Raw genomic sequence first — 107,727 nt, forward strand, 5'->3', positions numbered from 1 at the left:
ACTTTAGCTTTTGCTTCTGGCTTGGAATAGAGCTAGATAAGAGACTAGGACAGAGGCTCCTACTAGATAGTTCTTGAACCTCAAAAGCTTCTCAGAACCTACTATGAATCATACAGGACGATCCAACTGCTCTTGGTTCCATTAATTATTTTCTTGGACAGTCACATTCAATATACAGAGAACAGAAAATTGCATCCAATGCAACAAAATATGGAATGATGGGTAAGGAACATAATAGTGGATATAAATTATAGTTGCCTAAGAGAGATTTTCCCTTCCCATAGAATCACAAAGTTTCATTATTCTCATTCTTCTCTCCTTTGGAAGCATATTTATTGTCAAGAACAAATTAAGAGCTATTGAAGACATTAGCAGGTACTAAAACAGTTCTGTTGCCTATTAGCAAAAATCTCCAGCATAGTAAAAGGTAGAAGTTCTAGAAACCATTTTGAGATCTCACCGTGGTGAGATCTCACCAGTTCACACTCAGTCAATTGGCCTGTTTTGCAGGATTTAATCTGGTGGCATAAGAACCTTGAAATAAATCTCTTAGCTACGATTAGAGATGAAGGAGAGATTAGCAGGAGAGTTGAAGTGGTTTTCTCCATCTTTATTGGTGAGCCACTGTGAAGACAGAACAACTACAGAGACATCAGGAAATCAGTATTTCAGTCATCCTCAGAATGTCCAATTCAGGTATTTTCTCCCTGGAATTCAACAATTTACCAGTTTCAAGATCCTGTTTAGTCCTCTGAACCAGGTTAGTAGTTTCTTTTATAATATCACAAATAGCAATGTATGTTTAACTAAAACAGCATATTTAAGTAAAATCAGTAAGAGAAAATGTAGTTTATGACAACATTGCAAAATTTCTCTGAACAATTTGTATCTAATAAGTAAATATTAAAAATAAATAGCTGTGCTATGTCTTGTTCAATATAGCTAGGGGAATTTGATAGCAAAGGAACAGCTAGGTGACATCTTGGAAGCAAATTGCATGGCGATGAAACTGTGTTTAAACAGAGATAAATTTGAATTAGACAAGGAAATCAACAGTACTGATAATATGGGAGAGATTTCCACATTTATTTGTCTCCTTTTGTTGAATGAAGTATTTTTCCCTTTATAGAATAATATCCAGTTTCCTCTCTCATAGGTGAGGAAAATATGTCTGTGAGTGACTCATGTACAATGGTTTCTAAGAACTATGACAGAGGCATTAGTTCCACTGAAATGCTGGGAGCATTTGTGGCTTTACAGTAACCTGCTGCCAAATATGACTTGGAGACAAACAGACACATTGCAGAGAAATACTAACTGCAGTTCTGTTCTTTCAGCTGGAAAGACTTTCCTCATGATGCTCAAAAATTATACTGCACAGCTGGGTGGGTGTTGCAATAGATTTTATGCTAATGAATTTATTCAATACTTTTAATAAACAGGGAAAGAATAAGGTCATGATGCATTTACAAAATTATTTATGATGTGAAGAGAGTCTTATTATCTGAAATAAATTCAGTAAACTGCCAGCATAGATTAAAATCTTAACATAAGTATCTATATAGAAGGCTAGGAACAAGGAGCAGAAGAGGTAACTTGCTCTTCTGTCCCAGACTCAATGCACTCCAGGTTTCATGAGAAGCACAGTGTCTCCCAAAGATCAATCCCAAGCATATCAGTGACAACCAGGGTCAGTCAACATGTCTTTGAAATACAACAAGAAGTTATTCCATCCCTTTCCACTGGCATTCCATGAAATCACAGATCTTATGCTTGCTGGTATGGCACTGATAGATAAATGTCAATAATCAGTGAAATCTGAACCTACAATACTAAAAATTCAAAAAGGAAGCTAAGAATACCTCATGAGAATTTCTGGAGACAAGGAATTGCTAAGAGAATTTCTCTTGCACAGAAATTTCTTACTTTCTCTAACTTCAGGCATCTGGAAATTAGGGATGGAGCTATATTAGAATAGCTACAAGATTGAACATATTCCTGCTTATGGAACTCAAGTTTAAATTTCTTTATGGTTAGAATATGACAAAGTCTCAAACCTACATCTTCCAAAATCACCAATGCCTCTGGGGTCAATTAATTTTGAGCACAGTAGAACTATTGTCCAAATGTTTTTAAACAAAGTATTTTAGCAAGTAGGGTGTTTTCAGTGACACAATAACTAAACGTGCTGAACAATTTTGAGGCAGTGCTCTAATATGTATATGTGTTTCACAGAAACAAACAGTGAATTGATGGATTCATAGGTACTGGCCATTGTGAACTGTGTATCAGCAATCAGTAAATTTCACAATGGATTGTCTCTGTTGTGAGCTCTGAGGCCTGAGTATCAGGGGAAATAATTCTATCAGCAGCCATCATTTACAAGTATTTAAGGTCAAGTCACGAACTGCTGTAACTGGTGCAGCAATCAAAGATACTGACTCCAGGATTAGCAGGCTTATTCATGCTGTCAGCTGAATTCGTAGGGAGGCTTAATTCTGCACCAGCAGATCATGATCCCTTCAAATGAGGTCTGAACAATACTGGAGAAGAATGGTGTGGAGCAAGTGTTGCAATGTTTTAAATGACTATTCTTTGGACATCTCTGTAAAGTGTTTGTCATTTACATGATTATCACATTATGATCACAATCAATATTCTGCCATAACTGATAATCAGCCTTAACAATAATTAAAATTAGGACCTGTTTTAAAACTCAGCTGCTGGCCTAAACACCTTTGGAAATAGACTGGTAAGAAAAAATACTGTGCACTTTGCACACTATTCTGTGTATTGTACAAAAAGACCACACAGCTGAATAGCTTTGAGGGGAATTAGTTTTCTCTGTAAATGCAGGAGAAAATAAATGCAACTTGAATTAATTAGATCTCACAGGCCTTAAAATCTTATTGTACAAAGATATTTAACCTTACCCTAATACGAATCACAAAACCTATTCCTCACCTGTACAAATAGAACTGATTCCTTTGGATGTAAACACATGAAGATGCTGGGATTCCATTACTTTTCTAAACTCCACACTGCAACAATCTGCTTACCCAATACTAAGCTTCACTGCAGCTGGGGATCCTTCACAGGGTCAGTGTAGCCCTACTTCTGTCCAGCTTGTCTGTCTGCAGGTGTTTCTCATGCTGTTTTAGCTGATACAAGTTTTATTCAGTAAAAGCATTCACTAACTTAGAAAATATTATACTGCTTATACATCTCTATCTCCCCAGATTTACAGGATTACACTTTACTGTTTATAAATGCCATTGTATTAGTGGAATTCATTACTGTACAATTATATAACGCAGAGTATTAATGAGATGATGCCAAATTAGGAACAAGACAAGCAAGTTTTCTAGAGAGAAAATAAAAAAAAAAGGTTGTATATATGCTTGTTTGCCTTGCTTATTCAATTTTTAACACAAACCCAAGACCTTAACACAGGAATCTAAGAATAATAAATATATATCATTGTTTAAAAAAATATAGACAAAAAGTAGAAGACAGCAGACCAGTTCACTTTTAGGTATCAGGTCTGCACAGAAAATTGGTCTTTACAAAAATTCATAGGAATATGGAGTCTCTCTTAATACTATTCACTTATTTTTAATTGCTCTAGTTGGTCCTTAGAGGTTTGTTTTTTTTTTTAAGTGATTCTCATTGTTATGAAATTTAAGCAAGAAATTTTCACTGGGGCACTCCCTTGACAGGACTCAAGAGTGCGTGAGGCTGTACAGGAAGTTCTTTTCTAGGCTCTATAAATACCTGGTCAAACAGACAGTAATCTCTCTCCCTCTTCTTCAGATTTCTACTGCACGCCTTGGATCCATGGTCCTAATCAGCTTACGAGCTTCCCTTGACCTACGCTTCTTTTCCTAATGCGCGTCTGACTATGGCTGTCCTCAAAGTTAAATTCACCAAAACCAAAAGGGACAAATTGGCTCAGATCTTATGGATCCTCAACTGGGTTTCTGTAGTGAGTGGGATCATTCTCTTCAGTCTTGGCCTCTTTCTGAAAATAGAGATCAAGAAGCGCAGTGAAGTGATGGCAAAAGGGGACATTAACTCTGTCCCCAACATGCTGATCTCTGTAGGGGTCATAGCATGTATCATCAACTTCCTGGGTGGCAAAATCTGCTATGACTGCTCAGATGCAAACAAGTTCTCTCGATGGAAGCTAGTAATGCTGCCATACATCGTATGTACCTTCTGCTTTACATTCAGCATCCTGGTGGGTGCTCTCATGTGCTATACCATGAGGAACGAGCTGGAAGAGTCTCTCTATCTGGGACTGAGGGATGCCATTAAGTTCTATAAGGACACAGACATACCTGGGCGATGTTTCTTAAAGAAAACAGTGGATTTGTTACAAATTGGATTCCGTTGCTGTGGAAACAATGGCTTTAGAGACTGGTTTGAAATTCAGTGGGTATCTCCTCGCTATCTGAATATGGCTTCCAAGGAGGTTCTCGAGTAAGTATTTATCAGTCATAGCAAAAAACCTATAGGAGAAAAACTCTTTTGAGACTGGAAAGTCCTCTTTGCTGAACCTTTGTATCTTAATAAAAAATGCAGAATGACTAGGTTACTCATAAAATATGCTAAATACATGCACAATCAATAGCTGCCTTTTGCTAACCCTTTAGGGATGCTAAGCAAAGCAAAGATGTATCTCTTTTTTCAGTGTGATGAATCAGCTTCTTCAAAATTTTAATTTCATTTATAGTAAGATGATAACAGTAAGAAAAAAAATATTGTACTATCAGTACACTGTACAGTCAATTCTAAGCACTGAAAGACCCTTCCTCTTCAAGGTATTAGATTTTGTAATCCCAAGTTCAAATCTGTATGGTCACATATGAGAAACTGCCAAACATCATGTACACTGCATAAAAAAGCAGAAACCCCCCTTTCTTTTTGGTGGTGGTGCTTCACATGATGTAGCAACTGTGACATTATATGCTCAAAAAGAAGTGTGGTTATACTTACAGACAAGGTAAAAATTAAAAACTTTCAAAAGTAGACAATCCAGTCTGTAATAATTCTTCTAAAGCTAAAAAAGGTCTTCACCGACAAGAGTTGTACTCCCAGGAAAGACAAATGCAAAGAGCTTGACTGCCATTTGTCAAATGCTGCATTTTGTTGAACTCAAAAATCAGTGACAGTAAAGCCAGAGGAAGGGAGGCCAAAGGTCTTAATTTTACAGAATTCACAATTTGAAACTACCATCATAGCAAAATGTATATAGAGAGCTGCAAATATACCAGAGGGCAGGACTTAGGAGAATACAAACAAGAGGGCATCAGCATACAGAAGATATTTCTCTGAGGAAATAAAACAGTACAAGCATACTCAAGAGAGAAGTTAGAAAGTGTCACACAGAACAGACTGACCCACAACTGTTTTAAGTCTTGGATCTACGCTGAAAAGTGATGTGACAACAATGATGGTCTCTAGGAATTTAAGAGTAGTAGCTTACTGTGAGGTCAAAAGCAAAATATACTGCCTTTCATTTGTGTGAGAGAGGCAGAAACAGTCATGTTTTACCCAGGGTCTTAATTAAGCTGTGTTTTCTTCTGCAGGCTCACCTGTGCTCTGCCATTGTTTTGCGAATACACTGCAGTTACACTTTTGTACACAATACACTTTTGCCCCATTTAGGCAGAAGGTGGCATTGAAATGTGCATGAGGAAAGTAGTTTCTGAAATTCTTTTGCGGTGGACAGATTGCGTCATTTCATCTTGACTGGCAGAATCCAAGTTGGTGCTGTATCACAAAATTATACCATGACCTACAAAAATCTGGTAGTAAAATATTTGATATGAAATCATTGGAAGCAAAAGCCCAGCTGGTAATCTTCTGAAAGGATGGAGTAGAATCAAATCTTTCTTGGTTTACCTTGTACTCTGCGTCAGTAGTTTGTAGATCAAGAGGCAAAGCAGGTGAGATTTGACATATGGTGAATCACACGTAACCTTTGCAAAACTGAACTTTTCACCTTCTTGCAAAGCCTTCTTCCCTCCCCCCTCTTCTACAGCTCTATTGCCAGCACCACAATTTGACAAGGCATGGAAATAGCCAGTGGTAATGGTAGCAACATGAGGCAGGTTACAGCAGTACAATCCTGCCATTGCTTTGGTCAGGTAAAAATCATCTTTGCTCAAAATCAAGTTTTTGCTTTACAATACTGTAACAGTTTTGAATTGCAACAGCAAGTAGCAGTAATTGTCTTGCTCCACAAACTCTTTCTCTGGGGTCTTCTCTTCTAACAGTACCAAGATAAAAATTAAATAATTTTAAAATTTTCCACTAGCAAGAGAGGTACAGTGGCAGGAGCACATTACTCACATTTGAAAACTGCTACTGTTGGCAGTAGAAAGAGGATTCCTCTTTGCAACACATTCAGAACAAAAGAAAGTATTTAAACTGATGCTTGGGATAAAAAGTAAAGTTTAAGACCCAGTTTAAGAGATTGCATTTCAACCATCTTAAATGCCAGACTATATTGGAGTCTGAAACAAAGACGACATTTTGCCAGCCCAGGTAACATCTTCCCTTTCACAATGTGCCAGTCTTCCTCTCCTCTGTGAGATTTCTTTTCCCCTCCCACATTGGAGCCCTCTGGTTTGTGCCTCTCTGGCTCCTTTCCCTTCCAGTGCCTGGTTTTGCCTTTGCCACAACACGGCTCACACACTTCAGTCTACTTTCAGTGCATTATTTGGACTCTTTTGTATTGATTCCATTCTGTTGCAATCATCAGGGATATGATGGCCACAAAATGAAAAGCTAGACTTGAAAATGGAGAAAAATTCATGCCTATCCCACTCCTAAGCGGGAAATGGCAGATGAACTTCCTGGTTTACCTGGAAAGATCTTTGAGGAAAATGTTTTCGAGAGAATTTTAAGTTAAAAAATCTACACTACAACCCAAATAAAAAAAAGAGGAAAAAAAGGAGAAACAAACAAACAAACAAAAGTTTATATTTAGTAGGCTTACAGCAATAAAATAAAAGCAATTCTGCCATCACAGCACTGCTACAAATACTGAGCTTCCTAGCAGTTTGTTTTATTTGAAGGTTACCTTTAGTCCCAAATTCCAGATCAAGACTGGACCACAGTGTTTCTGCTCCTCTGTTTACCTGCTGAGCCTCTTGTAATGATTTTCTTCCCTCTCATTTAGACCAGCTGTAGTGGAACAGAAAAATACTATTTGCAAATATTAACAAATGAATAAGTTTTGGAAAGTATTAGAAAATTTACTATTGGCAAATCCAGTGAAAGCTGGATATCTAAGTGAAAGTTGTCTTTCATGTATTCTGGTCCCCTTACAAAGTGTAAAGGGTCTGGACTTGATAAACCAGGCCCTGATTTCTCAGGAAATCAGCCTTTCCCACTGAGCATGAAAGCAGATACATGTTTAGAGGCTGCTTCCCCAAGGTGTCTCTCTCAGCATCTTAGATACTGTCCAGTTTCTGGAAAACCTCTTTAGCTGAAGAAAACAGATGCCAAAGATTAATTTAACTTCCAGAAAATCCTGGTTAATTTGAAACTGTATTCTCTTCCCATCCTATGATGTTTTTCTTATTTCTCTTTATCTTTCCTCTTTCACCACTTGTTTTCCTCCTGATCTTATAGAGGAGGGAAAGGAGTGTTTTTTAGCAATAGACACATTTCTTAAAGTTACAGAAAGTGAAGTAACAAGAAGCAGAAACTCGCTTGGGAATTAGTCTCAAAACGTGCTGGACCAGTCCTTGCAACAGGTACAGTGCCCAAAGGCCAGCAGATGATTTCCAGTGGCTCCTGTGGCATAAAGTTGTTCTTGTATTAGGATCTCTCTCATGGAATGATTGTGTTGAAAAATCAATCCAGGAGTAGTGAAATACAGGATTTCCAGAGATATAACTTCCATTAGAATTACACCAAGATAAACAAGTTCCAAAAGTGTCTTTAGTATTCAGCACAAAGAAACCTGAAAAGGCAACATCTCCTTGAACTGAACTCATGTCTTGTGGCACAGAGTGAAGAACCACACGAGGTACTGCACTGTATCACACCTAAATACAGCAAATCCAATATTCAGTTTTCCTGCAGTAAACAACTTTTCCAGTAGAAAGCATATCATCATTTTCCTTTTGTTATGTTGGAGAGGGCCACACTGCAGCAGAGTTGTGTTAGTTTTCTAAAATCACAGGCACTGCCTGCTGCTGACACCAGGTTTGTAATGCCCAAACTTTGTCCTGTTGCAGCCGTCTGAAGAGCAACGTTGACGGGAAGTTCTTGGTGGATGGAGTCCCCTTCAGCTGCTGCAACCCCAGCTCCCCACGGCCCTGCATCCAGTACCAGCTGACAAACAACAGTGCTCACTACAACTACGATTTCCTGACAGAGGAGCTCAATATCTGGATGAAGGGGTGCAGAGAGGCCCTGCTGGATTACTACACTGGCATAATGAGATCCATCGGTGTTGCAGCATTGCTTATTTGGTTGTTCGAGGTAAGTGTCACAAAAATGGTATCCAATGAATCTTCCTTCTCTCTAGGATGGGAAATGATGATAGTGTAACACATGAGAAGTGCCTCATCCAGTACGAAGTCCACAAGCTCTTCAGGAATGTTTTCCTTTAGTAAAAGGATTTCCTTTAGTAAAGACAACTTTCCCAAAGTCCACAGAGCAGAAGGAAATCTTGTTGAGGATGAGAACTACCAGAAACCATGTATAATTCTGTATTATAATTCTATATTATTTACAGAGCTTTTTCAACAGAATATAGCATATTCCCTTCCCTGATGCATTTATGGGACCAGATACAGGATGATACATGCAGTGACACAAATGCAAGGAAATTTGGTGAGAAGGTCTGAGTGTTCTTTTAAGTCAGCTTTAACAAATATATCAAACATGAGTAGGTCTTTGGCTCAACACATTCATTTTGTTTACAATTGAAATTGAGCATTTCATTAATATCTCAAAGCCTCCTTTTTATATTACGTAGTCTCACCACATAGACAGTACTTGCAATCGTGGCATATCATCCTTCTCAAAGTAGATTGTGCTGCTGGTTATGCAATCAAAATAAGCGCATCACAGGCAAGCTACACGCTTGCAAATCTGCAGTGCTCCTGCTGACGTCCATAAAGAGTTCTCTGGATATTGTCATTTGCAAGTAAAGGACCTCCCAATGGCACAGGCTCCTGAACAGTTTTCTTCCCTTTTTAGTATGCTTTAGTTTTCTGACTATTCCTCTATTGCCTAAATATTAGCATTGTAATTTAAGTACTTCACAACAGACCTTAGGCAATGCTAGGCGGGGTCATGGTGTCAGAAATAACAGGCCTCTGAAACATGTGAAAAGCTGAGAGCCTGCTCTTGGTGCTCCTTTAAATATTGACAAGCTGATCTGGATTCCAACAGAACTATGAAAATGAGGTTTTTTTCCTAAACTTAGACTTGAGTCTCTGCTATAGGCCATCCTTCTTAATTTTCATGCATGTAGAGGACACATATGGCTTACACAGGAATGATTAAATGTCTTTGGAAGTAATATTGATTAAATCAATGTCAGCTGAAAAAAAAATCCACTGAAATTAACATACTATGATTTTTTTTTCCCCACTGACTGATGCTTCCATTAATTGACCATCCATTCTACATAAATTAGTTGCAATCTCTAAAGCTAGAAGGTTCACTAGTAATTCTAGGTATTTATGTACTAATAACATGCAAGGGGGATTGTTACCTGAAGAATTAAGAGAATCAATCCATCTCTCCCTGGTACCTTTCTTAAAAATGTAATTCATTGGAAAAGTGGTTAGATATATTGCTAGGATAAAGAGTCTGTCTGCTTTACTCAGTTACAAGGCCTGTAAATACACAAGTCAAAAACCTGACTGAAAGCTGCAAGTTCAACTGTTTAACCATTACCTGTTTCTTACAGCTCTCTGTACTGATTGGTGTCCGGTACCTACAAACAGCCATGAAGAATGTCCTTCTCCAAGGAGATCTGGAGGGTGAATCAGATGGTTGGTTACTGGAAAATAGTTTTGTGGAAACCGCCAAATACAACATCAGCATCATTAAGAACCTTGGCAAAGCCAACCAGATCTCCACTGTGTCAGGCATGAATGACCCCAACATTAATGTTCAAAACACAGACTGTGACAAAACTAATATTAAAACAAAATCCATCCCTGCAGCTAGGTAGGCGAATCTTCCAAGAAATGACATCACAAGTGTAGCTTTGCTCTATTACAGTCCTACAGTCACCAGATTTTATCTGGTGAGGGGAAAAAAGTGGTAGAAAACTAGTAAAACATGTATGGTGTCAGCATAGACTGGTGACACCTCCAAAAATGCTGATACTTCTTTGGATGGCTGTGCTTTTACTTGTGAAATCCCTGATTCTCAACACTACATGAAACTTCTGGAACTTCCCTCATTTTCTCTCCTTTACTTACAGACCTCTATCTATTGGTCTAAATGCACCAAAATAATCATTATGTACAAGCAAATATTTCATACAGGATGGGTCTACATGTACTAACATACAGATTAGCTGAACAGGTATCAAAGAAGTTGGTCATTACACCTATAAAAATTCCAGGAGCAGGGAAATCCCAGAAAAAAAATATTACACAGGATTTAAAGATTCTTTACAAAAAAAAAGACAAAAACTGAAATGAAGATTCTGTTGGTGCAAGTCAGTAAAGAGGAAATTTTAACAAAAATATATGTATAATAAAGCCTACAAGAATCCACCAGGTATGTGAAATTCAGGCGAAGGCAATAAAAGTTATTACAAAAGTATTACACTTGTTTTTCCCAAAATGTCTTAAGTAAGTTTTCATTTTCCCCCCTCCAATAGTTTAGAGAAAGCCAATTGCCCCACGTCCCTGAAAGTCAAAGGGTACAGCTGAAAGGAGTTCTCTGCTCAAGAAAACTAACTGCCAGCTTGTGTGGGGATAAACTTCCAATTAGCATGTGATAGAACAAGTTTAAAAACGAGTAGATACTTCCTATGAAATAAACACTGATGATCCTAGATGCTTCAAAGTTCCTTGTTTCTAAAGTGCTTACCACTCTGATCCAGGGGTGGGAAGGTAAGGGATTATCTGACATCAGAGAGGGCAGACAGACTGACAGCTCTCACATCACGCCCTGGTACAACGCTCAGCAGCTTTGTTAATGCATGGAGTGAAAGCCTTCAATGCCCAAAACACCTGTAATTACAGGATGCCCTATGGCTGCAACTGATCATTAATAGTCAGCAGGAAAAAAGTACCAGTACAAAACAGGTGGAAAGACCAAATAAAGTATTTTACTTGTTACTGCGTTGAGTGAATTCTTTGCGGATAATCAAGTAAAAGAAGCTTTATCACTGAAATATTTGAAATAGAACCATTCTAGCTTTTGAAACTGTGCAGAGTAACAGTAAAAATTTCTGTACATATTGTTGTATTTCATAACACTAGAAAAAGCAAAAATTATACTGTAAGGATATATCATGAATAAATTTTGCAATGTAATAATCTGTATTGTAATTCAAACAGGCTATGTGCATGACTGTAATTTCAACTTGACTGTTGAATATCAACAATGACTGCCTACATGTTAGGCCTACCCTTAAGTATGTTAAAACCCCTTCAAATAACTAGATTTGTAAGAACTGTTAATTCTTCCCTTTGCACTGCACTCATCTGTATGTCTATTTCTTGTCTTCATTGCAACCATTTTGCCCAGTGGGGGATTAAAACTTAACTGGTGTCTAATTCCTTCAGCCATTTCAGAGGACCAGAAGTACTTACCAGCAGCTCTATAATTAGCTGATACAGGTGGAAAAGAATACAGAAAGTTGCAGCTCCTTGAGAGATCAAGGAGAAAGATAGTCATGTATTGTAAACTGATCAGATTTTGCATACATTTTTTTCTTTAAATGAAGTACATTTTCTTTCAGATGAGTATGCCAAGTAGCACCTGTGTCAGTCAACAGCAGTTACTTCCACAACACCATTTTATTCTACTTTTGGTAAAACTGTCCTAGAAGCCAATAACTGAAGCTTGCAGAATTTTAAGAACTGTGAGCTTACTCTTTTGATAGCTTTCTAGTTAACGGATTTGTCAACAATCTGCTCTGAAAAAACAGATTTGGAAGGAAGAGTGAACTGATCATCCAGCCTCAGCATCTCCATCAAGACAAAGAAATGTCACCCAGCAGTTGCTGTAACACTTTACCAAAAAGAGCAGAGGTGTATGTATCCAGCTGTATCCAGATACACAATTTTCTCTGGCCCCCCCAGAGGTGAAAGAAGCTCACTTATTTGCATATGATGGTAACATTATACAATAAAAGAATAATTAGCATTTAGCACATTAACCTTCGTCTCTCAGCTAACTGCCCTAAATTGCAGCAGTGGAATGTGATTTGTTTTGAAATTAACTTTGTTTCAGCATTTATCTCACAGGGAACAGTCTTTGTCTGACCTATTACTAGTAATTACTTAATCATTAGACTGTTAATTTCTATCCTTTTTAGGCATTCAGAGTCTCCACCAATAGGGATGCATTACAAAAAGAAAATCGTTCATTTCACAGTAACATGATAAAATTTGCTTTTGTTAATAAATACTTTCTTCTTTGCTTTGAATTTATTGATTTCCTCAGAACATGGCAGTGCTACACCCTACATATCCAGCTTCCTTTACAGCACCTGTCACGGGTTTTCTGCAGTATTTAACACCAGAGGCACTGGATCAAGGAAACAAACTTAGGTGGCAGCACAGACTCCCATCTTTAATTCTCTGTAATTTATAAAGACAGAGATGGCATTAGTGAGCCAAGCCTTTAAGCCAGGGCATCTGCTCAGATACAGAAATAAATACGATTTGGGGGACACTTCTTATCCTATTTGTTATTAATGCCTAATCCAGCCAGAATTTACAACAATATGGCAAATTCCAGAGTAAGGAACTCACCTATGCATAGAATTATCTCCTTTATCAAGTTCTTAATTAAAAAAAAATAATAAACACTGTAATGTTGAGTTTTTGGTGAAGGAAGTATGAGAGTTTCTTTAGAAATTGCATGTACAATCCTCTTCCTTTACAGCTTTCTGAATGCCACTGAAAACACTCGTTTTATCTTGATCACAGAGAAAAAAAAAACAGTAAGACATAGAAACATGCAGCACATTTAGGATTTTGTTAAAATAAACACAGCTTGGTCAGGAACGCTGGTACCTTGAGATGAGCATCTCAATACTTGTACCCAAGGAGGCCAATACTGCATTTTAGGCACAATTAAGGAGGAGATGTAATGTTCTGCAGTCTGCTGAAAGACTAACCACAAATCTTCACAAATATAGCAAGGATTTCAAATGATCATGAAATCCACAGCCCCCACTTAGTGCTTCACAACATTTTGCTGCAGCTCATTCACTCAAGCATGAAGCCTGGAAACCTCCTAAAATTAAGTCTGATGGACTGTAACTTGTTTGACACTCTGTGTTTACACAGCACAAACCATACTCCTTTTTTTGACATTGATCAACAATGAACAAGTCAGAGAGCAATAAGAAAAGTCAGGTCCCATTTTAGTGTCTTGTGTTTAACTCTTTATCTGGTCTCTTACTCACCATTTCACAAAATCATGTATATATCACCTCTTGGAAATTCAGCTTGCCCTCCTTCAATGCAGTTTTCCTTTACATGACTTTCGTATATGATTTCAACTGTACTGAATGCAGCTTCAGAGAAAAGTAGATAGAATTAGAAATAACTAGTTTTGAGACACATGTAAGAAGTGGATTTTCATTATTAGCCATTTTTTTCCTGTATCAACCTTCCAATTTAGTATACCTGCAAAATATTGATAAAAACAAAGATTGCACCACAGAAATGAAACAACTTCTATTTTTGATAAAATATCTTTGAACACCTTGTCAAGTAATAGGTTAGAAGAATCTAAGTAACAACTTAGATGTTGTATTATGAACCTGACTAGATTACATTGGAGATTACTCAAGGTCATTGTCTTGAAAATAAAGTGGATTTCAACCATAATGCAAAGCATATAAAAGCAAAAATACTCCTCTGTATAACTTTGTACATTGAGATTTTTATTACACAAGAAACAGTGCTATGGCTTCTTTTTTTCCCCCCTTATTTAACAGGATTCTTCTTCTAATTTTCTTCAGAACATTTCTGCTAGTAGACTTAAATCTACCTCTACCTTTCACCTTCTTAGGAATTAGTTCTTAAAAGCAATTTACTAAGAATAAGCATAAAGAGCAACATCATTAACACCAAAATGGTGCCCATAGCTACAACAAAGCGGTGAGGACATGATGACAACCAGCAGCCTGTGACATAAAGAGCAAGAAGTACTGGCCATACCTATGTAAAAGATGTCTTGACTGTTTGCTTAGGTCTGTAATAAATCACTTTTTTGAAAGTATGCATCACAAAGCACATGAGAGCAACACCACAAAGTTTCCCTTTCTAGAGGTTAAGTATCTGCCAAACAGTCCAGCCAGCTCTTTGAGCAGATGCAAAACCAGAAACACTACTAGATCAGTTTCAGGGCATGTAAACTGAAATTATGTACTTAAGATTTCTTTTGGAAATTTAGGTAGACACTGCAGGAATTTGCATCTGTAAAATACTAGGATGTTTCAAGTGGAGTGTATCTTTACAGAAGAAAAAGCATGCTATCATTTACAGTATGACCATGATACAGCCTACACAGACAACTGAGAGTTTACCAACCATTTACCAGCTGTTCTCCTTTCCCATACTGACAGACACCACTATAACACCCTCATAAAATGATCTGTGAGGTGCCAAAGTGCCTTCAAATAAAAACTGAATAATCTACGAGAAGTTATTTTATTTCCTTTTTTTTAAATATACATATACAAGATATTTTATTTCAAAAGCACAAGAACATTATACAAGTTTCAAATTTACATTTTTGCAATTTAAGATACCAGTATGTGCATTATCAAATAACTTCTGTCAGCTTGGATGGAACAGAAATAAGTGGCATAAGCATCTTGCAGTCACTAAATACAGATTATACTCACAGTGAACAAAACTGCATAGTAATTTATGAAATGAAAAGATGACCACGCTAGTCAGTGAATGATATGGGAGCCCATTTGCTAAATTAATATGTGCAAACATAAAGATGAAACTTTCCTCTCCCACTTCTTCAGATACAAAGAAATCTTCAGAGCTTTAAAAGAGCTATCTTGCTCTTATCAGCTCCTGTCCTTGTTACTACAGTTCAGACAGAAAACAAAATAATAAAGTGATCTCACTGCATTTTGGATAATGGAAATTTTGTATCAGTGTAATGCAAGATAACTGAAATATGTAATTTTTGATTACTGAAAATGTAAATATCAGAGGGAAACAAGTAGAGAATACAAGTTTGGTATCAATGAGGCATTTGCCAGCCAGTCTTAATTCAACATTTTTGTTGCAAGCCATGTTTTGATGATCTAAAAATCACCAGTGCATGAAAGTTTTCATGGCAACTGTTCTAAACTCAGTACGCGTTTTAACATTTTTTAGAGAAGCCTAACAGAATTAATGTTTGTCTTCAAAGAGTTTAATATTTAGGTTTAAAATCTAACAGAATCAAAATAAGGAGAATGGTCTTAATTTCAAGAAACAATACCTGGAAAATATACCAAAGCCAACTTTTTATATCATTGGGGAAGGATTACAGCAAAAGTTTTAAAAAGTATTTGAAGTCACAATGATGTTTCAGAACATTGGTATTCCATTTTTAGATTAGTTATGGTGCTGCTCAGTGCACTCATACATACATACTCAAAAACATTTTTAACAAGCCCAGAAGAATGGTATTTAAATCAAAATCATTGTGGTTCTACTATCTCTCATGTAATTGTGAGATAAGAAAACAAAACAAAAAATAATACAAAATGACACTCAGACATTACTTTGAAAACCTCCCCTTGAAAGCCTTATTAAAGTGTCACCAAAAAAAAATCAAATAGCAAAGGGGCAGGGAAATTGAGGGTAGTGACAACTTTAAACTTTCACATGGAAATGGCATTTCCTGGGAAAAAGATTTTACCCATCACATTACAAATTCTCTCATGTATATTATGGCTAAAATTCAGAAAACAGAACAACAAATATTTAGAACTGAAGCACAATCACGTATCATTGAGAGAGAGTTCAATCACAATGTGCTATTAACTACTGAAGGGCAAAGAGACAGACTTAGCCACCTTTTCTTCCCTCCTCTGCTCTACCTGGCACTGAACCACTGAACATGCCTCCCAAAACACACCATTTCATTTATGCAGACTCCAAAACGTGCTCCAAACAACAGTGGCAGAGGATGATGAGTGGAAAACCCCTCAGATACTGGCAAACTTATTTCTGGTTCTAAAACTTGCTGCTTTTGGGTCTTGGTTTTAGTCCAGTGATAGCTTTGAAGGCTGTTTAGTTTACTGAGGTCTCTGGCTCTTGTACTGCTTACAGAGGTACACTACAACTACCTACCTTCAGTATTTTCACTTTTGATTCTTGGGAAAGGACTCAAAAGACAAACTGTAAAGGAAGTAAAACCAACCACAACCTAGGCAAATGGTGAAGCCCCAGAACTCTTACAACATACGTTAATGGAGGATAAATTAATTAGATAAAGTGCAGTTCTGGCAACGCAAAAAGCACAGACTTCATTTTTTGATGCAATAAGCAAGATGGTAATCCCCCCATGCACTTTCTATCCCACACTTCTCATTCAAAGAATTCAGCAATGAAAACTCTTCATTAAATCCCAAGGTATATCTGAATGCAAGCTTTTTCTGTAAAACTTATTCTTTATTGTACCTGTTGCTGTTGCTGCAGGTGACTAAAGACCTGGTACCACTTCCACTCCAATATTATCTCAATCTATTTAAAGCTTCACTAAGCTTGGGAAAAGAACCCAGGAAGAAAGTAAAGGAGGCTTTTCCTTGGCAACACCATTTAGATATGTTCTCAAGGCATAGAAGAGACAAATGTGGTATGTGCTCTGAAACACAGCATTTGGGAATTGTCCTCATGAAATCACATGAAACAATGCAAACTTCTGAAAAAAATCCAAATATTTCTGATTCAGTAATAATTACAGAATGTGGTTTTCCTTTTCTTTGTAAGGAAAAAAAGAGGAAAATATATGATATGAGCTTCTGTTTCAATGCATCAATGATACATCCACCCTAGAGAATCCATCAATTAACTGTCTGAACAACAGAAATCACTTGAGTAGATTTTTTACTGCCACCCTCCTTTCCTTTTCCAAAACACTGCCACAGGTAAGAGTTTTCACTAAAATCAGAAGCCTCAGAGCAATTGCCAGTTGAATCCGAAGATGATCTGATTTGTTTCTTGGCTCCTGGCAATCTCCTCTATGATACAGTGCTGCTGCCACAGCAGATGGAGCTTCCGGTACCGCTCCTGACACAAGTGCAGGGGATTGCCTCTTCTTCAGAGAGGAAAAGAGAACAACCAGTCAGCATATCAGAACAGCAACTGATAAACTGCCCAATGAATAGGTTAACATTAACACTAGACTAATTAAACACTAATTAAATTCCAACATGCCAATTGGAAATGTAAAAATATCTCAATTTGTGACAAGCAATGACTGCCATTTCTCTGATGATACTTCAGCAATGGCAGTTCTCACATGTTTCTGATGAAATGCATAAAAAGCATTCTTGAGAAAAGTAAAAAAGTTTAACAGTACCAAAAAAGTGTATTTTCTCATTATAAACTACCCACTCCTGACTACAAACTGCTATCAGTTCCTCAGGCTAAGACACACACTACATACAGTGCTGTACACACAAGCCAGAAGAACGTGCTGTCCAATGATCATAGGAAAGAAAGATATAAAAATGGAAAGGTGGGAAGCCAAGCATTTACTTACTTTAGACCTGGATCTGTTTCTCCATATTCATCCAAGTAGGGTGCAGGATAAACGCAGCCCCTGGTTTTACCTTCAATAAGGACAACTTTGCATTCCCTGATTCTTAAAGAAAAGAAGAGCTACATTTAAAATACAACTCCAAGCAGGCTCTTCCCTTTTTGGTGAGCTATAATTTATGTCAAAGCAATGTTTCTTTATCTCAAACAAAAAGAATCAAACGCTTTGACAAAGTTGTGAATTCTGTCCTTCTAATATTCCCCTTTATTCTTTAACACATTGAATTCTGGCTACTTACTTAAGAAACATGCAGACTCCAGCTCCACATTGAAGAGCATGAGAAGTACAGGCTCCCAGCTCCTCCCCATTCACCAGTTCCTGACAGCAAGTATTCTGGGAACACAACATTGCCCCACAGAATAAACACAATACTGGGTGCTTTTGCTCATCATCAGAAGACCGTGGGCATCTAAAAGAAGTGCAACCAGTGTGTCACAGTAGAAATTAAAACTTTAAAAGAAATGTTAACTAAAGTTAATGCCCCTTAAGAAAACCCCTAAAAGACCTATCCAACCAATTAAAAACCCAAATCACAATCAAACAAAAATCTAAGACATTATGTCATAATCATTTCACCTGTTTCCTTGTCATATTTTCACACTGCTTGAAATGATTTATCTGCAAGATATCTGCTTTGAGTAGGAGGCTGAACTGAATGATCAACAGAAGTCCCTTCTGACCTCAATTATCCTATGATTCACTCTTCTTGGCATAAAACAGTGCCATCATCTAGGCTTGTTGTGTCCAGTGCAAAAATAATTTTCAGGCTCATGGCCAAACCAAATGCACATTGCACAGGAGAAAAATGACCAGCAGACTAAGCTATAAAAAATTTATATGCTGTCTTATCAATCACAAGTGACTTCTTTAGCAAGCTGTTGCATTTCACACTTTAAATGGAACAGGTGCTAGTGTTGGCCAGTACAAACATAACGCCTTCACTTCCAAATAATTTCTGCATTCTTTCAACACCAGTTACAGTAACTGCAAGAATATAAAATTCACTAAAAGTGACAAAACAACTAAGAAGACAACTAAATATGCCACATCTTACCTAAACTGAGAGGCTTGGTTCAGAAGGCAACTGTAGTCTTCAGGAAGCTCTATTAAATGATTTCTTTTCCTAGGATACCTGGGTAAGTGGAACAGAACTATTATGAGAATAATAAAGATCAAAGGAAACAATGAAATATATAACCACAAATTCATGCTAAGCTTTTGGTAATTTCTGCAAGAGTTCACAATTCTAGAGCAATTCTTCAGTCCTGGAACCCCAAGTGAGATGCTCCACATGGGAGCTTCAGTATTTCCATATTCCAGCAAAGGTGTTGAACTTAAATTTCACATAAAACCTACATGTATGAAGACATTTCATATTTCAGTTAGCTTTTGTTTTTTCCTAGAGCAGGAAAGATTACATGTCTAACAATATTGTACAATCTCAATAAAGAGTCACTGTACGAGGAACAATAAACAAAGTATTTTTAAAAATGTCATTCTAATAGTAGAGCAGAAGGGGTAAAACACAAAGTCTCTAAATTGCCCACAAGCATTTCATTCTTTTAAGTGTTTTAAGTCAAAACCAGACAAAACCAACAAAAATAAAGTTACCTTATTGCAATGGTTTTCCCTTTCAAACAACTTAACACCACTGGATCAGCACACCACCTATTTCAAACAGACATTTGTAGATGACAGCATTAGATACAAATACACACTTCGGTTCATTAAATGAAACTAGTAAGTGATAAACAAACACAAAACACTGATAAAAGCATTGATAGTTCTACCTAAAACTTTGCAAGGAAAAACAGGGGTGTTTCTTTATAGTTTTGTTCAGGAGACTGTTTTACATTTGCATATAGAAGGAAAAACCTATGTGAAAAAAATACTTAAAATTATCGTCATGTACATGAACCACAAGATTTACAGAGTTAAAAAGTGCAAGCAGTCCAGACATACTCAGTTTCTCCAAGTGGGCTACAATACACAGCACCTTTTAAAATACATGCACTAAAAGGTACAGCATAAAAAATATTGTACATTCTAATAGAAAAACATTTGTTTTTATTAAATAATCATCACTTAATGGTTATTTTAGTCGTTCATTGCATGATGTGTGCTTGCTTAGAATGGCCAAACTTATCTATTAAAACAATGGCAAGTATTGGTCAGCTACTGAACAGATGAACTGGTATGTTTAAGATGTCTTTTAAGTCATTTCTACTAAAAAAAAAAGGAGAAGGGAGAAAGAAATGCAGCAGATGGTCAATCTAGTACGCTTCATTTAACACATTTCTCAACAATCATCAAATTTAGTCTTCTGAAATAAGATTCTGTGAAAAAAACATATGGGAACCTGCATGATGATTTGGCAACTGTTACTATTATGTTAAATATGCAGCCTCCTACTTGAAAATCTTTTTCTGTAGCATTGTAACTATTTGTTAATCCTGCTTCTAGTGATTTTCCCAACGTTCACAAGCACTATCCTCTGTGCTGTCTTAGAGGCACTTGTACATCTTTAGGCAAATACGTAAGAACAATTAAGACAAATCTATTTAATAGTTTACTTGTAAAAATTAATCTATTACTTTATAAGCAATAATATATACTACAAATGGAATTGATCATAATAGAACTGTATGTAGGGAATTGTTTAGTTCAGCTATATGGACTGTTGGAAATCAACAGTTCAAAATATCGCTAAATTGAAGAAATCTAAACAACAAAGGCTAAAACAATCAGAGGTTAAAAAACCCAACCAAACAGCAATGCAGTAAAAGCTAACATGAGTAAGAGAATTCTGCCAAGAACCAGGAATAATCATTACTGCCACCAGGTGCTCAAATGGTCATGTGAAATACACAGAGAAATTCTCCAACAAAATATAGCTGGATGATTCTTAGCTGCAGATAAGAGATGGTTAATTTGAGGTTTTGAAGGCAGAATTTAACCAATTGTTTCTTTACTGCTAAAGAAAGAATGTTTTCTTTACTGCTACTTTCAAAAACTGAAAGAGGAGAAATTTAGGTTAGAAATTAGGAAGAAATTATTTCCTCTGAGGATGGTAAGATACTGGAACAGACTGCCCAGAGAAGTTGTGGATACCCCAACCCTGGAAGTGTTCAAAGCCAGGTTGAATAAGGCTTGGAGCAGCCTGGTTTAGCAGAAGGTGTCCCTGGCCATGGCAGGAAGGTTGGACCCAGAAGATCTTTAAGATCTCTCCTAACCCTCTAACATTCTCTGATTCCATGACTGCAGATGGCAATGTATGTAATTTCTCAAACTTTACCTTTTAACCATTAAGCCAATTTCAGCATCCACTAGTCTATTTTGCATAGGATGAGAAGAAACAACACAAAGCCTCACCCTGCCAGCTATGTGATTTTCTACATTTTCAACTAATAGCTTGTGTAATTGTCACATTTGCTGTAGACAGATTGAAAATAGGCAAATGAACACTGAGTGACATCAAACAAGCAAAGGTTTAAAATACATTCTGTCTGTATGGTTTCATATGGGTCTGCAAGCACTAGTCCCTTAAACTACAATTACTTAATTTTGAAATTACCATAAAATAGAGTGTTTTATGTTTTTGAAGGGCTTTAAGAGATTCAGTGTAGCTGTGCAAAGTGTTTAGAACTTCAGCATGAATTTGAGCTCAGTCATTTATTACCAATTTTAATCTAGAATACCCCCAGGGGCACCACAACAGAAAAACTTGGCCTTTCCAGTCCCAGTTAATACCTTTGAAGCAGTGGATTTACTGTGTCCCGATATTCATGGAAGAGCAGGAACAAATTTGTAGGTAGAGAGAGGTAACTACAAAGTGCCTTGAATTGCCCTTCTTCAGAAACTGCAAAAGAAAACACGAACAACTGTTTAAGTGTTTCAGCACTGTTGAATAATTCACTCAAATTGGAAACCTCCCAATCCCTTTTTCATTGAGTAGTCTGTATCCTACAGCTTCAGCATAGATCCTACATAGTACAACTGGGTATTATTTTGCCAACAGAGCTATAATGATTTGGATTAGCTGAGGATCTGTTTAAACAAGTTTGATATATATTAAGCATTTTTAATGCATAAGTTACTGCAATAACAGAATTCCTTGCTTAAATTACTGCCTATCACGTAACACAAGCGCAGTAGATTTCTGTACTCACATTTTAGTTTGTTTTTCACTGTCCTTATGACAGTCCTCAATGATACTAAATTTTGCTGTAATCAAATCAATGCTAACATTACATAAAATTTTATTGTTTGCTGGGTGGTCATTTACTGTCTCTGCTACAGAAAATTATGTAGTTGGTTCAGCAGAAAGACTCCTCCCTACAGAATCAAAGATCCAGACTCCTGCTAAGAATAACAGCATATTCCAACATGTAGAGATTTTGACTTATATATCCTAATAAAATTCAAACTTCATTCACAGCCTTTATAAATCAATTTTGTATTTTTGTTGTTCTACATTATACACGTTATATTTTGCCTCAGTTACTCATAAAAATTATTGTCCTCCTTTCCAAATATGATTCTGTGTTTCACTACATTTTGACACATGATTAAATATTTACTTTTGGGGTTAGTATCAGTAATGCATTAGGATCCTTCAAGTAAGAGGCTTAAGTTTTATAATGTGCTTTGTATCTATTTGGCTCTGTTTTGCTCAATCCCTCTATCTTTAGCATTTACCAACATCAGCACTATAAAAAACCACTGGGTTTTGAAAATATATTTCAGGCAATTTCTCAGGTGATTTAACCTGAATTCCTGAAATTATCCTTAAACTGCTGAATCTTAATCAACTAGTACTTTTATCAATATATCACTGATAATTCACATATCTGCATATAATCAGAAGCAATGCTCTTATATGCAAAGGTGGCCAAGACAACTCAGCTTCACATACTTGTCCCTTCCTTTACGAATTAGTAATTCCTTTACTTTCCAAGTCTTACTTTCATGTACTGACTATTGTTTAGTTGTTGTGAACATTTAAAATTCTTTTAAGACAAAGAAAGGCATACATTTGTTTTCTCATATTTACCTTGCAGTAGTTCTTCAGGTGGAGAAACTCCCAGCAAATAATGAAAAAATAAAGCAGCACAACGAAGGTAAGGCATGATGCCTTTTTTAACACAATCCCACACAAGCCAGCCAGGAATATCCTGACTAAAACAACTGTAAAACACAAATGAGAAATAGCTGCAGTAGTTCATAGTGCAAATCATTCTAGCACTATCACATTTTGGCTAGCATTGGTAGAATGGTAGCTGTGTAGAAGCAACCCTCGTGTACCCCAAATTCTGTGAAACAAAGTCACAAGCACTTAACTTCCAACTTCCCCTTTGTCTGAGGAATGAGAACTGAGTTTATCAAGCACACTTGTATGGAATCTTCAAATTAGACTGCTGTACCTGTCAGAAAAGTCTGAAAAATGGGCACTAACACTCAAATAAGAGACAGTGTTCAGCTTTACACTTATCTCCCTTTTGTAGTAGGGATATTTCCTTCTTTCTGGATTCCATTTATAACACAAGACATCTAAACAACAATAATCAAAGCAATGAAAAAATAAATAGTGCAGTTAGATTTATTTCTCTCCACAATGGATACAGTTATTTTTTCATCCCCAGGCTAATGATTTACTCTGTGCACATAAAGTAGCCACTTTAACTAAAAGCATTTAGATAAGAGCATGGGAAGAAAGCACAAGGCACTATGCAAACACCCCATTCAAAAAGGGGTAATTTTTTTCCTGTCTTCTGTGCTGTCCTGGTCACTCCAATGGATTGCTGTCTTTCCAGGAAAATGTAATGCTACAACTGAACTGCTACTTACCCACTAGTGTACTGGCAAACCTCTCTACAGAAAGACTGTGCAGATTGTGCCTCCTCACTGCTGTCAGATGAGTGAGCAGTAGGGGATTCTGCATACAAAAAGATGAATCCACTGTAAATGCACTCCATCCTGACACATTTCTCTTTTACAAATACTAAAACCATTTTTTTATTATTCAATTGCATTACAGAATTAATTGTTTTATTTGCTTAATTTTTTTCTATTTGCTGTTTTCTGTCTAAAAAATGTTCCAAGACTGAATCTGTAAGGAAGAATCAGGATTACTCCTTTGCCGCTTATCCTCATGTAACGAATTTCTTCCTTCCCTGAAACTTTTGAAGTTATCCTACATAGCTTAAGCTACAGCAAGTTTTTTAAACATCTAATTTTTTTTTAAATTCCTATCACACTGAAGAAAAAACTAAGTACTAGCTACAAAGTCTATAGGCTACTGGTAAATTTTAACAATGTTATGAAATAGAGAGAAAAATCAAATTCTCTCCCATCAGTTTACAGGATTCTGTTTTTCAGATCTAGGTGTTTACTAAGTTGAAGGGTAAAGATTTATTTCCCAAATCTGTATTGATCATCACTGTGCAGCCCAGTGATTCTGGCAGAACTTTGATTCTCCTACAAGAAGGGAAAGTTACCCCTCCGAAATGACTGACTGGAGCAAGTACTGGTGTATCAGTAACTACTTTGTTTTTTTAGCCTAAGCACACAGACATGATGTAATAAAATGCTCTGAACTTGATGTAGTGCTATTTAGTTTTAACCAGAAAACAGATATTACTACCTAGGCCTACGTGTCACTTATTATGAGGATGTTTATACCTGGAAGACACTAATGGTATTAATCCATTACTTTTAAGAAACTGTGCAAAAATGCCAGCAAAATGCAACAGAAATACAAATCTACCTGTTGCTGAAGAGATGACAATTTGCATTATGTGTGCCAGTGTTGTCAGATGGAAGAGGTAGAGATGGTTATAAGCTGAACTAACTGATGAAGGTTGCAAGTCTACAGCATCTTCCCAGTATAAAGATGGAAAGGATAACACAGCTCCCACCTACAGTGAAAAGGAATAGGCAAATATTAAAGTGCCAAAAATTTAGTAAGAGACAGAAGGGTAGCAATTATACTCTCACTATACAATTTTATTTTATTCCTGGAGTCTTGAGTATGTTAATCCATCTTGCTAGTTTTAATTCAAACCCTAGCAAAAATTTACTGGAAAGTATTAACTATTTGTGCACTAGGGCATGTAGGAAACTCAGACAGAGTTGCATGGTAATTGTCAGTTTACAGTGCATGCCCAGTTCATAGTAAGGCCTAATTTCTTGTCTTTGACACAAGACAAAGCACACTGAAAAAAAATGGGAAGTGAGACCATGCATTAGATAGAAGAGCAGCTGGGGCAAAACAGATTTTATTTGGTGAGTTTGGTTTTGTTGGTTGTTTTCTGCTTGCTTGGGTTTTAACAGCAGAAAAATCTGTAATACAGATTTGTATTAATAACAGAAAGAAATTACTAAGAAAAATACAGAATGTAGTGAGAGTCAATGTGAAGGAATCAGAAGGTATGAGATACTGATTGAGACAAAAGAAAAGTGAAGGGAAGACACTGAGTGGATTTCTTAAGTTTATTTTTTTATGCTTAATAACAACAAAGTAGTAGAATGCAAGAATATGAGAATGGAATTTAATAAGAACAAGACAGAAAAGACTTAAAAGTTAGCAGAACTAAAAGTAAACTTATATAGTAGTCATATGAAATAACTTGATTGTTGCTCATGTATAATAATTGACTCATGCAAGTGAATGGATAATATTTACAGAGTAGAGTACACAAAAATTTATGCTCAAAAAAAGTATTAATATGAAGATTAAAATGAACCTGCTTACCAAAATGTGGAACATATCTACTTCTAAGAGTGATGGAGTGTCCTCCCCTTTAAAGTTTGGTAGGAGAACTACAAAGTAAAGGTAGCAGTTATACATTTAGCACATATTTTCCTCTTTTGGATTGAACTATTTGATGAGAATCTGATTTTAGAGCCTCTGTAATTTCATGAAAGGTTCAGATCTCTAAAGTAAGGATCCATTTAATTAACTGCTTACCACTGATTTAATTGTTGTGCATGTTTAGCTATTTCCACATGCCCAAACAGCTGACAATTTTCATGAATGTATCTTCAAAATTCTAAGATATAAATATTTATTTCTCCAGCTCCAGCAAATGCAACAAATCACACAGTGTTAAGGGTGAAGGTCCTTAGGCACCTCAACACTAGATGCCTCAACCTCAGCCAATACAAAATCTTAAGAACAACACTTAAGAGTCTTGTATAATAGAAAGCAAATCAGAGTGGGATTCACAAAGGCCACCATACTAACACAATCAATAAGAAACATGGGAGAAGCTACATGCCTCAAACTACCTCTCCCTGAAGCTGAAATGCCTTAAGCTAGGCTTTAAGCAGCCTTTTTCAGAAAGTACTGAAAGTCACAGAATTATAGAATGGTTTGCATTGAAAGGGAGCTTAAAGACCATCCAGTTCCAACTCCCCTGCCAAAGGCAGGAATGTGAATTGCTACATCAGGTTCCTTTAGGCTCAGAGCTCCATCCAATCTGACCTTTAACACTTGCAGGAATGCAGCAACCTTAACTTCCTTGAGCAGGCCATTTCAGTGCCACACCACTCTCCCAGTACAGAATTTCTGTCTAATAGTTAATCTAAACCTAATTTTTTTCAGTTTAAAACAATTCCCCTTTGCCCTGCCCCTATCCCTGAATAAAAAGTCCCTCTCCCTCTTTTTTTAAGCCCTCTTAAGACACTGGAAGGCTTCAATGAAGCCTCCCCAGAACCCTCTCCATGCTGAGAAGGTAGGTCTCACGATTATTTTGTGGCTTTATTCACCTGTTTAGAAGAGAATTTGGGTAATTCTGAACCTTGCCAGAAACAGCTGGGACCCATCTGTTCCAGACTTGAGAATCTGTAGGCCTGGGTAACCTGGGGTGAGCTCAGTGTACACCCCATGATTCCAACTGAAGCGAGCACTGTTGTCAAGTACTGTGACCCTTGCTCCTATGCTGTGTTAAGCTGTGTGCCACTTTGGAATAGAAACTCCCACAACACAAAAGGCAGTAAATCAAAGGAACACAGTACCTCCTAGGAGACGAATCAGATGTTTCTGAATCAGGACCTGTGGGGATGTTGTTCTCTGAGCAGCTGCAAACTGCACTAATGCTTTAAGGCCACTGTGCTAGAGCGCAAGAGAAAATGGTTGAATGGGAAAAAAAGCTAAATATAAGAGTGATATAGAACTGTAAAAACATCTATTTCTCCATAAACATAAAAGACATTTAGAAATTAATTTAACATGAACATCCATATATAAACAGACAATTATTCTTTCAAACTGCTCTTTTGCTATGAATCCAAACATTGAGAGATCCCTCAACAGAGAATTATCTTGATGTTAGCAGTTTTATAGATGCATGTATATTATAAATAAACTTTTTTGTTTAAAATATCTTGCATATCTTACTCATCCATACCTGTCTATTTTGTAGAGATCCAAATAAAGGCTTCCCCTCAGTTTCCAAGAGGTTTTCTTAAAATTAAACACAGAAAACTTAAGCTGTTTTTTTCTACACAATCTAATATAAATTTATTAGTTTTATTATTCTTAGTATACACACTCCTTTTTAAAACTCAATTTCATTGTTGGAAGAGAATTCTCTTGAAAAAGTCTTAAATGGAACTGATAATTTCCAAGACAAATTACTGTAGTAAGTTTTTTTAAAATGTTCAGTTTTCAGACCTTGCTAACTAAGGATTTAAAGGAATGCTGCTTCACATGAATGATTATATAATATTCATTCTATGGATTCAGATTTACTTTCAGTTACCTTTATGCAATGCTCAAAACCATCAAGTTACATTTACAGAGATGCTATGCAGCCATCTTACCCTCATCTTTATCATAGAATCAGAGAACATTAAGGGGCTGAAATGGACCCTAAAGATCATCTAACTCCCACTCCCCTGCCATGGGCAGGGATATTCTCAGTAGACCAAGTTGCTTAAGGCCTCATGCAACCTGGCTCTGAATACTGCCACAGATGGGGCAGCCACAACTTGCCTTGGCAACCTAGCAAAATTTGCACTATTGCATTTGACTGCAGTTTAACAGAAAATACTTTGAAAATAAAACTCCCAGGTTGGAATACAGTTCATCTTTCTTCCCTGAGTGCACTGGTTCTGAAGGATTAATAAGGAAAAAATAAGCCAATAAAAATAAGAAATCTACTCAATTGAATAAAAAGGTATCAATTCAGATGTTTTTGTACTTTTGTCACTTTTTGGAGATGAAACAGTACACTTGGAATTTTCATATTTTATTTAATTACGAGATTTTGGTTTGGAGGATTTTATTGTGGGATTTTGGTTTTGGTGGGTTCTTTTGGGTTTGTTTCTTTTTTCAGGAGTCTAGCTTTTGGGCAGTGATCCAAATTCACATCCCTTGGGTCAGTGATGCTTTGAACCTCCTCTAGAGGTTCCTCTAAAGTTCCTTGTCAAGGCAGCTTTTCTACATGCCCACTAAATGGCGTTAATAATGCACTATAACTAGACTTCAGACCACCATACTGAAGCTATGCAGGGAGTTTTGCTTTACAATTTCACAGAAGTCTGCTCTGGCTGCAAACAAAAATTAATCCAAGAAAGTGATGTGGCCTAGGATAACTCAAACTGTCACAGTAGTACCTCTGGCTTTGCACTCTTCTCCTCAAGAGTGCCTGAATGTTCTTCTACTAAGACAGGCCTTCAATATCACACCTGTGATAAGTTATTGCATTTATGCACTTGCTGGCAAACTCCTCTTTGACAGCCACCATTATCTTTTTTCATATGTCAAACAAAACAAACCTGCACAGCATTAAGTACAGCAATGTTAATGAAGTGGGTGGCTTCCAGTATGTTCTCAACCAACTTGAAAATTTAGAATCCACCACAAAAGATGCAATCAGTTCTGTGACTGTTTCTGCCTTATCTGAATATTCCAAATCCACCTAAAAACTTCTTGAACTCCTGATACTCCACTAGAGATTTAAGGTCGACTAAACTTGTACTTCAACAGCTTCATGAAGAAATACTTGGTATAGCCAGCAAATCATATGTATGGACATGTACAATTATGCTCCCAATCCCTTCATCATGCATTTTAGACCATCTTGCCTTTTTCCCTGCCTGGAGGCCTCTACAGATTTATCCAAAGCTTCACAAACTTACTTGTGTATGCAGTATATAAATGAAATTAGATAAATAGATATATTATACCAAACAATAAAATTATTTTTCTGGTAACTTTTTTGCCTTTAGAGATTAATGGCAGAGAATGTTTGATCTTTTTTTTTGGTGGGTTTTTTGTTTGTTTCTTTTTCCTACTTAGCAGTTTCAGAATACAAGAGACCTTCTTCTACTAATCTCATGAAAATTCTTTAAGAATACAGACAAGAACAAATGAGACAGGGAGTACTATTTCACAGCTATTGGATATTTAGTGTAAGAGATGCCTGCTGGTCAATGATCTTTGGCAGCCTGAAGATATTAATTGAACATGCATGCTTAATGTTGCAATTAGTAATGTGGAACATGATCACTAACTGCAGTCTCAAACTCAATGTTGGCATTCCATACTGTATTTCATGAGCTACTATCTAAGAAAAACATCCTATTATTTATATTGCTTTATAGATAATTCTGTTATTATATACACAATTACATATCATTTACTTTGCTATACTATGACATATGGCTCATACTTACGTAAAACTTTTATACAATGTGATTGTATTATTTGTAAAATCACATTATATAATAATAAATCAAACAACAGTAATATTTTCAATTCATGAGAGGGAACAAACTGAAATTATGCTTTACCTATACACTGGATGGTAAAAGCACATGTGCTCCAGGTCATCATAGGAATCCGGGAATCAGCTTCATTAGGAGCAACTTTGAGCCCAACTCTGTAAATGGTGGTGGCAAAGAGAATAAGCATCTCCTTGAGACTGCTCGAGTACTTGGCTCTGCAAAACCAAGATGGGATAATTTCAGGTCTCAATTACTAGTCTTAATTACTTACTGGTTATTCCATCACTAACAGAATTCTAGCCCAAACCAGAAAAGTTGTTTTTGAAGGAAATATTGAAAACAAAGACCCTTTGTCTGGACAGGGATGAAGAAAATCCCTAGCTTTTAGCAGTAAGCAAGTACCTTGACAAAATAGGCTTTATGAATTAGATTAAGAGCTGGCAGAGCTGGAAGATATTATTTTTGTGTATTACATTACAATTCACATTAGAAAAATGCAAACATTTCAAAGCAAAATGCAATGAAAAAAAAACATTGTAAGAAACTGCAGTTTTAAGTCCTGAAGTGAAAACAATAAGGTGCTAAAACTGGAAGACATTTCAACTGTGCTTTTAAACATACTTTGTAGCATTTAAGCCCTTTTCAAATTACATTACGTTAGTTTATGTATATGAAGTTCTATGTAAACAAGTGTTTAGAAGTTTTAATGACTTGTGGGTTTTTTCCAAGTCATATACAGAACTTTCTAACAAATATATGGAATTCGTATTAATTCTCCATATCTTTGTGGACAAAACAATCGTACCACAAAATCTGGGGTTTAGCCAGATTCACACTTAAACAACACTGTTTAAGTTTAAACTACAGAATCTTTCTCATGAAGATCAGCTATCAAGAAAAAATTTGATTCAATTTCTTGATAACAGAACATTTTAAATTTTTTTATAAATAAAAGATACATGTGGGTACTTTGCACAACTATGATATCAGCCTGAAGTAGCGGAGTACTTACAGCATGACCTGAAGAAATAAGGTACAGCTGAGCTCACTTGAAAAGTATCTACCCATTCATTCTGTTTTAGTGGGCAAATGTTTTCGCCCATTGGAACTGAACATGCTTAATGTTACACTTAGTAATATGGAACATGATCATTAATTGCTGTCGTAAACTCAGTGTTGGCATCGAGTTGAATTTAGACTAGAAATAGAAACACACAACAGCCCTATTCCCCTAAGTGATCCACATTCCATAATCATGTCCAAAACCACCTGAAATCTATGCCCAAAACAGGTGAGTAGCAGGAAAATTAAGGCAGACAAGAAATACCTTGCCTAGAGGCACAGCAAGTAACCCAAATCACTGGAATTGTGGATTAGAAGATTCCAGACTTCTAGCTTTGTACCAAGAACATACGTACCAGACTGGATTTGACCAAAAGGTCCACCTACCTCTTCAGAGATTCAATATTCAGTGAATGCTTATGAAAAATAATAAGTAAATCCCTAGTCAGGCTAAACAAATCACATAACTTTCCTTTAATATACAAATTCTAAAATATATCTGGGATATTGAAGGTAAAATTATATAGTGCAGAGAACACCTCCAGTAACACTTACGAGGACTGAACTCCAAAACTAAGGATGGAATGGAATTCCAAAGCCGAGTTCCCTGTTCCCTTGTTGGTGAAAGGTGGAAAATTTTGTTTCTCTCCTTCAAGGAAAAAAAAATAAATCCACATTAAATAGCAAAGAAGCTGTTACAGTTTTTACAGCAATTTAAAAAGGAAGTAATCTTTTTATTTGAAACTGATTTGAAAATAATTGCAAACACACCTTACCAACCAGATAATATTTCATTATTACTCTTTTAAGTAACATTTGCCTCTGTTCCTCAAAACAGTAGATTCTCTGTGTCTTCACTTTTCTAAATACTCATACCTACTTTCATTTTGTCCTTTATAACTAAGTTGTTCTCTTTTTTACTACCTCACAGTCCATACAAAAGTTTAATCAACCATGAGCATTAGCTGTCGGCATCCTCTCCAAGTGCACATAATTTTTTTCTACAGGAAGATGGAAATAATTTAACATGAGCCAGAAAATTGGTGAGGGCACTGAAATCAAGACATCAACTCAGAAAGGGCAATAGCTTTTATCCCCAGCTTTATCTGATACTGTCTTGATCGAGAGCAAAATGTATTCTTAATTTGAAGTTTTCTGCTGGTACTAGTTAAAACATGTCCTGACATATATCCCACAGAATAGCTTAAAAATTAGGATAACAAACCTTTAGCATTTTTCACGCTGTAGCCTGATATCCTGGCTGTGACAATCTCCAGCCACCTAGCTAGGGACAGGATTTGAGCTACTGCCTCTGCATCCTCACTGAAAACAAAAATAGAAAGCAGGTTTTACTTAAACACTCAGAGAACCACCTTAACTTAAAAAGCATAGGAGACATTTAGATCCAAACACATTAACTCAGTATTTGCTCAGTTTTACTGGCTTCAGAAATTTTGAGCAAACAGTACAAAATGGAGTGTAAGACTAAATACTAGGTCTAGGTACCTTCTTTGGAGATGAAATCAGATGAGAAGAGACAACCCAAAAATGTTTTATAAAAAATAAAGTACTTACTGCAAAAGAAATGTATTTGGCTAAACAATCAATAAGGAGATACGCAGTATTTTATACAGACAAGAAAACTCAACCAAGTTTTCCAAAAACTTGAAAAGCTGACCAGCCCCAAAGTAGTATTTCCTCTTTTTTTTTTTTTTTTAATTAGAGGTTATCCAATCTGGTATTTCACCTGTTTATTTTTTGAGCCTGCAATGGAACGATAGGAATCACAGTATTGCACAGAGATTTGCAAAGTGGACAAAGATACTCTCCATTCTCCAAGTCAAATATCTGTTCAACGTGCAGACGCTGTCGGAAGTTCAGCTGCATTGCTTCAAAGTACCTACAACATTAAAAAGGAAATTACTAGAAAGTGGAATGGCTCAGATGCAACATGAACACAAAGGTTCAAAGTGTAATTATACAGCAAACACTTTTCCCAGCCAACAAGCAAGTCTTTCCTTTGATTTATAACTTTTACATGCTTGGATGTGAAAATAATAATTTGGGAAAAAATGCATGGCATATCACTGATGGGAAAATGATGGCAAGTTCTCCTTGCTTCTAATATCCTTATAAATTTCACTAAGATTTTGCTGACAAGCAGTCTTTACATTTTTCTGCTCTTTCCTCTTATCTTCAACATAATGAATCACTGTATCTAAAAACTCTCATATGCAACTCGCTACAGTCAATTTGAAGCAGGTACTGAACTTATGGTTATTTAATTTTAGGAAACACTACTGCTAACATTTCATGAATGATTAATCAGCTGTTCATTGCAATTACCAAGCCTCATGACGAGACAGTAAAACTGTAGCCTTCTTTTAACAGGAAGAGAGAATAATATATATTAGAATATTACACTTCAAGAATTTTAAACTGAAAAAGAAATAAGAAACTATTATCTTTTTACAGGTTTCACCATAATTTTTGCCCCTTCAGTGGATGCAGTAAGCCTCCAAATTTCATTATTGTCTCATTGGTATTTATGGAAACAAAAAGATCAAACATTTAAATATTTCTCTCTGGATACATATTCAGTTCTAATGTTCAGCATTAAGCATGTAGGACCTTAGAGAAAGATATGAAATGACCTAACTTACACACCAAGGTAATAACTAGATTTTTTTTTTCTTTAAACCATACATTTTAAATTAAATAAAATCCCATTTATGTGAGAAACGAAAGTATGTGCAGAAGCTCAAATGAATACAGAATATTTAGGGAAATATTTTCTTATAAACCAAAATTCATACATTTATTTTCCCCACATTCACACAACTATCCTCTTCTGCATACATGGCAACTACGAGGATATTCCACTCATTTCAACTTTTTCTGTTTTAGAGAATTTGCAGCACTTTTAGGTTGCACATAGAAAGGTATGGCAGGCATAGTTTGGATGAATATTAGTAAGTTAAAATGTCTGTTATATAATAAATAAAAGACTATACTCAAACCTTTGGTGCCATACCATATGTGAAGAGCCTGTTGTCCATTTCAATCCCATTAACCCATACAGCAAGTCATCTTTTCTTAAAAAGAACAAGCTCCAGTGTTACACTAGTTAGATCTATGAAGACATAGATGGATCTACCAAGAGCAGATGTATTATACTCAAGGAACATACTTGTGTTTCATTCTAAGTGTGCACCTATTTATTCTGTACTGATGTTTTATTGTAAAAAACCAGCATTATATACGTATAAAGAAAACTGAAAAGTTAATGGTAAGCAGTGGAAGCTTAGTATGATTTTTTTAAAGTAAAATGGTACAAGTACAAACAACAAATCTCAAGATATTGTTCATAACATATATCATAGAAAGAGTAGCTTGCAATTCCATGAACCAACTCAATCTGTTGATAATACTTCAGTGGGATTATTTCTATTATTATTTCACATTGCTCATATGGTTTAGACTTGCCAGACCTATGTGGAGTGAAATGTAGGATTGTATCCTACAGGCTAGGAATCTTGGTCTTTTCATTTGCAGGTTGCATTCAAATCCAAAACTCTTGGTCTAAATTGTGGGTCCCCCAAACAACAGAAATCCAGTTAAGTCTATAGGAATTGCATCAATTCTTCACCCTTACCTTACATTAAGAGTTTCATCAATTATATGGGAAGGGTCACAAACAAATATTGGTAGATTTAACCATTAATATTCCTCATACTCTATTCTAGATGCTAGAATCTCTCCTAAACACTCACTCGAACAGGTCAGTTTCCCCCTTGAAGTATTGACTTGGTAACAAGACTTTCAGAGTATTGTTGCCAAAAGTAAACCTACTCAATATGTTTTTTTATTCTTGACCAGTTTTGCTCCATTGTTTATATTTGCATAAATTAGTAAGTCCTTACAGATTCTTCTCGGGGTCACAGAAGGCCCTAAAACTTTTGATGATCATCACCTTCATCAAGTCAAAACACCTCTTGTTCCATACTTCATTTTTAGATGAGTACAAATAGTTTTGATCCCTTAATTAAATATCCACTTACTGTACTTTGTTCTCAGCATACTCTTAAGATGATTTGGAAAAGAGATTAATTTAAAACCATTAAAGGGCAGCAAAGACACATCCTTACTTCTGCCAGCAGGCTGCATGCATTACATGACCACAGCTCCCTGTGTGGGTCCCACAAGGTAAGTCAGGGTGCATGAAGAGAGGATCTAGTGTATCTAGAAACACAGCAGAAAAATCATTGAATGAACAGTAACACAAATTCCTGTCAGTACGAACAGAAATGAACAACAATATACACAGAACATGAACCTTCAGATCTTATTTTCCTACAGTTGCACAGCCACATTAAAGCTCCATCTGGCTAACTCTTCCAGACTAATCATGCAGCAGAGCAATGACAAGGAGTACCCATTTAAACTACTGAAGGATTTTCATATAAAGAAAAAAATGCAAAGATTCAAACTGGATAAAAAGAAATAGGGTGATCCTGTACTGGAACAGATCTGTGGTTAGATTCATTGTCACTGAAGCTTTAAATGCCTTTCTTACTTTATTTTTAAATGAAAATGAAATTCCTAAGGACAAGTAGGATGAATAATTTCTCCAACTAATCCCATGTATTTTCAAACCACTGACACAAAAAGCACTGCTGAGTAACAAAAATCAAGTGTGTCTTTCACTAATCTTGCACAATTCTAAACAACAGAAATATTAGAATGTACTGATGTCTTTGTGTTGTATGTGCACCCAAAGTGGAATCCCACTTTCACTTTTAAGATATCTAAATAATACTGAACAATAGCACTCCTCCATGTCTCATCTGGGAGACTGTTCATGAGTTTGAACAAATACACTTGAATCTGACAAAATTAAAGAAAAAAAGAACCAAAATTGCATTGAAAATCATTCTGTTTGACAGCAGCTGAAGCTGCCTTAAGTCAAATGGAGACTGAAATAAGAAAGCAAACCTTGGTATAATACTGAATTGCTACTATGTGACTTGTGTGGGAACAAGCATTTTTCCATTTATTTAGATCTTGCAAGAAAAAAGTTCTTACAGGCCTCCTGATGAGCAGCAGAGTACCATGCAGTAGGGTGCAAGTACTATAAATTTTGTCCAGAAACAGCTTTGGAAAAAGCAACTCCACTCCCTTCTTTATCAATTATTTCAATAGCCCAACATGTCTCTACAGAAAATTTACAAGTGTATCCAACTACAAGAGCATAGGACTTAATGTGTACTTCAGAACAGAACCACAGAAAAAAGGAAAAGAAATGCAGTTAGTATATGATCTAGATAAAGATTCTATAGACCTGGATCAAAAAAGCCATTACCAGTAGTTTGCTGATAAAAGGAAAAATGGATCAAGTAGGATTCTGTAGGAGTTTGTCCTAGGCCTAGGACTATTCCGTACTTGTTAATGATCCAGAGGAGAAAATATGAAACATCTTATTAGTGAAACAACTTGGTAATGATTTGTAAGCATGATAAAAAATAGGGCAACACCCTGGAGAAATTTGAAAAAATTATGAACTTTCCTCTGATAACAATCTAGAGTTTAGTTCTAAACTAAACCAGGAATAATGAACTGCACAAATAGAATTTAAAGGTATTTACTGCATAGTAGTGTCAACAAAAAAATAGGACACAGCACTCATTATGGTCTGAGTTGACCACAAACCACAAAAAACCACCCCCACATCTGAAAATAAGAAGGAACCTAAAGTACAAATTGTAACAGGATCTATCTTGAAATACTACCAACTTCCTTTTTCAAAAAGAGAATTAAAATGTCAGTGAGCTAGTACTCAATATTATACTTGACAATAATATTCTTGCATTATTTACAAGAGTAAGTTCTCACTTATTCTTGTATTTATTTACTTCTTTCTCTTACATAATAGACCAAAATTTTCACCATGTTTAGTTAATTGCTAGTTATAAAAGAAATTATGTTGGGCTTTGTGGTCCTTGCAACCAATAATCAATGACACAAGTGTAAGTCTTGATTGCATAACTTTCTTGTATTCAACTTTTTGTTCACTCACCAGATGAGATTATGTGATCCTGTTTAGATTTTTTTTCACTTTTTATAGTGTTATTTCTATTACTTCCTGGGCACATAGGGGGAAAAAACCACCAAACAAACACTCTAAACCTTTTCAGGTTGGCATATTGGCCTCTAATAAATGTTCATTTATTTCCTCCATATTGAGAAAATTTGCAGCTGTACTTGAATAAACAGGAGCTGTGAACAGTCTTGGCTTTTCTCCAAAGTAACTACTCCCACCAAATCTACATGTTTTATTAAATCCTGTGAGATCAAAGCATTTTCTGATTTCCCTTAACAAACTTAAATCTTCATATACTTCTCATTTACATTTTAAAACATGGATTTTAAAGCAATTTAAAATTTTGCAACCCTTTTTTATTTTAAGGATGGTAAGCCATTTAGCAACCTGACCAAACAAATATTGGTTCAAAGAGTTTGAGTTCCAGGTACAGAACTGCTTGTAGTCTGAGAAGAAAAATCACATACCTCCTGAGAGTTCAAGAATTCTGCTCCTATTCTGAGTTAAGGCAGTTGACTTCTGCACACAGGCAGACAATACCATGGCAGCACTTTCCAACTTTACTTCCTGTTCCTCCTGACAAAGGATGCAGGTCAAAATCTCTTTCTCAACAACAGATGGACCTCGTTTGGGGCCCAAAGCAATTCTGGAGTAATCAATTGCTGAAGAGATGCTGTAAAACCAGAAGTGACACAGATATAAAATAATCAGCTGGATTTTCTAAACAAACTGAATTATTCCAGACATCTAAGAAGGTCATACACTAAAAATATGTCTGTTTTTTCTTACCTTTCTTCTTCCATAATGGCATCACCTTTCCCCTGGGACTCCAGTGTGTTTTCATAGAGGAGTTTGTGGGTTTCAATGAAATTCCTCTGCAAGGCAGACATCTGGGCCATTATCTTCTGACGGTGCAGCCTCGCTGCTTCTGCCTTTCTCTTCCGCTCAGCCTTCTCTTTATCCTGAGTGCTCTGTGTCTTGCAGGAAGACAATAAAGAAATCACAGGCAACTAAGAACATCAAAAAATGAGAAGACTCTTTCCTCATTATAGGCATTCTAACCACTGGCATCAAATTCCTTAACTGACAACACTTTAATGAGGAAAAAAGTTAACTGGTTATCTGAAATAATAGTAAGTAGAACTAAAATCTTCACATATTGACTAATTTCATTAACTAAGACTGGACTTTTGTGGTCTACAAAAGGTCATTAGTACAATCCCTAGCCCAAAGATAAGATCAATAACACCTGAGTCATTTTAATTAGGTACTTGTCTGTTCTTAAGAAATTTTAGTGATGTGAACATCAAAGCTTTCTCCAGAGTTCTGTTATTCTTCTTGTAAGTGAAACCCTACTGAGTGTTCAGTACCTCCCTTACAGAAATTAAAGAAAATTTTATCTTTAACTCCCAATCAATGACACAACAAATGTGTCAGCATTTTATGCATCTGTGTACTGTATTTTCATTATTCTCTATGATACACTGGAAAATCATTGTTCTTCCCATATTTACTCTTGTATCATATTTTTAAAAATACACAAAGCATATTTCTATGCTTTAAAAATACAGAATACAAAAAATACAGATACACTTTATTAAAACATATAGAACCTAACTTCCCATCCAATTACATAAGGGACAAATACAAGATTATATGCAAGGTTTTCATTCACTCTACCATCACTTTTCCAGGAAATCAAACAACAAATTGCTCCACAAGTAGAACTGTAAGAGATTAATTTCTAAATGACTTCTGTATTTTGTTTGGTACCTTACCAAATCTCATATGACACCTACCTCAAAAAAGAAACACAGCATATGCTGTGTGGCAAGTTTAGAAATAGGAATGCAACGACCAGCCAAGAGATTGCTCGGCAGCAAGCTGTGGCCAAACAAAATGTGTAAGAGCAAACTGGTCTGTCTTCACTTACTAGCTAAGGGTAATCAGATTCTTCCTTTCTGTTCAAATACCAATTGAAAACACTACTCCACAGGACTGAAGTCATCTTTGGAATTTCCATTCCATTGTGTCATTTGACCACTAGATTCAGAAGTTATTTTGAGGGAAGGGCAAAGAGACTGACAGTCAGAATAATTACTTATTACTTAAGGCTCAGGACTTCATACAATCAGGGCAAAGGACATTAACCTCTTGATAGATTAGGTAAATTACAGGACATCATTTAAAGTGGATCTGTATTTCTAATTATTGTACAATGACAGTATAATACAAAAGGTGGTCAAATCACAAAGACAAGAAAAGGAAAGATGAGCATAAATTACTTCCTTCAGCCCCCTCAATTGCTTAACATGGAAGTACAAACAAAACTCACATTAGCTGCTAATAATTCCATGAAACACGTTTAGCACAAACTTCACTGACTAAAAATATTATTCTTGGAAACTAAATCCCAGTTGTAGACAACATATCAGACACCAGTCTTGAAAAAATCATAATTTTAGGCAAAAGTAAATTCAGGTGTTATTGAAAATAACTATTCAAAACATTAAATACAAGGCTTCCCACTGAAGCTTTATTTTTATCATTACCTCATCCCCTTTTGCAGCTTCTGAGCCTGATGCAGCTCCTACTGTTGCCAAACTAGATTTTTCTCTCAATCTCTTCACCATATCAAACATCTAAAAACAGAGACTTTGATGTTAAAAATAAAACGCAACTTGGCTCTTATAACAATATAGACTAATACATTTCCAATGTCACAATATGTAAGTACTGGAACAGGCTGCCCAGAGAATTTGTGGATGCTGGGAAGTGTCCAAGTCCAGGCTGGATAAGGCTGTAGACAATCTGGTGTATTGGAAGGTGTCCCTGCCTATGGCAGGGGCTTGGAGCTGGATCATTTTTAAGGTCCTTTCCAACTCAATCCATTCTATGATAGACAGGAGTAAAACTTAGTATTTTGTTCATGTTATTTTCAGATTTTCAAATGGATTAAACTATTCAATAACAGAAAATAACAGAAATACCCAAGACTCTAAGTGCACTCCCAGAACACTGCTTTACTCATTATTTGCAGTTATTTTGCAACAGATATATGAGGAATATGAGTAAAAATGTCATTACTGGAATGAGTCACTCAAGCAAAAATTGATCCAATTATTGAAAGTACAAGTAGCAACTACAATGCTGCAACAGATTAAATTTCTCAGTAAATCCCTGCACCTGTAAATGGATTATATGAAGGAATCATATGTAGGAATCATAACATATTTCATATTAGCTTTCCACACTATTGAAATCAGATCATACTTATCTCTTCTTTGTGTACCTGCAGTATCCAATTGACTGTGTCCTTCTGTGAATCTAACTGAGGAACTCTCTTCAATTTCTCCACAAGCATTAATACATTCACAGCATTCAAGGCTGAGCTTCCCATTCCTTTACAAAGTGAAAAACAGAAAAGGGCCTTCAGCGAAATAAAACCCCTAACATTTTAATGTACTTACAATCATGGACATATCTTAAAATATTGTTAATTATATAACACACATACATGAACACAAACTGTTTAAACTACCAGAAATGGAACTAATCTGATTATTCCTGTTATACATAGTATAATTTATCCCTTTGTAGATAAATTACTTCTGCTTCAGAAAAACTTTGCTTAATGTCTAATTAAAAAAGAATCAACTTTCACTTCAGAGGGAAGCAGAAAAGCTCTTGAGAGCTTACCTATGTTTGCTAACAGCTTAGTGTGTACACATTTATTTCTAATAACAAAAGCTATTGTAACTACAGTAATTATTTCCTTCCTCCCAACTTGGTGAGAGTCCATAGCATTCTAGGCTCTTCTGTATCACAAGAATGCTTTAAAATGGAGACCATTCTTTTTAATGATATTTCTCTTGCAGCACTTTCCATACAGAATTAATTTTACATTTTTAGTAGGGAGACAAATACATTGCAAAAAAGCCTTTTCTTTCTTTCATAAATTGTTTCTCAAAAAGAGCTTTCTTCCAAAAATACAGACTATTTTTGCATCACTTTCACGTAAAGAGGGCTTTGGTTTTTAAGCAAAACTAAAGCATTCTCTAGCATCTCAGTTATAATCATTACTTTTATTCTATCCCTATGGTTGACATGAAGCTCCTTTAATGGAAATACTTTCAGTGTGATGATACTATTCCTTTCTCAACAGCAGGAAAACATTTAGAAATATAGTGCATTGGGAGTGCTTTTCAAACATAATTGTAAAAAATATAATAATAAAGGGACTTCAGTACTTTTATGCATTTATTCTTGCAGAAAGTATTCAAAAGATACAAAGATCTGATGCTTAGAAATATGGTTTAGTGGTGCACTGGGCAGTGCTGACTTATCATTTGGTCTTGATGATCTTGGAGATCTTTTCCAATACAAACAATTCTATGGTTCTATGATTTTACTTCAAAATTCTTATCTCTGCTGCATCTCACAAATGACAGTTATGTTTAGCTTGATAATGGAATTTTTAAATTTATATTTACACAGTGAATCAAAAGAAGCATCTTCTACAGAAGATGGAAGATTATTTAGAAAAAGCAGATTCCAACTCTCACACAGCAGTCCTGAATGTAATATTAAGAAATGCTCACTAGAGATTTGAAAAAGAAAAGGGTACACACAACAGCCACTAAATTCTGTTTCTATTTTCACTACCATAGTAAAAGACTAACTTGCAGGTAATCAGTAATTGTACAGCTCAAGAGAACCAAAAGATGTACACAGTTCACTTAAATCCAATGCAATTTTTCAAAGAGTTCTTAGTTTCCCTTTCAATGCTGTTCTTGTGAAGGGAAAACCATTTTCAGTTATGTAACACTAGTACTACTTTAATTTCTTCCCCAGGAAGAGAAGCACATATCCTCTTCAACCTACTTGGCAACTGAGAGCAGAGGAAGCTAGTCCAAACCTTGTTCATTAATTGTTAAAAAAATATTAAATTATCATGTTTGAATTACATAGCATAAAATAAAACCTGACTAAATCATTGAGTAATTTCTTCTAGTTTGAGTCCTTTCAGAATCAAGTTAGCCTAGTTTAGTCTGTGCTTTAAAAGAAAATGAAACATACGTGTTGCTTTGTGATAAAAATCAAAGGTTACTTCTTCTTCAGGACACTTCTGTAACTGCTGCTTCTCTTCTAGTAACCCTAAAGAAAGGAGATGAAGCACCTGGAAAAAAAGAGAAAAAAAATTATATTTTTAGATATATTTAAGATATATTTAAGATATGGAAAACTGGAATACAAAACAAAGATGTTTAAATACAGTTCTCTATTATATATTGATTATATTAATGACAGAACACATTAAAATGCAGAGATCATACATGGAAGGTGAAATAAAAGCACAATATAAAGTTACTGCATATTAGTTGCACTAAAATTCATCAACTGGCACATGCTTTATATTAGTAGTATGTGGAATTCTGTCCTTTTGCTGGTATAAAATCTGTACTTGGCTAATTCCATAATTCAAAGATTAGCATGACTAGCAAGGCAATTAATCTATACACACTAACAAAACTGATTAATTCAAACTTTCTGTAATTTCAGGTTCTAATTCTATAAATATTAAAATAACAACCCTGCTAAAACAAACAAACAATGCCTCCAAAGAGCATTTCAACAAAGTTTTAAAAGACTAAAATCACTGCAGTAAAATTAGACGTTTAAATACTTACAAAAATTCTACTATTTCATGACTGAGGCCCCAAAGACATTTATGTATTTGGAGACTCTGCAGCTCAAAAAATGAAGGAATTCCAATTATTAAAAGGGTTATTTAATTGTGAAGTTTCAAGAAAAAGATGAGTTAAGGAGAATTACATATTGAAACAGCTTCAGTAATGAGGCAAACACAGGGAGGAAAGTAAAATAGAAAACTTTAATACTATTAGGTATCATGTTTCTATTTTACAGCAGAGATAGATAATTGATAATAAAAATATTTTCTTTGCCAGTAAGACTTATGAAAACAGGTCCAGGGACAAAAACATTCTAAGCTCATCTTTACATATTTTGGTCTTATAAGCAGTCAGCACAGGAATGACCAGAAGATGACCAAGGCCAGTCATACCATTTGGACCATTGCCTCAGTCCACAAATGGGTTTCCAGCTCCACTGCCCGCTGCAGAAGGGTCCGCAGGATGTGCATCATAACATCACAGTTCAGAATCCTCACCACGTTGCTGAATGCAGGACTGAAGTCTGGAGGAGGAGGTGGTGGCAATGCTAGGAAACAGATGTGCAAACAAATCAATGTACTGACATCCCACACAGAAGCAGAGAGCACAAACAATCATTTCAGTGAAAGAAAAAGTGGATCTTCAAATAAAACCAGGTTCGAAGACATAAAAGTCAACTTTCACCTCTGGCAAAACTAAGAACTTTTATTAAGTTCTTACATAAAACAGATTACAAGCTAAGTTAAACAATCAATCACAAGTATTAGCTGTATCTCTAAATGCAAATTTTGAACACTCTGAACACCCTTACTTGTGTCTCACTATTAAACATACAGTTTGTGCTCTGCATCAGATAAAAGATTTTCAGGTAGTTAAAACAAAAGTGAGGAGCAGTGCAGTGTCCCACACTAGAGTGTCACATGTCTGGAGCTCTAAATTTTTTCTGCTTACTGGCATTCCATTCATTTCTAGTTATGTACATTTACTGAGCTAATACTGGAACTCTAATGTGGAATCCTGGCATCTACTGACAGCACCTCATTTAATGCCACAGCCTTTCCCTATCAGGGACCACTGACTTCTGTCTTCTTTAGCTACCTGAATGCCTAAAAGAGTGCTTCTTTTCAGAGGACCTCTGTGAATGCAGTGTTTCTGAAACCATCATTCTCTTGACAATTTAGGCTGAATGAAGATACTGATAAAGAGCAACACAGCCACATAGACAGGAAGCACCTGCAAAAATTAATGCAGCCTCAGGGGAAACATGGATCAGTGCCAACAGATACCTTGGTATTTTGGAACTGTTCAATTACATAAGTCTCTGATATTTACATCTAAATAACCACATTTTTGAAAATGTCTGCAAAATTAATTCCTCTGATAACATTTTAAGATGCCAGAGTGAAAGGTGAAGGGACAAAGTTGGTTCATTGTACTTATTTTGTATATTTTCAGCTTACCAAGTCTTCCTCAAATCAACTCAATTAAATGCTTCTGACTTGAATGGGTAAAAGTAAACTCAAAAGGGAAATAACATTTGTGTTGCAGCAGAAACATGGGGGTTCACTGTTTTCTCTTTCATAGCTTCTAAAAAAATATTTCTAAAACTTAATTCTCATTGTTTTATTAAAGAATGGATATAAGCATTAGTTCCTGCAGCAATCTTCTCTACATGTCACTACTATGTCTCAACATTGTGCTAAAGAAACTGCTCAGAAAAAAACACTAAAACCTTTGTCTCTTAGTTACTCCACCATAAAACCTCTGAGTTCATGGCTTTGTCATCAGGTACTATGTCATGTTTATTTCCCTATATGTAAATTAAACTAAAAATTCCAGAATTTCTGTCTGTGATAAAGAAAAAAGACAAATGAAATGCCAGGTGCTAATTAATCACAACTACTATAAATCAAAACAAATTTAATATGAACCCATCTATCCACTATGAAGTCACAAGACAGCTCCCAAAGCTCAGTTTATATACACAACTACATATACTACTAAATTAGCACATTTGTTGAATCACAATTACAGAATTTTACCTTCATCCCTGTTTTCTTGTTTTCTTCTTTTCTTTTGTGTATGCTCAGCCTACAGAAAAAGGAGTGTTGTTGTATCAGCATCTCTACAGAAGTACACAATAATGAGATTAATGAAATGATGAGAAACCCTACACTAGAAATACGGCGAGATATATAGTAAATTCCTGGCTGTGTACTAGAATTTTGTAACATGTTTAACAATATTACATTTTGAATTTAAATTTGTAGTAAAGACAAATAATTGGACATATTTGCTTAAGAGTTACAAAAGGAAAGTTTGCAGTGCAAAGATAAATCTTACCACATTTTATTCTTAACATAAAGTGTTAAGAGTTAATACACAAGTTGCCAAAAAGGAAACACTAATGCAAACCATAGCACGTAAATTTGTATTGAAAATTTTAACTTCATGGAACATTTAGTCTTGAAGGTAGTTGCAGATACTCTTTACTGAACCAATTCCTTTAGACTACATTAATTCAGCAAAATTCTTTAAACATTGATAAGCATGTACTATTTTTAATTTAATATTTTTAACTCACTTTGAGAGTGAATTTTACACTGCTCACCTTGCTGTGCTGGGTCTTAGTGTAGTGATAAAAGAACATATTGAATTCCTTCAGACATTCATCTTTCAGTTCATAAACTCCATGGCCAGACACACCCGGTTTCCTTAGAGAAAAATATTTCATGATATGCAGATTAATAATGTACATTCAGCACATCTTGGAATGCAAACAATTTGTTTTCTAAAGAAGCAGGAATTGTAATGATTACTCACTAACTTATTAAAAGCAGAGACTGAGTACAGTAATGAGTCTTAAATTTTCAAGACAGGATTTACAGGAGCAAATAATTCAGCAGCAAAATATTTCTAATCTATACCATCTAGAGCACACCGTATACCCTCTGAAAATTATTTTTAACTGTATGGCTCAGAATTTCACACATTGGATATTATTTCATGAAATTCAATCCTTTCTTTAGCCAAAGTATAAAACAAGTAATACTTGCTGCTTTCCAGCCAGTGAGATTTTTTTGAATTGTTCATATAATTCCCAAATTAAGATTCCTAGGTACACCTACAGTTGCTCTTAATTAAACATGAACAAGCCACATGAAAAGTTAAAATTATGTATACTAAAAGAACTAAAATAAGACATTTTTCTCACAAAAATAGCAGATTTTTTTTTTCAACTACAATTTATTGTTGCATATTTGCATACACACAAACACATGCAAATATATTGATATATAAAATTAAGTGCCAGGAAAAAAAGGGAAAGTTCCAAAAAATTAGCAACTAAGTAACACAACAGTTACTAGATAGTGATTGTAAAGTACCACGAGTTCTTAAATTTCCTAACCATCTCTGAAAAAATAAAGAATTTGTGAAGATTCTCCTACTAGGACCTGAGATTACTAAACTCCTGAGACTTTCCAAAATGAATTTGAGGAAAGAAGGTGGCAAAGGGAGAGAAACAGCAGCAGCACAGGATATACTGCACACTGTTCTTTCCTATTCATATTTGCAAATATATTTATTTCAAGATAGCAAAATATTAACTAAACAGAAGCTGTCATTCAGCTTGTTTAATCCAAACAATCTAAGAAATTTTATTTCACAATCAAGCTACTTACAAAGCAACTTTAAGAACTTACTTGAATGTAGCCACTTTATCAATTACATTCTCCAAGCCAGTTTCATTGTTCTCCTGGTAAAAAATTTAGTTTGTCATAAACATATAATGACTCAAATATCTTCAGTAGTATGCTATGTGTAACAAAAATAGACAAACCAATTTAGATAATTCCCTAATTCATGGACTATCATCTTTTGCCCACTGTTAATCAGAAAGCAGATACTCATAATTGGCAAGTTCTAAGTATCAAAGATACATAATACTTTTCCTTAATAATGTAGAAATTCATTAATAACAGAGCTGTTCTCTAGAAACAGGTCAATGCTTACCCAACCTTAACAAAGGGAAAAAAAAAGAGGTTTAGCTATTTTAAAACAGTGAATGTGGATACTATATTATTTCAGGATATTTCAACTAAAATTTAGGTGTTCTTGCATTGATTGCTGGCCCTGAACACTTGCAGAGACTATAAAATCTTATCCACATCCCTTGCCTTTGCTTGAATCTTCAACAACTGTAATGCAATGGCAAGGAAATTTGTTTTCCAATAGTTATGTACAACACTTCAAATGGATCTGCACTGATTTAAATGATCACAATTACAGGTTTAAATTTATGAGTGGCAAGGCAGAATGGAATCCAGCACCACCATCCTACAGGGCCAAACCATAAAATTTCACAATTTTTCTTTTTTAATCTAGGAGAACTACAGCTGAATATTCTTAAAAAATTCACTTTTAATCAAAAAGCATAATTCCCATACAAGTCTTTTCAGATCAGTCTATACTTGAATCTATGACATTTACCTTGACATCAGCCACCTTGTAATTTTTAAATCAATATTTAAGCTTTATATTAGAAATGCTTCCATATAAAGATATGAAAGGTAAAGAAGAAAGACATAAAACAAGAAAGTAAATAAAGGAAAAAAGTAAATAAATCAGGACTCACGTTTTCAGGCAAGGACTTGGTAATTGCACTGTGAGCCATTGGTTCAATACATAACAGATGGATGATTTCTCTCATTATTACATCTTCTTTTGTCACATTACTGATTCCAGGCACATATCTTTCCCCTGTCAGAGTGAACCAAAAGGAGAAGAATGGCAGATACGACAGGTATAAAGCAAATTTGAATTTGGCACCATGATAATGATATTGCTGGGATGTTTCATTGTGTAAGCTTGCATTTGTCAGAAGCCTGTCCCAAGTGTCTGAGAGTAAAAATGTTTCTTAGCCTGGCTTCCTAACAAAATGGGTCGAGATGGACTCTTCATATTTTACTTTAATGTCAATTATTAAGTTATCCAACAACTTTTCATTGTACAATTCCTATTGCTTCCAGCTGACAAACACTTGTATTAGTGTATCATCTATTTAAAAGAGGCCCTCTCCAGTATCTTCTCTATACTCTGTTCAAGAAAATCATCAAGCCTGCTCTGTCAAAGCAATAATCCACTACTACAACAACAGAGAGAAATTAAACTTACCCACAACATAGATGAGGATCTGTAACATCTCTTCTATTAAAACATTATATTGCTTAATCAAATCCTGGAAGAATGAAAGAAATCAGGTTAAAAAACCAAAACCAAAAGTGCAGAAAACTCCATCCATCAAATGGCACTGAGCTCAGCCTTCATATCTACTACTTAGCTGCAGCATTGCACTCCATGAAAAAATTTCCATTCTAACATGAGGAGATACTATGCAGCAACTAAAGTGAGACTCACATGCAAGAAAAGAAAAAACAGCTAAAAGAAGTATCCCAAATGAAGAGTTGTATCAAAGCTCAAGCTACAACAAGTAGCATAACAATCCAAGAAACTTCCAACCAAAACAAAAGCACATAACAGGGACTAAGAGATATAAAAATGCTATAGTGAAGTCATTTACATGGATTTTGGTAGATGCCTTATAAAATAAATGTCCAAAAGGGGAAAAACTTGCAAGCTAATTTTGAGGAAGCCTCTACAAAATCCAAATAGAAAATACTTACCTAACCACCAGCTACTGTGTTTACTGACTTCTAGCGTGGCCTTAAAAATGCAGTTATCAACAACAGTTACCTTTTCTTACTGATGTTTTATATACTCAAAGCTGACAAATTAAGCAGCAGAAAAATTTGCTACTTACCTGATCTTTGGTGGGTTTGATCTTTTTGAAAGCATCAGCAAGCTCATATCTCTGCAGTATCAGCAGGAGAAACTGGTTTGGATCCATAAGAGATGCACCTATCTATCAAAAAATCCGAGTTAATATGAACATCACTTGGTATTTCAAAATCATGCAGATTTAACTGAATTTTTAAACAATAACAACTACACCGTGATTCAGAACATTATACCTGGAGCATGATGATGTCTTTATCATACATCTCTTCTCTGCATTTAACATCTTGATAATAGAATACCTAAGAAACAGGAAAATAAAATAGAGATATAAAATAGCATACTACCAAATCTGGATTAGTTAATCTCTGAGGCTTTTCAAAATGTATCACACATTTATTAAGTAAAATAAAGTCCATATTTCTTCCAAAATAAATATGTAATGGAAGTGAAAAATGTTTTTTCACCTCTCCAGAAAGTCTATGCCATACTTCACAACCCCTTCCAAGGGGACAACTCCAATGCTGCTACTGACATAAGTCAAAACATCCTCCTTCTCTACCCCAGTTCTCAGAAAGACAATTCTGCAGGCATTTACCATGACTTACTTCAATTTCATCAAAGGGTCCTGTGCAAGCTTAGCAGAGAATTTCTGCCATCAAAGAAGAAAAAAAACCCCAAAAATAATAAAAAAACACCCCAAAATGAAGCTAAAGGAGGCAAAGGCAGGGGTAGACTCTTCCCTTTACCTTTACTTTTACAACAGAAGTCACAAGTATCAGAAAATGTCTGTATGCCTAGCTATGGGGCTCTCAAAAGTTTACTGAGACACTAAAATAATTTAGCTTTTGTATGTAAAAATTTCCATATACCCTAAGGAACTTCTAACTTTTTATGCTATAAGCAGGAGTACTAACATGTACTGATACAGTGATTATGAGATCTGAAAGTAGCTTTCAAGTAGACATCAGCAACATTAACGCAATTTCAGAATAAGAAAGAGTCATATCAGAGATGAAAATACCTAAGACAGGAAGATAAGCCATTGCTGAGGCCAGAAATAAAACCATGTAACCTAAATCTCCACCTAGAAACATTTCTATTTACTGTAGGAGTGAGCCTGGACTTCTCTCTGCACTAGATGAACCTCTGGCAGCACTACTGAGCAGCCCTTGCAAACACTGCTAGGATCAGCTCACCACTGAACACTGTAGGGAGTACCTGGCTTATCAGGGAGAGCCCATTCCTTCTCCACATCTCTGCTGCAACCTGTGCAACTAGGACAAGGCACCGCAAAGGATATTCTACCAGCAGCTCCACTTGAAACTCTTCCTAGAATTCAAAAAAGGAAAAAACACAAAAAACTCTCAGAATAAATCTGCCAGTGGTTTTAAAAGCCTAAGTCCTAATGAGGAAAGATATATTGACAGCTGAAAAATAACTTGTATGTGTGCCATGAAGGTTAGAGAACATAGCTTGAGGGTTTTTTCTTAACAGAGCATAAATCACAAAAGCATTGAGGGGGGGAAAAAAGGTCTCTTACAGGAGAAACAAACTCATGCAATCTTGAAATGGCTCCAGTCTTGCTTAATCGTACATGAAGACCTACAAAACCAAGGAAGAAAAATCAGAAAATAAATCAAAATCAGTGATGGTTCTCCAACCCCTTCTAAATGTTAGCGAAACCATTCACAATTCAGAGAACCACAGCAAAAAACCACCAAGTTTGTTTAGGAAAGACTTCATACTTTTCTTAAGGCAGAAGATCTATTACACTATCGCAACAATTCTTACTAGTCTTACAATTCATTATTTTATTAATAAATTTACACTGAATGGATGAATGAACACCATCTAAATTGAGATGCTATATAACACTAGCTAATTTTTTAACTTCACATTTAAACCTTACATCAGTAGTAAATGAATTTCAAGACTACAAGGCTTAACACATGGTATCTTGGTACCAAATGATGTGATAAAGAATCTACAGCTTAATAATAGCATATGATTTCATTTGTATTCCACAGAAAGCTGCAATTGTATTCTGACTGGAAGCCTGTCCTGGCATTTTGCAAACATATGTCTTTTAGAAGCATTTTAACAGTCCTAACATATATTTGGCTGGAAAATAAATTGAAGTATAGTAATAATGGAAATTCATTTAGATAAAGCAGATAGGAACAGAACCAGAAACACTTCAGAGAAAACTAAGGATCTCATTAAAAAGGAAATTTTTTCCTTCTTGACTGATTTATTTCTCTCCCACTCAAAAAAACATCCTCCAACCTCCATGGAAATCTTGTTTTGAGAAAAACTTTCCCTTAGTGGGACATATGGGGAGCACACCTTCCTGATCTGAGAATGTCAGAAAGTGAGAGAGCAAGTGATCTGTGAAGCACTTAATCCAAATGCTTTCTGGAGTAAAGAAATAGAGATGGATGGCAAACATGGTTTAAATAGCAATCAAAACATATCACTTACCAGCAAGAGTCCTAGACAGTGGCAAATGTATGCTGACAGGATCTGCAGACACTCTGTAGGGTCTGCTCTCTAGGGTATGGCCACATAAGTGAAACACTGTCTTCTCCCGAGAGCGGCCATTGGAACTGCACCTCATGACAGCTTTATGGCATTCTCTGTAAGACCTGAGCAGCAGCTCTTCCTAGAATTTAAAATACATGAATAGGTTATATTTAAAAATAATGCAGTTCTTCCTTGCTCTCTTTGTCACACTCAGATTAATTCTTTCAGACCATTTTTTTTTGTGGAGAACTATACGGAACAACAGTGAGCTTTTGCAAAAGCTGCTATTTCAAAAGGTCTCAGGAAGATTCACAAAAGGCATGCATGCAAGAATCCCAGAAAACTGATATACTTACATCACAGGCACACCACTCCTGGAACATCAAAAGAATGTTCTTGAGCTGCATCTGTATGGCAATAGCTGCATCCCAGTCAGGGTCCACCTCTATGTGCTGACCAATCTGTCTTTTTATCTCCTCCATTCCCTGAAATGGAAATACACAAAATACTCTGTCTAAATCAGTGATCACAGGCTTAACACAACAGAAAATTCCACAATCAAAAGTTGAAGTACTTGTAATAAATCTGATGAGTATTACTTCTATAAACACTTCACCCACCCAAAACAGAAACTGAAGAATTTAAAATTGTAATTACATGTTTACATCCATTATAATATTATGGGAAAAAAAGAGGAGCTGTAATCTCTTTGCAACAGAATATTAGAAAGAAATCATCTAAATGTATTGTACCTGCATGCAAGTTAGAATCCTTAGGAAAGAAACAAATCCTTCTAAAAAACGCTCTCTCAGACGGTCTGTCCACACTGTAGGCTTGCTGACTAAGACATACCTGTCCCCAAAAAAAAAAAAATATTATCATCATTTGCTCAGGCTTGTCTCATGCTTTTATTTCAAGTGTTCTTGAAATACAATTGTTGTTTTCAACTGCTTTAATACATTCAATTACATAACCAAATTACATCACCTTCCCCATCTTAAAGTACTCAGAAAATTTTCCCGAATACTTGAACTACTAGTACCTTGGTGTGACTCCATCACTGGAAATTAGTTTTAACTCCAAGGTATTTGGGGTGATTTGGTCCTACATTACTCAGTTTATTAGTGCAATTTGGCATCAAAAGTAGAAAAGTAGTAAAAGCAGAAAACTTTGTGCAGATAAGGATTATACAGCTTTCCCAGAATGACAGCCAATACGAGACAAATTTCCCATACTGTCTCACAGTAGATATACTCTATTTATTAATGTAAGTAAATATAAATGTAGATTATATGTAATTAGATAATTGAAAATCAAAAAATGTTTTCATAGAATGTAATTTTGGTATTTTAAAATTTTATGTTCCCACTGAAAAAGAAAACACTACAATTTCCCGTGTGTTTTTTGAGGGGTTTGGGTTTGTTTTTAAAGCAGTTTAATCATCAGACTCTGAATTGAAACACCTCATCGTACTACCGAGATTTCAGAGCTGCTCTAGCTTCTCAGCCTCACCTGAGGTCAAATATTACTGCATAGACTCGGCTCAGTTTGTCCTGACTGTAGCCCTGGAAGTTGAACTTGTCATTTTTGTCTAGATACTCTGGAAGCACTTCTAGGAGTGTCTCTGTAATGGTGGTTATTACATTTTGCTCTTCAATAAGATGTCGGGCCTGAAAGAACAAAGTGAAATATTTTTTTTCCTATTTTTGTTACATGTTTCCACCAAAATATTTTTTCCTTTGAATCCAATCTTTCTGACTAAAAAATGTTTTAAGCATTTGTGAAGAGCCCAAGTTAAAAAAACTCCCACAGTATTTACTGTGTAGGAACACAACTGCTATCAACTTTGTATGTCTGCTCAATTCCAACAGCAACTACATAATGGATATGCTGGGGTTTTTTTTCTAGAAAGATCATGCAGGAAAGAGTTTTTACTTTAGCCAAGAAACATATAACCTTTAAAATTCATAGATATATTTCCTCCCCATATTTCCCCCTCAGAAGATGACATTTAATCATTTTTAGCCTCTTGCCCTGTTTTTAAAGTCACATAGGTAAACATGAGCAGTAAATAAAAACAGAAAGTTAATGCAGAGTACAATGTCCCAGAAACTTATTGGCATTCCCTCTATATTCTGTAACGAATTTTCACATCAACTCAAGCTCCTGCTTTCGTATTGGCCTTAACAAAACCTAAAATCATTTGTATTCAACTCAGCAATTAATAAAGACACTCTGCCAAATGCAACAATGTGCAAAGGTGGCATTGCTAGCAGCCCTCAAACTTATTTTACACCTCTAGCAGAGCCAGGCTGTACATACCAGAGTGGGTACAGTGAACATCTGAACTGAAAGTGCCGTCACAGAGAAAACTCTGTCATGATCATCGCTGATGTACTCCTTTTGCAATGCCTTGTAATACTAGAAAAAGAGTATCAGGGACATTAAACAAATGTTAATAAAACTGTTTACTTTTTCATTCACAAGAATTACATCTCAATGTGTTTCTCCCAACTAACAGAAGCATTTCCAACAAAAACAGCTCAATGTCCTTAATGCACCAAAGCAATTCAATACAGCCCCCATTGCCTTAACACTAAAGATAAACACGAATTTAACTGACTTGCCAGATTGGGACCAACACTTTTTTCTCCTACAACCAATATTCCCATGAAAAAATATTAAATATCTGACAAAAAAAAAAAAAAAAAAAAAAAAAAAAAGAAGACATTTCTTATAAAAGAAGTCTTCCCCCTGCCATGAGCTGCATCGATAGTTTTTCAACAACCGTCTGTAAAAAACAAAGTCTTTGTTTCAGTCCAAAGAAAATCAAGAAGCATCAATCATCTTTATCAGAATTAAAATGTCTCACCCTTAAACAAAAACTTTGTCTTATGTTTTGTATATTTCTTAATTATTGTATCTAATTTTTGAAAAGAAAGGCCAATTTCAGTTGCAGCTCATCTGACATTTTGAAAGATACATAGAATACAAACAACATGGCGTTCAAACAAGCATATCCCTACATGAGTTTAAGGAACAAACCAGTGACATGGGAATTACCTACACTCCATAAAGGCTGAACTAGCTATTGAAGGTCTGCTTGCTTAAAATTCATTAATTATATTGACACAATTTTGAATCTGGGGGGAAATTTCATAATACTAGTACAAATTCATAGCATAAAAACTAAACTATTTACCTTCACAAATTCCACAGCAAAAAGTTTTTTGTATTCCATCTCCATGAAAAAACTACTGAAGATAAGTTCATGAAGAACCTTCCTTGCCCCTGCAAAGAACCAATACAATGCATGTCACTTTGTTGTATTAAGATGCAGCTTTTTGTGGGGGGGAAAAAAAGGAACCAATTACTAAACTATAATTTAAAATCATGAAAAGCATTGAAATGCTTATGAAATATATTAATACAGTTACTAATTTTTGGGGGGGTTTTGACATTTATTGATACATTTTTAAAACATAGGTAAGTATCAAGTCACTCAGTGTCAGGCTACATTTTGCAAAAAGATTTTTAAAGATGCAAAAGCAGAACAAATTGAGATGGCAAATATATATCCCAAATACAAATTAGCTCAGCTGTAAAAATTAAGGCTGTATAAAACCATAATACAAAAACCCTGAAGAAATGTAACTACATGCATATTACCTACATTTATCTATATGTTACACACATGAAAATTAATTTGACATATCTTTAGTTTATAGCAACATGGATACACAAACCTTTATGAAGTCTTGCATCCCATAGCATCAACTTGCTTATAAAGCAGGGCTTTTCAGATCCAGCTTCTTCTTTGAGACATATTTGACAAAAGATCTGACGAAAGTCACCTGTAGGGATGAAACTACTAATTTGTACAAGAATGTTTCAATAATGAAACTATATGACACGAGAAAATTAGAATTACAGAATTCTGTTCCTTAAAAGAAGAAAGAAGGCACTAAAGTAAGAATTACTTTTAAGATTTTTCCTCAATGAATATACTCCCACATACCCTTTGCCTTACCAATTTCTTCCTATATTCTTGCCCACCTAATTTAATAAATCCTGTGATGCAGAAGAGTATTTTTAAATGAAAATAATTTAGACAGCTTTGCAAAGCAGACCCCTAAGAAGTCTACTGTGTCAGCACAGAAAAGCACAAGGCTAGGCAAGTCTCTGCTGACCACGTCCTCAGGACTTGAAAGTCAGTCTTCTGTAGAATTTCAGAAATTCTTGTATATTTTCTTGCACCTATTGGTAAACACTGTACTTGAAGTAGTGCTGGGGATCAACCTAACACAGCCAACCATGGGTTTTTAACATTCCAAAATGAGGCCTTATGTTACTAATTTGAAAAGGCAAAGTGAAGATTCACGACTCAAATTCTTGAGAATTTGAAAATTAGAAATTAACTAGAAAAAACTTGAAATTAATATTATTAAATGTTTCTTGATTCATGTTCTACCATTTGAAACAAAACCTTGAAAAGAATAGGAACCACCAGACTATAAAGTTCCATCTCAGTACAGAACATCAGGTTCATAAAGTCTCTACATCTATAATCCAGAAGGACAGGAATGTTTGACTTCAATCTTTGTACTTAAAAGATTCTACTAAAACACAAAAGTATCTGTTAACTTACCTGGATAAAAATCAAACTTTCACTAGAAACTTTGAAATAATCCACACTCAAAAATTTGTATTGATTAAAAGAACTGTCTGAGGAATTCAGAATAGCAGCTGGCAAAATAAATACAAACTTGAAAAGAACAGAATGCTAGAACTTGTAAAACACTGTAAAGAATTACAAAAAGGTACATTTGTGATCTATTGTCTCAAGTGAAAGATCAGCAAGCATTCAGAAAAAATATGAAATTCACTTTATTAACAAAGGTTACAAAGGGACTAAAGCAGACCACCAGATTTACCTATCAAGAAGGAGGATAAGGAGTGAGTACAGCTTCATCTATGCATATTTGTACTGTGTGGAGAAATTTTATCATGGTTTTAGTGTATCAAGACACAGGTATGAAAACAACAGTAACAAATCAAAAGCACACTGATTCAGAAGTCTTTAGAACCATAAACCTCAAACACCAGAATAAAGTTTGAAAGCTTGAAATAGACTTTCCACTACTGGAAAAAAAAATTAATTAAGGCTTTAATTTGCTAGTTTTATTGACACTTCCTAATGAATCACAGTTATCAAATCTGAAGCAGGAATTCATTTAAGCAGAGGATGCCTGTTTTCACTGATAGAGATGTTCTGTGGTTTTCCACCCAGCACTAAGGAGGACAGCTTTTAAGTAAAGGAGAGTGTGTGTGATGCTGAAAGTGAGAATAATAAAACTTCGAGATTGTTTCCCTCATGGAGCACTAACACATTTATTTCAACAAAAAGAACAGAAAAGTACTGCTATCCATAACCTCGCTAACAGCTATCAGCACCCATGCTACTGCATTACTAATTTACTAATTAAGAAGAACATCACAGTATTTTAATTAAGGGAGCATTGTAACAAAACCCAGAAATGCTTACTTGAATAGCTCATGAGTTTGTTCAGCCAAGAACCAAGGCGCAAGGCAAACTTCTGATGTGCCATAACATCAGCATGCAGCACCTCCACATGAAGTGGTCGTTGAGAAACGTTTTCAGAATGCCTCTAGGAGTCAGGTAAATGTTAGTACATAAAGAATAACATTCATTTCATTATTTATTTTCACTACCCACCATCTCTCCCAAGCAAAACAAAGAAAACAGTTTGAGGACTTATTTCTGAAGATATCGATCTATCTATCTCAAATGTGCTGGTGTAAATTCAATTCCAAAAATTTTACAGGCAAGTTATAAAACCATGGAAGTACTGAGCTAAAGATTGTACAGCAGACAAATAAGTGCTCAGTATTTAATATTAATTAGGTTAATAATTAAATAGGTATGGGGTGTTTTTTTGTGAAAAATGCTTCAGGAAGTTACCTTAATTTCTTCTTTTGCTTCTTGACAAGCAGCATAATGTCCTGCCTTAACAGCTCTACGACCCTGTTTAAGAAAATACTGAGCATGAGACCAATACAAAGCAAACCCAAAACATCACAAGTCCAGTCCTTGCTATGTTTTATACACATAATAGAAAAACAGGACCCAATATCATTCACTGTGCTATTAAATGTCTAGAAGCAAATAAAAGTTAACAATTGTCAGTAGTAAAACAGCTATCTAAATTAACAACACAACAACTAAGTAAAGTCTGAGCATTTTATTATCAAATAAGGAAAATTCATGTACACATTAAAACAGACGAGAGAGATTTCTGCAGAATACTTTAAATACAAACCACATCAACTTTCCTCCTGGCACAAAGTACATGAAATAGCAGAGTATAACAGGAGTTTTGTGCTTCCTAAACAAGTTCAACACCTGAGAAACAAATGTTGACTAAGAGTTGCTCAGCCATGTGCCTTTCTCTCAAGCTGCAACAACCAGAAACAAAGATTGTATAACCAAGTGACTGTAGTAGTAACTCTTAATGATTAGAGGGTGACTGTCTCTGATACCCCAAATGCACTAACCTCTTTATCTATGGCAGTTGTATGCAATTGGGCTTCACCAAGTTCACACCCAAGTGCCCTTTGCAGGCTGTAGATGACATGATCATAAGAATGGTGTTCATCATTGAAAAGAACACAGTAGTAGCTGTCTGCCTTCTCTCTGCTGGGAAAAAGGTAATACATCATTGAAATAAAAGTAAAATTGTAAATCGTGTCGAATACAGCTTAATTGATAGCTTGAGAAGAAATCAAATACAATTTAAAAAGTTATTCACATAAATCAAGCATATTCTTCATGCTAATGACACCCCCTCATCATCTATGCCAGAAAAAGCCATAGAAATCATGCATGAAGTACAAAATAGAAGTTTTGAAGTTATTTCATAGTCCCTTATGATTTCCTTTCTCTGCTGTTTTATAAACCCATTTGTTTTGTAATGTGATACACAGCCTCCTTCCATTTCCATAGAAGCATGGAATAGTTTGAGTTGGAGGAGACCTTTAAAGTTCATCTAGTCCAGCCTCCCTGCAATGAGCAGGGATATCTTCAACTAGATTAGGTTGCTCAGAGCCCCATCCAACCTGACTTTGAATATTTCCAAGCATGGTGCATCCACCAACCCTCTGGGTAACCAGTTTCAGTGTCTCACCACCCTCACTGTAAAATACTCCTTTTATTTATTCTAAATTTACCCTCCTTGAGTTTCAAACCATTAGCCCTTGTCATATTGCAATAGACCTTGCTAAAAGGTTTGTCCACATCTTTCTTTCAAGCACTGTGGAAAGCATCCTTGAAAATCTGTCAGCTCAGTTCTGCTCTGCTGTCCCACAGTACCTCATCAGTGTCTCCCAAGTTGCCAATGGCACCTGGTAATTCTCTCCACTCCTGGCATTTCCTCCCCTGCACACCAAGACCTGCCACTTCACCATGGATCAGAGTGGGTAAGGAGCCCTTCCCTTCAGGGACTGATGGAGGACAGTCACACACTTCTTTTCCCATGAAGTATTAAAAGCTTTTCTCTACTGTTCTCATAAACATACCACAGTGCTGTTTACAGGGACTTCAGCACTAATGCCTGTATGAATATGAGACTGTCCCAGGAGAAATTATAATCCAAATTGCTAATGCATTGAAAACAAAATTGGAAATACTCCTTACCTAATGGTGAGCTCCACAGGCAGTTCATTCTCTTCCTCCCAGATAAGCATATCTACAATGTATTTTATCACAGAGGGAAACACTCTCCTAGAATGCTCCATAATTTCTTCATTCAACTGACATTCAGAATTCTGTAAAACATGAGATAATATTAGATGGAAAAGATCCTGAAAAAAAAATTAAAAGGGGGTTGGTGGAGTACCTAATTAATATAATAGGAAATTATACTGTAATATGTATACATACACTGTAAATCATATATACATACTTGTACTATAATCAGGAAATCATCCTCTTCATGATTTTCAAGGAAATTTACCTCACCTAATTTCTTCTTTTCAAAGTTATTTCATCCCAAGGGCTCTCAGTAGTATTCCAACAGTTTCATACACTTTCCTTTATGCATCCATGTTTTATCTAGGACTAGACTATGAAAGGCCTCATCAAATGTCTTGGCTGCACTTTTTTTTTTAAATAAAAGTGCATTCAAAAATGCTGCTTAATAGCTTTCTGCATTCCCATAGATATTAAAAGTTTGTAGTGCAGACCAAGCAACAAGCTCCAAGTGGTAAACAAATTACTCCATATTAAAGTTTCAACCATTTTTATCTCTGAAATCCATTAACTTTCTTCAAAAGGAAGGATGAAAAAGTGAAGGAAAATTTTATCTCATTTTCCTGTAACACTAGTGCTTTTTATTCCCTTTCCATTCAACTTTTTGACCAAAACATAAATGACAGTATGTTTGCTGCAAAACCATCAAGGATTTAAGGCTCTGCTTGCAATGACAAATGCTGAGGTTTTTCATACTGATCATCTCAGAATGAAGGACTCTGAAAAAAATCCAAATTTTACCTGAAGCAGCTGATTTGCCTACATTCTCTTTAGGAATTCCTTGTAAAATGGCTTATTTCTTGTTAATATGCTCCTTTATGAGGTACAATAACCATGAGACATCCTAGCATAAGAATTTAGTTTCAAGGCACAGAATTTTTTTTTTAGTCATAGCAATAGATCATACACCATAAGTAACTGAAAATGGAATTGTTCAATAATGGGGTAATGTAGAAAAGAGAAAATGTTAAAATCAAACTTCTAAACATTTGCTAACCATTGGGAAACCAATTATTTGTAAACAAGAACTGAGTAATATACTAAGAAAAGAACAAGAGACTTCCATTTTAATTCCAAATTAAAGACTCAAGTGCACAAGACAGGTAGACGAAACTGTCTCCAAACAAAAAAAAAACAAAACAAAACAAAAAAAAAAACAAAAAAAAACCCCACAAAAAACCCCCAAAAAAACAAAAAAAACCCCAAAAACAAAGGATATCTAATGTATATGTTTGATCCCAAACACTTTGACCAAGGAAATCCTGACTGAACTTCATTGAACATGTTACATGAGTTATACAATACATATACATTCACATAAAAGAATATGCAGGTAACATTTGCACAATTTATTAATTTCAATTTACACAATATTCTTACTTCTTTTGGAGAATTTGATGCTCCAGGTGCATGTTTAGTACACACTGGTCCAGCCTTCCATGCCTCTGTATCCCCACAGTCACAGAATCCACCTCCAGTGGAGCTATGCATCTGGAAAATCCCACATATTTCAGTCATGAAATATGTCCATTAAAAGGAAGAGGAAAAGAGCAATGTGCATTATTTAAATCAAACACAAGTACAAACATCTAATTTTAAAACAGAAGAATCACTGCATAACCACTAGGCTTACCACAACTTTTTTTTACATCAAAGAAAACTAACCAGAATAGAAGGGAAGTAAAAGATAAACTTTTTGAGTAGAAAATAAAGAAGAAAATAGAGTTGCTGCTACAGAAAGGTATGCAAGTCCTAAATAAATTTAACTTGAAAGTAAGTGAAAAACCCTATGACTGATGAGTGTTTCATAAATGTAAAAATATTTCTGGGTTTATTCACAAAAATTACAGCAAAGCTGTTTAATACCTTTAAAATTAGTGCATATAGCTAGAAAATAATATCAAAAAATGTGCATATTTAATAGATATTTAGTAGTACCTCTACTTCTAACCAAAGAAAACATTACATGACCAGCATCTAAACGCATTTTGATAATTTTAACTTTGCATTGCATTTTCAGAAGGGTACAAATTCTGATCCTCTGTTCTGGCAAAAAGTTCAGATGAGACTCAGGCAAAAACAAGCATCCTCAGCTTCCTCCAAATCCCTGATCTTGAAATAATTCTAAAAAAAAAAACCTGTGACCCAATAAAAAGATGTTCAAAAATCTGTTATTTACCTGAAACACTTTAAAATAACCTGATCTAATTAGAAGTGCTTAGAGCAGGAGGCTGGACTAGGTGACCTCCAACACAAATTATTCTGTAAAGAGCACATCCTGTATTCTGACTAGATATTTCCATAGCACAAGAGAGAGATTAAGCAACTCATAAATCCCAGAATTTATTTTTTAATAATAAAATTACTAATGGTTTATGTGCAGTTTATTATAGCCTTAAAAGAGCTTCTCTAAAGCTACAAGGACCATTTCTTAAAATAAGATTTTCCTACCTTGTACCGGTGATTCTTGTGAATGCTATTCTGGAAGCAGTCAATACACAGCACACAAGTTGGATCAACTGCACAGTCTCTGCAACAAAAACAGTAAGTGGAAAACTTTCTAAAATAAACACCTGAAATTTTCATGCACAAAAGGCTATGTTGCTCTGAAAACAAGAAAAATTGAGACTAACAACAGATTCAAATTATAAAAACACTGACTTTCATCATTCTTCTGTGACATGGAGTAACCAGTCTTGTTAAGTTTAAGCCATGTGCTCAAATCTGATATAGCATAATCTGTCAAAAACATGCTCAATTTCCACTTTCAAAACTTGCTTAGCCCAAACTTTTTCAGGTTTTGTTAAGAATAAGCAGCTAGGAAAACTAGCAAGGACTCTGAATTAACCTTTATTATTGTTTCCAATGTCAGTCAATAGTCAGCCTGCTGATTAAACTTTTGCTACACTTACACTAGGTTATGTTTCTAACTTTTAAAACAGAAGTTAAAATCTGAAAAGAATGACTTTGTAAATGAGCTAAGAATATATACATTGAAATGTAACTTGTACAGTTTCACTCATGCAGTTAAATACCTGAAAATATGGAATTACACTCATGGACGATCTATTTCCATTTTATCCTATGTTTCACATAAATACTTTTATATATTGCCTTTTTACTTAAAACATGGTCACTTTTTTCTTTAAATGCTGTTTTAATCTATGCAAAATGTGGACATCAGGTGCTAAATGACAACATATCAAATTTCTTACTCCATACCATTGTTCAACATTTAGTTCAAGCCTCTTTTGCAACTAAAACATCACAGTAATCCTGATGACAGAAATAACTTCCTTCCAAGCCTTCAGATCATAATAATCATTACATTAACTTAATACTTAAGTAAAATTAATTTATCAACATAAATCTACTAAAAGATGAATCAAAGGAAAATGAAGGTAGAAGTGGTTGTTAGATTTGATTACCCAATTCAAGACATTCCGATTTTACAACTGCAGACTATCTTTTATTTTTAGCATTTTAGAAGCCTAATGCAAACAAGGTATCTAGCTTCAGTTACAGTAGTACATACAGTACCTTGTATAAATACCACCACATCTTTGCAAGACTGGAACTCAAAAGAATAAGAGATTAACTCTGAGATATTTAGCTTTGTCTTTTTGCCTGCTACCATACATGAACTCTGGAGAGGTAAGAAGAGAATTATTCCTGTTCCAGCAGCACTAAACTGCCTTGTCAATTGCCAGAACTGTTGCAATCTTTACAGCCACCACTAAAACTGCTGGCTTTTTAACATTAATATATTTTTATTCATGATGCTCCTTAATGAACTTGCATTAATAGGAATTAATAAAATTAATTCCATCAAATCAATGAGCTGTCATCTTCAACATAGTTCAGGATGAGAAAAAAAGGTGAAAAAATTACCACTGGTCACACAGGCATTACCAAAGCAAAGGGCTGACAATGCTCAGAAATGCTGGATTCTGTTTCAGACTTTCAAAGGGTGAGAGAATTGTACCCCTCAGTTCAGGTACAGTCTCCATATTCATACCCTATCATCCAACACTTTTAAACCAATAGTTTTCAGTACTTTCAGTAACCTTTGCATTTCCTTCCCCATTTCTCTGCCAGAGTCTTTTCACATGCAATTTTGCTCATTCTAAAATGGTTTGAAATGGGAAACAAATGCCAGCATCAGTTAAGCAAAGAAGTACCACAGACAATGGCTAGTTAGCTGCACAACTGATTTTTATTAAAACACTTTGCTGCATTATCTCAGACAGGAACATTGATGACAACACACCCTCATTCTTACCTGCAGGAGTATGTTGTTTCCCCTCCTTTGAACACCTTTCCACAGAGCTGGGAGGTTCTACTCTGTTTTAGTTTCTCCAGGAATACATCTGGGTCCTCTCCAAACAAGTAACATTCCAAGGGGTATAATATTGCTGCCTGGACCATTTCTTCTTGTTTCTCCACCAAGGGGTCCATTTCAGCTGAATAAATATTGGGCACATGTTTTGCCAAGCACTGTAAAAATGTAGTTTGGAAGTCGAATCTTTCATCACACCACTGCAAAAGAAAGTACACCCATGGATAAGCAGACAAATACTCACATATAAAGAAAATAGGATTACACACTTCTGCTGTGAATTCAGAAGTCTTTCCTACATCAGAAGTCAGTTCTTTGCACAATAAAATCCAAGAAACCATGGATTTCCAATGATCTCTGCTATTTTGCACCACAGTAACCTCTGTTCCTTTGAGGTCTTCTACTAAAACACTCTTAAGGCAGGAGCTGGTTAAGTACTATGTTACTGTAGAGAAATCCATGCACTAATTAATTTTCAACTACACTCTGCCCAACAGGCCAACCAATATATGAAGCTTGATATCTGTTCAACTGCTGACAAATGGAAAGAATTGCCACAGCTGGGCAAAGTTTGGGATTCATTTCTTTGCAAAACACGTATCAATTTCATGGTCTTCTGAAAGCCTTATTGAACTGGTAATCACAAGTCAATAGCTACTGAGGAAGAAAGAAGCCCAAATGATCATATAAGCTTATTGTCATTGGGAAAGCAGACTAAAATGCAATTTTATTTTTGTAAGACAATTAATGAAAGTACTTGTGTTTTGACTTGAGGTTCTTAGTCCACAACTTTACTTGCAACTTCTTTACTTCTCCAAAGAGTTCTCTCCAATTGTCCTATTTTAGTCTTTCAAGTCGGAATAGTCTCTCTCTCATATTATTCCTACGATTTAGAAATAACTTTTGGTTTTCCTCACTGCAAATCAGACAAGGCTCTTAAAGACAACACCCTTTCAAATACAACCTTGGTTACCATCCAAATATCATAAATATCCTAAGTTGGAAGGGACTCACAAGGATTATGAGGTCCAAAACAGGACAGTCCCAAGAATCACACCATGTGCCTAAGAGCATTGTCCAAATGCTTCTTGAACTCTGGGAAGAGTGGAGCCACAACCACTTCTCCAGGGAGCCTGTTCCAGTGCCCAACCATCCCTTGGGTGAAAAATAACTTCCTAATATCCAACCCAAATCTCTCCTGATGCAACTCCATGCTGTTCCTTCAGGTCTTGTCACTGGTTATATTGTGGGGCCCAAAACTGTACAAAAGATTCAAGATGAGTGCAAGAAAAAAATACATATGTGACTTCAGAAATAGCTCTAAAGGGAATTTTGTCCAGGCCGGCAAGAGGGAATGAGCAAAGCACCCACCAAAGTGTTTAGACTGAAAAAAGGCTTAAAGAAGTAGACTATTTAACTTTTTATGTGAAAAGCAAAAAAATCCTCAATCCTTTATTTATTTTTTTTAGCCATCAATCTTCCTTGGCACTACCCTTAGATAGCCCATTACTTCATTTACCATAGTGAAAATGCATGGCAGAAGCTGTTGGAAAAGATAAGCCATAGGTAATGTGGTCAAGCAGAACAGCAGACTCATTCACATTCATATTAGAATATTCTTATTTTGTAAGTGCAGCAGCTTGATCAGTCTAATCATATTTCTTGAATCACAAAGCATTAAACCTATCAATTATTATCTGAAAATAATGACTGAATCATGAAGTGAAAGGAACCAGTTATTTTAATTCCAATACTAACTAATAAATTTTGTCCCAGAATTTCACCTGAGCAGTAAGCACCACTGAAATTACTGTGTTGGTCATAAAAGCTGTAGCATGAACATATATGTAATATACATGCAACCTGTATACATTACATAGATACACTCTAATATATAGGTATGTATTTATTTTCACATATTCAGACCTAAGGAACAAAAAGAAAAGGAAACAAATTAATGGCTGCCTTTTAATTTTAATTAACCTATTCACATTTTTCAACTACCTAGCAACATTTTTATTAAATAGAAGTGATTATTACCCTGGACACTAAAATGTAAAAAAACTAAAATTTAAATCCAAATTTATCAGATAATTGCATATTAACACTGAAAAAAGAAAACTATCACCCAGCTGATGGCTCTGAGAAATACATTCCATTTTAAGAGGTAGCTGAAAACTGAATTACTTGATCATGTGTTTATTTTTTTATGCATCAGATTTAAGATGAGTGGAAGTGAATTATTTTTATCATAATTAAACTTCATAATTTAGTGCTTCTCCTTAAATATGTTTCCTCCTGTAACTTGTTTTTGTTTTATCGTGCCTATACTGCACTATGGCATCATCAAATTCCCCTCCCAATTTGGTTACTGTATTTTTTTAATGCTGGATGGTGAGAGTTGGCCCCTTGGGATGCTCTGTTTGTGGAGCACAAGAGAATCCTAGTCTGTACCCTTCTATCTTAATAACCCACGCTCCCAAGAGATGGTGCAAGTTTAGCTTCTGTGTTGTTGGTCCAGAGCACGTCCTAGCTTCCAGAAACACAGAGCTAAGCTTCCCTGAAAATCTGCCAGAAGTGTAAAAGGGCTCTCACACAGTCAAACTCACAAGCATTTCAAACATTCTTGTGCAAAGCTCTTAATTCTATTTAAACGTTGTTCCAAGAAGAGAGGACAGGAAGTAGGGAAGCAAGAGAACTTTCTCAAGCAGTCTGTCTACTTTCTGGTAAGCCCACTAAAATACATGCTCAGCCTGTACATCACCCAGGAAATACTCATTATACTCACAAGACAAACAAGGACATTGTTTTTTTCATTTCTAAAAGCTGCACCAGGCTGAATGTCAGACTTATCCCATACCCTCTGGGCCTCCTTACTTGTGAGAGATAATTTGTACCCTTCATCTTTTATTATATTATGTTCAAAAGTATAAAATTACATACAAAACAATCAACAATAAAAAATCTGCCAAATGAAACACCCTCTAGATTAAACTGGACTCTTCAATTTGTCACCTTGTGCCCCTATATTGAAACTCAACAGTTTGACAAGTCCCACTTCCTCTCTGCTCACTCATTGCCTTACCTGAGCTCACACCTGTCAAGTGCTCAAATGCTACAGATATGTATATAAAAAATATTTCTTCATAAATTGATAGGGTTTTTGTTCTTATTGACAGGATGAGCTGGAAGTCTAGAAAAGCCAAGTTGATGTGCAAGACAGTTGCAAGCCAAGATGGGGCTCACACTGCAGCTTTCTGCCCAGTCCTGGCACAGGCAGCCCTGAGAGGCTGTGGAAATGCCATCCTTCAACATCTTCAAAAATCAGCTGGTCATGGTCCCAGGAAACCTGCTCTAGGTGACCCTGCTGGAACAAGGAGCTTGAACAGAATGACCTGCAGAGGTGCCTCAATCATTGTGTGATTCAAACGGTTCATAAGGAAAAAAATCTTATTTCTTTGTCAATCTCTATTAATCTTCCAATTTCTGCTACTAGTAAGCTCTAGAGAAAAGTTATTTTCCAGATTTGATTCCAGACAGGAGTAAATTTGAACTACAGTACTGAAAGAGGCAGAAGTCATGAAATAACACAATTAAGAAAGAAATATTATTACCATGTAATCAAAATAATATTATCAGTGAGCTCTCCACAGCCCCCCAGACACTCATACCCTACTCAGAGGGGCCCACACACTGAAAGTTAACACAGGAAAGTCCAGAGGAAGCTGGCTGAATACACCACCCCAACTGACACTATCCCACTGGAAAATATTTTTGGACTGCAAACAAAAAATTACTGATTTTAGGAAAAAGAACCACCTTCACATTTGGAGTAAATCAGAGCTTCATCTAAGATCTGAATTCTGAAATTGCTCAGCTTTGAAATATTTGTATGAGTGATCTTAGTAGAGTTCTTTCAAAGGGCTTCTTGGTCATTTTCTCACTTTCAATTAAGGTTTGCCAAAGAAACAGTCACATCACCTCATGGCCATTGAAATGAAACCCCCACAGTGACCAGAATGGGCTAAGGCAATTCATTGCAGCAGCACATCACAACCTTTGCTTGCAGAGAGAGAGTAACTCCACATCATGTTAGTGGGAATTTGCAGGGATTGGAAACTGCAAGCAAAGGTGGCATTCAACCTGACACCAGTGAAGAGTGTATGCCAAAGACACACATTATCTCCTATGTCTGCTTTTATACTAACCTGCTCCAGACCCATCTCTTTTCCTACTTCAATTGAACATTCCTGTCACATTCACCTTTTTAAAGATCAAGATAATTCTCAAACTGCATGAAAGAAGAAGAAAAAGGGGAGGCAGGAAGTGTTGCAAAGCTGTGTTTCTCAAGTGTTAGCAGTTTTGTTAGAAGAGCAGACACAGAAACCACTCTGTCCACCACATTTGATTTATGCTGTACTACAAAAACAGTAATTTGTCATCTTTATTGATTCTTCAGAAGAACACTGTGACAGAAGCACTGCTTCATAACACCCCTTGACAGCAAACCATTAGGAAACAATTTCTGCTCTCACATGGGAAACATATCCTCCTCTGTGGGATCTGACTAGTATTTCTTCCCATTTGTAACCATATAAAGATTTTCCCAATTTCAGCTTCAACCAAATGTACAGATTTATCCTACATTTAAAAGGACAATTTGTAGCTTTTTCCAAACACTTTAAATAAATATTGTGCCAAAAAGGTCAGTGGTTGAGAAATTATATTTTCCGACAAATATTGCTATAAAATCTGCAAAATATCTGTCATTGATATAGGAAATATATCCATATCCAATGTGTTCACAAACACATTCCATTTATGAAGACTACAAATAATAACAGGAATGAGAGAGAAGGAAGCATATGAGAAAAACAGAGGAGGAAAAGTTATCAACACGCTCAATTCACTTTTCACCTGCAGACCAAGCATCAAATGACATTTCTCGCCACTATGATAATTTCTGTATCATTGCAGAGGTTTATTAGGTAAATTAATTCAGTAGATGTTGCTTCCATGACAATTTTTGATCTACCTTCTAAGCACAGTTCTCTTGGAATTCTTAACTATTCCAAACCAACAGCTTGCACAAGGTAATATTATAAAAAGCAGCTGCATTTTAACTGCACTGATTGACAAGCTCATCATTTAGTGCACAAGTGATTGCCTAAAGTTCAAGACTATTTTTAGATCTATACATTAATCTAATTAGTGAAAAGGAATATTAATATTTATGAACATTAACCAACAAATTATGAAGAAACAGACACTAACAGTAGTACAAACTAAAACCTGTACCTGGTCCAGCATTCCAGTTAAAAGGAAGAGAAAAATATTTTGTTATGCATAGCAAATATCTGTCAGGCACAAGACAACAATACCAGTTGCCTGTCAAAGCAACTAGAAAAAGCAGGATTTTAAAAGCAAATATTTAAAATGCTGGGGAGATACTGATTTCAAGCAGGTGCCATTCAACATAAATACCAAATGCAAAAGGCAGCTTTACTTTAACACACAGAACACTTGGTATAAGTTGAACAGAGATTAGCAGGACATCATCTCAGAAAACTTTTATTCTGATATTGTCTAAGAAACACAAGACATTTTAAAAGGATATATACACACAAGTTTTCTGAAAAGAATGCAAAATACTTGAAATTTTTTTGTAAAGCAAAGTTACAAGGATTCTTGAATTAACATTTTCATATAAGGCCTCTGCTTTCAAAATTTTTGTTCCATTTTGCCTACTTATTATTTTGGTTTAAAATTATCAGTTTTCTAATGCATTGAAAATAAGATCCAACTAGACTACAGAACACCTAGGCATTACTGTTAGTAAAAACAACATTAAGGCAATCTATTTCAGCCTCAAAGATATATACTTCACAAAGAAGAGGCTTCCAAAATAAACACTAGAAATTAATTAATATATTTCTTCTTCCCTGCCTTAAATCAAATGAACTTTTTTTCTGGTGCATAAATTCCATCTCTAGAAGGGCAGAGTTCAGGGAGTTAAAATGGAAACTTATTCTATTTGTTTTGTCCCACTCATAAGCACAGCAAATGTTTTAGTAGAGAATCTAAGCTGTAAAAATGCCTGTTTAGAACTCAAATACAAATTATCTGTTTTCTGATGCATTAATCAGCTCCTTTATATAACATGACTAAAAAAACCAAACCATACTACCAAACTTCAGTATCCAGCCTGCTCTGGTTATCAGTAATTCCACTAAAAGAAGCAAGTTAGCTTTCAAAAGTTATTTTCCCTTGGCACAACATGGGTAGCATTCAACACTGTCTAACACCGTCCTAACAAAACATCAACTTTGGCCTCTATACATAAAAGAACTTTTTGATCTCTAGAGTCATTTAAGTTTGGCTCCTGAGCCAAAGCAGGGTGCCAATTCATGTCAAAAGATGCTTTAATGATGCAGGTGTTTGCCCACTGGGAAAGAGACTCAAAACCAGCACAGCCTACTAAAGCTTTGTCTATAGTACAATCTAGCTCAATTCCAGCAGCCACCAAGAACCAGAGCAAATGGGTGGCCACCAGAGAAGGACAAGTAACCACCAGCACCATCTGGTACTGTTTCAGCTGCTGGACAGCTAACACTAATGTCTTCAGGGTAAACAAAGCACAGACACAAGATGCTCTACCTCTTGGAAACTGCAGGGCACTTCTAAACCACAGGCAGCTCCAAAACCACAAGAGCACTGCTGCAGCTCATGGGAGGAAGCACCTGAAAGCAACCTGGTGCCCAAGAAGACAACTGGAGTCAAATCATGGCTTGTAGTTCTCTCTGCCATGCTGGGGGTATCTCTATTGTATCTCCCTGCCAAGTGGTCACTCCAGCCTAAATATGCTGCAAAATTAGCAGGATACTACTACTAAGTAGATTCAACAGGCAAAATAGTCAGGAATTCTAGAACTAATTTTCAAGTCTTTGAGGCATGCAATCTAATCACCTTTTCATGTTCCAATTTTTTTTGTGAAACCTGCACTTGGTAGATTGTAACATATAACTAACACTAGAGGCAGCAAGAATTTAGCATCACATAGTAAACCAAAATACTTATTTTGGGGGAAAAGTTATTCTCCTTATAAAAAATAGCAAAATCATCTTTGCAGAGTTACTTATAATACTCTGTGAGACTTTGAAATTGAATTTTAAGTTCTGACTACTCATTCAACAGATCATTTTTATTTTGCTTCTAGAGAAAAAAAGGAAATACTTTAATTCTTTCTTTGATCCTCAACATCCATGCTGTGGTCTCCTACATTTGAGGGAACATGACATACATGAAATGTCTTAACAAGCACCAGGCTGCACTTCAAAACACACAACTACAGTGAATATTTACAAAGAAGTAATTCACTAATGGAAGGTGGAAAACAACACTGCTATTTTTTAAATTTTCCTGTGTATTCACACTTACCTAATTTTCCAATTATCATCAATTTTAAGATCCACTGTATACAGTCTAATTCTGCAGTGAAGGAATGTGCACAAAAATTCAGGTAACTATCGATATTTAGCACTCGCTCAGCATCCCTCAAAAACTTCCCCTTATACACCAAATCCAACCTGTTTATCCCTAACTTCTCCACTGCTGCCACATCTAGGAGACTCTGAAACAGTTACATGCTATCAGGAATATCCACTACTTTCTCCTGGAGCCACATACCTCTCACAACTGCAGTACTATAACAGGACTACAGCAACCACACATTGTGCACTTTATGTGGACTCGAGCAAAGATAGCAGAAAGGTTTACAATCAGTTCAGCCCTGCACTAACAAAAGCCACAAAAATTACCAGTAAGTATGAATAAAAGTGAAAGCTCTCAGGGAAGAAAAAAACACAGCACTGCATGATGCCATAACAAGTTGAAAGCACTTCAGTAAATACAGGGATGCAAACAGGATCTGGGCCATGTTCCAGTTACCTGTTGCAACTTTCACAGCTACATTGACACAAGTGTACAGTAAACACTATTCTGCCAATATGCTGCACTGCTCTAAATACAGTGGCTTTGACCATGTGCATTTGAGGGCTTAATTACACTAAAGGATATGGTGGTTTACCTAAAATAAAGTTTTAAACAAGTTTAGCTTAACCAAGTAAAATTATATGGACATATCATCTGGTCTAAGCAGGTCAACTTAGTTTTGAAGACACTGGAACTCCAAATAAGATGCCAGACTCAGATTTCACTAATTTCAAGAAATAGCCTGCACATGAATACCCTCTCCATATTACCACTTGATTATGACACATCTACAGTAGCAGGACTCCTCACATACATTTTCTCAACTATGTAACAGCACTGAATAACACAAAAGATATGGAATACCTTAAAATGCACAAGTGCCTGATCATGGTTTACATTATGAAACTGAAATTGAGAATTATCCTATCTTTAAAGGAAGTATCCTATTCATACAAGCTTTTCTCTTCTTGTACACCACTATACCACTTACATTTCAGCTTTTGTTAGGAGTTCTGACTGATGGCAAAAGAAAGAACCTTAAAGAAAAATCCCTTTTCTTCATAAATATTACTGAGAAGGTACACATACATGAAAATTTGAAGATTTGATGTAGATTTAAATCCTTAAAACAGCTTAATATCAAAGCCCTGCTCCAGGTAGCAGACACAAAGCCAGGCAGGAGTCAAACTGGAATTTGTTTAGAATATAAATGGACAGCCAACGAAGGGCTGGACCCAGCCTGCAAAGCAGGCTTTTGTCAGGCCACCAGCAATGCCTGCTAGCCAACTACCAGACAAGCCAAATCCAGCCCATCAGTCAGCCAAGTAAACTGTGGATACTGTTGGGAAAGCAGAGAAAGTAAACTCAAGTTTGGTAGACAGGGTTTACTACTTAAACAGCATTAAATTCAGCCCATTCTCTTCCAGGGCAGCTCAGGGAGTGATATAGCCACTACGGAGAAGTAGAAACACAGACAGGACCTGATTTCAACTAACGCAGTGAAACACCAAGTTCAGTATCTTCAACCACAGTCATCCAACCTGAAGAGCTGGAGATCAAAGCACAGAAGGCACCACTGACTTGGGTTGGGTGCAGAAGGGTTTATTACCTGAGTCATCACCATCCACTCCAGAATCAGGCTGGCTCCTGCAGAATCATTCAGGTAATCCTGCATCATGCACCCAGCACTCTAGGAAGGTTTGCAGCCAGATGTGGTGCTGCACTGCAGCCAATGGCACCCAAAGCCAGAGACGAACAGAGGAGCAAGACTGTCTGACTGCTCTGCCATTGACACAGATTTGACAAGTTCAGTGAGGCCAAAGCTCACCGTATTTAAACAGTTCTTTCTGCTACACACAACTTTCCAATTATAGCACCATAGTGAAAGCACACGTTAGGCAGGATACGTGAGTTCTACCTACCTAGTACCATCTTTAGTTCAGCAGTAAATTGGGTGTACTGCTTCCAGATTACAGCTGCCTCTACCATCACTATAGCCACATTTGCTATCTAACATCACAAATGCTGTCAGGCACAACTATCCCAGGCTCCTTCTCCCTTTTTATAACATACCCTCAGCCCCTACTCCCTGTCAAAATCCCTGCAGTTTGCTCGGATGTATGCTAGGCAACATGGTCCAGACGGCCAACTACTTTTCTTGGAATGATAATTCTGGTCCAGACACTTTCCATTGGCTGAAACCACATAAAATTTGACATGACTTAGTGGGTCAGCATCACTTTTGAGCCGCTGAGGATCTCTTCAACAGCCCTCTCTTAGTTTTTCACAATACCACTATTACCAGTTTTATGGATTGCCTGGGCTAACTCAGCCTCTTACGTGTCAAATTAATAAAAGGTTGACTGCATTGCTTTGCTGCTGATTGCCACCAGTACCCTCAGTATATCACTGACTTTATGCACAGCTCACAAGCTTAAGAAATCACCTGAGTTGCAATTTTTGACACCATGCAATCAAATCACTTTTTTCTCCTAGTTTAAAACCAAGGTTTTTAAAAAAAAAAAAAAAAAAATCCACACATAGGTCTGTTTCAGTCACAGAACTATACAGCACTTAAGAATGACATCTGTGACTAAAGGACCACTTCTAATGATTTGCAGATACATAAAATTCTGAGGAGAAGGGTACAGGAAAAATGGTTGTTGGCTTAGCACTGCCACGTGCAAGTTCCGTGAGTAAACACCATCCTACTTTTATTAGTGGTGTGTAGCATTACGTAAAAAGCAGCTATTCTACAGGCCTGCCAGCACCCAGCTTTTAAACCCTGGCAGTCAAGTTTCAAAACAATGCTGTGTGCAGACTGTTACAGAATATAGAACAACAAATGTAAAGTTCCTGATACACATCCGTCTGCCTTCCTTTCTTAAGCTGTCAGCCTTTGGGTTTTAAACTCCTCTGGATAAAAGTGTTTCAAACATAGTAATCACTACACGAGGAAACCACAGAAGGCACTTATGTGCTACCACTAGACAGGGTCAACATCTAATTGTGCTCAATAACAAAATATTAAATTCATATACATTTACTTTGCAGAACAAAAAAAGAAAAAATATTTTTATTCAACAAACAATTGTTTCCATCTGCATTCTTACTAAATAACACTATTTGCTGCTCCACACACTCTGCAGAACAATTTGTTACTCAGCCCTTTTTGTTCTACAGTAGGGCCACCTTTAATTAAGAAAGGTAAAGGACTATGGTTAAAATGCACATACACACTACAACGTTTAAAGGACAGTCTTTAAAGCTTTCCAAAGTTTGATCTCATTTAATTCCGTCATTGAGTGCTAACTGAAGACACGAGACAGGGGCTGAGACGTGCTGGGGGAACCGAGACAAACCGCTTCCCCGCGGGCCCTGACAGCGGCTGGCGGGGCCCAGGGCAGGGCTGGCTCTCCGCTCCCGGGCAGAGCCGGCGAACTCCGGAGCCGCGGCCAGCGCAGGCCGCCGGGAGCGGGTGCGCAGCCCCGCCGGCACGGGGCACCGGGCCGCCCGCTGCGGCCCAACGCCCCGGCAGGTGCCGCCGCCTCCCGCCGGCTGCACGGCGGCGCGTCCCGGCCCTCCGCCCCGCCGCTCGGCAGCCGCGGAGCGCCAGCCGTGCTCGGCCGAGCGGCGGGGCGGCAGCGCGGGCAGGGCGCGGGCGGCCCCCGGGGGCGGGCAAGGGGAATCCGCGGCGCGGCGCCGGTCTGCAGCCTCACCATAGCTCGCTCCGGGGCCTGCGCGCCGGCCCGGCTGCTCGCCGCGGGACCTCCTCTGTCGGCTCCGTCCGCCATTTTGAGAGCGAGGGACGCGGCCGGCGGCGCCGTCACGGCCCGGAAGGAGCCGCCGCCGTCACCGGGCGCTGCGCCCGCAGCCCGGGCCCGCCCCCGGCCGGCGCGCAGCCGCCCCGCGCGGGGCTCGGCAGCGCCGCCTGCGCCCGCGGCGCCGCAGCAGGGCCGGTGCGAGGGGCTCGTGTTGGTGCCGTGCCCTGGGTACGGGCGGGGAGCTCCTCTGCAGGCACTCAGACTGTCCCGTGTGCGCGTTCGCTTCGCGCCATGCACTGCAGAGTCACGGAGCCACAGAATCAGGCTGGAAAAGACCTCTGAGATCATCGAGCCCAAGCTACGACCGAACACCACCTTATCATCCAGCCCATGGCACGGGTGCCATGTCAAGTCTTTCCTTAACCATCTTCAGGGACCATCTGCGCCTCCCTGGGCATCCCGTTCTAATGTTTAATCACCCTTTCTGTGAAGTGTTTGATCTAAACCTTCCCTCGTGCAGGGGACTATGTCCCCTCATCGTATTGCTAGCAAGATAATAGTGTAAGTAATTTCATCTGCACAGGTGCAGTCACACCGCTTCGGTGTGGCTCCCATATGGGCTAAGCAAAGGCAAAACTTTATTACTTGGTGTAGGAGGCAACTATAGCTTCAGGCAAATGCCTGCCTGCAAGATCACAATTTTTTCTCCACACCTTCCAACAGCATATCATAACTGTTCTGGGTTCCGGGCAGATGTGGCAGATTAGCACATCTAGGATCTTGACTGATGTGCAACAGGCATGGCCTATGCTTTGCTGGGAAGTTTTCCAGATTGTTGCAGTCCAGTTGCACAGTTCCCTGTGTTTGTGCCTTTCTAAGACTGAAATAGGAAATAGGCCAACAGCCATAGCATTGGATCTTGGAGTCCATATCAAATGCCTGATATGTTGGATATTGGGAAGACTGCCTCCTCCCCCTGTAGTCTTCCTGTTTGCCTCCAAGCCAGCTTCTCCATGCTCCTCAGTTATGAGTATGGATGGGATTTACAGGTGATTTTTTCAGGTATATTCAATGATTTTTTTGTACTGCACCCAGCCACAGGTACTCTCAAAGTTCTTCTCTAACATCTTCAGAACATCTGAAGATCTCCTCTGCCATAGCTACCAGTCATGTTCATATTAGGTAATCCTGGAAAGTTGTTTATATTATTGAAATCTGTCACTTGAAGTCACCATCACTGAGACAGGTTTAGGTATGAGGTGTAAAAAATACAAAGTAAATTTTTCCAGGAGACACTTAGCAATTTAATCTCATCCAGTCTGTCCATATTGCTGATCTGCACCAAATCCTTTCCAACAGCACAGCAGACCGATAACCAAAAGTGTTGTTTGCACAACAACCAAGTTTGGACTGTAATTACTGGAGTCTTCCACCTGTTTTGGCATCAACACTAGCAATTGTATAATCCAGCTTCCAATGTAGTCAAGCAAGAGAAGCAAGGCAGAATTCCAGGACAGCAACAAACCCAGTCAAGTGGCAGGAGGGCTGCCTGCAGCCCCTGTGCTGCAAGGCTAGTGGCTTGCCTGGCCACATCTTTTAGCTAACTATCACTGTGGGGCTGCTTTACTGAAGTTATGCTAACGTCAATCAACTGCTTTAATTGAACAAGACTTACTGCTAGACTTATTTTTAAAAATTATTATTAAAAAAAAAATTGAAACCCATATGTGCTGACAGCAAAGAAAGTGACAGCAAACCTCTTAAAAAACAAGCTGGCACCACTGTCCAGGCAGAAATGGCACAGAACAGCAAGATCTCCATGGATACTACAGTAATAGTGGAAAGAAGAACAAAACAGGAATTCAGATCGATTTTAATACAGACAAAATACTTGACAGCCCTGCTGGAGCTCAAATAAAATGGTAGAGCTTCAGGAAGAAAGTGAGCAAGCTCCAGTTTTCAAGATTACTCCTCAAGATTATCAGGACTGCTGATTGATATTTATAGAAACATTTCTTCTGGGCTTTTTTTGGGGGGGGAAGAGTAGACAAGCAAGATGAAAGGCAGCTGAAAAAAACCCAACCTACATGAAGTCCTGCAAAACAGCAGCTAAATTATGAAGAACACCTAAAAAACGTGTCTTATATTAATGCAGTCTAACTGATCTGAAAAATGTTTTTTCTTGATAAATCAACGCTAGTTATTATCAATGCCAAAAAATAATTATTTGTGCTATGACAAATTTTATGAGAAAATATAATTGCAATTAAACAACATTGAATTAGAAACTTCTAATATCTGAAGTTGTTGGAGAATATTATGTTAAATTTCAAAGAATTATATGAAATGACAGAAGCTTTTTCGCCTAAATTCATATTTAAGATGGGAAGAAAAAAATCTCAACACTAAATGAGCAGCAGTTAGTAAACTGAGTTGATAGCAAAAAATAACTTAGCAATTATGAAACTGTGCAGTTGCTATAGCAAGGTTTAAAATGGTATGTGTAAGTATATATTTTTTTTAAAAAGAGAGTTCAAAATACCATAAAAATACTTCTGTCAGGAGCAAAATAGGTCAACTGCCTAGATTTCCGAGCAGATAGAATTCTACTGCCGTCAGGGGGAAAAGCGAAAGTTTGTTTACATGCTGTATTTGTAAGGAAGCTGGCTGAGACACTGCTCCCTTCGTACGCCTGGGTTTCGTTGTGGTTTAACCGAGGCATTTCCAGGCACCCCTGCGGCTCAGGGCCCAGGCGGGGGGAGAGCCGCGCTGCCCCGGCCCGGCGGGGTGAAACCTCCGGCGCAGGGGCAGCGCCCGCCCCGGCCCCGCCGGCATCGCTCCCCGGGCCGAGAGCGGCAGGAGGACGCGGAAGTGCCGGGGCTGGCGGCGCAGGGCCGGCCCGGGGCGGGCGCGGTGGCGGCGCGGCGCAGGATGCTGGGGCTGGCGGCCGGGCTGCTGGCGGCGGCCGCCGTGGCGCTGCTGCTGGACTGGTACGGGCCGCCGGGGGCGCCGCCGGCGCCGGGGCAGCGCCGCCGCTGGGCCCCGCAGCCCGCGCCCGGGGCGGCCGCCGCCAGCCTGCTCTGGGTCGTGCAGGTGAGCGGGGCCGGGAGGGCGAGGGGCGGCCGAGCCGCGGGCACAGCGGAGGAGCGCGGCCAAACACAGGTCACAGGTGTTTTGCCAGGCTGCGTGAAAGGTCGCGTTGAGGAATAGGTTCAGTGCCGGCAGCTCGATGTGCAGCTGCATGGCGGGCTGCAGGCTGAGCTCTGGGCGGCGAAAGGCCGGGACCTGTCAAACCCTTTACGGAGCGAAGGGCACAGGGCACCGGGACCCTGAGCCGGCCGGAGCCCATGACCCCAGAGCAGCGTGCTCTCGGACTGTGAGGGTATGAAAGCCCGGGGATTCCTTTCTTTGGGGCGGCTTCTCAGACCGAAGTACCCAAACCGGACTGTTATTTTGTCAATTAGTGCGCTAAGATTAAATTGTTTTAACGATCTACAAGTCTAAGACCCTGCTATGGGGCTGAGCTGGTAAAGCTCCCTTTAACCTGGTGTGACTGTGAGTGTGTGGGGTGTAGCTGTGAAGGGGCCTCGGTCCCAGCTCAGGTGGTACAAGCGTGACTTGTACAGAGTGGCTCCTGGATGGTTGCACAGAGAAGTTTCCTTATCAGACAAGATGTATGTAGTGGAAATGGGTAATTAAAATCACCTAATTATTACAGTACGCTATATATTGCATCAGTACCTGATGCAGTATTATCTAATATCCTGAGGAGAAATGCAGGCTCTGCCTGTTCCTTTCCTCAACCAAAACCTCAGAAAAGTTATGTGGCTGAGAAAATAGCTTTACTGATTTATACGGTAGAAGGTACTGTGCCAGTATTCAGGAAGTTAAATGTTTGTTTCAGTTTTGTTTCCAGGTTAAATATAAAATCCAAGTTGACCTGGCATAGTCCTGGAAGCAAATTGTCACATCTTAGTACCTCTGTGGCCTCTTCTGAATCTTCTCCCCAGAGCATTCCCAAAGCACTTAGTGTAGAACTAGCCACGAAAGTGTTTACATATTTGTAGTTAATCTATGGCTGAGATGTCATGGAGATTGCTGTGCATTTCCTTTTAACAAATAGCTGCTTTTGCTGTTTTGTTTCCATTCTCAATCTCAAGAAGCTTTGCCTGACTTCATTAGCTGCAGGCAGTGCCCTTAGTGAACGAGCTGGCATATATTAGTCTTTTGACTCACTCCAACTGTGTTGTAATTTTTCCTCAAGTGACTTAAGGCTTGTTTTTACTGCAGAGTACATTTCAAGATACATGCTTGAATTAATGCAAGGAGAGCCCCTATCCTGAGCTGCTATCTTGTGAAGAGTCAGACACAGCAGCATATAGCAGCTGCAGAGCTATACTGACAAGCAGCATGCACAGGCCCATGTTTCTCTTTCCATATTCTCTCTAGTTGTGTCGCTTCAAGTGGAGTCCTCCCAAGGATAGGTCACAACACAGCTAATTTGAGACTTGGCTTTACTTTCAAGTGGTTATGTTCTCTTTCAGACATGCCCTTTAACAGCTGCTTTATCATTGACCTAACTTGGCAACTAATCAGGCCCCAAATCCAGCCTTGTGCCTGATGATGTTGTGGGAAACAGGCTTCAGGCTCCCTGGTGACTCCATAGGTCTAGCCTAGGTCACTGAATAGAGCTCAAGATGGTCAGTTCTACCCCCAGCAGTTCCTGCCTTGTTTTTCTTCCCATAGACAGGACTCACTCTTCTTAAATGGAACTCAATCACAGTCTTTCTACTTTAATCTTCTATTAATGGCTCATCCACCTTTATTGTAGCAGGATTTCCTTTCTTAATGCCAAATAGACTCTCCAGTTCAGCATTTGACAAACTTATAATTATTTCTCTCTTTCTGTCAGCTGGTGTATTCTACTGTTGCTCCAGACCTTGCAATTCTCTCTTGTTAATGCCTGCCTCTCCTGCTAGATAAAGAATGTTGATGGTGATTTCTTCTCACCCTTAAATCTCTTCCAACCCATTTTAATGAAAGTCACTGCCTATGATGCAATGAGAGGCCAAGTATCCACATCAGTCAGAGGGAGGAGAAAGGGCTTTCACCTACATTTTGGAAAGTAAATAAGAGCATTACAAGCTTTTTTATCTTGTCCACTGTCTTTCTTCTTATTGAAATATCATCTGAAGTGAATTAAAAATTTAAAAAAAATGGGAGAAGCTCTACTTGTGAGATCTTCGTATGTCATGGCTGTTAGTGATGGCAGAAACTTATTCTCAGCTCTCAGAAGTCCCAGGACACTGTAACTCTTGGAAATTACAAGTTGAGCCTTTCTTTTTAAAATCATAAACTCATGGGGAGGAAAACTGGGAAGGTCATTGTAGGAAATCAGACTTCCAAACCACTCTCTGCTGTAAGGTTGGAAATTTACATTTGCTGTAGTTACTGGTAGGAGCAGGAGTAAGGTTTCTTGTAAGACTGTTTTTTCTCAAGAAGGAAAACTAGAAGTTTTGATTTTCTCTGTTTGATTGCTGAGATAAATTAATTGCAAATCCACAAGCTGAAAAGAAGCAAAACAAGTTTGTCAGTGATTGTCAATGATTAAATGAGGTTTGGTGTATCGAGATAGTTTTGCTGTGCTCTTTGCTTGACACTGGTTCAAATGCATCAATTTAAGTGAAGATAAAGTTATATCTAAAAGTGTTTGCCTTTTTTAGCATGCAATTCTGATCTAGGCAAAAATTCCATGTCATTCCAAATGGGGAATTATCCTAAGCAGAATTAAAAAACTGTATTCAGGTACTATTTTCTTCGTATACAGATGACTAAATAGGTAGAAGTAAATAATTTTTTCCCAAGATATTTTATTTACATTTTTCAAAACCTCCAAGCTTTGCAAGAACAGAATGTAAACATTTTATTAAACCGAAAGTTTTTATTAAATTGAACATAAAAGTTAATGCTTTTATTTTAAGTGATTTTGTCAGATGGCCATGAATATGTGCTTACTGCTTTTTGAGCATGAAATACATTTGTTTAAACCAAGGAGGACAATTAATTAATTGATTGTATGAAGTAGAATGGAAAGAGGAATTGAAACCATTCACAGAAGAGGTTTTTTTTCCACAGTACTGAATAGCCACAATGTAAAAAAATAGAAAAGTTGTACTTTTCTTATTATCCCCAAATGGCTCTTCTGATGTGAGGGGCTCTGACTGGTTCAAAAATGAACTGCACCTTTTACAGTTACATATAAGTCATATCATCATTTCTTGGGTAATCTTTGCCTTCTTGAAGGCACATGGAATGGGATCTGAACATACTCATTAGATCTATTAAAATACTTGGATATAATGTTAAAAATCCTTCCACTCAGCTACTGGAAATGTCACACCAGGTACAAAATAAATTTTCACTATATTTCAAGTTCTAGGTGGCTTTAACCTACCTATTGCTTTGAAGAACTACTTTGTACTCTTACTTGCAGCAAAACCACTGTGTTGCACAGAAACTCAGAAGAGCAACAGGCCACTTGCAGTCATCACAATTTACTGTGGATACCTAAGTATTTCCTTATATTATTGTATGCCCTTAAAGGAATTTTTCTTGATGTAAATGTGATTTTAAGGGTTAAAGTTGCAATATCATTTGCTTGTTCTGCTTTGTTCTCCCCTAGTCACCCACTTCTGTTCCTGCCTGTGTCCCTTGCACTGATTTGAATCACTGTGACTGCTCTAAGATTGCATTCTTATGTATATTTGGCTTTACAGAACAATCTGGATAGCCATAACCCTCTACTTGGGACAGTGTTTCATTCTTGTCTTTTGCAGGTCTCTGATATTCACATCAGCAAATTTCGAGATCCCAAACGAGCTCCTGACTTTGAAAAATTCTGTTCTGAAACAATTGATGTAATTCAGCCAGCACTTGTTCTAGCAACAGGTAAGCAATTGAAAAGTGTGAATTTCCTGAATTTACTGTCAAAGGAACAGCAAATAGGCAAAATACTAGCATTTCAAGACAGAACTTTAAACATTAAGGTGTCTCAAGCAAAGGAACTGAAATTGCAGAAGGGAGACTGCTAGAAGATGAAAAGAATAACTTCTCCACTAGAGAATTATTCTTTTCTTCAGCATTCAGTTTCTTCAGTGAGTTTAGTGTGTTTTATATATAACAGACACAATCACACAAGGTGTAGCTAATGTTTTTCCAATAGGTATTGCTGCATCTTAGTCCTTGCTAGCAGCTACCTTCCCTCTTGTCCTGGTCATGATTGGACATTCTTGGTGTTTGAAATTACAGAAGTGAGCAATGTCTGTGGTTAGTCATTAGGAGACAGTTCCTCTCTCAGAACAATCCCTGCTCATTTGTGTGAAATTCACCTGTGAACTAATGTGAGATTTATTGCTGGTTTCCATTTGAACATATCATACCAACAGAGGTGAAATAAGCCTTGCCACTTCATTTGACAGCTTGCTGTTTAAATAGATTAAGTTTTGACAAGGAAATCTAAACGACTTTGAGTCATTACTGTATGCAAGGCTTTAGAATCTTAATGCTAGACCTGGAGTTTTGTTTTCTACAGAGTTACTTACCTAATTAGTGAAAGTGCTTCAGTGGTGTGGTCAGTAGATGTCTGATGAGTCTGCTGCATCTGCATTAGAAGGCATTTATCCTGATGTTGTGGGCCAGATACAAGAACACACAGATTGCACCCAGGCCTGCACTTATCCTTGGAGGCAGGAAGGGCATGCTTGTCTAGTTACAATATTTGTATACACCTCTAGTTGTATCTCACCTTTGTACACTTTCAGGTGATCTGACAGATGCTAAGACAAGAGATAAACTGGGATCTGAGCAGGTAGAAGATGAGTGGAAAACCTACCAGTCAATCCTGAAGAGATCAAGGGTCATGGAAAAAACCAAGTGGATAGACATCAAAGGGAATCATGGTAAGAATAAAATGAAACATTTTTGTCTTTCCTGTGAGTGCAGATTACAGAATATAGAGGTAAAGTGTTAGTACTCACTAGTGTCTTAGTACTCATGAATCAGGAGAAGGGCTTGCCATCCACATGTCTACTGAGGACATACTTTGCTTACAAGCTCTCACTGGAGTTTTAGTACCAGTGAAGTAAGAGTCTTTTCCCTGGCAAGTGGTAGAACATGACTTTAGAAGTTAATTTCCATGTCATTATTTTATATACCACATTATTTAATGGAGGGACAAACTGTAACCTTACCATGTTGAAGAAATTGTTTCAATTCACTTTTTATAGACTTGCCCCTCACAGGTTTAAGTTGAAAAGGTATCACATGTCCAGCAGCTAAAGGAAAATTGGTTTCTTTTGAATAGAAGGGAGTTATGGGAATATCCATCCGTTTTCTCCACTCTGTAAGCATTCAAACACAAACTGACAATCATGTAGGCTGTATAAACAGGTTGTTACAGGATGCTGCACTGGGGAGAAAAAAGTGTATGTTTTGTCATATGTACCCACAGAGGTGGAACTGTTGCAGTATAGACCTCCCCAGGCTGATGCCCTTCTACACACACTATTCTCTGATGACATGGCTACTTTATTTTCCATGAATGAGTTAAGTCTTACTTACAGAGCATGCATCCAGTTCAAAAAAGTTTCTGAAAAGCTCTGTGGTTAAAATGGAGACAGGTTTAGTGTTTAGCTGCTAAATAACAATTTCTATTCATACAATGCCTTTATCTTTGAATTGAAACTTAAATGAGAAAACTGCATTGAGTGTATGTCTCCTCTGCACAGTTAGACTGCTTGTTCTTCATGCATTTTTTTAAAAGTAGCTCTTAAGCTCCTGCTGAGATTGCTTTATCTCAACATTACCTAGTTAGATACAGCAGGGGTGAATGATCAATTTGATCTGAAAGTTTCCTTATTTCATTTTTTTTCTCCCTTACAGATTCATTCAACATACCACGCCTGAATAGTGTTCAGAATTATTACAGGTACTTTTATTTACCATACAGATGCAGCTATAGTCAAATTCACTAAACAATATTCTGTTTTCAGTTATCACACATATGCTTTTTCACTGACTTTCCTATGACCAGGATCATATCTGCTGTTCCCTCTGTCTTTTGCATTGCCAGTTAGTAGAGCAAAATCGATTGAGAAAATAGAAAATTCTTTGTGCAGATTTCTTGTCTCTTATCCTTTTGTGTTTTGTAATTGAGTGTGTTAAATTTGTCAATGTCTACAAAAATTTTAGTCACACTCTAGGAGAGAGAAGATAGAGGAGTGAAATGGAGTTTTTTAAAATATATAAAAACAGAAGTAATATTAAAATTATAAAAATTGTTTGCAGAAATAAAAGCATAAGCTAGGGAAAACAGTTATTCAACACCACATTCTGGTGTTCATTGTGCATTAAAATTAAAGAGGGCAGTGGGTTCTATTGAAATACAATATTTTTACACAAAAACATAGGTTCCTATTTATTCTTCTGATTGGTGGAGGAAGAGGGACATGAACTGATTTCTGGATGGCTGTATTTAAATTATACTCATCATCTGAACTCAGGAATGTTTTAGTTTCCACAAATCATGTAGGGAATAAAGCAAAACTAGAACAACTCAAAAAATCCAAGCGCACACAAAATGCCCACCCCAAAACCCCAAAAGGAATTTAAAAAAAAAAACCAACAACCTAAACTTAATGAATTATAGTGATTGTCAGATTAACTCACCATCATTTTAGTTACAGAATTTAATCCTTAAGAGAGCAATTTAGGTGCTACTGTTAGTTGAAATGTTATGTCTTTGCCAGTGTAAGATATGTACAATTCCCATCTAGAATAAAGTATCAAAAGCACTTCAATTTTAAAGTCAGAAATAGTGAAATTACCTGTTGTCAATGGAAGGAGAGAAAGCAATGCATGTTTGTCATAGCTACAAGCTTTCCTAACAACAGTATTTCCATCTTATTTTGTTAGGAAATACTCTGCCTGGCGTAAAGATGGCTCTTTTCATTACATCCACACTACCTCTTTTGGGAACTATTCATTCATCTGCGTGGATGCCACACTCAGCCCAGGCCCTAAAAGACCCTATAACTTTTTTGGGATTTTAAACATGGTATTGTATAAGTCTTTGCATTCCATTTTGCTGGCTGTTTCATTTCTGTAGTGGTTTGCTTGGAGGTTTGGGGTTTTTTTAATATAGAAAAATTGTTTGAAAGATTTGTGTTCATCTATAAGAGTGTTTACATTTTTAAGTTATAATGCACGTGAGACATTTATTTAGCAAAATGAATTTGTCACCTGGTTGTTTCAGAATCAAATGGCAAAGCTGTCTTTGATGGCAACAGAAAGTCTACACAGCAACCATACTATCTGGTTTGGCCATTATCCCACCTCAACAATCATCTCCCCATCCCCTGGAATACGAACACTTATGAGGTAAATCTTACCCTGTATGTTTTCAGCATGAAGTACATTTCTTGCCTGTCTTCACATGCTCATCTCTCACTTCCAGGTTTTCTGCAGTGATATTTCCTTCCTACCCAAATAATCACAATTCTTATGGTTTTTTTCAGTTCTGCCACAGCCTATTTATGTGGACATCTCCATACAATGGGTGGGCTGATGCCAGTCTTGCACAGTCAACACCGTGGTGGCACTCTGGAACTGGAATTGGGAGACTGGATGGATAATAGGAGGTAAGTAAAGCCCATATGAGCAGATTGCTGTATGAAGCCTATCTTGCTGTAGTGTGATTCCCTTTTATGCTGTGTGGTGGATTTGAAAGAAGCATGAGATCAGTCTGACAGGTTATTACTATAAATGCTTTTTAAAAAAAGGCCTTGTGTATGTTTGGGATTTTTTCCTCCATACCAACAGTATGCTAATAAATTAAATAATTTTTCATTAATTATTGTGACTTAAAAATTAAAAAGAAGACATCTAAATGTCTTTTTAGTATCTGTTTAGTATTCAAATGTAAAACAAATAATTTGAGATAAATTCATCATCACTACTTCAAAATATACATGCTCTGCACTAACTGTTAGAATTATTGACACAGAAATAGTCCACCTGAGAAATGTTGCTTTACTAGCATATCAAAAAGTATCTGATGCTACATGGAGTGTATAGTAGTATATTGGGTTTTATTCTGTAGATACTGTAGAAAGATACTGGTATGAATACAGGAGAAGAGCACACTGGGTTGTTGTCCTTAACTAGAGTACTACACAGACACTGTGGAAATGTATATTTGAGTTCTTTAGTGTAATGTTCATCTATCTGACTCATGCAAAATTCCATAGATCTTCACACTTGGAACTTTGAGTACTATTTCCATGATTTATAATAAAATTACCTTCATCCCCTCATCAGAGGTAAGCAGCTGTACAGTTAATACAGCAGAGTTGGAAAATGTAAGGTCAACTACAGAAGAAAATAAATGGAAAATAAAGCCAAGTTCTGTTTAGGAACTTGAGAAGCTTGGGAATCAGCTATTCACACAGCAGTTCATATTAACAAAATTTTTTTTCCTTTCGTTATAGGTACCGGATCCTCGCGTTTGATCATGACCTCCTCAGCTTTGCAGATATTAACTTTGAAGAGTGGCCTGTAGTTCTCATCACCAACCCCAAATCCTTCCTTTACAGCAGTTCTGCTCATGAACCACTAGTCAAAATTCTGTATTCCACTCATATCAGGTATCCTGTAATGTCTTGATATCACAATATTTAACTATATTTATATATATACACAAAAACTTCTATTTAAATATGTGTCTGCTGTTCTCAGAATTCACTTTTCTCTAGAAGATTGTTCCAGAGACCTCTCTTTGTATTATATCTCTGATAGAAAGATTGTGTAGTAGTAATTTATGTTGGTTTTATTTATGCAGTTATTTCCCCTAAAGTCAATTTAACTTTATGTAACCAAAGCTGATCAATTACTTTATAATTAAAATAGATTCATGTATAATCAATACACATAGGTTAATATGTAATCTGTGTTATTTATCTCACATGTTCACATTTTGACTATGTATTTGCCTAAATGTTTTCTCTATTCACTTCAGACTTCTTAGCTTTTTATCTTTTAAATTCTACATCCTTTATAAAAACACTAAAAGCCTCTGCCAATTTTCATATTCATTTTAAATCTCTCCATCTTTTCATTTTTAGCCTATCTATTTAATTTTTACATTTATATTTAAAATTTTGGGCCCTTTTCAGCATTTTATATTTGCTGTAAGACTAATCTGCTTGAAATACTGCATACATAGGGTTACAATAAAAAGAAGTTTGTCTTTTCAGTTAGGGAGCACTATCCTACTAGGTGTCCTAATTACTTTCCAGTTTCCTATTCAGAATCTTATCTGAACATTCTTATGATTGTATTAAATATATGAACTGGTAGAATTGCTCACCATAACTGTATGAAACTCTTTAATTTGACTAAAACATGCTCTGGAATGCCTTTCATATTACAGAAATGAAAGGAATTGTATATTTTGACTCAATATTTTGAGTCTGTATGAGTATCACTGTTTCTATGAATATAAGCACTGCCAAGTGACAATACATTTTTTGGTATATGAGATCTGTAATATCAGTCTTGCATTCCACTCCAGTTGTTCTCAATGCAATTACAAACTCTGAGAGGTATTCTGACTGGGAAAAAAAAAAAAAAGGAAAAAAGGAAAAAACCTAACTCCCAAAAAAAAAGGACTTTAGAGAGAGAGAGCCTGGCAATTTTTTATGAGGCCATCTAAAAGTGTTTGGTTATATGCCTATGTGTGCTGGAGGATGCATCCCACTTGTGTTAGCAAATGTTTTGAAGTAAGAGTTCTAGAATTATTTCTGCCAGGGCCTTACAATTTCTGCCACCTTTTTGTCTGTTCCACAGCCAGTTTTCTCTTCTGTTCTTTTGTGTAGTGCCATACAGTACTACCATTTTTTTAACTGTAGGAAAGAGCTACCATGTTAGCATTAGGCTACAGATATTTCACTGTTTTAATTTCTAAATCTTTTGAACTCTTTACTACAAGGCAGCCTAACCTTTAGGGACTTTCTCTTAAGGAAGTAATGATATACCTGCAAGTCCAGTAACAAATCTGTTTCTCTTGCTCTTTATTTACTCCTTAGAATTCTGGCATTCTCTCCTTCTGTCATTATCTCTGTCAAAGTCTACATAGATGGAGTTCACCTGGGGAATGCACATCACGTGTCTGGCCCTCTCTATGTGCTGAAGTGGAGCCCACAAAACTACAGTGAAGGATTCCATCACATAGATGTGACTGTCCAGGTAAGGCACCTGTTGGCATTCTTTGTATTGATTTTTCTTTTCTTGTCATGGCTTCTCTGTCAGCCTCCTGCCTCACATAACTAGGAACAAAATACATAATAATTACTGATTGTCTGATTACAAAAACCAAAGGATTTAATAAAGAAATAAACATTGACCGCTAAGCACCAAAATATTCATAAGGCTGCTGGGTTAAAGTAAGAAATACTATGTTTCATAAGGAGCAAAATAAGACATGACAGAAGTGCAAATGTGAATTGAAATGGGCCAGAGATGTCAAAAATTACAGGAAAGGTTTCTAAAGGTGTATAAACAATAAGCAGAAACAGAAGGAAAATACTGGCTAGGTGTTAAACAGAAGAGGTAAATTAGTCACTAACAACTCTGAAAAGGCAGAGGTTCTCAACCTCTGTGTTTATGAGCAGTGTTGTACCTCAAGCCTTGGGAACAAAGTTGATGCAAACAGATACCCACTGTCAGTGAAGGAAGAGTTGGAGTAAGACTTCTCACAGGAGCTTGATCCTGACAAATTCCACTCCAGAATGTTAAGAATTGACATCTTTGAGAGGCCACTCTCCATAGTCTTGGAGAAGTTGTGGAGATCAGGGGGCATCCCAGAAGACTGGCAGAAAGATAACAACTCTCCTGCCTGCAAGAAAGGCTGAAAGGAGGATCCAGGAAATTACAGGCCCATCAGTCTTACTTCAGTCCTTGGAAAAATTAGGAAACAAATCTTTGTGGGGGACTATCTCAAGTCAGATGAAGCACATGACTGGGAAGAGACAACACAGATTAACCAAAGGCAATTTGTGGGCCAAGAAGAACATTATAGAGTTCATCAAGGGAAAGTGTAAGGTCTTGCAGCCTGGAAACCATAATTCAGGAGTGCAGCACAGGCTGTGATCTGCCTGCTGGGGAGCAGCTCTGTGAAAAGAGACCTCAATGTCATGGTGGACCACAAACTCAGTGTGAATGAACAGTGTGCTGATGCAGCAGAGAAAATCTACTGGATGCCAGGGTGTATCCACAAGGCTATCACCAGCCAAGATAAGTCACTACCTGCTCCACTGAGTGCTTGTCTGGCCACACCTGGAATGTGCTCAAACTGTTGAATAAATGAAAATAAACAATAAACAAGTAAATAAACAATAAACAAGTGTTTCTTTATCTATATGAGTTTATGGCAAATACACCAGAAATTAAGCACAACAAAATTTCAAAATATTTTAATATGGGCTGCTACCTAGAATTGAACTTTCAGAAGACAACCTGGGGGGAGGGGAAGAGGGTCAGTAAACAGTCACAGTCCTCTATAAGTTGCTGAATCTCTGACAGGCTCTTCTTCATATGTAGCACTTTCAGATTATGATTTTATAATAACCAATTTACTTGAAACTGCCAAATTGACTGTAAGTAATCCCTTGTAGGTAGAATTTAATACAGCAGTATGTCAGAGAAGCATGCACAAATTCTATCTTTCTAGAAAAGCTGTAATGATAATTAGGAACTTTAACTAGAAAATCTTTTGTACCACTGCTATGTAATTGCTCTCATTTTATATCAATCTAGGATGCTTCAGGAAGAATTGGCACACGGGGCCATTTATTTGGTATGGAAGAAAACCTGTCTCTTAGATTTGACTTTTGGCCATCTGTTATTCTTCTCACTGACCATTATGTTCTAGTAAGTACTTTGAGCAAAACATCTGATACTCCATGTTAATTTCTCAAGCTGCAGTAGGCATTTTCATAATTCCTGAAGGAATTAATAGATTTGAATGCAGTTTACTTTTTCCAGATATGACTCTTGTTGGAATTCCAAAACATTTAAAACTTCTCAAGTTACACACTTCAACCACAAATGTGCAGTAATGGTTTTTACAAATAGCTGATGTCCTGGATTTAGTCCAAATTACCCATTTTTGGGCATAAGTATACCCACATTTTGTGCAAGCAAGAAATTGAAAAGGAGCTACTAGAGACAGTAGAAAAAGGAAACATTAAACTGAAGAGAAATTCACTGTGCACTGTTGCAATATGTTTTCTAAAAGAAATGCTGCAAATATTCTCACTGTCAGCTGCTGATATTATAACTGGCTCCTTATAACAAGTGGAAGGCAAAATCCCCATCAGCTAATAAGTTCCAGGTCATATCCACATGTGTGACAGCTCAGTACATGTAAAGAAGGATGTCATGTCTTAGTAGTTTAGGTGCACTTCTAGAACTACATAAGAAAGTCTATATGACTGTAGTTCTTATCATAATTGACTCAAAAATTTTAACTTAGTTTTGTTAATCAGTCACACATTCTACATCATGTCTTGAACTGCATTTCTCCTCAGAACAGTGCTCAGACAATGTTTTGCCTTGAAAGTGTTTTCAATTGATGTGCTTCATTTTTTCAGTGGATGTGTTTACAAATGCTGTTTTTTGAAAATCCAGATCTATTGCTTTCAGCCATTCAGCAGAATTCAAGTCAGTACAATACAAATCCAACAGCTTAGAAACTTAAGTTTCCCTTTTACTCTTCAGTTCAATGACACCAACAAGCTTTGAGTATGTGTTTCAAATAGAATCTTTGTACCATTCTATCAGTAGTCCATAAGGCATGCTCCAAGGCTGCTATTGTCCCAGGGCTGGCTTACAGTCAAAACTGTCTTTTCAGGCTCGAGTGCTCTTTGGACTGATTGTGCTGATTCAGATTACCTTGCTTGTTGTTTTCCGACGCCTTCAAAAGCCAGCACTCAAAGGTATTGTTTACTTGTGGTGTTTAGTAGATCTGTTTTCCTCTAAACTTTTTACTGTTGACCCGTGTGCTAACAATATGTAAGTAATTGTGCTGCTTATCACCATATTCATTTTACATCTGCTACTGTGGGGTTTGATTGGTTTCTCAGAAGCTGCTGTTTTGCCTTTAAGAGAACCTGGAAAACCTCCAGCATATCAAATGAAGTAAACTAGAAGCTTGAGCAGGTATCTTTGTTTAAACCAAAATTAAGTTGATTGAAGTCCAAGGTTTCATTTTAATTTTCTCACTGAAGAATCCAGTACATAGGGAAAAGAATGTTTTTGATTTGTATTAGTTCTGTCTGTGTGCTTGTTTCACTACAGTTGTCACAGAATTCTCTCTTGCCTGAGTGGAGCAACAGATTTCCTTTTGCAAAGACAATATTTGTTAACTTTGGCAAAGAATATGAAAAGGATTGGGTCTTTCTCAAAATAATATTACTGCCATTTCTGTCAAAGTTGATCCTTCATTTGTGATCTAGTAAATGAAAATTGTTACTATTAAGCTCTTGGTGTTTATCCTTTAAACAGTCATTTGAACCACACCTTACTAATGAAATTCTTCTGGAAGCCACCTCCCTTCCTATTCATGTCAGGGTTTGTCCCTTCCTTTATACTCCTATGTGATTTATACTCCTAATCATGTAGCATCCTGAGGTAACTACAGCAACTTACATAGAAAAAGATCAGATTTTCAGTTGCCTTTATGGAACTCAGCAGCTAAATATTAAAAAACCTGACTGTGTGGTCAACTAGGTCCATGTGGACCATGACAAATGTTTGACAAATCAGTAAACAAATTTGTTAGAGCTGTTGATTTCCAAAGGTGAAGCTTGCCCTCTGGAGGTTATTTCTTTGTGAGAAGGCCACATAATAGGTGTAAGTCGACAAGCTAACTTCAGGAAGCCTCTTGATCTGTGAATTGTCTGCTTCAGTTAGAGAGCTAATACTGCTGTTTTCTGCTAACACCACACACTTGTCAGAATAATGTCATTTTAATGCCTAGCCTTATTTTTGAGTTGCTATCAGATCTCACTAAGGTAGATTTAATCAAAGGAAATCAAATTAATTAGTCCATGCTGACCCACCTTTCTGGGTTGGCAGAGTTATTGTTTTGATTCTCTTACTTTTCATTTAATACATACTTTCTCCATGTTTTTCATTCTAGCTAACTTCATTTTCTGGGTATAGAATGGTCGTTCAGTAATATTTACATACAGTAAGTGTATTCCTTTAGAATGGCAGGTTCCTCTGCTGTTTTTAATATAGATTGTTACACTTATTGGCTCTTTACTTTCAGTTATCACTAATAATAATGAATTCCTCTGCATTTTTCTGCAGACATACCAAATACTATTTTTATATTCCTTATTTAAAAGAATGAGTAAATAATGTGCAGATTTGTTTCAGAAAGACCAGTATTATACATACATATATATCTGGGGAGGTGGTGCAAACTGAATTAAGTGTATTTTTCTTAAATGTTGTCTCTGTTTAGAAAAGCCAGGATTACTTACTCTGACTTCGTATTCTCTTCATGTCTTCAGTAAAACAAACACCTTCTATTACTCAGTTTTGGTTCTGAATTTATACACCATTCTGGGTAAGTAGCCTAGAATACTGGAGGACATAAATTAGTATTCTGAAACTACACACTAGATCCCAATGAAAATTAAGAATTGTAACATCTTGAAGAAAGGGGGAGATCTACTTAAGTTACAAAATCTATGTAGAACTTTAAAAGTTTATGTCCAAAGAGACTAAAGGTTTATTTGTAAAAGCTTAACTTAGAAGCGCTGAATTAATTAAACACTTAGATTGTTAAATTACTCTGAAAGTGAAATTAATATTTTTAAATTTAGTTTGGTTTTCACTTATTTTTTGATTGCTAGCATCAGAGCTAACAATCTAAGCTTACTCTCATCTGATAAAATGTTACTGAAATAGATATTTTCTTGTTAGTCAGTGTAGTATGCATAACATAGGGCAGCCTGTCTATTTTAATTTCTGTGCAGAGCCAGGCTGGAATTGTTTGTGACAACATTTTTTATATATCTTACTGTAATTCTGGGGAAAAGGTACCCTTTGAAAGGATCCACCTTTTTGCCTCTCTCATAAGGAAGATATTATATGTGGTGGTTAAAATTGTCACAGACATGAAACTAATTCAAAAGTATTTTCATTGCATGCCACAATCCTCTGGTATTTTCACACCAGACTGCTGTTTGCAGAGTATGAAAACATGAGGCTTATTGTATGGACAAGCAATAGGGAAGTGTCAGGGTACAAAGGGCTGTGTGGGAAAGGGCTGTGTCTCTCTTGTGTTTCCTGATGGTGATGTTTGGCTTCCTCTCTTGCAGGACCATGGTTTATAGGTGAACTGATAGATGGCCAGATGGGAGCATGTTTTTCCTTCGGGGTGTTTGTTGGTGGTTCCTTCTTACAGGGCAGTATGACATTTGTGGTTGGGATTTTACAGGTGAGTATTTATAAAATAAAGGCTAAAAGCCATCTTTCTTTTTTTCTCAGGGACTTTTTTCATTTATTTTTAATAGTTTTATAAAGAAAGGAGTCTTGGAAGTAGAGGGATTAGTGACCATGCCTGACTATAAGAGGACTTTCTTATCTTTCTGCAGATTTAAAGGGCAGAAAGGAAGGAGGTTGTGCATTATTTTCACAAACTTCTGCTTTTCTCTAATAAAATGATGTTGCTTTGGACTCCCTGGGTATCTAGATTAGAGGCTGTCTCTGCAGATTCACAACTCTAAATTTTCTGTAAATTTTATTTTTTGCCCTTGGCTCACACGCAGTGATAAAGCAAAAAATCTGAGTGGGCAGGGCAGCCTTTACAGCCTTAATAGCCCTTCAGATCAGTAGGTGTCACTCTCTAAGCACACATGAATCCAGTTTTCCCAGGAGTGATTTCCCCATTCATCTGAAAGACAAGGTGTCATTCCTTGGCGTTTAAGATAGAGGAGCAAACGAGCATTGCCTCCTTCATAGCATTTCCCTTGTACAGTGTGACACCACAGGGGGCTGGGTCAGAGTTAAGCTGACATACAGATCATCTTTTTTGTCATGCTAATTTTTCACTAAGTTCTGCTCCCTGAATCAGTTCCAGGAAATGTCAGATGCCTGTTAGTGCCTCTTACTGCAAGGGGATGGGCAGGAATGCTTGCCCTGGGACTCAGGCACAGGCAGTTGCAGCTATATCAGCTGGAGGTACATCCTGAGATTCCACCTCTGGGAACTGTAGCCAACCTTTAGAATGGGACAGCTTTATCTGTGCCTATATTTTTAAGCTTTCATAGATTGCTCATTTTCTTATTTTTCTTTGCTGTTCCTTCCAGATGATGTTTTTCAACCTGCCATTGATGGCCTATCTGTGCTGGTGCCTGTTGCTGCGGTGCCAGGGCCACAGCTTCCGTTCCCACATGCGCCACGTGCGACGCTGCGTGCCTGTGCTCGCTCACCTGGCCATGGCCCTGCTCCTGGCCTGGCAGGTCTATTCCTGCTATTTCCTGCAGCGAACCTACGGCACCTTGGCCTTCTTCCTCTCCCCAATGAGAACGTGGCTGGTGGCACTGACAGCAGCTCTCATTTATAAAACCTGGACACTGAAATCATCAGAGCTCAGAACTTACATAACGGAGATTAAAAACTGTCAAAGCTCCTGAAGTACAGTAGAAGTACTCCGAGTTCTGTCTTAAAAACTGTCAAGGTACAACCTTATCATTTTGTGATGCTGGAATTCATACACCCCAGCCATTAGTGCTGCACCCGCACTGCTACAGAACTGCATTAAATAGTAAATGTACAATATCTTGTACACACTTTTATTGTATTATACAACATACTGCATACTGTATAATACATGTAGTACAGTTATGCATTATACATCAATACAATAGGCTGTGTAACAATCTCATAAATGAGATGTTTGTGATACATAGATATGTCCATATGGCTCACAAATGGAAGTGTTTACCTGTAATATTACTACTGTGAATGAAAAATACTTTAAATTAATTATTGATTTTTATAATGCTGAAAAAGATGAGCATAGAACTTGATGATCTTCTGGATTTATGCTTAATTTGATTATAATTTCAGGGTTGACGTGTTTTTACAAGACTAGACCAGATGTCTTTATGAGTAGTGATTGCAAAGGTGCTGTAGTGGCCTTCACAGTCAGTCCTATGCCCATACATGTTTTCAGTTCATAATGCTGTATACAAGCAGATTATAGGCTGTAAGGTGTGTGTGTATGTATTTGTGTTCATGTTTACCTGAGCTGTGGTCTATAGCTCTTGCCCTGGGAGTGCTGGCTAACTAACAAGCTCGCTCTCTGGAAGCAAGGAGTTTCATTTTTCACTACTGAAGCTGCCAGTACTCCCACCCATGGCTGGTGAAAGGACAATGAATTATCAGTGGTGCTGGAGTTTTCAGCTTCAAAGCAAAGAATGGAGGCAATGTCCTCAGGATGGGAGAGGCTGAAGGAATAATATGGTCTAATGCCTATAAAGTCTGTAATTTGTTTTTCTGAGTCTCAGCTGTGTCTCTGGGTCTCAGCCAAATGCACCAAAGAGTGACCTAAAAAAACTCCTCTCTTTGTTTTCATTTTTTTCTAAGTCCAAAAGTGATAGAACAGTTAGTTACATTACTGAAGAATGCAATGATTCAGAGCCAAGAAAGATGAGGTGCCTTGATCTGTAAAGAACACTGCCTTGCTCCACAAAAGACCTGCTGGGAGTGAAACATTTAAAATACTTGAGGTAATTTTACAGTAACTTATTTATGGCTCCTCGAGAAAAAGAGGGCTAATTTATTTGTGGTCCCTTTGGAAAAAAACAACATTGACTGTAGAAGAACACGTAGGAAAATAAATTGGGAGAAGATATTGACTATGACAAGGACTTTTGTTATTTCTAACAGGTGACAGTTATCCTATTCCTTAATTTCTGTTCTTCAGTGACATAGAAAAATAGTAATGTAACACTAAGAATAATGTGATGTCTTCAATGTAAGAGGAAAAGGAGAGAAAGAGCACCAATTTACATGAGTTAAATACACTGTTAAGAGAATAAAGAATGTTGTTTGTTGCTAATAAAGAATAAAGAATTGTCGTTTGTTTTGCAAAGCTGTTAAAAAATCAGAGTGCAAAATTTATGAGATACAATACTGAAAAATTGATAATGACATTTCACTATTGAATTACTTCCATGCGATTAGAGAGAATAAGTGGCAATAAAATACTTAATATCTTTTGACTTGCTCCTATTGTTAAATATAATGTTACCCAATACTTTTACCCTTAGCTGGCCTCTCAACAGTCTCTGCACTGCATACCACTTGAACCCACTGATTGATTAAGCCCCTACACTGAGCATTCATGCATGGCTTATGTGGAAGCTGATTTTTTTTTTTTTTAAGAAGAAAGAGGAACAAAAGTGCACTTACCAGTCTAGAAAATTATGGGAGTCCAGGAAAAAGCTGACACACGACCCCATTTGTCTTCTTCAAACACCTCTCTGGGACGTTGCAGCACCCCGGTGCTGGAGAGGTGCACGCTGCAGACCTGTCCCATCTGATTGCTGCTGCCAGGACAGCAGGAAGATCCGGTTCTGTGGCTGTGTCACCAAACTCCTGTTGTTGCAGCTATGGGCTCTCTCACCACGTGTGCAAGAAGCTGATGGACACAGAGTTGAGAGGTGCATTTCCTGTGTGCACAGTGGGTGCTGAGCAGTGGATCCACACAGCCGGCACACCTGCAGTGCCAGGACCCGCTTTTATCTATCCCAGCCCCTGGAATAGCAGCATTGCCCCTGCAGTCATTGGCTATACATTTCCTTGCCTTCACTTAAAGGCACACTACTCATTTATTTTGCCACCCATGCTCTAGGGGAAAGTGGCTGATGGGATTATATTTTACTATACTAATAACTAAAGGTTAGCCCAAAAGTCAAGCAAGCTTCTTTGGCCTTATCAGACAGTTGTTCCTGAGTTATCTCCTTGTTTACTGGATTTATAGAGCCATCCTCCTCTGCTTTGCACTCATTTTGCAGATTTATGGAATCAACTCACTTCTCCTCACTGGAGCCTCATTTCTTGGTTCCTGCTGGTTATCTTGCCAGACTAAATAGAGTCTGTTGCATATACAGCACTCTTATCATCACTCTACCCAGACCAGAGGACTGTAGCAAAACTAAATTTCAATACTTTTTATCTTACTACTTGAATCTATACTTCTGGTTGCAAAATTTTGTGTTAGTGTGGCTAAAACATCATGTCTCACTTCTGCTTCTTTCTGTGCTTTTCCTGAAGACTTCTGAGTTTTCTCACAAGTATCTTCTCAAGTTGAAGCTTATTCCAGCTGCTGCTACCATTTCTAGTTGTGGGATAATGCCATCTGTCTGTGATCTTCTTTTCTCCCCGGTAGTCTGTTTATGGATTATATAAATATTTCCCACTGTGAAGAGAAGCCAGTAAAGAAAAAGATAGTATAGCAAAAGAGAAGAGCAATGGTAGAAACAGGACTAAGTAATCCTGCACTTTTTTCTTCCACAATCAATGCAATAAAACATTGAATGAAGAGATTAAGCTATATTGTATCTGCCTCAGGTTTCTTCACTTTTGTAACAACAGCTACTAAAAACTGCAGTAAGAAACATTTATGTCTGGGCTGGAAAGGTCTTTTCATGGTGTTGGTGACATTTTGCATGAAATCCTGACATTTAACTGCATATCTTAGCACTAAATATTAATAGTGGGCTTATGAAAACCCCATGCTTTTCTCATTGTCAATTCAGAAGCCAAAAAGAAGGAGGTCAAGAAACAAGACAAACTGAAAAAAAACCCAACCAAACCCAAACCAAACCTACCCAACCAAAAAAAAACCCAAACAAACAAAGCAAAAAAAACCAGAAAAGGGATGAAAATTGAAGGAAAGAAAGTGAAATATAGAGCAGACAACAGCAATACTTCAAGGTGCAAAGGGAGATGGGATAGAAATGGGAATGCACAAGACTAATAAATACAAAGGAGAAGACTGGCTTAACCAAAAATATGGAAAAAAGGTGTCTCTGCCCTATATTGTTTACATTTTATTTACCATTTGCAAATGCTTATTTATAGATTGTAGGTGAACTTCCTTACTGTGGTTATGATGTCACACAAGCTGGAAATGCATACAAGTTCACAAAAAGCCCCTAGCAGCTGTAGGTCAGTTCTGAAACCATAACAATGGGGGCTAGAGTAATGGAGCAGTGAAGAGGCCTCAGGAACAGAATACTATATACAATATTATATAATACTATAAATCTTTACCTAGTTAACAACCAATTTTTCAAAGAGGCTCAAGCAGAAATTGTAATAGAATATAAAGTTAAATAGCAATGTGATAGCTGGTAGAAGGAAAATGTGACTTAGAATTACCTTAGATTACTGTAATACTCAGAGACACCCCTCCAGGAAAATTTGTCTGTATAAATGACAATATAATGAACTGGACATGTGCATTAGGAATTTTGTCACAGGCATCAGTGATTAAGCATGAGTGACTATTTGTCAGTGTTCCTATCACTCTTCCCTTGACACCTTTTTGTACAAAAGACTGTACTTGTTTCCTAGAAGCTGTGACAGTGATTATGAGTTACAAGAGTTGCTGTTCAGTGTACATGGAAAAATTGCTGGATTATGCCAGAAAGTCAAGATGACCTATAGAGATCAGTAGAGGAACAAAGAAACCAGGACCTCAGCCAATCGGTTCTAAGGGGCCCATCTTAAATCAGGTACTGAATCCTGTTTGAGGAACACCACCAGCTGTGTTGATGGAGATAAGAAACAAATATGGGTCTGTTTTTGGGAAAAGGAGAACGGCTTGACCTAAAAAGCATGGAATGCAATAAAGGGAAACCAAAACAATGAGATAAAAGGGAAGAGACTGATTATGATGCTGACATCTCAAGAGACAGAAATAATTGACCATTTGCCCAGAGAGTTACAGGGAATCAGGAGGGGGTTATGAAACAGGGTCCTGCCTTATTGTTGTAAAATGTGAAATATGTAAAAATTTCTTAAGAAAGGATGTTCTTTGATATTTGATACTTATATATTTTCAAGCCTAACCAACAAGAAAGAAGATATAATCCATAAAGCAGGTTGCAGTTAACAAGCAAGCTCTAAGTGATGCCCAGGTGTTAGAAAGACAAAAAACTTGTCAGCCTCCTTAAAGTTTAGGGCTTGACATGCTTGATCTCAGTCATATTGAGACCTTAGCAAAGTTTGGGGTGGAATGCAGAGTTTACAGATCACAAGGACATCTGGCAGAACTACCAAGATAAAGAAGAAACTAATAAAGACAACTTAGCAACTGTGCTGGAATTGGGTCTGACTGAACAAAGGTAATTCTGACATGGGGAGATATCACAACCACCAAATGAAACCCATCAACCCAAAAGAAGAGAAAGACTGAGCATGTGGATTAATCACCATAAAAAGCGACCTCCAAAGCATACTGGATTTTTGTTACTAGTTATTTGTCCCCCTTTGTTAAATGACACCTCTCACAGTAGAAAAGACAACCAAAGAGTCACACTATTACAAATATTAAGAAATGAGGACAAGATGAAAAAGAATCAGTATTTTTTATAACCAATGGTACTTGATTTAAAGAATCTTCTCCCTTTGGCTTTTTATTCTTAAGAGGTGGCATGAACCAGGATTCACAAGTAAAGGAATACTTCTCTGAGAATAGTAAACACTGGGAATATCAGGGTGAGGTTTACTTTGACTGTCCCTATCTTTTTCTCTTAAAGCCATTTGACTAATAATGCTAAAACCTGTATTGCACTCCATAGCTCAACTAACTACTTGAATGCTACTGCAATCAAGCTGCCTTTATTATGGTAAGGAATCAGAATCTCAGCATGATCTCACTCTGAATCACCCCTCACATTACAGCTCTTAACAGACTTCTTACTTGTGTGGATTACTAAGCAATTCCTATAAAAATAATAGTGCTGGGAATGTTATAATTGTATCATATTTTGTTCAAGTTGTGAAAAATAACTGTCTAGAGAACCAATTATTCCAGGAAGCTGTGTCAACTCACAGTGCTAGTATGAGCTCACTCTGCAGTAGTTCTTCAGCAAATATTGTGATATTTACTCCCTCAAAATTTGAATCAAACTTTGCAGCTTTTTTGTTGTTAACCAGTAGCTATAGCTAGGCAGTTATGATTAAGCAATTGCACAGTGAAACTCGTCATGGCTAATCCTTTGTTTTAAAGAAAAGAGAACAGAATCCCAAAATAAAGTGGCTGTCTGGATGAGAGCTCCTGGAGTGAAACCAGCAGTACTGAGGAGTAACTGGGGGAAAAGTAATCCTGGCAGGGGAGATCACAACCACCGAAGATCACAACCACCAAGACCCTAACCACCACGTTAGAACAGATCCGCAAATGGAATGGGGGGAAGAAGTGCACACATTGAATAATTAGCATGAGAATCTAGAGATGTAACTGGCAAATAAGGGTCTAAGTACTAATTAATAAAAAGGCTATATAAATTGTAATCAATAAATGCTGATAGGTTTGTTTGCTAAAATGTGTATATAGTGTAAAGTTTTGATGATGATGAGCCAGACTTTTGTGGGTTGCCCCCCAATTTCCTAGTTCGCACAGAATACAATAAAGAAACAGAAATTCCTTCTCCTAGTGTCTGAAGTGCTGTCACACATCAATCAGGTGATGAGCCTTTGCTTGGGACAACACAGGATGTTCTTTCAAACCACACCCATTAAATATTTGCAAGTGTAGGTGGCAACTGTCAAAATCATGTCAAGAACGTATTACTCATTTTGAGTATAAACTATTGCATTGCTGTTTCCAGTTCAATTTAATTTATTAGCATCCCAAAAATCTCTGCTTTCAGTACATATAGAACAACTTAATGATTTATTTAAGAAATGGAAACTAGTATAAGTAAAAACTTGCCCACTGTTAGAGACAGAATGCAGTTATTTTTCTTGAACCACTGATTTTACTTCGAAACTGACACGATCTGTTTTCCAATATTGCCTCCATTCATCATGGACTGGAAAGCAGCTTCAAGAGAAATAATAAATTAAGTTAGTACCAAGCAAAACAAGACAAGTAGTTTCTAAAAAAGAAGACAAAATTGGTAGAAGCAAATGTATTAAGCAGCTCCCCAAAAAAGGAAAGATACCTCTTTGGACCTAATCATAATTATACTTAATCATGCTAAATTAAGAAGGGGAATTAAAAAAAAAAAACAACCCAAGCCTGTAATAAACTGCTGAGGACAGCTTTTTGAAATTACTTTAAAAAATTATTTGTAAGCAGCTGTTCAACCCTATACAAATTAATGACTACATTTGCTGTTTTAGTGATATGACATGCTTACAGCCAAGACAGACAAGGCATGATTGGACAGCCCACAAATGCTGTGGGTCACACAAACATTTGTGAAAGGAAAGGTTTTAAATATTTCATAATAGTGGGAGAAGCTTGTGCAAAAAAAATATACCTTTAAGTAAACAAAGTAGGAAAGTATGATATATGACTGATATATTTCACCAAGTTACTTCAAAATACATATGTATACCAGTAAGGAGGAATTAGCAATTACTAGAATAAGATTAGATCCATAAGATTTAGTTATCACTTAATTCTACTAGTTTTCAGTCTTGTGGGACTAATGACTAAATGGACATACTCTTCCCTCTTCCTTTAAAGGGAAGCATTCTTACAACACATCTTGAATCACATGGCTCATGTAACCAGACCCCCTTCATTTTTATATTTCCTATGTTACAGATACTTTGAAGAGGCTACAGAACATTTTATTTTATTAATTTTTACTTTATTTGGTAATATGACTCTGCCCTTTCTTGTGTGTACTTTTCATTTTATTTTTTTTGCAAATCCAATAACAACCTCTGTTGGATATTGTGCTTTTAAAATATCAGTACAAGGATTTTAAAAAAGCATTTCCTTACTCACAAATTCAAAGAAAGGGGCAGCACTTTAAACTTCTAAGATCAGGATGACTATCACCACCTGCTAAGGTAGCAGTTAAGAATAAATTCCCCTCAGTACTAAAACAACAACAACAAAGAAATCTAAATTTATGTCCTATGATTTTTTTAAGTATACAATAATTATCTTACAGAACATTTAATAATTAGTGGAAAAATTATGATAAAATTAAATAGTTTTTGATAAAATATAAAAATCTAAATTGGCAAATGAAACAAAGGAGGTCGTTAAACTCAAATGTCATTGTATATAATCAGGTTATTATTTTTCAAAAATTATGCAAATATCTTACCACCGATGTTTGCTAAGCCTTCGACCACGGTCTCTCTGACCTGTCAATGCAAACAAATCCTTTCAGCTTTCCTTAAACAAGAGCAGCATTTCACATTTCTTAGAAACATGCCAAGAAATTGCCATAGAAACCACCAAAATTTAAAGACTTCTCTCACTACAATGGACAGTGCACTTTTTGGATTAGATTTCTTCATCAAGAGAGGTGTGAATATTTTCTGATATATTTGCAGGTGATTTAATTCTTCAATCAAATCCCTGCCCCCACCAAAATGTAATTCCTGGTATTTTCCCAGGAAGATTACTGGTCACTTGAAGAAACAAAAACTAATTCAGACAGACCTCACAGGGAAGTCATGATTAAGCATATTCTCATTACAAAGCAATAAATGGTGGTTATAAAGATTGAAGTAAAATTTCCGACAAGATCCTCAAAACCATTCAGGACACTTAAGTCATTGGGTATTTGAAAGTACATTATTCTTGAAGGTCTGAATCTTTAAATAAAAAGGCACTTTTCAGCACCCTATGCTGAAGTAAAGAATATAGACATGAGCAGCATGTAATCAGAGAAGTCTGTCATACTACAGTCAGACCATTCTCAGCAGGTACCTTTTAAAACAGTGTGACCTAATAAGCTTCCAATTATACTTACACATTTATACAAGGTCTGTTCAATCCTGAGGCAAGTAAGAGAGCCAGAGACAAAGAAATTAGTCCTCTTGTAGTAGGAAACAGTATCAAAGGCCAAAGATTAAATCTAAAAGTTCTCACCTTCAATTTACCCTCTTGGATCCACTGGCAGAGTTGCAATACACTAGCTTCTTGTTTGTCCATGTAGTTCAACACCAAGAATCTTTCCCTGTGAAAGAAAATAATGAGCTTTGGTTTAAGAAAGTTTGGTCAATATACTTGAAAATAATTTAAAATCTTTTCAGAACACAGCATTGTTGAAACTGAGTGGTTATGAGCACAAATTAAAGAAATGTAGCTCAGGGCCTTGCCAGTGTGTTGTGACAATTTCCTGCAGTGGGAGCTTGTCCCTAAACATCAGTTTAGGTAATTTTCTTCAAGTATCAGAGAGAGAATAGTAATAAAAATCAAGTAGTAAAGTAGTATTGCCAGAATAAGTAAATATCCATAAAATGTGAGCAAATTCCTATTATTTTTTTACCTTTATTTTTCTTTTTTTCAGTGGTATGGAGAATAATTAGTGAACCTGCAACTTGATGGTGAGAATGACAACTTTCAGGGTCCCCACAATTCTGCATATCCTGCTATCACAGCTTTCCATAGCAAATCATAAATAGAAATGGTAATCAAAAATTATAATTACTTGTAGGAACATACTGACTAAATTCTCCACTGCATTCTACTATGCAAGGTATATTTTACTAAATGTATCCATTTTTTAAAAGAGCAGACAATAGTAACAAGGACAAGGAAATATTTTAATTAGAGAGATCAACTGATTTGCACAGAAATCAAGTCTCCCAAATGTTCCATAATGCAATGACTGAAAAGTCTGACTCTCCTCCCAATCTCTGCCTTAGCTCATCTGAATCCTAAGAGGAAATTCAACAATTCCAAGTCAGAACATATTAAAAATGCTTTACCCATATATATCTGTCACATCTACAGTTCCAAAACCTAATAAACCCCCAAATACTAAAAAAGTAATTTCATTAAAATCACTGCATCAGCTGCATCCTTATGCCCTGAACTATGACATTTTGAGAGAAGGCACTTTGTAAAACATCTGAGAAATGAACTATAGCAACACCTTCCCTTGTACTACTAAAGAATTGTCAGGGATTACAGGACTAAACAAGCAAGCTCAAACAAAATGTAACAACTGACATCATGATTCTGTACCAACAATATCCTTTCCCATTCTTTATGCTGTTTAAGACAAATGTAAGGGAAAGGATACCATGATTATATTTTCCTTTATAGGCATGGCAACATTCTGTTCCAATTACAAGTAGCTACTGCAAATTACAGACTACCTTCCAGACACCATATGAACAATCTACCTGGAACCTGGTCACAAGCTCTGGAGGAGAAATGTACCTTGTGATGTTCCTTTCTTTCTGTATTTTTTCTATGTCAGCAGGCAGTGGAGGGGGATAAGGCACATCTTTGTTATACTGAGAAATCTGTCCACACAGGATGATATGGCTGTTCTGATTCATCTGTTTTGGACAGCATAAAGTGAGAAAAATTACATTCCTCAGTCTCAGAAGTTAAATTTTTCAGATGCAATAGATTTATTGCAAAATTTTTCACTAGCCACACCTCCTATAAAAGGGTGGGAGAATTGCATGCAGTCCCATTCAATCGATAACATCCAAATATGTAAAAATGCAAGGAAATAGTGGAAAAATAACTGCTATACAGCCCAGTGTAATTTAAAAAGGCACTAAATAGAAGGAATATAGGAAATTGTTACCTTATTGTGGGCCCCCAGGACCAGACCTGAGGTTGATCACTGAAGTTGAAAGCCTGCTGTGCTGTATTACAGGTTGGACTCCAGTATTAATTAATTGAAAGCTGGGCACGCAGATGTTGGAGATTGACTAGAATAAACCTGACAGCTGGAATAATCACCTGACTTATAACAGCATCACTGATGTCTCCACCAACATTGTCAAAGTAAACATCCACACCACCTGGGCAGAGTTCACGTAGCTGTTTTGCCACATCCCCCTTCTTGTAATTGATAGCAGCATCAAATCCCATTTCTTGGACCAAAATGGAGCACTTTTCATCTGTGCCAGCAATCCCCACCACTCTAGAGCAGCCCTCCAGACGGCCAATCTGCAGGCACGAAGTTAAAAAAACAAGAAACCCCAAACAATAAAGACAAAGTAGATCATTCTTCTGGATAAAAGTACCAGTTGAAGGAAGGGGGTCCTAAGTTGTGTTACAGTTATTCCCATCCCACTAAACATCAGGCAAACACTCCCATCTCATGTGACACAACTGCCTCTTGTCACTCCCTCCTCACAATTACATACGGGGCAGGTACAATCAAAATTTGCCTATTTTCAAACTCACTGACTGCATAAAACTATGTTTGTTATTAAACATAACTTAAAAAAAAAAATATACTATTTAAATACAATCTTCATAGATTTGCTTATGCATTGTTCCTTCATAGCTTCTCTTTATTAGTAGGTCTAAAGTTTGCTTAATATTGATTTTGTTTGTGTGTACATATATATATATCTGTCTAGAGAGATATTTGTAGATATGCACATACACACTGCAAACAGGTTCTGCAAAGCAGAGGAGGATAAAAGGACTGTAAATCTCAAAACACAAAGGATGTCATGGCACACAGCAAAGGTTTTACCACATTACTATTTTCTAATAGAGAAAAAAAAAGAAAGTCTCCAGTCAATACAACGTGGGGATGGCAGGCTACCATATAAATATATAATAAATGCATGCATATTATACCATCTATTTTACTTGTGCTAGCAACAAGTAATCACCACCATCTGTTTTCTCTTCTCACTATTTCATGAAACTTGAGTTTCACATGTGAAGTCTTTCACAGTAAGAGTGTATGCCAAATACATGAAACTGGCCGTTCCCACAGGATTATACCTGCTCATGTTTACAAAGATTTTATCTGTATGTTTAATAACCAGCATGCTTCAGAAGACAAAACTTGCTAACAGAGCATGTTTGTATGCCCTAAGCCTACACCCACCTGGCCGGCCAAAGAGCCGCAGGCGCCGGCCGCTCCGCTCACCACCATGGTCTGATTTGCATCCGTGGCCACGTGTCCCTTCTCCCTGATTCCCAGCAGGGCTGTCAGCCCCGTGATGCCAGCTGCACCCAGAAAGTAGGAAAGGCGTCCATTCACAAGCTGTGGAACCAGCTGTGGAACAGAAACGTAGGTAGGAGGTCATCTGTTTCTAAGGTGAGGTTTAGCTCTTTGATTGACTGAGGGTACAAAACTAACTCAGAGTATTTACCAGGCAAGGTACAACTGGTAGGGACTATAGAGCTATCTCTAGCACTATTCTAATAAGTTTGTACAAAAATGTTATGTCTCTATGGTTTTAGGAAAAGTTTTTAAACAAAGTAAATCTCAAAAAATTAAATTATGGAAGTATTAAAAAGCAGTTGGGAGATAAGAAGTTTCCAGCAATGGTGAACTATTCCTATGCTATCATAAAGGATAAAAACGCACCATTTTATCAAATATGGTTTTTGCATATCAGTGAGAGAGTCCTAAAGGAAGGAGTTTATTGGAAAATATAAGTTCTCAAACTACAGTAATTTTCTGTTAAGAGAACAATGAACACAAATATCCTTAATGCACTGAAATCTATCCACTTTCAACTTAATATTGAATATCCTTTCTATGTGAATGTAAAGCCTCAAGTAAAAGCTTTTACTAACATAAGTTAGGCTTTAAGTATATTTATTTTATTTTTCTTTCATGTCTTACAGTTACACTCTAATGAACAAGAAGTTCCATTAGAATTAAAGTAATTAAGAGAATTACTTAACTGAAGCAGCTCCAGGAAATTAAAAAAAAAAAAAACCAACTAAAATAATACTGGTCTGTCTGTTAACCATCAAAGTTGTTAGGGAAAAAAAGAAATTGATACAAGTTTTGGCACCTATGAGTTGATCTGTCCTTAGAGAACTGACTGCTTCAATAAGGTATGCTTTTCACCAAAAAAACAGTGTCATTAGCAGCTATTTAGGGAAACAGAAGAGGTTTAGGGGTGGGAGGGAAAGGGTTTGGGAAAAAAACAAGTCACAACCTTTTGTGTCAAAACCTTTGAGCTTTGCTTTCATATTACCTTTTGTAGCGAGTCTCCATCAAGAATTGCCACTGTCTGCCAGGGCCAAGTGAAGGAGGTTACAAAGTCTCCTTTAGCAAGGTTCTGGTGCTTGCTCTCCTCCACAATCCCAATGCCCCCGCCATCAGCAACTTCAGAGAGCTGCCAGGGCTGCAGGTAATCCGAGCCCGTGTCCTCATTCATTCGGCAGCGCTGCAAGACAAGGCTTTAATGAAAGGCTTCGGGGGAACACAACTTGTTTATGAGTTCAAGTTGAGTGAGACATGAAGATGTGTTTAGAACTTCAAATACAAAGGGTTACTCAAAAATCACTCAATAAGCAAAATCTCCCCAAGTATCCATAATCTTTTTTTAGTTCACTCTTTCCCCTTGTTTGCTTAGTACAAAAGGAGGATGGACCATCCTGATCTTCTCCAGCCAACACATTCTAGAGACATTGGCTCAAGGTACCAGCACAACTGAAGGTGACAGGCTTGGATCTGATGAGAATAGTACAAATGCCATTGCTCAACTGAAGGAATCCTAGAAATGCAGGACTGAAAAAAAAAATTGCCCACGAGTCATTTAGTCCACGTCTGTGCACTGTAGAGCAGTTTGCAGAGCAAACCATCTCTGACAGAGATCTGTTTAATGAAACACCTTGAAACATTATGTATTTTCTTTGCAGCTTTCCCTGCCGCTACTGGTAGTATTCTAGTATGCTAGTATTTCAGGATTCTTAAACTTTTCCTTAATTCCCAAGCTAAATATACTTTCTTGAAATCTAGACTGGTTTTGTTTGTTTGTTTGTTTTTTTTTTTTTTTTTTTTTTCTTCTATCTTCATCTACAGAGGGAATAAATGATTAGAATTCTCTTTATAGCAAACTTTTACAGACTGTGTCTATCTGATTCTTCTGCCTTCACTTCCATTTCAACCCACAATTCTCCCAACCACATGATTTCTGTAATTTTGCATGACTGGAAAAAAAAGAGATAAAAAAGGCCAAGTTCAGAAAAAGCAGATACAAACAAATCTGTAATGGATACCAGGGCTCACAGACTCTTTCTGTTCCAATAAAGTCACATTCCTATATATATCCCAAGAATATAAATGCCAAATTCCTTCCCAATATAA

The 107,727-nt window shown here is 36.9% G+C and overlaps 4 protein-coding genes across 9 annotated transcripts in view; 2 read left to right on the top strand and 2 right to left on the bottom strand.

The window, feature by feature from the left end:
- The first annotated feature begins 684 nt into the window (after positions 1 to 684).
- On the top strand, positions 685 to 10,448 carry LOC306803885 (photoreceptor outer segment membrane glycoprotein 2). Of its 2 annotated transcripts, XM_079309800.1 has the most exons (4): positions 685 to 760; positions 3,814 to 4,482; positions 8,256 to 8,502; positions 9,944 to 10,448. In XM_079309800.1, the coding sequence occupies exons 2-4, from the start codon at positions 3,902 to 3,904 to the stop codon at positions 10,208 to 10,210; spliced, it is 1,095 nt and encodes a 364-aa protein (XP_079165926.1). In that variant the 5' UTR covers positions 685 to 760; positions 3,814 to 3,901; the 3' UTR covers positions 10,211 to 10,448. The 2 variants fall into 2 exon arrangements, with proteins under 2 accessions (XP_079165926.1, XP_079165925.1); XM_079309799.1 differs by lacking the exon at positions 685 to 760 and having other exon boundaries at positions 3,789 to 4,482.
- A 4,421-nt stretch (positions 10,449 to 14,869) lies between these two features.
- On the bottom strand, positions 14,870 to 74,456 carry UBR1 (ubiquitin protein ligase E3 component n-recognin 1). 4 transcript variants are annotated; one of them, XM_079307785.1, is made up of 47 exons: positions 74,300 to 74,456; positions 63,033 to 63,289; positions 61,202 to 61,280; positions 60,131 to 60,241; positions 58,637 to 58,767; positions 57,499 to 57,637; positions 56,906 to 56,968; positions 56,468 to 56,591; positions 54,669 to 54,776; positions 54,125 to 54,213; positions 53,245 to 53,343; positions 52,435 to 52,592; positions 51,675 to 51,774; positions 51,279 to 51,407; positions 50,881 to 51,061; positions 49,940 to 50,001; positions 49,618 to 49,728; positions 48,633 to 48,698; positions 48,422 to 48,523; positions 47,776 to 47,839; positions 47,237 to 47,361; positions 46,305 to 46,357; positions 45,212 to 45,314; positions 44,643 to 44,691; positions 42,993 to 43,147; positions 41,987 to 42,086; positions 40,200 to 40,309; positions 39,460 to 39,549; positions 37,697 to 37,878; positions 37,375 to 37,580; positions 34,956 to 35,049; positions 32,555 to 32,707; positions 32,033 to 32,130; positions 31,363 to 31,456; positions 29,812 to 29,960; positions 27,423 to 27,478; positions 27,031 to 27,127; positions 25,766 to 25,833; positions 24,779 to 24,929; positions 23,860 to 23,947; positions 23,066 to 23,199; positions 21,763 to 21,871; positions 19,624 to 19,680; positions 19,067 to 19,144; positions 18,251 to 18,421; positions 17,956 to 18,057; positions 14,870 to 17,508 (listed from the first exon to the last, which is right to left on the bottom strand). In XM_079307785.1, the coding sequence occupies exons 1-47, from the start codon at positions 74,372 to 74,374 to the stop codon at positions 17,367 to 17,369; spliced, it is 5,262 nt and encodes a 1,753-aa protein (XP_079163911.1). In that variant the 5' UTR covers positions 74,375 to 74,456; the 3' UTR covers positions 14,870 to 17,366. The 4 variants fall into 4 exon arrangements, with proteins under 4 accessions (XP_079163911.1, XP_079163910.1, XP_079163912.1 ...); XM_079307784.1 differs by having other exon boundaries at positions 57,499 to 57,640; XM_079307786.1 differs by having other exon boundaries at positions 37,697 to 37,884; positions 57,499 to 57,640.
- A 2,738-nt stretch (positions 74,457 to 77,194) lies between these two features.
- Positions 77,195 to 95,700, top strand: TMEM62 (transmembrane protein 62). Its single transcript, XM_079308673.1, has 14 exons — positions 77,195 to 77,437; positions 81,181 to 81,292; positions 82,165 to 82,302; positions 83,285 to 83,330; positions 84,317 to 84,458; positions 84,657 to 84,781; positions 84,919 to 85,041; positions 85,891 to 86,046; positions 87,487 to 87,646; positions 89,216 to 89,329; positions 90,312 to 90,396; positions 91,932 to 92,036; positions 92,794 to 92,912; positions 93,784 to 95,700. The coding sequence occupies exons 1-14, from the start codon at positions 77,276 to 77,278 to the stop codon at positions 94,108 to 94,110; spliced, it is 1,914 nt and encodes a 637-aa protein (XP_079164799.1). The 5' UTR covers positions 77,195 to 77,275; the 3' UTR covers positions 94,111 to 95,700.
- A 4,616-nt stretch (positions 95,701 to 100,316) lies between these two features.
- PTGR2 (prostaglandin reductase 2) overlaps positions 100,317 to 107,727 on the bottom strand; it is a 13,674-nt gene continuing 6,263 nt past the window's right edge. For both annotated transcript variants that reach the window (XM_079308674.1, XM_079308675.1), the window contains exons 4-10: positions 106,613 to 106,804; positions 105,505 to 105,675; positions 104,394 to 104,603; positions 103,857 to 103,978; positions 102,558 to 102,645; positions 101,785 to 101,824; positions 100,317 to 100,538 (exon numbers count right to left, since the gene is read on the bottom strand). In XM_079308674.1, coding sequence (XP_079164800.1) covers positions 100,474 to 100,538; positions 101,785 to 101,824; positions 102,558 to 102,645; positions 103,857 to 103,978; positions 104,394 to 104,603; positions 105,505 to 105,675; positions 106,613 to 106,804 — 888 coding nt within the window. In that variant the 3' untranslated portion in view covers positions 100,317 to 100,473. The remainder of the gene's footprint in view (positions 100,539 to 101,784; positions 101,825 to 102,557; positions 102,646 to 103,856; positions 103,979 to 104,393; positions 104,604 to 105,504; positions 105,676 to 106,612; positions 106,805 to 107,727) is intronic.

The sequence above is a fragment of the Erithacus rubecula genome, assembly GCF_903797595.1.
Source record: "Erithacus rubecula genome assembly, chromosome: 6".
Lineage (NCBI taxonomy): Eukaryota > Metazoa > Chordata > Aves > Passeriformes > Muscicapidae > Erithacus > Erithacus rubecula.

Excerpts from the sequence above, each read along its gene's own strand:
- LOC306803885 (XM_079309800.1), top strand. The coding sequence starts at position 3,902 with ATGGCTGTCCTCAAAGTTAAATTCACCAAAACCAAAAGGGACAAATTG. Across the intron at positions 4,483-8,255 it reads GCTTCCAAGGAGGTTCTCGA|CCGTCTGAAGAGCAACGTTG; the intron begins GTAAGTATTTAT and ends GTCCTGTTGCAG. Across the intron at positions 8,503-9,943 it reads TGCTTATTTGGTTGTTCGAG|CTCTCTGTACTGATTGGTGT; the intron begins GTAAGTGTCACA and ends TGTTTCTTACAG.
- UBR1 (XM_079307786.1), bottom strand. The coding sequence starts at position 74,374 with ATGGCGGACGGAGCCGACAGAGGAGGTCCCGCGGCGAGCAGCCGGGCC. Across the intron at positions 43,148-44,642 it reads ACAAGAAAACAGGGATGAAG|CATTGCCACCACCTCCTCCT; the intron begins GTAAAATTCTGT and ends TCTGTTTCCTAG. Across the intron at positions 19,145-19,623 it reads GGGAAAACCATTGCAATAAG|GTATCCTAGGAAAAGAAATC; the intron begins GTAACTTTATTT and ends CCACTTACCCAG.
- TMEM62 (XM_079308673.1), top strand. The coding sequence starts at position 77,276 with ATGCTGGGGCTGGCGGCCGGGCTGCTGGCGGCGGCCGCCGTGGCGCTG. Across the intron at positions 84,782-84,918 it reads GGAATACGAACACTTATGAG|TTCTGCCACAGCCTATTTAT; the intron begins GTAAATCTTACC and ends GGTTTTTTTCAG. Across the intron at positions 86,047-87,486 it reads CTGTATTCCACTCATATCAG|AATTCTGGCATTCTCTCCTT; the intron begins GTATCCTGTAAT and ends TTTACTCCTTAG.